This window comes from Mercenaria mercenaria, chromosome 1 (genome assembly GCF_021730395.1).
Source record: "Mercenaria mercenaria strain notata chromosome 1, MADL_Memer_1, whole genome shotgun sequence".
Classification (NCBI taxonomy): Eukaryota; Metazoa; Mollusca; class Bivalvia; order Venerida; family Veneridae; genus Mercenaria; species Mercenaria mercenaria.
Genome location: NC_069361.1, coordinates 22,472,260 through 22,616,438, shown reverse-complemented (window position 1 = coordinate 22,616,438; position 144,179 = coordinate 22,472,260). Strand labels below are relative to the sequence as shown.

Below are 144,179 nucleotides of genomic sequence, written 5' to 3'. Positions count from 1 at the left end.
TGGAATATTTGGGTAATATTATTAGCAAAATACCAAGCACTTTACATGGTACCCTATTTTTCTTAAAGTTTAAAGTAACCATGGCAACAGAGATGTTTAAAATAGCTTATATCTTGTTTTTGTCATAATTGCTTATAAAAAAATATTGAATAAGATTATCTTTCTAGTTAATGTAGCTTTAAAACATATTATTTCTAACGTAAGTTATATTTTCTTGTTATCTGCATTGATTCAAACAAATTTCACAGCTTAGAATACATACGACAGTACCCCTCGCCTGGCATTTTTCATGGAAAAATCGTTCAGCATGCTGATATTATTCTAATGGATAATGTTGAAATGAAAATAAAAAGTCGAAGCTGTGTTTCTTAAATAGACCAGTGTCAACGCTTTTGAATTTTACATTCAGATACATAGGTCACGGGCTTCGTTTCCATGGTAACATCAATTAAATTTAAGAAACCACATTTTTCTACTGAAATTTGAACAATTTTAGATCTTAGTTTTAGTATATAAGTAACAAATTATCAACGGGACCTGAATAATAGGTATTACAAATCAAACTGCTAGATTTTTTTTTTGAAAATGGCCGTTACAAGTAACCTTTCATCCAGCTATATTCCAAATAACATTGGTTACCATCATCCATTTTCTTACAATCCGCATAACGTTTCAATATAACTACATAAAAGAAGCAAAATATTGATGATTATTCAGAGCAAAAGATTCATAACAAATATTTCAGCAAATATTTGTTATTTGAAGATAGTTAAAATAAAGAAAATGCACAGAATTACGTACTTTCAAGATAAAAGCTATTAATTTTGCGCGGTAACTGACACGTAACGTCATGACGCCAATGACGTCATTTTAAGGCAACATTGTTTTGAAGCGTTTCTGCGGCAATTGATTCATTATTTCTGCATTATTAAACCATAAAGTATCAGATCGGAGGCAGGTTCATGATTTGTTTTCAGGAGAATGAATATACAAACACATTTAATTTGTCGTAAACGTCGTCGTAAATCGTCACGTTAGCTTCCGGTTGGACATGCGCACATACAAATATGAAGGTAACCTACCTCCTTAAAGTCTAAGTTTTGGTTTCAGTTAAAAGTACATATTAGGAAATTTCTGGATTAAGAATATAAGGACAATTCTTATCTTATCTACAGTTCATGCTCAGTGATGAAGAACAAAAGCTTGTAAGACAAATAAAGGCAGAAAAACACAGGTCACCACACTCGATTTTATTGTATGGTGCATTTTCTTCACTCACTGTTAACGAATTTCTGAAATTAAGTAAAATTAAAAAGAATATGGTAACTTCATAAAACATATAATACACCACTTAATGTTATAGGGATTGCAGGTCTTACAGGTTATGTAAGCATAAATGTCACAAACTAATATCTTTTTCAATTGAAACAACGTATTTAAATCTTCAAAATGAAAAGAAAAAATGTTGGGGTCACCGTGCATATAAGAGATATATTTAGAAAAAAAATCTTTAAAAACTGGTGAATTTTTATATTTTATTGGTTTAATTTATACTTCCTCGATGAAATAAAGTTTTATGTTGAAAATATGTTCATACTATGGCTTTCTCATTCATTTGGATAACAATTATTCTGTTTTCTAAATTTTATAATAAAATTCTTACGTTAATTAATTCATACGTGTATTTTCTGTCATGTTCAAGGCCGCATTTTAAATAAGATTTGCGTCTATGTGTATGTTTTCTTACTTTGAGGGCTACCTTCGCTAAATAATAATTTTATCGTATCATCATTATTCTAATTATTGTATTACGTTTACTACAGAAGAAAGAAAAACGTTTAAACTCACATTAAAATCATTCAAGCATGAGACTAACCAAGAAAACGGCTCGGAATTTAACAAGTGTATTGATGTAGAAATGAATGTGTAAATTAAAAAATAAAGCGAGCTGCTATCTAAGGCAAATTATTTGTTTTTGAACTATCTAGTACATGTACATGAAATTACTAAGCACATAGAAAGATAAATTTCAATTTTAATTACCATAATCACTCGTTGTTACTTCCTAATTAAGTAAAATGGGTATTTATCACTTTCGCAAAAATCCAAGCATAGAGTATTTGGAAGTTACAGATTTTTTCCTTAAAAGTAAATTTATATAAGAATTATATATATTTGTCGATCACACAGTCTTGTAAGTAAAGGCGGTCTGACTTTTGACTTTCTTAGAAGTGAATACAATATTATGCGGTTTATTTTTTTTTTATCTAAACCTTGCCATTTTGTTGGCTAACGATTTAACAAGTACTTTTGATATTCGCGGAAAATTCAGCTTACCGTGAAACACTCAATAAGGAAAGAAAAAGGTTATAACCTTACATAATAGGACAAAAAAAAAACACGATGTCTAAAGTGTGTTTCAAGAACTTGACAAATAGATCAGAATGAAAATAGGATATTTAGACATGGCTGTGACTGTTTTACTTATATTTTACAGGGATTCTATTCTTAAATTTTATTTTTTTATATTGTTTTCCTTTTTTCAACTTCATTTGGTCTTATCACCACCATATGATCAGTTTGGAAGATGCGGAATCTCTTTCATATACGAAATTAGAATTGAGCCAGTGAAACAGCAATATGGACATATTTGTATAAACAAATGTATCACTATTTGAAACAACAGGTGAAGCAACTAGGGAAACTAAATTTAAGTGAATTGTAGATAGCAATATGACATTGGAAAATACATGCATTTTGAGTGACCATGTATCGTAGAAAAGTCTCCGACAGAAAATAACCGGTTTTTAAACTCTTCTGAGTGTAATATAGCCATGTCCTATGATCAATGATCACCTCATGAACATTGGAAAACATAAGTCATAGAAATATCACAGCAAATGTTTAAATGTCTACCAAATACTTCTCTAAAGTTAAACGACTTTCGACATGTCTCCTAGATTTTTTATATAAACGTCCAGTAATTATCATTAAATTTTCGTGTGTTTTTTTTTTTTTTTCAGAGACATTTAAGTGGCGTTTTCTTTCTTGTCTTACAATATTCACGTTATTCCAGTAGTTTACTATTCGATAATTGCGTGGGCGTTAGTCGATCCTGACGCTCATATTTGGTCGTAAATATAACTTTTTCTGCTGAGAGAGCACATTTTATTTTTCGGCAGAAACTTATATACATGTGAGTTTAATTAACAAAAGCACTTTTGTGTTTAAACAGCATACCTTCTGTAACGTCGTTTTATGTAGAATAAATATCAAGGTCGCAATTCAGTAGGGACAAAATCAATAACTTCTATGTTAAAACAATTTCAAAATTGAAATCATGTTCAAACCCGAAATCGTGAATTGTGCCGAACTTTAGCAGTAAGGAAGTGTTTTCAAAAACATTTGTCGTTACGGTTGAAACTGTGAGTACCTTCGTGAAACAGGCAACATGAAAGAACATACGTACAGATGCAGCTAAGTAATATATGAACATTGCTCAAACATGGTCCATACATGCAATAAAATGTATTAGATAATCCTTGGAAGCATGGACCACAACCAAGCAAAATATAAACACACTCTTGAAAATGAAATTAAACAATTTTCAAAATTCCTGAAATCTATGTTTAATCTAGTAATTCGAAATTTCAGTACTCGGACACTGCTGCAAATGCATCAAAACGAAGATTTGCAACATTTCTTTGAAAATGGTGAGATTTTAAAGGCACTACACTGTCCAGAAATATGGTCCCTTAATTTAGCCCCTTTTCGGGAATTTGAGCATCTATAAGTTAGTTGGAATAGTATACCTACTTTATAGGCCGTTCAATTGCATATAAAATAACTCTTTCTTTCTATGATTTGGAGAGGCTCAAATTTCAAACCGTCAAATATCCATCGAATCCTTCATTGCAGACCATCTTTTACTGAGTGAAGTCAGTGATAGGCATGAACCCGGGACCACTGGTTTGTTAACAGGGAGTGTTATCTATTATTATTAAAACTGGAAACTCATCCAAGAATTCTAGAGAGGTGTATAATATTGCGTACGACTGAACCAAACAAGCATGCCATGACCCTACGTTATGCGTCATTTATAATTGGGTAACTTTGGTAGAACTATTTTACTGCTATTAGTTTTGACATTTGTCTGTACGTGGCAACATATGTTTGTGTGTTAGAAGACGGTTTTACCTTCTAGACTCTACAGCATAAGTGTTATAAGAACAATACACATTACTACATGCTTTCTTTGATACCGGTCCATGGTGTGTGCTACCGACCACTCTTTAGTTCAACACTTAAATTTGCTGGGCTAAAATCAAAACTTGAAGAAAAAGTATGAAAATTTATTTCTGATGCCATTCTTTCAGTGTATAATATATCATTATATGCAATGTAAGTGAAGTGATCTCGTAAAATACAATACTGTGATCAAATTAACATTTCATGTAAAAAAGCAATACATAAGTATGCTTAAGTGAGAATGTTTCCCACAACAAAAGTTTTGATATCAGAATGTATTTTTGTGACTTTTAACTATCGAAAGTGGCGGTAAAATGAAAATAAAATATGTCTTTGCATGATTCGATATCTTAACATGTTTTCTACGTTGATAAACACATGTTGAATTGAATGCATACTTAATTTCAAAAATGTACTTGACTAAATTTAAAATTAACACGAGAAGTCGCAATATTTCACCCTATCTAATTAAACCATACACATTCTTTATCTTTTATTTTATTTCTTGTTATTCTTCAGAAATGTAGAGTTGAAACATTCATTTGGATTTAGAGGTGACATGGAAATATGTGGTCTGATTTATTTTTCCATCACCTGAAAGAATAAAGTACAAAATAAGACACCATAAACACTAAATAAGTGACGTCAGTAGTCTTCTCGTAAGATACAACACTAATCAAATGCGCATATCAGGTAAAAAAGCAATACACGAGCATGATAAAATAAGAACGTTTCCCATAACACTAATTTTGATATCAGTTACAAAGTAGACAATTAAAGGATAAGATTTTAACAGAATAGATAATGACTAGATATGAACATTATCTGTACAAACATAAAATATATATATATATATATATACATTTACTGATGATGGGTTAGTACAATATTTGTTACATTATAAAGGCAAAATGTATTAGCTTTTGTAAATGATCAAAATACATAGAACATAGGTTCAGGATATTGATTGTACTAAAAGTGACACACAGGAGTTAATCACTGAGTTTTTCCTTTTTTCAGTAAGGTTTAGGTAAAAAGAAAATATAAATGAAAACAACAAAGTGTAAAAATCTATTGAACTTGACTAAATATATAAGTTAAAGGTTTGAGTAGAGTTACATTCATAATAAAATGTCATGCAGTAACAGTTGATTGTTACAACAACTTTCAGTTTTTTTGTCGCTGTGGACATTTATACTGTGATTACTATACTTAGATACAGTGTGAACTATTTTAAAGCTAATGCGTAACATTGTTAATACACATAAGTTAGTTAATTTTAAATTTACCTAATATATTTGTATACGAAATTTGGGTCTAATATATCTGTAGATATCACAGATATATTGAACAAAACAGCCACTCCATCATTTGTTATTTTTCCAGTGTCTTATAAATCACTGAAAGTACCTTTACGCTTACAGAAATACCTTGTTGATGACCTTTTAACATTTCAACAAAACTGATCTAAGCTATCATATAAATGTACTCGTTTTTCTACTTCAAACGATTTTTGAAAAACGTTATGAGAAAAGACAATGGCATCAAAAACAAAATATAGTTGTGTAGTTTTAACAATCGGATGTGACTGTAAAAGATTAATAGATTAATATCTTTGCAAGATTCAATATCTTTACATGTTTGATATGTTGATAAACACATGTTAAACTGAATGCATGTTTAATTTCAAAAATGTACTTGACTAATTCCTTATTCACATTTGACCCGGGCGCTGTGCGATAAACTAGTCTACGATTTTCCTTGTTTTTTTTTTTTTGGAGCGTCGTAGATAGCTACGGGCTACGGTGTATGTGTTCACATTATATACGAGCGTCGTGCCATTTTTTGTACAGGCTCTCGGTGGGGGGGGGGGGGGGGCAGGAGAAATCCGTACGGACGGTGCACGGAGATTATATTGAAATCGTGCAATTTCAATGCGGTTGCCTTGCAAGTTTCCCACGGATATCGTACGTGCTGCAGATGGCCAATATGTATATCCATTCGAAAAATTTCAAGGCCACCGCACGGCAATACTGTGGCCGCTGTAGGGTTGCCCCGCGATGATTGCTCAATATCAGTGCGATTGTACGGGTACTGCACGGGCAACGAGCGGCAACCTTGCGGCAGCTGTGCGAGGGTCGTGCGAAGGTCCCACGAGTCTACAATCTCCTTACGATTTCTTTCGGGCATTATGTCCACGGAAAATCGTACATTGTCTGCACGATCAGCGCGTGGTCTCCTAACGATGGCCGTGCGGAGATTGTGCAATGCCATGTCTACGGGCTACGGGATTACAATGTTTTCAAATTTGTATAACTTTTCGCTAAACAAAATCGTAGAGGCTGCGGAGCCCGTGAGTCCGTACGAAAATCGCACTGCCGCCACCTGCCTTCGCACGGAGAGGATACGGGCATTCTACGGGCTCCGCAGACGCATCGCAGGCCAAATGTGAACTAGGCATAAATAGCAAATTAGCAAAAGAAGTCGTAATATTTCACCTTATCTAATTAAACCATACACAGTCTTTATCTTGTTTCTATTAATTGGTATACTTCGGAAGTGTAGAGTTGAAACAATCAGTTATAATCAGAGGTGCCATGCCAAAAAATTCTTCCGGTTTTATTTCTCCATCAACTGAAAGAATAAAGTACAAAATAAAATAACATAAATAGTAAATATGAATACCATATAAGTGAAGGCAACAAGACACAAAATCTTTAGATAAGCAACAGCGCCATGTTTTAATGAAATAGACAGATGCTTTGAAGCCTAATGTAGGGCATTAGTAAGACAACTTCAACCATGTTTGAATCAACTCCTTGTGGGTTTTGTTTTAAATAATTTACGCTGAAAACCATTACATTTCAACCTGTAAAGTGTAGATTTATTTGAACATTCTATTGAATGTAACCTTTTTATATTTTATTCTTAACATTATTTTTATCTAAAGTTAACCTTTACTTTCAAGATTATTTCATGATATAGTATATCAAATGGGTTCTCGAACATGTTTATCAAAATAACATATTGTCAAAATTCGATGAAGGTTCTGTTATTTTCAATTAAGGAAGTAGGCTACCTTCATATTTGTATGTGCGCATGTCCAACCAGAAGCTAACGTGACGATTTACGACGACGTTTACGACAAACTAAATGTGTTTGTATATTCATTCTTCTGAAAACAAATCATGAACTTGTCTTCGATATGATGCTTTATGGTTTAATAATGCAGAAATAATGAATTAATTGCCGCAGAAACGCTTCAAAACAACGTTGCCTTAAAATGACGTCATTGACGTCATGACGTTACGTGTCAGTTACCGCGCAAAATTAATAGCTTTTATCTTGAAAGTGTGTAGTTCTGTGCATTTTCTTTATTTCAACAATTTTCAAATAACCATTATTTGCTGAAATATTTTTATGAGTCTTTTGCTCCTGAATAATAATCAATATTTTGTTTCTTTTATGTAGTTATATTGAGATGTTATACGGAATGTAAGAAAATGGATGATGGCAACCAATGTTATCTGGAATATAGTTGGGAGAAAGGTTACTTGTTACGGCCATTTTCAAATAAAAAGTCTAGCAGTTTGATTTGTAATACCTGTTCTTCAGGTTCTATTGATAATTTGTTACTTACATACTAAAACTAAGATCTAAAATTGTTCAAATTTCAGTAGAAAATTGTGGTTTCTTGAATTGAATTGATGTTACCATGAAAACGAAGCCCGTGACCTATGTATCTAAATGTAAAATTCAAAAGCGTTGACATTGGTCTATTTAAGAGACACCGCTTCGGCTTTTTATTTTCATTTCAACAATACCCATGAGAATAATAGCAGCATGCTGAATGATTTTTCCATGAAAATGGCAGACGAGGGGTACTACTGTACGTATTCTAAGCTGTGAAATTTGTTTGAATAAATGCAGATAACACGAAAATGTAACCTACGTTAGAAATAATATATTTTTAAGCTACATCAACTAGAAAGATAATCCTATTCAATATTTTTTTTAAGAAATTACGATAAACAGCAAGATATAAGCTATTTTAAACATCTCTGTTGCCATGGCTACTTTAAAATTTAAGAAAAATAGGGTACCATGTAAAGTGCTTGGTATTTTGCTAATGATATTACCCAAATATTTCATGTTGGTCATTAACAGAATGGCACTGAAGCCGTCGAAAATCTCTATTTTTATACATAGTTGTTTAAAAATGAGAGAAAATGCGTTACCATGGAAACACGAGCCCCGCGACATATACATTTTAAGCTTATATTAGAAAGACAACGTGCATACCAGTACAATTATCAATTATGAAGACTTCTACGGATATCAATGAAACTAAAATACACTGAAAAGTGTTAAATATCCGTATTTTCTTTCTTCTTTCAATATGAAATACCTTTGGGGGTCATGTTCTTCAAACCAGGATAAAAATTGAAATTGAAGGGACAGAGACAAACGAAATTGAGATTGTCGCAGTTAAAACTTCATATTACACGAAATATAAAAACATGCTGCGGTTCAACTAATTTGAATTTACCCTTGTAACAAGGTATCCTACCTCCTTAAAACACTAATAGCTAACTATCATTGGCAACTTTTGATCAGTTGTCTGTGTCCCAATGCTTCCCAATTCAAAATGCTGTCATATTTACTACAAACGAACATTTAAGATCTACAATCATTCTGTTTCGTCCTTCCAAAATTAATCCGATGTTTCGTAAAACAGGCACCGCAATTATTGATAACACGTTGTGTCAAAGAACGTAGATGGTATAAAAGCAGTGGAGAGTAGAATTGGAGGTGGACACCTACACTGAAACTAGTTTACAGTGTAAGAGAAAACGTGCAGTCAAACGTGACTTGAAGCCTGGCCTCAGAATACCATTTCAATGTTCTACTGACTGAGCTTACTTGGCTGCCTACGCATTTTTTATCATTATATTTAATCAAGTCCTTTACCGTGACACATTTCCCCAACATCTAGAATTTCAAGAGATACCATATATCAAGCAGTTAAATGCGTTGGCGACTAATCAGTGCAATGCCATCACGGTCAATTTATGGCCGCAAAATTTCACAGGGTGAGATAGATATGCGCCAGAACAGAATCAAACCCGGAGCCTTAAGCTTGGGGTTCTGTTTCAATGCCCAACCGACTGAATAACCAGGCCGCGTTTTAGTAATCTAGCCCTTAATCCATGACGTACGGAACCCGATAATGTTATAAGTTTACGTTTACAGACATTGGCGAAGATGTAACACCTTTATTTTCTATTTTAAATGTTTTTTTTTTTCTACTGTTTGATTACTGACAAAATTTACGCTATATTTTACAATTTTACTGAATTAAAACCCAGTTGGTAGCTAACTATCCATAATAGGTTTTGTCAGGTGTCTGTGTCATATGAGGTAGCACTGCGCATGACTTCTGCTTTCCAACGCATAATGCTGCCATGTATACTACAAAAAAAAAAAAACCTTAAATTCTACAATCATTCTGTTTGGTCGTTCAAAAGTTGAGAATGACAAGCCCAGCAATTATTTGATTACACATAGTGTCAGAGAAGCGATATGGTATAAAAACGGGAGAGACTTGATTCGGAGGTGGGCATCCACACTAAAACTGCGATATCGTTTTTATTCATCAATCACATGTATCAGAGTGAGAAAAGAACATGCGCCAGATTAGGAACTGAACACGGAGCCTCAGAGTTCTGTTCTTCCAATGCCCTACCGACTGAACTACTAGGGAGCGTTTTAGTAATCTAGCCCTAAACTGTGACATAAGGAAATCGATAATTTACCTTCACAGACAGCACCTTTATTTTCTATTTAAAGTGATAACTGACATTTTTTCCATATTTATTCATTTCACTTTTATTCATATTTTGCTATGGATACATTTAGTTAAACAGTATTTACATAATTCGTTTTATATGGATATTGAGACATCTTTAAAGGGATACTGATGTATTTAAAGTTTTAATTTTATTCGGGTACTGTCTTCTTCCTTCGTTTACAAGGCAGCTTGTTCATTATCCGTGGAAACAACACACGTGTTACAGGTTATCAGCTTTCATGTTATAATCGTTAGGAGCGGAAAACCAGTTATCAAACAAATTAGTATTGGCATTGACGTATGAATAACTAAGTTAAAGTCCGTGCACTTAGCTACTTTAAAGAATAAGGATAACCGTGTAACCCGGGTATATTCAAATTGATTGAACTGAAGCAATTCAAAATAATGCATGTAATTAAAAAAAAATCTCACGTTTGTTTGACTATGTTCCTTGTACAGGCTTGAAGTACATGGCTCTCTAAAGGTAATTCATACTGAAGTACATATTCAGTAATTTTCAGTTTATTTTGGCTTTAATCATATTTGCAGAAGCCTGCCTTGTTGATAATTTTAATCGTATATGCAATTGCTTTCTAATATAGGGGTAATATGTATTATATCATATCTAAAAGTAATAAGAAACCATGGCAATAGTTTTTTAAAGTATCAGACGTTCTGCTTTTTTTCTTAATTTCTTTCAAAAAGTATTGAATAAATTCATTTTTCCCATTTTGTGAAGTTTCAAAACATTAAAATAAGTTATATATTTGTTTTGTTTTTTTTAAATAGCACAGCTTAAAATACTTACAGCTGTACTACTCGTCTGACGTTTTGCAATTATCATTGTTATAGACCATTTTAAATACAGTTAAAATCTTTAATGCACCAGTGTCAATTCTTTTAACATTACAGTTAGATGTATAGGTCATGTGGTTCGTTTCCATGTTAACGTTAATTAAATTCACGACATCACTATTTTGTACTGCAACATGTACAGTTTTTGTATATTTTACCAATTATTATTTTATTATTATACCAGATTTGATAACGCCTTTTCATGATCAATTTCAGTTCAAGGCGTTTTGCATATTCAAATGAGCCAACAGGGCGCATTTTCATCTCTACTAGTTTGGTCAACAGACACAGAGCGATCTGACCAGAGGGACAGCGTGAGACAAAGCCCCCACGACAGAGAGATCAGAAATCAGATCAGGCTTGTCCGGCTGACTTAGCCTAGCTCATTGCGAATAAACGTACAGCCTGGTTCTTTAACGTGCCCAGTGTATAGCACTGATACACGCAAGGAATGCCTGGGTTCCTGACCAGTACACCTCTAGTTGGGTGGGAAACACTGAAAAGCGTTTCTGAAAATTCCCGAGTAGCTGCCGGGGATCGATATCCCCGACCTCAGGATTGGAAGGCCAGTGTGCAAACCACTGAGCTATCCGTCCATCAATTACCAATGACAATTTAGGTATAATAAGTCAAACTGCCCAATTTCCCCTTAAAACTAGTCATGTTAGTTAACATTTACTGCCTATTTCCCTATAAAGCAGTCATCAACACCCATTTGCTTAAAATTCTGCACGCCATTTCAATTAAATAAAAACACTGATAAAACCGAAGACTCGTGAAAAATATTTCGGTAAGTAGTGGTTTGATAAAGTAAGTTGAAAGTTAACAAGAGCATCTGTTGACAGCGCGCTCGGCTATTCGAAGAACTGATGTTAGTATGGGGTCAAGCTATTACAATAGAATTTTAGACAAAAGAGGAAAAATAGATAAGACAAACAAAATACCTGTATTTGTGGAACTAGATAAGTATTGCACTTTATGGCAATGTATGACCATAATGGTAAGCAAGTGTTCAAAGTTTCAAAGCCACATATCAAACAGTTAAGACAAAATATGAATGATATGCAAAACTTAACTAATTTCTATGTCAAAAAGGACCATAATTAAACCAGAGTCCTTGTCTTTGTTGTGTGGTATTGCTTACATATGTAGACTTTGATGGTAAACAAGTGGTCAAGTTTTCAAAGCCAAATGACAAACAGGTTAGACAAAATATGGACTGGTATGAACAATTTAACTGATTTTTAAGCCCAAAAATGGCCAAAGTTCAGCCAAACTAGTTGGCACAGCTATATACTCTTGCATACTGATGGAACTGATGACGATAAACAAGTGCTCAAAGTTTCAAAGCCACATATCAAACAATTTTGACAAAATGTGGACTTGTACAAACACTGAACCAATGTCCAAGTCCAAAGAGGGCCATAACTCAGCCAAAATAGTTGGCAGAGTTATGTACTCCTGCCTATAGATGGATATTATAATGATAAGCAAGTGTCAAATAGTTTTGACAAAATTTGGACTTGTATGAAAACTACATACTAATTTTTATAAACATTTGCTGTGCTTCTCACATTTTATAAAAAAAATCACTTTTTTTCTATTTTCTTGGCACAGGAATACTGGTTTTGTAATTGGTTTGTAAACACTCGAGGATGCGTCTATACAGTAATATAGAGATGGTTAGGACTTTAAGATACACAAATAAATATAAGTTTCACAAACCTGCCGATATATCCAGGTCCGCGAATAGAACGTCGGTTTCCACGTTGCTACAGAGTGTCGCATGCATTTCTTCCTTAGTGATTGCTCCATCCCCGTTTTTGTCATAGGTATTAAAATTACACGGGTCCCCTTGGAGTGTGATACTATACGTCCTCTTCTGAAAGAAAAAACATCCATCTCGAATCAGCAAAAGTAGGCTCGTCCGCATGGTTTTTTTATGAAGATTATTTTCAATTATAGCCTTTTATTGTTTTTCTAATGGAAATGTTTGTATTGTATATATTTTATTTATTCTTCGGCGCTAAAGTCAAGCCGATATTACTTCTATTATATATTAGCTACAACTGCCTGAAACAACTTTATATATTATACGGCGGCTTTCCAGCTTCACCTGCCCATGAGACCGCATGTGCTGCTATACGGTATGTTCACCTGATGGCTAGATATCTACCTCACATTAGTCAGTTTTACGTCAGCAACGGAAATCCCGTACATAGCATAAATAGTAAAGATAAGATTTTGTCGTATATCAAAATATAATAGTCTTTTTACGAAATGTCTACAGTACTATTTAATTAGTCAATATACCCAATAATATTTGTCCTTTTGTTCCTTTTCATTGTTGTCTAAAGACCGTGCAGCCTTGTGGTAATGACATGTAGCATGACCGGAACAATTAATCGTAACATTTCGGTTACAGCCATCCACAAACCATAAACAAGGAAATAAAATTACAATTAGCACAAGTTTGGCCTCCTGAAATAGAAAGCAAGTTTGAAAATAACAATATATCTTTGGCTGAAAACTGTACAAAGTAGCTTCAACTGTTTATAAAGTCAGATATTTGAGTAACATTCTAAACTGCAATGAAAACTAACGATTGTATACATTTTGAATATTATAAAGTCAAAGAAAAAACGTTAATATATCACTATTAACAGGGAGCGGGTTCTTAACCATTAGCCTGTTGGTGGCAAGTGATCTGGCATTGCGACCAGTGCAGACCAAGCTCAGCATGGTCTGCACTGTTCGCTATTCAGTCAGTAAGTTAGTAAACTCCCCTTCGAATAATAAATGGTATTGCCCAAATTGAACGATGAGCCAGTCCATTTTAGAAATTTAGCAGGGTAAGGGTTAAAACTAAAAAATCCTTGCACTATCTAATAACTAAATTTTACCTGTATCTGTTTAATCGCAATTAAGTAAATCCACTTACCATATTCACTTTTAAGCTGATAATTAATGTGTATAAGTAATTATCCCGAAGTAAATAGGTCGGAAGTTGAAGTTGCGAGACTGATTTCTTTAAATAGGATCTCCTCATAAACACATTGAGCATGGTTCTGCCAATCACGTGATTTGTACAAGTCAATTATACAAGTTAAAGTGCCTACTTGAACTAAAATTGTAAGAGCTACAACTTATCGCCATCTTCGCCGATGAGAAATATGTCAACTTGATATTAGAACAAGGTCGTTGCAAAATGTGTTGAATAACCTACAATGTTTTTACATTATATAGAATAGGGATAGATTTGTCCATCATTTTATATCAACGTTTGTCTTGTGTAATAAGGCAAGATGAATTAATTCATGCTTTTGGCTTCACATTTGAGATGGTCTGCGAATGTGTTTTCCACTAAATGTTAGGATGGATTAATCCATCTATTTCTGCCTATATAAACATTGTTTGTAGAAACATAGAAACATGTGCGAAGGAAGGGTGAACTTATCCATGTCTTTCATTTACATTTTAGGATGGTCTTCACTAAATGAAATAGGGAATGATTAATTCATCTTTTTTTATTTTTATCTATATTTAATTATATGTACCAGTTTTGAAAACATGTACACATAACGGATGGATTAATCCATGTCTTACATTTAAGACGGTCTTACTTTTTCACTGCATAAGATAGGGATGCATTAATCCGTCATTTTCAACTATCAATATTAGCAATGTTTTATAGATATTTCGAAAACATGCAAAATAAATGCATGGATTAATTCATGTTTTTGATGTTTTATATATATCATATTACACCAGATCTATATTACCATAATTATGACATTTTAAATTGAATATGTATCAACAGTCCAAATGAAAGGATGTATTAATTCATGTTTTATATTATACATGAAGTGTAATAATTGAATTCATTTGAACTGAATGATGGATTAAGCCATGCATTATCAGTAATGAATGCTGTATTTGCAGATGGATTAATCCATCTAAACATTATGTTGTACATAGGAACTTAGAAATAAAATGAAAATGATAACATGTTTTATCGTTTCTTTACCAAAGCATGGATTAACTTTCATGTCACAATTTCCGCGTTTATTTGCAAATTTGACCGTTTCCAAAATAGTCCTCCGTTATTTAATCAAAATAAGGACACTCTTAATAATGTATACTACCCCCAAACAGGGATTTTTTTGTCAAATCCCTTTCTATAATATCATCAATTTCTGCTTACTACAAGCCTTAATCAGGATTCCTAAGAGATGTATTGCGTAACCCGAATTCACAAATGATTACTCTCAATAGGAACTGGCAATACTTTTGTTGGTTGATTTAAAACATTTCTTTATATCACATTGCGTGCGTGCAGATTACGTAGTATATGTCGTCCTGGCGTGGGCGCAAACGCGAATTTTTGAAAGTTTTGTGTGTCATTTTGGCAGGCGCGCTAATACTACCAATCGAAAGTGACACCGCGACAAAACAAAAGGCAGAACATGTCTGTTATTTCGTAATGGCGCATGTGCATACTGTTGATTAAGATATGTTTACTGTACTTGTTTATTAATGTTGCTTTTAGGTTTGCACTCCCAAAATTAATTATTGGAAACATACGGAATATTCATGAGTGTCATGCAAATAAAATTCATTAGCTGTTCTATATTTGTACGTGAAGTTTGCTATGTTTTGAATAAGCCTTTGCTGTATACTAGATCTAATGTAGCCCGCCCGCTTAGCTCAGTAGGGAGAGCGTTTGTCTACAGACCGCGAGTTCGATCCTCGGGCGGGGCGTATGTTCTCCGTGACGGTTTGATAAAAGACATTGTGTCTGAAATCATTCGTCCTCCACCTCTGATAATTCATGTGGGGAAGTTGGCAGTTACTTGCGGAGAACAGGTTTGTACTGGTACAGAATCCAGGAACACTGGTTAGGTTAACTGCCCGCCGTTACATAACTGAAATACTGTTGAAAAAACGGTGTTAAACCCAAAACAAACAAACAAGATCTAATGTATTTTTTCATTTCTTCTCAGAATCATAACAGCAATTAATAAACTATGTGAGAGTTTGTCTAGCTTCTTTGGGTTGGCGATCACACTATGTTTTATGACATACTCCCGCTTCGATCTAAGCTGTACTCACGTAAGTATTTATAGTGCGAAAACTGGTCTATTATTTATAACGACAATAAAAATTATTAAAAAGGAGTCTTTTCTTTCTTAATCAATTTGTAAATGTAATAAGTTAATGTTTACAGTCATACACAAAGCATTCTTAGGCCAATCAATAGTTTTCGTATGTGTTTTGTTCAGTGCATTATTCATAAAATAAAATATAACATAAGCATAGTAAATTAGGTTAAGAGTTGATAACAACATTAATTTGTACCATTGCTCTTTTGTTTAGAATTAATCTACATTGAAAAGATTAATGTAGATATTGTATAATGAATAGGTAGCATCCGTTACAAATCAAATCTTCATGATCATACACTTATATCGTATGCTCACACATTAATTTTTTTTTAAATAATAATGCATTACTTACAGGGATAAAGAGTAAATGTCGTCTGTGTACAAATGTATTTTATCATTAATTCAGACCAAAATAAAATGTGATTATCCTCCGATGTCATTTTATCTTATAAACAGTTGTCGTAGAAAAAGTGAACTCATGTGAAGTAAAAGAATTTATTTCATGGGAATACTTTTTATTCTCACTCAGTCAGTCCTACTAAACAATTTAGTACCTGGTATAAGCTTTGATTACAGCACGACACATTAAATGATAAACGGTTGCATTTGTTTACAATTACAAATGAACTTCGTTATTTCATGTCAAACTACCTTTTGTCTCAAAAGTACTGGAAAAAGTAGTATATAAACGCACTGAGTGCCCGCTGACTTCGAAGAACCTACATGAACTGCATACAGAAAGCATCACTCGACAGAAACTGCACTTCTCAAAATGACATTCTTCAATCCCTGGATCAAAACAAATTTTAACAGTCTTAGTAAATGGCGAACAGTTTACTCCAGTTCACATGAAATACAGTGTACCACAAGGATCTGTCCTAGGACCGATAAAATCATGTACACAAAACCAGTTGGGTCAATCTGCAGAAACCATGGACTGAATCATCACTTTTATGCTGATGACTCACAATTATATTTGTCGTTTAAGCCAAAAAATATTTCCTGCCAACATGAAGCCCTATCCCGAATTGAGATCTGTCTCAACGACATAGTCTCTTGGATGCATCAGAACATGCTGAAGCTCAATACTGACAAAACTGAGGTCATTTTGTTTCACACAAATCACATAAAAATACCCGAAGATATCTGCGTGAAAGTAGGACCCTCTCAGATTTAATCAATTTGTGTGAATAATCTCGTGGCTAGAATGGATTCAAACATGGTCATGACACAGTATGTTAACTCTGAAGTCTGCAAAATTTCATACTTGTCATTTACAAAAATATAATTATGACAAAGGTGCGAGTGATTCCCAATGTTTAAAGCCCATATAACTGTCGAAATAGTTTGACAGATACCCATTTACTCTAACACAAGATTCCACAATATATACTTGGCAACAGTCTAACAACTTTTAAAGTTACGTCTGATTCTATTGAATTAAGCGATATTCCATTTTTATATAATATATCAACTCACTTTCTCACTTTGTCTGTATGATGTACATGAAGGGAAAACAATAGATAATAAAAACTCACTTTCTAAAATCAATCAAGGATGCATACACCTTTTCTTTTCATGTTTTGGTATGTTACTGATAACAGAACTTAAAACAGTTATGCAGTCAAAGGCACCTTTGTCTTTTCTGAAACTAAATTTGAAATCGTTCAACATTTCCAATACTTTCGGCCCATCTGCGCAATTGTATGTCTAACAGTATTTAATTCTTTTTTAAATAAAAAATAAACAAGTGCGAGTGGTGCCCCTGTAATTATTCACACCATTTGGATCACTTTTGATACGCACCGGTATACTGATACACTTACACCAAGATTCGAAATATACGCCTGTATTAAAACTATGATTACAATGCCGGAAGATCTACATGCACTCATAAAAAATATCAGTACTGTAACAGATTTGTTTAAAATATAATTGTTAAAATTATGGCGGACAAATTGTTCTATTCCCTTTCTAGCACGTCTGTCACGTGATGTTGTCTATATACATATATGAGTAAAAGGTTCAAATAAGTTTAAGTTCCCTATGAGGAAGACATATTTTGCACTGCCCGTTTTTGTTATTCTATTGGACGAAGCAGAAAATGATATAAGTACTATTGAGTTCGCCGTTAAAATTCGTAGAAATATGATTCAACTGTGTGGTTTCTATGAAAGATGACGATTGTTATATGACGATCACAGTGCTAAGGTCCAATGTATGCTACACGAATAGGACGGATAGATAGAAAAATATTGAAACTGTTACATACATGTAATAAAGTACAGTTATTTTAATATAGCCATCTAATCAGTTTAGAGAACATTTAAACTAGTATATAATTTTGCAGCGCGTTTGTCTTTATTGAGACTTGATCGTTAGATAGTAATATGCTATTTGAAATGGTATTTGATATCATAAAATTGAACGTAAAGATAAAGTATATAACCGATTTTCTGACCTTTCTGTAAAAGAATCCATGAGCTCAAGAAAAGATGGTGTTCGATCTAAATAAGATGTCGTGTGCTTGGAATAATGTCAGGCAACCGGGAAAAATGTAACGTAAATGTAGTCGAAATACTATGTGGTGCACATGAGATCATATATCCTAACATTCATCAATGTTTTTGTTTGGTTGGTTGGTTATTTACACTGTGAACGTTTTACGCGTTTTGGTTAATCTGGGTCGGTAAGAGCTTTTTTGTAATACTCGTCATTGAGACATACTTTGCTTTCTTAATTGGTCTATAAGAAGCTGGAAGACTGTTCGTATCTCAGTTTTTCTGTCGACAAGACAGTACGAATCTGACTTCCTTGAAATATATTTTTAGAACCACGACACCATCGTGTGACAGACAAGTAGTACTTGGTTTGTTTTAATGAAACCTTTAGCCTTTAAACTACTTAATGTATGTCTGTGAGAAAGTTACTAATACATTTTTCCATGTCGGGAAGTGCACTTAAGTAGTTACACTAAGTGACCTCTAAAATTGTCATCATATGATGTTATTTAATAGTATTGAGTACAATACTGAATTCTATTGGACAAGTACAAAGCAGTTTATTTCGACGAGGCGAATGCCGAGTCCAAATATGGGTTATTACTGCTGTGTATATGTCCAACTGATTTCAGTATTGTGTCACTGTTAAATCACCTCTTTATTTCACGCCAAAACTGAAATTACGGCAAAAACAAAAATTCACACATTTTAACTGACAAACAACAACACACACTAATACATATCAAAGTTCATACTCTTCTCTGATGATAGGTATGTTCATTTCATTTTCCAACAAAAAATGGCAACATTTCCAAAAATATAGAAAACAACTTTTCATGATTTTTTTGTTACCGAAACCATATTCATCGCATAGGAAATGTTCTAAGAAATTTATTTCTCCCGCGAATTCTTTTTTAATTTTACCGCTGCCATGAGAATGTGAATCTATGGCCTGCCTCTATTGACAGTGTCAGATATTTTATCTTTTTGTAACATTTATACCTGAACAATTGATACGTATTTATAACTTATTGAATCGCCATTTCAGAAAAAGTAACTGAGCCGTGCCATGAGAAAACCAACATAGTGGGTTTGCGACCAGCATGGATCCAGACCAGCCTGCGCATCCGCGCAGTCTGGTCAGGATCCATGCTGTTCACTAACGGTTTCTATAATTGCATTAGGCTTTGAAAGCGAACAGCATGGATATTGACCAGACTGCGCGGATGCGCAGGCTGGTCTGGATCCATGCTGGTCGCAAACCCACTATGTTGGTTTTCTCATGACGTGGCTCAATTGATAAATTCTTTATATTTTTACCAGAGCGCGGGTTTATATGTAAAATGTTCGTCTCTCAAACGCTGGGCCAATAGTTTCCTTTAATTCAGCATTGGTCCTGTCAACGACAGGTAAGAAATGTGCAGCATACGTGAAGAACAGTACCAACGGCGTTACCGCAACTTTGCGTAGAAGTACTAAATCTCAATTAATACATTATTTGAATAATGCTTGTACAAATAATACATTATTTGAATAACGCTTGTAAAAGATTTTATCAACTAGTTATAACCTACCACAGAATAGAAGAAACGTTTGGACTAAATGAGTTTGTATCAGAATTCTGAAAATGTTTTGAATCAAAACAACGCATTATGTAGTAGTCGCATGGAAAATAGAGTTTGATAAAAATGTCGGGCAAATATTTTAAAACACCATTTGAACTTTTGTATATGCTATCTGGTAGTGTCAATCAGTGTATTCTTAACTAACGAAACCGTGAACTTTAAGATTGGTACTTGAGTTTATTTCTTCGTAACCCTTATTAAGACTACTCATTCAACGAATTTGCAACGCTCAGTATCGGAATACTTATTCCACCATCGTCCAATAAAATGTTGCAATGATTAGTTCATGATAGTACATAACAATTTTAGATTGACTTCTTAGAAAAAAGAAGGACATTTACCCACAGTTTCGTATAAAAATCACATGATCAAGAATACGGATTGCCTGTAACTTTTGTAAAGAGGGTCTATTTAAGGACTAAGTCTTGTTGCTTTCAGTATCTTATGGAGAATAATTAAACACATTTAATTAAGCGGGAGCTGTAACTGATAACAGTGGTAATGGTAAGTTGACATAAAATTACTCTAAAGTCTGATTATCCACGCGTATGTTTACCAAGTAACTAATGAAAAAAAAAAACTTATTTGTCATAGGTAATGACTGGCTCCTCTTATTGTGACTTAATCAAAAAGATGTAACTTTTAAAAAATGTGTAAAAAATTGAATAGATCTACTTATTACAAATATTTTGCACGTTTGTGACAGCTTTATAGTTACATTTTTTCTGACCGATTTTTTTTATTTCAGAATTTCAAACTTGTGCTAGCATTGGTTTTGTTTGCTTGCGTATGGGTTACGGATGCTTGTAACCGAAATAATGTAAATGCCTGTTCAGATGATGCTAATTGTCATATAAAAAGTACAGATCATCATGATAGGAGAAAAAGGAGTGATCAAAAGGTAGATTCTAACACGATCTGATTTATTTTCCTATTAAACAAAGAAGGCTGGAAACGGTGAATTATGATATAACAATTCACTGTTCTGATATCACAATTATTACGTCGTAGTGTAAAACTCTCATTTAGTGATTTGCTCTTGAATAAATCATTGTTTGTCGTTCAGATGTGTATTATTATATCACGAGGGCTGCGTGATATAATTCCTTTGCATCTGAACTCCAAACAACGGTATATTCAGCGACAAATCTCTAATGGCATATATTATTTCTTAAATAACTAATCGAACGTGTTTTAACTGTTTTATCATACGACGAAATATTTCCAACGTGTGGGGGTTCTGTTTCGAGTAGTTTATGTAGCTATACTCTTTAACTTATCTCTCACATGTTTGTTCGAATTCTTGCCTTTGACATAGAATTCTTAAACGTGACGAGGCTATTATGTTTTAATGGAACATACACTGTACTTAATCGGTTCTCCGCAGTGGCCGTAATACATTAATAAATTAAGTTTGCGTAAAACAAATTTACACAAATGCAGATATATCCAGAAGATTTCGTGTTCAATAATCTATATTTCAACAACGACGATCGGCACGTAGTATCAAAGTTCCTTTGCTGATAAAAGTATGTTCATTATTTCAGAACAGGACTCAATACAGCATCACGCTTCAACAAGACCCATGTAAATTCAGTACTTACGACGCCGACGACGACGGAGCAATCACTAGGGCCGAACTCCAGGCTGTACTCGGTATCAATGAGGAGGCTAACGCTTTCTTCGCAGACTTAGATATAATGAAAGGTTTGTACAAAATGATTTCTTTTTAATTAGAAATCAACGAAATTGTACAGATGAACAGATACTGAAGCGTTATAGATTCTAGCCGAAGCACTTTAAGAAACATTAATGAAATCCTCATAGCTGATCCAAGATTCCTTAGGAACATTTATCAACTATATGTCTGTTTAAAAAAGACAAGTAAAACCGTAAAGGCCAGCCTACTTATTTCAATGTAGCAAAATTGTGCACAGCCAAACCTTTTAACTGTAATAGGGATTAGGTTGTCCTTTGACCAAAAATGAAGATTAAAGCACTGTCATCCGGGATGCGACTGGCTAATGGGTTTCTAGGTTGCCGTGAAATACAGCTATTTTATTTTATGTACATAATATGTACATTTGATTGACAGTCGTTTTTTTCAATGTGCAAGAGATTTATATAATAAAGTATCGGTCCTATATCTAGATATTTAATGTCTTATTTAGATCTACCTCACTAATTAAGTATTTTATATAATTCGTCATCTTATGTAACGCATTTCACCATACATTATGCTTCACATATTCTTTCAGATGATGAAGCCTCGGTGATAACACCGGACGAATTCTTCACGATGGCACCTCTAATCATTGCTGAATGTTCCGCCTCTGAAATATAACGACACTTCGAGTACACTTTCGAAGAAGCTGTTTCCACATAAAAAACGATATTAACTCACATTCAACATTGTGTTTGCATAGAATAAGACAAAATTTTAACGCTTCTGATGGCACTTTTTGAATTTAAGTATAGATTGTAATGTTTTAATACGGACAATGTCAGCAAGATATCTATTTAAAGATTACTGCCATATTGCACAATTTGGTCTTCTGCAATTGTTTGCTTTTTCTCAGTGTTCTGTAATTTGTTATAAATTATGTGATCTTATCATGTTGAATCTTAGGCTGTAAATGATTGTAATTTTAATTCCAATACATTTTAAGGTGGCATTGTGTGTATCATAAGTGAAATAGCTTATACATAAATTACACATAAAAACGATATTTCTTTTTACTATTTGTCGTTCTTAGATAGATACAGCAGATATAGAGACAGCTATTGTCCAGTAATCGTCTTTGTTAAATCTAAAACACCATGAACGCTACACATTGGTCCCGACTAACATAGGTTTTCAGTTACTCCTTTGTCGTGTTTCTCTATCTTTAATTTTTGTTTGTAAATATTATTTTTACAGTTTAATTCAACACTTCAGAATGAGTTTACTATTTCGTATGATTGTAAATCAAATCATATTATTTATTAAACCACTAATGCATATACTGACAAGAGGATACGCATCAGGTGATCCGCTAATCCAAACAATTGTATGCCCTTACTTGCTATTACACAATGTAAATTACATTCTTACGTGAATAAATTCTAAATGATATCGTGAAAATTGTTTTGATTTTATGTTTTACTTCCTCCTATACGTGTCTGTATAGTCGGGACGGTCCTACACTGTTACAACAGTATATGGAAAGAAGCAAATGAGTCAAGTACGTACGTAATGATATCGTGGAATGACAACATTTTAACCGCTAATACAAGTTCATTTTCATGGCAAAGTATGTTTGAAATGTCATGTACTATAAAATTATGTTGCTTGTTTAAAAGGTTGTTTGTTTTCAATATATTACATACGAAAATACTGATGAATATTTTCCCGAAGCCTTAGCCAATGTATCAGCAATTCATATATCGACCATTAAATACAAACAAAAATACAACACTCGATGGAATCCGCCGTCTAAAGAAAACAAGTCCGCAACCTATATGCCTGCTACAAAACTTTGTCATATTATATCAATGACCAGTACAAGTACACACAGATCAAGTAATCGTTCATAGAAACAACAACTTAAGTGTTTAAAAAAGATTACGAATGCATTGTTGCATAACACAGGCATGAGTTTAGAAAGTGTGTAAATTGAACTAAAAACTCATGTACCCTTCTGACTTTGACTTGAAAAAAATGTTTTGTTTATGTCCTGATAGACACTAGGAAAGCAGATACTGTGATAAGCACACGACAGTGCAAAGATATCACCCAATGCTTAATACATCACATATAATGAAAACTCAAGCATGAACACAGTTTGACCGTTTTTATTATTAACTGAAGAAAAGATGACACATGTTGTAATCGTGTACTTGGGTCTTATCTTACATATACGGTATATTTGTAAGTATCATATTCTGTACCATAATCTTTTTCCTTTCCAAATCCGCCGAAAACAAGCAATGCTATTAAGGGGACGCATACTTTGAAATTAGAAAAAAGTGGGTGGGGTATTATAAAATTTACCTGCAAAAAAGTACAAGGTTTTGGTAAATGAAATGAATACTGTTTCAACTGTTATAAGTACACAAAGGATTGCTCACTAAAATAAAAATGAGAAAAACTGAAACAAGAAAGTTATTGTTGAATTACATAAGACTTCTTGTGTACATTCAAAGTCAACAATTAAGACTTTTTGGTGCGAAAATAATAGTGCTTCACTTTGTCCAAACATTTATCAATGTCCTACAGATTCTAATTTAAAGAAAGAATGTGAAATAAGTTCACTGTCTTGCTTTTCATTTCGCATATGTGAGCTAAAACACATTATTTAGTTTGTTTACAAAGTAGTGCATAAGAAAAGATACGGTGGTCAAGGAATGCCACATTACAAAACTAAAAGAGTATATTCCCCTTAATACATTAAACATTTATCGTTACAGAAGTCTAGTGGCTTACAATAAAGGCCTAGAAATGTTGCCATTATTAATTTTTAACTTGGTATTCATGAACTACAATGCACTTAAATATCAAAACACATTCAACAAAATTTTGAATTGTGTTGTCTTAAAAATCCCAAAAATAAGGTATGAAATTTGGTTGAGAGGTCCAATCAATGTGTATATGTGCAAAAGCAACATTCTAATCTTGTTCACAAAAGTTACTAATAAACAGCAGGAATGTCAATGATCAAAACTGGACGAATATACAGTTATCCTCACTTTAATGTCATTTATAATTTGTCCTTGAATTCTCCACCATACTTTTCATAATTCTGTTTGCACGAGTTGCACGAGAATGCTGTCATTCACGTAAAAAAACGGGGTCAAATAAGTTGTAAATGCAATATAATCTAAACGTAATTAATGGATTATGCAGTTCAAGATAAACTTTATCTCATAACGTAACGAACATGTATAATGTTGTAACAACAATTTTACTTACACTGATTTAAGTAGCAGTCGGTTTATAAGTGACTTTATTGATTCATTTTGTGTTTTGTTATTGTTGTCAAAAAGTATAACGGAAGTGCCTCACAACTGAAGCGGAAACCAGTTTGATGCGCAAAGTAGTCCACTGTAAGTAATATTATTTGACAAATGTCCACAGAAATTAATAATTTTCTAATATTAAAGACGAATATCTGAATAGGATTCATTATTTGATAAGAAATTATAATCATCGACATGTTTTTTTAAAAATCGTACACGTGCTGACACCTAAGTTGTCTCCCGTTGTTTATTAGAGTTACCTTTCGTCCGGCGCAGTAATACATTTGCAGTGAATCGCCGAGAAGTCGTTGGAAAATTAAAAACCATGTAAACAAACTCAAATTAACCACCTTTTCAAGATGAATTTCAAGTGATCGACATTATGCATTTAACCCGCCTGACCTGTGTAGCATCTTAGATATCTGTTCTAAGGTATTCATTGTGTAGAATGTCATGTTATGCCCTTGCAATGCTAATCCCACTCTGATTTTTTTGTTTACATTTTTTATCAATGACAAATATGGCGTCCATCCCGAGATGAACAGACGTGGCGTTAAATTTTTACATGTTTAAGCAAACCTGGTGTGTTAGAAAGAAAATCTCATCCCTTCAACATTATTTGGAACACTGTTATTGTAAAAAACCTGTTTTTTCCTTATACAAAAGCTTAATATTTTGTGTTGAATGTACTTTCACAAAGACCTCTGTTTTCCTATTACATTCATAGTACCACATCCTTATCCACAAAATACTGAATATTACAGGTGTCCATCAGTATTATATCAGTTTAGGAATATGTTTTTTATTTTCCCACCATCGATTTCTTGAATATGCACCCCTTCCGCATTGCTATATGAACTGTGAATGTAGCAATATGCGTCCCCTTAAATGTTTGACCTCAGTTTTTGCTGTGTACACTCAATTGTTGCTGTGTACACTCAAATGTTTCTGTGTACACTCAATTGTTGCTGTGTATACTCAATTGTTGCTGTGTACACTCAATTGTTGCTGTGTACACTCAAGTGTTTCTGTGTATACTCAATTGTTGCTGTGTACACTCAATTGTTGCTGTGTACACTCAATTGTTGCTGTGTACACTCAGTTGTTGCTGTGTACACACAATTGTTGCTGTGTACACTCAATTGTTGCTGTGTACACTCAATTGTTGCTGTGTAATTGTTGCTGTGTACACTCAATTGTTGCTGTGTTTTGTATCAGGTGTAGCCATATACACTTAGTAAATGCATGTAGCTATGAAAAGGGAACACAAATCTGAAATTAGAGTGTACAGTCTTCAAAGTTTCTTTAGAAAAATCTGGAAGGCAGATACTCAGTGAACTGCATACTTCTTATGGGAACACTGCTGTTGTAATATTTCTGATTAATTAAGGTACACTGTGTCCAACATAGAGTATGTTAGTGGCATGTCAACGGGGAAAAGGCATGGGGTTCTCAAAAAGCACTTGGTTTAAGAAAGGTTTGTGCCCGATGAGCAACAGGCCAATAGGGTCAAATATGCTTATTCAAAAAAACTCTGAAAAGTTCTCAAAATTAGATGATGGCACAATGTCACAACTCCCGACAAGATATGAGACCTGGACATACTTTCATGAGTCACAGCGATGCGTTGACATCAGACAGGCGTTGACTACAGACAGCGGCTGACTAAAGGTGACTGTAGACCATTAATTGCAAAAAGAAATAAAAGTGTCAAACAGGTTTTGTATTCAATCTTCTTTAATTCAAGCGGTACTATTGTTCCAATTCCTACACATTCAGAAAAATATGTTATAGAGACAAAGTACTGAAAGCCTTTAAAAGAAACTACAAATAAATGCATCTAAGGTCTGGTCTTTGCGGTCTCCAGATGATCCATGACAACGATGCGGCTTACAAATGTGCAATCGTTCAAAATATTTTCAGAGACGAAACAGTGGTTAAAATCAATCATCCCGCTTATTCACCAGATCTTGGTCCTTGGGACATTTTCCTGTTTCCATCCAAGTCTGATAAAAGCTGCTGGTTGAGCGCCAGTATCTATCAAATTAGAATAAAGCACTTGAGAGTTTTCAGTTACTTAAGACCATTCCAAGGGAAGACTATTCTGCAGCGTTCACCTCTTCAATTTCTCGACTGCGGAAGTGCGTGGAAGTCAAGGACGAATACTTTGAAGGGATAAACTAAATTTGAAGTCTGTACACGGACTCTGCGTCATATTCTAACAAGATTGTCATTACTTTTATAATAACCCTCGTATACACTACTCCGATGCCTATAGGTTTTCAGGGTTTTACTCGATAATTATCTATGACAGGAATAAAGATCCCCAACAGGATAAATGTTAAATGTTTGCATGCATATATTAAAATTCTATATTGCTTTCTACAGATCAATTCAATTTTTAAAACATTTTGCGTCACCTGAACTCTGTGGCAGCAATACATATATTTCATTTGATACATATTTATCTTTGATTGACATTACAAAAGATGATACATTATAAATTTCGTCTCCCAAATCAAATGCAGTTCCTTCAAAAGTTTGAATATCTAACGACAAACTGATTAATTATATGTTGGTAAGGCAACATGAGTCTAAATTACTTATGTATGGTTAACTCGTAATGTCTTTTAATTAAGGTATTAGATCACTAATAGAGAACCTCCTTTTTGAAGAGTATTCAATTCCTACTATAAACCTACTTTTACTGCAATTCTTAGGGGTGCGTAGGTTCAAGCCCTACTGGGACCAATTTTTTTCTCCTTATTTTCCTTTTTTACTAGTAAGTTTTTATTTCTTTCAAGACTTATTATTGATTTTTTGTACAAAAATGGAAAAAAAGATGAATCTTAAAAGCGATTTCTTGGTGTTCAAAGTGAATTTACTGCTTAAACAGAAGGGGTAGAGTTACACATCTTTAAAAATATTGAGTTACATGCGGTGAAAGTTCTCTATTTTGCTTTCACTCTTCCCATAGGTTATTTTTAAATGAAGTAAGCAAAATTCAAAACAGAAACACATCGTTCAACCTTATTTTTTCAATGTTGAAGTATGAATTCTGTCTCGTTAAATCCGTTTACTTGAGGCACCATAGAAAAAATGATATTGACATTTTTATTTTGTGTTTTATAATTGTTTACCAATAGTTTGATGTTTCTTCTGTTGAAATTAATGGTAAAATGAGTTCTCTGCAAACGTTTTGGATAGTGGCTATCACTTTGAAATTTGTCTCTACTTGAGCTTGAGGAGATACCATAAGTTATTCAAAATTTATAAAAAACGGCACGGTAAAAGATGTTTAAAATTTGCAAAATAGTGCAAAACACAGTTACCTTTCAGAATAGACCAAGCAAAGGCCATTTTGTAAACATTACTATTAGTGACCTAATACCTTAAGGTTATACAAGGATCCATTGTCTGAATAAGATTTCCCATGGTAAGTTCAAATATTCCATGAATTGGCAACCTCAAGTATATAATTTAATTGTTTCACCGTTGGCCAATGAAATGACAAATTGAAAACCTTTCCTCAAGGGTTAATTACACTTTATCAACATTGACTTCCAAGAATTTCAAAAATAGTAAAAAACGTGTACGAATAACAACATCACGTGATCGACAATGACCAATAGTCGAAAGATCCAAAACATATAAACAAACCAAAGTTAACTTTCTTATTTCTCAACGTCTGGATCTGAAGTCTCTTACTTATGCTTTATTTCATCAGGTAGTTACAACGATAAAAGCAATTATGGTAAGTAATGTTAAAATCACTTTATATTCATAGTAGATACACATTACTAGAAAAGGCAGGAGAAATTATTTGTGTAACACTTTTTTTCGTGGTGAATCCATAGTATACAGAAATAAAACGTTTTAGTTATCGTGGCCGGAAAGGCCAAGTAAAGATATCAGCTATTTTTCATGTGTTACCAGAGCAAATAATAAGTTTTTCTGTTTCAGGAGCTTAAACTTTTGCTAGCTTTGGTATTATTTGCTTGCATTTGGCTCACGGATGGCTGTAACCGAGCTAAATGTATAGACCTTTGTACAGGTAATGCCAAATGTCGTATAAAAGATCCACGGTGCAAACAGAACCCGGACAGAAGACAGAAAGGGAGTGTTAACAAGGTAGTTCAACTAAGTAAATAAGAAATGATTTTCAGTCGTATAAATATTCCTCTTTTTATCGAGATATTATGTATTAAGATTACTACATCAACTATCTTGCCTATCACTAGGGTGGGGTCAAAACCTCACTTGAGAAATTCTCCGACATCAGAAACATTTATTGTGAACTGCCTCTTATGTCTTTACTTCTTATGGCTTTACCTCTTCACATTTAAAGCTGGGAAATCTGCTTCAGCAACATGAAAAGGATTAATTTTAACACAAATGGTGTTTACCATGTTTTATGAAATGTTTGTTTGATATTTCAGAACGGGACTGAATACAGTATAACACTACAAGATGATCCGTGTAGTTTTAACACATACGACAGCGACCAGGACGGTGCAATCGCTAAACGAGAGCTGCATGCTTTACTCGGTGACAACGAGGAAACTGACGCTCTATTCAGAGACCTGAATATAAAGACAGGTTTGTAAATATATTTTACTCATAAGCATATCATAGATCTTAGACGATAAACGCTAAAGATGCATTCTGAAGTGTTTGAATTATAAAGTTAAGATTTGAGAAACATTCATAAAATCGAAATACAAATATCATTACCATCTATATGCAGAGCAGCATGTTTGGTTAAAAAGAACAAATGCAATGATTTAAAAAAACACTTCCCTGATTTAGATGTAGCAAAGTCCGGAAATGTCATAGTTATAAATGTATGCGCGATGGCAACACCAAAAATTACTACTATGGTTACCTTATCAACACTTTGGTAATTCGCGACAAGTGAGAGCAAATATGAAACTGAATTTCTGCAAACTGCAATAACATTAGAAAATGCTCCAATGTCCTCACACCGTTTATTTTATTTGATATGCTAAGTGGTCTAGATATATATATCTTAAAAGACAACAGACATACTCATAATTTTGATTATGTTACTTTAAGTGTGAATGAATTATTTCAATATGAATATAAATGGCAAATGAATGAGGGTGAACCTTTTAAGAAATATATGCAAGAGCCGACAAATCGGGATTTGGATATGGGTATACGATTATAATGGCTTTTGTTTTGTTTTGCAAAGATGACTGTGTTTTTTCCACACCACGCTGAAAAATGTTTAATTTAAAATTTTTAGTTTTCAGATTTCATTGTCGTTCATATGCAGAGAGAAAAAGTGAAAATATCGATATAAAAGTCACGTCATATGCATCATTATTTAAAAAAATTACACTTGCCTAGGAAACTTAAAATCTACATAATAATATTCCAAATTAGAATAATATAAAATATAGCTGTTGTGAATCGAATCTTACGAATTAAATGTCTTAGTAACATAACACATTGAGAAGTCACACGGGAGTTACGCTGACAATACGCCTAATCTTATAGTTTACTTTATTCTTTCAGATAATAGAGTCTCAGTAATAACACCGAGCGAATTCTCTACCATGGCACCTCAGATCATAACTGAATGTGCCGACTCTGACGAGTGAATAGGACCTCGAGGACATTTCGGACGATGCTGTGTTCTCATACATATACAGAAAACATTACTTTCATATGTGGTATTGTGCGTGTAGTAAATAAAATTACCTACTATGGATATTATTTTAGAAAATCATGTTTTGTATTTAACCTTCTGCATAAGGAAAATATAAGCAACATACTAACGAAATGGTTTAAAGCAATATGGCTTCATGTTACGCTTTTTCGCTGTATTCATTACATGGTCATAAAAATTGCTTTCAATAATTGAAATACACTTGTGGACTTTTCCAACTAGACACATAACATTTTCATGAATTAAACGAAAGCCTTTGCAGGGAGATGTCTTTTCTAATTTTATAAAAACGAGTTAAATAATTGACTCATTTTTTGTAAAAGAAAATATTAAAACTTAGCGATTTAACAATGGTAAAATCAACAATCCGTAACAAAGATGGCAAAATACGAGTAATGATGGCAACATTATTGAATCACATCAGATTACATGAAGAAAAACCGCAAAACGGCTTACTATTCTCGAAACAAATGAGCCAAAGTAAAAATAAAACATTTCGGGATCATTATAAGACCTAGTATTTACAAAAAATAATCACAGTGATTTTATTAGTTACATAACAGACCTTTCTGCGTGGCATTCCGGTTGGGGTCATCTTTAGGGGATATTTTAAATTTAAAGTATTCTAAACAGTGTAAGTTTAACGTGTTTTGATGTAATAATATCGCTGTTAGACCATGAGAAAAATAACTTATATCGCACATGCAATCTGTGACTCAGTATCTGTATTCAATATAACGCGTGTGTAAAACATTAATTCAAAGCAAACCAGTCGTAACAAACCATAAACACACCATATTAAAACTAGATAGGGTCTAGTTGGAAATATCCACAAAAATATATGTATAACAATTTCTATTTCTTAAACCTGTTAGCTTGACCATTGAAAACAAAGCATTTTAGTACCGTTTCAGTAAAACTAATTTTGAAAAATGAAATTGATGAAAATGAAGTATAACCTCTTTCTTCTGAACACATTGATAATAAAAAAGTAACATTTCATGAATACTGTTTTTTGTCCTTACATACCGTGCCCCCTGTGTTAAAATAATCCCTATCACATACGCCCATGTTTCATTCCCAAAGGTTATTCACGTTATACACTGGCTGAATTATACGACTCCATAAGGGATTGGACAAGGTGCTATACTTTGCGTTTACTATTGGTATTTGTCAAGAAACGTTCAAGTCGATCTCTCAATTAAAATATTGGTTGGAATATCCCTTTCTTAGTGAAAACACATTTGTACAACATGAATAATAGTTGTAAGCGGTAACTTGTTTAGTTTAATACATCTTTGTACTTGACATAATCCTTTGTAAAACGATGTCTCGGCTTATCTGCTTAGATACACAATTTGCAGTGGTTGTTAAGCAATAAAGGCAAAACAGTTAATAATTTACAGATTTGAATAAGCAAAACAATGACTTCTTAAAAATGTCCCGAGGAACGAAAAGTGGTATTTCTAGACTGGTGGCATCGTTAATTGATCATTATAGTGTTACAAAATTGCTATTGCTTATGGTTTACTTCTTTTACTTTTCTTGGTGGATTAACTTCAGGTCTTTTTTCATTAGTTTCATTCAGACAGCACTTCCTGACAGGAATATTACTGTCTTAATGAAAACATTCTACAATATTTTCTAGTATTGCTCTTAAGCCGATACTAATGGGCGTGAGGAATGTTTTAGATACCATTACCCGTCATGAAAGACTCAGTTAAACCGAGTCTGATACAAATTTGCTTGGTTTCGTTCTATGCATAAAAAGATCTCATCACAAATGTTTTTACTGACGTTACATTCTATCCTGGATGAGAATGTACATAATTATGTACACGTCAAATCAGTAATTGCAAGGTGTTTTTTTTTTTTTTTTTTTTGTTGTTGTTGTTGTTGTTATTTTGCAACTAGTTTTAGCGGTAGATAATAAATAACTTCATTAGTTTATTTATAGTATTTCATATTTTTTCAAAACAATTCTATTACCAAACTCTGTTCAGTAACACTGGTAATGCCCAAAGAAGTAATCGCCACTATGGTATTGTGATCTGAATGGTATTTAGCTTGAGTATGTCATCTTGACTCATAGAAATTGTTGATTTTTTGTGTTAGATGTCTCAAATTTCGCTTTTATTTTAAGTAATATCGATCTTTACTTAACTGGTGTGAATATACTTTATGATAATCTCTATTATAAGTATGCACCAACTTTGATATGTTCAAAACACCTAGATATTCAAAAGAACACTTGAACTGAGCGTAGTAGAATCATGAATGTAATGGTTTGGATAACAAGCGTACACCTGGTTTGGATAATTTATTAATTTAGTCTCTTTGAATGTTTGAGGTTTGGGTTTACCTTTCCAACTGCTAATGTTTCTTTCTAACTTGTGTTGTCATACTTTGCATTGAAAACATAATCAGCTAGTGAAAAATGGCTTGTTATATAAACATGTTTTCAGACAAACGATGCATGCCCATCAATCACTTGCTGTTAAATTTTTACAAAATGGTTACTTTCAAAGAAATACACATCCGTTAATCAATATGAATTGTTAATTATTTAGTGTATTTTGCTACTGTCAGTTTGAAAGATAGTCTTTTCAAGATTGTTGAAATGGATACAAGACAACCTGAATAAGCGTGTTTAAACTGAAAACATTTTTTGTGCAAAAGTTCCATGAGGCCATATTTAGTTTTATACACATTGACGCACACCTCACACGTAATATTTGCATCTACACTTGCCCAAAGAAACGTCCCAATCGAATGATATCTATAAAGGGGATAGCGTTAGGTCTGTCAGAAATATTTTAAGCGATAGGTTGAATTTTATTAGGTTCTGTACAATACGGAGATATATTTGGACGAGTACTTTGTGTTTCGTTTCAATACAAAATATTATTTGATCAAGACGCTGAGGTTGACAAATGGATACGTGCAATATTCTCAAAACTCCTTTAGGAATCGCAAAAACCCTTATTTGGACAGGGCGTTTGCTTTTAAATTAGTGGTGGAGACGCCAATCAAACGTTTCTAATAGTTCCCATAATGAGACGACGTGTCATTCGCAAATCCCGGACACCTTGCTTAAAGGTCAAGGTCACAATTGGAGGTCAAAGGTCAATAGGGATTTTTACCTGCCCTATCCAGAACTATGTCATCTATCAAGGATTACAATATTACTTGGCATAAATGTTCCCCATGATGAGACGACGTGTCATGCGCAACACCCAGAGCCCTAGCTTAAAAGGTCAATAGGATTTTTTCTTGTTTGGTCTATAACTTTGTCATGCCAAACAGGATTTAGATATCAGTTGGCACAAATATTCCCCTGGATGAGACAACGTGCCAAGCGCAAATCCCGAGTCCTTAGCTGAAAGGTCAAGGTCACTTTTGAAAGTCAAAGGCCAAACGGGTTGGTTCTCCTGTCCAGTATGTAACTCAACAATCCTTAAAGGGATTTTAATATTACTTCGCACAAATATTCACCACCATGAGACAGAGTGTCATGCCAAGAATCAGGTCCCTAGGTCTAAGGTCAAGGTCACACTTAGAGGCCAAATGTCAGATACAAGATTGACTTGGTCCGGAGCATTTCTTCTTCATGTGTGGAGGGATTTTGATATAACTTGACACAAATGTTCACCACTATGAAACAGATTGTCATGCGCAAGACCTAGGTCATTCGCACAAATATTCACCACCATAAGACAGAGTGTCATGCCAAGAATCAGGTCCCTAGGTCTAAGGTCAAGGTCACACTTAGAGGTCAAATGTCAAATTCAAGAATGACTTTGTCCGGAGCATTTCTTGTTAATGCATAGAGGGATTTTGATGTAACTTGGCACAAGTGTTCACCACCATGAGGCACCCTTGTTTTTAGAATTACTTTCCTTTTTTACTGTAAATAGCTTATATTGTAACTTGTTTATTACTGGCCATAGGGAAAATCGAGACCACTTTCCTGTGGTACAACATGCATGTAACATCCAATTGTAGGTTTATTTTGGCCTATCTCTGCCTGGTAAAGAGAAATTTGCTATGACAGTCATATATTTTAACATTCTGGCGCTCTTGTTTATATTTATAGATGTTATGAAACAATCAACAACTTTAGGTTTTTTTATACGCAAATTTTAATCCAAATGGTTTTTTTTATGACAAAATTAAGTGCCTTCCAGTATAGGACTTTGTATCGGATAGCAATACTTCATTCAATTGTTTTATTTGAAATACAACAATAAATCATTTTATCGTCTGTAATTGTTTACATTATTATTAACTCTTCTTCTTCGGAAAATACTTGAGGTGTTATCACTTGTCAGAGCTGAAACAATCAGTTATGATCATCGGAGCAATGACAATAAATTCGTCCGGTTTTATAACGCCATCATCTGAAAGAATAAAGAAAAAATATATGATAAGACAAAAGGTTCGTGAGAATACCGCTGTCTATTGATATTCACGTTTGAATCTACTTGTACTTTGATCTTACGGTGCATATATATTGATGATTTAATTATTTTTTTTTTGTTAAATGTTTTAGTACTTCTGTTAGTTTTTTATATTTTTTCCCGCAAAATTATGTATGATTTATAATACAGCAGATTCTATGTTTGAATTGATGTTTTTAAATCAAATTAGACTGGAAATATTGTTTGAAGCATTGTTAAAAGATTGTGCTGTAGCGTTGGAAAAAAGTACAATCATTTTCCAGAAAATAATACTTGTAGCCTTATCCAACTTACTTATGCTTTTAAATCTTTTAATTTTTCAAGATTGTGAAATAAAGTGATCTTTTACGTCTTCCTCTATGCTCTTATTGTGCCTGTCATATCATAAGATATCATAAGATTGTTACAAGTTTGTTCCAAATTGGAAACCATCATTGACGTCCGCCCGTCGCGTTCATCACTACAATGCTTTGATTTTACAGACAGTTTATTACATCGGGTTTCTGATTCTATAGAAGTTATTGGTTACGATTTATCATTCAAGACTCTCTTATACTAAGACATATTCTTATCTATAATCATTGGATTTCGTCTGTCCTTTAGGGAATTTAGCAAATGAAATAAATAGAACAGCATGTTATTATTAGCAGGAAATTTAGATTTTCTTTACTTTTGCTATCATCACATGTAGAAAAATATTTCATAGCACACGTACACAGGTTCGTCTCAAAACTTAGATATACAGCGATTTGTATCACTTTATTTTGCATACACCTATGCTACTATGTCACCTTCTTCTATGATCACAAAGACAGGCATATATTACCTTAGCAAAACAAACTTATTTTGCTGAGTGATTCCTTCAAATGATCTTGATAAATAAATAATTTTAAATTGTGTATATCTTAATATCTGAATTCTAACCGAGAAACATAAAAAACGTTAAACTAAAAGAGATGCTTTGCTTGTGCCTAGTGTAGTCTTATTTTAAACCAAATGCATGATTGGTCAATGTATAAGAACATATTGAGCAGGTAAAACTGATCTTGACCTTGAAACAATAATCTGCGTTTACTATAAATATTTAAATGTTGATCTGAAATTGACTTTGCGCAGAAAACGTGAGTGTTTGATAAAATTGAATCGCCTAACTGTTTGAAGTATTTTCGTTGAATACTTTTTCAGTCAAACATGAAAGCTATGCAAGTTTGGATGTAAACTATTTCTACATGTACTTCCGTGTGAACCCTTTTCCTTTGCTTAGACTTTAAAAGGTTTTACTTTCATAACACTTACATTTTGAAGTAGGACAGAATCTTCCCGACGATAACAGCGTGTATCTACTTTTTATTATTATTAATAATGTGATATGTTTAACAGGTCTATGCAATTAGCTTGGACCAGACAACATCGTTCACGTACAAAAAGTATATTATTCTTATTTTTTTTATATTTGTAATATAGAAATTAAGGATCGATAAACCTTGTAAAAAAGTTTTGCAATTTTAGTTTAATCTATCACTGAAATTCATCTTAAATCCTTTCCGCGCCTGTAACGTAATAAAATGTATAAGCTTCTGATGGCCCATTCATGCTTCCGTAGAATCAACATTTAACATACGAAATTCTGAAACTGTTTCTGAAATATGTAGGTCTGCAGCTCTCAAATGTGGAATTATCTTACATCCGAGGCATCTATTGACACTTTTAGACAACATCAAAAATGACCTTTAGAACGATTTGAACAATGAAAATGCGGCTTTCGGTTTCAAGTTTCATTATCTTTGCTTCCGGAAAAAGCTGAAGGTTGTCTTACGTCATTTTCTGTGTTGTCAAAAAACATACGTATGTCTGCCGAGATTGTATAAAAATGTGCATGTAGTCTTAAGGATATGTAAAAAGCATGTTTCTTTTGCTATAGCAGTATATGTGCTTCAATGTGATCCAGATTTATTCGAGATACTGGTATGCGAAAAAAAAACGAGAAAATTACCTATTAAGTAAAATTTGAAACGAACCGGTATTTTATTAGTTTGATAAACTTTTAACTTTATTTTGTTAGTTCAAACACACTAGGGAGTGTCTACTGTTCAGTCAGTAAACATAGCGGTATCTAAGTATATTTGAAAAATCCTCGAATGTGTTGGTCAGAAAACAATGCTCCTAGTTACCGTGATTTTCCTGTTTTCAACTTTAAGTACGGACAATGTCGTTCGTTCTATTTCGGTCATGCACTGAAATACGTTTTCACCAAACGTACTGCTCTACATATTTACCTGACTCTATTATATGATACATTGTATTTCATGAATATTGTTTATAAATCATTATTTTCAATAATGCTATTTTTGATAACTTGTTAAAACTCAAGGTTGTATTGATGTGGTTAAGATTTGCTGGTGCACAAAATGTAATATTCCTACAAACCTGTTATTGCATTTAGGTCTGAGAATAGAGCGTCTGTCACCTCGTTGATACATAGAATAGCCTCAAGTTCCCCCTTGGTAATTGTTCCGTCCCTGTTGTCATCATAGGTATCGAAGTTACACGGGTCACCTTGAAGCGTGATACTATAAGTCCTGTTCTAAAATATTAAACATACAGCTTTCATAAGCAAAATAAGAATCCATATCGTTTCATTCAAGTTTAAGGCATCCGTGCCAGAGTGGTTAATGTTGCTCACTTCGAATCATCTGCCCATCACCTGTGTGGGTTCGAAACCACGCTTGGGTTGTAATATTTGTCATGTAAGGCAGCCATGCAGCAGTATTACAGAAGGTCGGTTGCTAAACCCTGGCGCCTGCTCATGCCTGGAATATTGTAAGGAGAGGCGTATTAAGTCTCCCTCAACCATCAAAACTGGAAAAGTCACCAAATAACCTACACCTGAGTCCGTGTGACTCCAAACTCTTCAAAACTCAATCAAGCTCATTGCTAGTCGTGGATTGTTCCTTGGTCAAATGTTAGGAATTGGCTTGTGTACATAATCAATTTTCTAATACTTTAAAGTTATGTCTATACCGCGACTTTCCAACTTGGACTACCAAAACAGAACCCAGGTATATGCGGTAAACAATACTTTTTCCACTTGGCAGCTAAGATAAAAGAATTTTTCATTGCAAACACTGAATATTGAGCGGCAAGCGAATCAAAGCGAGCAGCCACGGATACCGCGTACATAGTAACATTTTATAGTATATTAAAAATGAAATTCGTTAAAATCATATTTTTAAAGCTTAGCAAATAATTTAATCAGTTAGTTGTTATACCCTGTCAGCATTCTCTATTTGGTCTCTTTCCTGGTTGTCCAAAGATCGTTTTCTTCTGTGGATATGACATTCAGCATAAGCTGAACAGATATTTGTACAGCTACAGCCATCTACTAGACAAAAGCTAGCAAATAAAACAAAATTGAGTGCAAGTCTGACCTCCTGTAATGGCAAACCAGATAAAATTAATATATATCATTAACTGAGAACGAGACAATCTGTGTAAAATCTTCAATACGTCGTGAGAAAATACTAAACTGGAAAGAAAACAAGACATTGAGTATTTTAAATGTGTTACAAAATTATAGAAATGTGCTTTATACCTCTATTCAAAAGAAAGCCAGTTCAGGTTTTAAGTTTCAATGAAATGCCATTAATAATTTTCAATTATACTCAAGACAAAAATGTGACAGACGGATAGACGGACGGACGGACAAAGCGGCAATTATATGCTCGCTCTTCGGGGAGCATAGAAATATCCTATTTGGAAGCTTGAAAGCGACCAAGCTTAATTATAATAAATTGAGTCTGTCCAATAAAAGTAATGAAATGTGTAACACCTAGCACGTCCACTAGAACTGAGTTGCTTTAGCAGACTCCATTATGCATAAATATCAAAGGAACTCCATGATCCCAGAGGACAAGAAAATATCAGATGTACTTGAATTTACTAATAACCGAAAATTGTATTAGTTTTACTTACCATAGTGTTTTATTATGTTACTTCCTGATGTTTAAAGTGCATATAAGTAAGTTTCCCAATATGATTGTAGCCACCGGCTTTAATTTTATATAGGATATCCTTATAAAAGCAGGGGCCATTGGTTTATGCCGATCACGTGACTTACTCTAAGTCAATCTAATTTGTTTAAGTTTCTTCTTTATCTACATAATGAAGGATTTTCAACTCCCCATTTTAAAGGGTTACGGAGAAAGGTTGCTTTAAAATTCGAGGAATAACACAACTTGCTTTAAATACTCAATGTCAATTACTAATAAACTTTGATAATGTGGCAGGTGAGTCCAATAAGTCCAGGGGTGTTCAAAGATAATCCTTCATAGATCTGTTGTGCAGCAAATATTGGATTTACCTGTATTGGAAAATAAACAGTGTCGGCTGTATTGAGGTCAACTGCCACATTATCAAAGTTTATTAGTACTTGCAGTAGACACTCCTGTACAGGCTAAAGGTATTAAATTCGGTCAAGTGAAACAGTTGTTTTCATTCTTACTACAGCATAATATAATGTAAGCTTGCAAGTAAACTGCGTATGAGAAAACTAAACAACTTTCAAAGGAAGTATTTTTTTTTAAAATCTAAGTAATTAAAACGTTGGAAGGGTCAAAGAACACAACTTTAGCTCTTGTTCTGCGGTGGTTTGTTTAAGGAAATATGCTGTTTCTAAAAAATTAATTAAGTGCATAAAATGTTCACATTTCAATATCATGTAGATCTAATTATTATTGTAATTCTTTCATTATTTTTCTGCTAAAAGTACATCTACTCGTAACGCAACAATATTTGTATTGTTTAAAATCATGCAAAAAAAAGAAGACAAACATGATTGAATAAGTAGCCTTCTTTTGCTAATAAAAGAAAGCAGTTTTCGTTGTTCGTTATAATGTTACTCACAAGGTTTTATATGAAAATAGTTTGTCGGGCATATTATATACCCATAATCGGTATATGACATTTCCTATGAGACACAAATGAATAACTTTCACGACAAGGTTTCTCCACCCCTACATTAACATGAATTTCCTTATAACTTTTGTTCGATATCATTGGTATCAATGGTGCTTTTACTCTGACTTTAAAATGAATATTCTCATTATTCTGTGAACGTTTGAAACGGTACGGTGCTACAGGTAAGTTGTTCACATGTATACCAAAACATTTAAGTTAAAGATTGAGACATGAATTGATATTAATAAAAGTAAGTTTAAGTGATGTGTACACCAGATAATTTAGCTAAGGGGAAACACACTAGTGTATCAATACTTTTTTAATAATAATAAAAATGAGTTGTACCAGATCAATTTATTTTATATGGAAACACTATTTTTCTTTTTTATTAAAAAGTAAATTGTAAGGGTAGATTTCCTGGGAACACAGAGCACAATAAACAAGATCAGAGCCATAGAAAACAAACATGAAATAAAGTGTTTTTTTTTATAAATTGACCCATTCTTTTTACTTAATTACTAAACGTTGTATTTCTCTGAAGTAGTTAAGTTCATTTTCAGCCCAAGTAAAAGTCATGTGTAATGGAAGTTAAGATTTCAATCAAACTGAGCCTGGAACAGTTTCATTTATGTCTTAGTGGACGACCTGTGGCTTTCAATTTATTTTATTGATTTATCCACTGTTGTTAAGTCAGGATGTTACTTTTTGAAATATATATGTGAATTTACGTGAACATGAACAAGATAAATCATGTTTAGTAGTAATTTAGTGAGAGCAGTTTTTGTTATATTGATATTATAATTACATGTACCGCCGTTGATACTTCCTGATGAAGAAAACATATGAGTCATTTTCTTAGAGTTTGGCGTTAATAGGCTTGTCGCTACTCTTGTCTATCTTGTGCGTGTCATTTATGTAACGAGGACCAGTTTCGATAATTGTCTTTAAAAGAAGTAATCCCGGTGCAGTTAAGTGCCCTCCTTGAACGACCTACTGTGAGATTCTCATTTTGTAATCCTATTGGTTGGCCGGAAAACTACTACTTGTGTCTGCCCTTAAAAATTATCCAACCGTTAGCTTGCAACGAACGTTGGCCATTGTGAAGAAAAATGCACGTATCTAATCTTAATATTAAAAACTCACAGTGACATAGTTTAAAGTATGTTACAAGAATGGGATGGACAAATAATAAATTTAAGAAAAAAATGCCCGGACAGTTTTATGAAATACAGTATAATTGATCACAGCCATGTAATTAATTTGGAGCTGAATCTATAAATGATTGTATATGTATTTAAAGGCAGCACATATGTCTTACAAAAATGATACAGCCACTGATTGTTACCTATATGTTATTAAACATCATAAAAGTGTTCTATTTTCAAATAAGTTAAAAATAACCGATTTATTGGTGTTTCTTTTGAAAACACGTTACTGTCTGGGATCTTTTTTTTCAAATCCTTCTCAGTTATGAAAAAATACGACTTAAGTATTATTCACTTACTCTCCTGGTAGCTTCAAACATTTCAATTCAAGAAGACGTTTCATAAATAAAGTTTTTGTCCTATTGGAACGGTTAAAACAATGAAATCCGTAGACAACAATCTGCTATTTGAAAAATGTCGTGTAAATATAATAAAAGCCATGTGCGTGAAATTAGCCAGAGCAGCCAGAGTAGCCAGAGTAGCCAGAGTTTAGCCAGAGTAGCCAGAGTTCAGCCAGAGTTTAGCCAGAGTAGCCAGAGAAGTCAGAACTCTGGTTACTCTGGTTAGCCAGAGTAGCCAGAGTTCAGCCAGAGAAGTCATAACTCTGGTTACTCTGGCTGGCCAGAGTATCCAGAGTTCAGCCAGAGAAGTCATAGCTCTTGTTACTCTGGCTGGCCAGAGTAGCCAGAGTTCAGCAAGAGTAGTCAAAACTCTGGTTAGTTACTCTGGCTGGCCAAAGTAGCCAGAGTTCAGCAAGAGTAGCCAGAGTTCATCCAGTATCCAGAACTCTGGTTACTCTGGCTGGCCAGAGTAGCCAGAATTCAACCACGGTAGGCGGAGCTTCTAGATTTTTAACATGTTCTGGCTACTCTGGTCAGCCAAAGTAGCCACAGTAGCCCGCGTCACCAGGATATCATTTGCTCTGGTTACTCTGGCTGTTTCTAACAGAGTTCAGCCAGAGTAGCTAGAGTTTCTAGGATTTTAACATGTTCTGGCTACTCTGGTCAGCCAGAGTAACCAGAGTAACCAGGTACCATGTTCGCAAAATATTTTCAGTCTTAGCTAAGTTTAATTATGAAACTTAATATGTCATTTCTATCTTAATAGCATATTTATTTTCAGGTACATGTGTTTTTTACTTTCAATTTGGTGCCATTTTTTTTTCAACAGAAGGAATATGAGACAATACACTGGGGATAAAATATGCCATGAATAAGATCCAGAATGGGTCAATGCAAAACAAAAGACCATGACAGCCAGGTCGCACTGCACTAAATCACAGTCCAATGTGGTATGGCTAGTCTGGCTACCGACTAGAGGTCAAGGTCACACTTAGAGGTCAAATGTCAAATTCAAGAATGACTTTGTCCGGAGCATTTCTTGTTAATGCATAGAGGGATTTTGATGTAACTTGGCACAAGTGTTCACCACCATGAGGCACCCTTGTTTTTAGAATTACTTCCCTTTTTTTACTATAAATAGCTTATATTGTAACTTGTTTATTACTGGCCATAGGGAAAATCGAGACCTGTGGTACAACATGCATATGACATCCAATTTTAGGTGTATTTTGACCTATCTCTGCCTGGTAAAGAGTTTTGTGTGAATTTATATTATATAGATATTTTATCAACTTCCCTTTGTTGTTACTACATTGTATTACCTATATTATAACTTTTTTTTATAATTGGCAAAAACGAAATCCATATGACAATACAGGTGCTAGTATTAAGCAATTTGCTATGGCAGTCATATATTTTGACATTCTGGCGCTCTTGTTTATATTTATAGATTTTATGAAACAATCAACAACTTTAGGTTTTTGTATACGCAAATTTTAATCCAAATTTTTTGTTATGACATATTGTATATATACAATATTGTTTATGCATCATTGACAGATATTAGTTCATTATTCTGCGGTAGAGAAAATTAAGTGCCTTCCAGTATAGGACTTTGTATAGTATGGCAATACTTCATTCGTTTTATTTGAAATACAACAATAAATTATTTTATCATCTGTAATTGTTTACATTATTATTAACTGTTCTTCTTCGGAAAATACTTGAGGTGTTATCACTTGTCAGAGCTGAAACAATCAGTTATGATCATCGGAGCAATGACAATAAATTCGTCCGGTTTTATAACGCCATCATCTGAAAGGATAAAGAAAAAAAATTATGATAAGACAAAAATCTTTTTTTTTTAGAAAATAATTCTGTAAATAATTCTGACTTCAACAGTCCTGGCTCTGATTATCTAATGTTTAGAGAAGAAAAGGGACATAATTATACAAAATTTGAATAGTCTCAAGAGTTCTCTCCTATGAACAAAACATAAGGTCTGAACACAGACTATGGTATGGCATACAGCCGTATAAGTACTGAAGATGCAGAATGGATCGGTGTCGCTTCGTCGTATCTACCCTTTGTGGGAGGCAAGTTTCCTTGTAAAATTACAACTTATATAAAAAGAAAACATACCTAAGCATTATTTACAATGTATATAAACAAACAGCCTTTGCATATACCCGTTTATTTTTTATTTTTTTTTTATTTTTTTTTTTTTTGAAAGTGTCATTTTCTGATTCGTGTTACTCTTAACTTTGTTCGAAAATCATGCCGTCTTATTGTTTCTTTGTTGTTGTTGTTGTTATTTTATTTGATATTTTTAGGCTTGTTTTAAAGATTTTCAATCTACCAGAAATATATAGACCTGTTCGCTTTAATCTTTGTGAATTTCAGCCTTCATATACCACACACACAACACGCAACAGGTCTAACTTTTTATTTACATTATAATTATACAACAGTTAGTGCAACCTAATCATGTATAATATGATTTTTTTTTAAAGGGTCATACATTTTAAAAATGGCTCTAGTTTACATGTTTGTCTGTATTTTCTCTGGTTGTTCTGGCCAGCCAGAGTAACCAAGCCCTAATTTCACTAAAAAACTTAAGTAATTACATAGTTAAGTCTGTTATTTAAAAACCGGGCTATTGCTTAAGTTATTGTTATTTAATGTTATTTTTTTCTATAACAATGTATCTAGAGATAAATTATACTATGATTAGTAGTATTTGCCTGCAAAACTTATTTCGGTCATGCAAATATGATATTTCTATTTAAGCACGATATAATGAAGTTAAGTATTTGCTTAATTATATTTCTTATTTCTATACTTCGTTTTCTGTAAAATTGAGAATTATTGTGTTTTGATTTATGAAACAGACATATACGGTTCTGTAATGGATGAAAAAGTCAACATTGAAGACGCAAAAAGGACAAAAATAAGCAGTTGAAATAAAGGACTTAGCTAAGCAATTACTTAAGTTTTTTCGTGAAATTGGGGCCAGAACCCGTGCGCATTTCAGTTATTCCTCGGTTACTCGGCCAGCCAGAGTAGCCAGACTATGTAAAAATTATGAAACAGGCTGTCCTGGTTAGCCACAGTAACCAGAGTTCTGATTATTCTGGCTACTCTGGCAACAGGTTTTACTGTATTTTCTTTGGCTATTTATGATTAGCAGGGTAGCTAGTACCAATGGCCATCTCGGAAATTCTGGCTGTTCTGGCTAGCCAGAGTAGCCAGAGCAAATGAAATCATGGTCACTCTGACTACTCTGGCTGACCAGAGTAGCTAGAACATATTAAAATCCTAGAACGTCTGACTACTCTGGCTGCTGTCTGAAAAATAAGACAATTTTTTCCGTTTTATGAATCACTTGATACATATAAAACACTAAAAAATCAAACCTGAGAGAACCAAAAGGGTCATTTCGCAATAGGTATTACAGTATTTTCTCTGGCTATTCGGGCTAGCCTGGGTAACTTGAAGCAATGGGCATCTCGGAAATTCTGGCTGTTCTGGCTAGCCAAAGTAGCCAGAGCAACTGACATCCTGGTTACTCGGCTACTCTGGCCAGCCAGAATGACAAGGTTTCTGACTACTCTGGCTGAACTCTGGCTACTCTGGCTAAACTCTGGCTGAACTCTGGCCAGCCATAGTGACCAGAGTTCTGGCTACTCTAAATAGCCACTTGAAAATAGTTATCAACTTGAAATTCAGTTTTAAACATGCTATTTAGATAGAAATGACATATGAGTCGCGCCATGAGAAAACCAACATAGTGGGTTTGAGACCAGAATGGATCCAGACCAGCCTGCGCGTCAGAATCCATGCTGTTCGCTAACAGATTCTCCAAGTCCAATACGCTTTAAAAGCGAACAACATGGATCCTGACCAGACTGCGCAGATGCGCAGCCTGTTCTGGATCCATGCTGGTCGCAAAGTCACTATGTTTGTTTTCTCATGGCACGGCTCAATTATTAAATTTCATAATCAAATTCAGATAAGACTGAAAAACTTTTGTGAACATGGGACCTGGTTACTCTGGCTACTCTGGCTGACCAGAGTTGCAAAAACATGTTAAAATCCTACAAACTCTGGCTACTCTGGCCAGCCAAAGTAACCAGAGCAAATGAAATCCTGGTGACTCGGGCCGCTCCGGATACTCTGGCTGACCAGAGTAGTCAGAACATGTTAAAATCCTAAAAACTCTTGCTACTATGGCTGAACTTTGGTTGAACTCCGGCTACTCTGGTTGAACTGTGGCTACTCTGGCCAGCCAGCCAGAGTAACAATAGTTCTGGCTACTCTGGCTACTCTAAATAGCCACTTGAAAATATTAATTAACTTGAAATTCAGTTTAAGCATGCTATTTAGATAGAAATAACTTATTAAGTTTCATAATCAAATTCAGCTAAGACGGAATATATTTTGTGAACCAGGTTACTCTGGCTGCTCTTTAAATCCTAGAAACTTTGGCTAATCTGGCCAGCCAGACTAACCAAAGCAAATAAAATCCAGGCGACTCGGGCTATTCTGGATACTATAGCTGACATGAGTAGCCAGAACATTTTAACATCCTAGAAACTCTGGCTTTTTCTGCTGGACTCTGCGCCATACTCTGGCTAGCTGAACTCTGGCTACTCTGGCAAGCCAGCGTAACCAGAGTTATGACTTCTCTGGCTGAACTCTGGCTACTCTGGCCAGCCAGAGTAACCAGAGTTATGATTTCTCTGGCTGAACTCTGGCTACTCTGGCTAGCCAGAGTAACCAGAGTTATGACTTCTCTGGCTACTCTGGCTAAACTCTGGCTACTCTGGCTAAACTCTGGCTGAACTCTGGCTACTCTAGCTGCTCTGGCTAATTTCACGCACATAAGCAAATGTGACAAGAGAAATATAGCCCATTTATAGCTGTCAGGGGTGAAATTTTGTACATTTCATAGCTCCAGCCAGATGCAACGGTTTAAAGTTATGTAAAAAAACAGCTATTTTGGAGAGAAATTGGTGCAGAGACAATGCCATAAAACTTCAAAGCCGAATATTGGTATTTTTCATGCAGATGTGTTACTGGTACTATATAAATGAAATTGAGATTACTAAAGAAAAGAAGTTTTTCTTATAGGCCTGAATAACCTAAAGGAACCAGCTTGGGAGCCATCTGGCCTGTCACGTAATGGTGGACAAGTATAAAGCCGTGGAAAAATGCAAAACTGTATAAATAATCTAAAATTAACCAATTTTTCAAGATCAATTTCAAGTAATCAAAATAATGTAGACCAGTACGCATTTCGTGGAATACCATGTTATGCCCCTGATAGTCTAATCCCCGTCTGAATTTTGTTGTTTACATTTTTATTAATAAAAATAATGGCAACAATCCTAGGTTGAGAAAACCATGTACTTCAGAACGAAACACACGACAGTACAACATTTTTTTCTTTAACTGGTATTGTACAAAACTTATTTTTCCTTCAAACAGTTAATATTTTGTGATTGCAAGTTATTACATTCAACCTTTTAAACGGTTTTCTTATTACATTTTCTAAGAAGATACACGTCTATCTTAGTTACAAATAAGTGCAAAAGAATTTATTTGTCTAACAACTGGCTCACTTTTTCCAGTAGTAAATCAAAACATAATATACAGAGAATATACTTGTTAGTTTTATAGCCCAGCAGAATATATATAGCCCCGCAGAATATTACTCAAACTACATGTAGTTATTCTAGTGGCAATGTCAGCTACTTTCTCTTTCTGTTACAGTGCTCAATATTCACTGCCTAATGGTCCTTAAGATTATGCTAGCTTTTGTTTTATTCGGTTGCCGTTGCTCATGGATAGCTGTAACTGTTATTGTATAGACGCTTGTTCAGATAATACCCCAGTCACACATACGGCGAGGGTAGCTACGTCTAGCTACGGACAGAAACGTAGTAATCCGTGTCGATCCGTACCTGAGCCGTACCTCAGAGTAGTCATTCGCATTAATCCGTACCAAAACGTGGTCACAACGTATTCAAAACTTATTCCAAAATTGCAAGTTTCTCCAACTTTTGAACATGCACAAAAGTTTGAGCGAACCGTAGCCATTTGAGCATGATTTTAGTCCAACTTGGCTGAATCTTATTCATCCGTAGTTAAACGTACTTAAACGTAGTTAATCGTGCTGTTACGTACCTCGCCGTAGCTGAACGTAGTTATCCGAGGCTGCTCGTACTTAAGCATAGTTCAACGTAGTTTACCGCAGACCCGTCCATGCGCTGGGCAAGTTGCAAGGCGCAGTAAAACGTAATTCAACGTAGTACCTCGTACCTATCCGTACTTGTTCGCGTCCTGTATTGTTTTGTTTGTTTCCTGTTTCTCACCATTTTTCCCGTACTAAGACGTACTGCTCCGTAGTTATACACCCACAGACTAATCCTATCCGCACCGTACCTCAACGCACGGACATATCCGTATGTGTGACTATAGCTTAATGCTAAATATCGTATTAAACCCTAACGGTGTAAACTCAACCAGGACAGGAGACAAAAAGAGAGAGATCAAAAGATAGAATACTGATGAAAGAAGAAACAATAAAAATCTAACGAAGTAATGGACAAGACCCATATTCGTTCAAACACAATTGTAATAGAATACATAGCATATTCATTCAACAGTAAAATGTTCTAAATCTATCGATCATCCATACAAAGTGTTTTGTAACCATTGTAACTATGCAAATTGATGAGAAGGCTTTGTAAAATATTTTGAAGACTTTACGAAGAAGCTTCATATATATGGTCCCAGTTTCATAACTACAGGTTTTATTATTGAACAAAATCGAAGCTTCATATATATGGTCCCAGTTTCATAACTACAGGTTTTATTATTGAACAAAATCGAAGCTTCATATATATGGTCCCAGTTTCATAACTACAGGTTTTATTATTGAACAAAATCGAAGCTTCATATCTATATGGTTCCAGTTTCATAACTACAGGTTTTATTACTGAACAAAATCGAAGCTTCATATATATGGTCCCAGTTTCATAACTACAGGTTTTATTATTGAACAAAATCGAAGCTTCATATATATGGTCCCAGTTTCATAACTACAGGTTTTATTATTGAACAAAATCTGTGTATGTATAGGGCATCTGTTGCCGAGTAATTTAGGGTACTGGTACCAAACTATTTGCCCCTCATTGTGGTTAGTTCAAAACCTCGCTAACAACGTAGAAAACTTGACGGATATGTACTTGACTACATTCACAACTAAAGATGGAAATTCAACTTCAGCATTACGGATTGGGAAAACGCTCAGTGAAAACAATATGGTCCATTTTTGATGTTATTCCAACACGGGACTGATTACAGTATCACACTACAAGCTGACCCGTGTAGTTTCAACAAATACGACGCCAACCAGGGCAGAGCAACCGCTAAAGGGGAACTCTGCGCTTTATTCAGTATCTGTCATTCACATCTACACTCCCCGATCTATTCCCGCCACTTCAAAATATGCGAATGAGTTACTTTGGCGTGATTAAACAATAGATGTCTTTGAATTCTTAACTCGAATGAAGTTCTGTTATATTAGTTTTTGAGTAATAAATATACATTTCTCAACAAACAGAACTATCTGAATACATGTATATACCAATCATTTGGCATCTTGTTATTGTATTAGTGTCTGCTTCTGCGTATCAAATATATGTAAAAATGAATCGTGCAACATCTGATGTACTTACCACTGAACAAAACAAAATAAGATTGTTCTATTAACTTACACGTTGTCCATAACTGCAACTTACAGAACAGACATCGTACGGTTGCTAATCGTGCAATTCAAGCACCACTGGTCCCCCGTTTGGAATCTCCATTGAAGAATTTCCGCACAAACAATAGACAAGTTAACGGATAGCAGTGTTTTCCCTTGTATTATTATGTTTATGGAATAGAATATCAAAAAATTGGGCTTCGTAGTCCGACCTGTATATAAACAAAGATTAGTCCTTGAAAATGTCGTCTTGAACGAGTTAAAATGAAGCCTTTACATGCGTTTTGATCAAAACATCGTCTCACTAAACAACAATGCTGTCATAAACGTTCTTGCCTTGCTTAACTATCCGTTCTAACAGAATATAGCAAATAAAACATCATATACATAATGCCATGTTCACGACACCGGAGACAGAATTGTGCACAGTTTGTGTGTTTAGCTACAAAGTAATCGACTATGCATATTGTAGATAATTTCATCATAAATATAAGAATTGCATTTGATTTTAACGCCGTTACCGATAAGGCTTCAACAGGACAGTGATACTTTCAGAATTTGATACATACCAGACGTCGACACCCCAAAGATGACGACCTTTCTTTCATTTTTGACAGGTATGGTCATAATAAGGGAAAATCTCTGATGGTGATCCTTTGTGCGGATTGACGATAACATAACGATCTGTAAACACCGGACTGAATCATATAGCCTATATGCAAACCAGGGAAGCAGACGATTGTTGCTTCCCTGCGAAATCTGTCACTGGCATCATGATACAGCTATCGAAACACTATGACCTGTGACAAACTATCTTACTTAGCAATTGGCATTGACTCAGTGATCAAAATCTCGAACTCCGACTGTCGTCTGTTTGCTATAAATGCAGGACCAGACTGTCTGATTTCGACATTTTGTAATGAACTATTTTCTAATTAAAGATTTGAAATGACTACACTTCAGCCCAACTGACCGTATATAACTTAATTGGAGTTCTTGAATATATACGCAACAGCTTTTTGTACTTCTCTCAAATATTGACATATTCCAATGCCACTGATCATTTTATTTAAATAAAACAGAACAACAGAACAACACTAACAAATAGACGTTTATTTATTGCAGTGATAGTTACTGTTTGATATATCACAAAATGAATATAGCTATGTGACAAATAGTGCAATTCTACAGAATTAAACAGTTTTGCAACCAAACTTACACTCATCGAGTGCTAGAAGATACCCTGATTTGGGATACTATTCTGCAAGCGAACATTATAAGGTTATCAGATTTGTATTGACAAAATATGTACATTTTGTTCGGTAGGCTGAGAAAAATTGAAAAGTTTCGAAGAAATCTAAACCTTCTAAGAATTTTTAACTTGTTTCCAATTCTAAAACAGTGTGTTTGCATGTGACGTTCTCCAACATGCGTTTTAATGCGCGTGCAAAAAAATTTAACTTGGTAAAAGCCATCTAATATAACAAGAAATAGAAAAAAAGGAAGTTTAGTTGTTTTGCTTGTATTTTTGAAATATCTTGCACTAGATTTTAAATATTGCATCTAATGTTATAGTTCGATCTCACATTTAAGCAAACACATATTCCTCTAAATTACATGACATAAGGCACTGCCTCAATCGAGAATCGATCCGACTTCAATTAATCCCATAAGATTTGAAAAGAACTGTCTAATGACAGCATCGATTCCGTATCTTTTTAGATAGATTTTGGAATAAAAACAACACTGCCCATATTCGTACTGATGTCCAAGACATTGCGGTTTGGACAAGTTATTTTGACGCTTATTAGGCACAAGGAAAAGGCGTATTCTTCCAAAAAAAATCCATTTTTTTATTCGATAGTATATATCCCATTCGGTATATCGCATGTTACCGTAGATGGATCGATCCCGATTTTCGTCGCTCGCTTCGCGACGGAAATCAGTCGGATCGATTCCTTATAATAAAATATCGAAGACTTAATGACGTTCCGATTGCGGCCTCTTGATATATTGCGTATTCGTATATAATTTGTAACAAACTGACTTCGAACCACTTTCCCCTTATAGATGTAGGTTTGTTTGTGTGTAGACGTCTTAATGTCAGGAAGCCATCGAGTTAAGTTGTTCTATCCAGTCACACGCCCATGACCATATAATCTAGATTGTGTCAGCGTGAGTCTTTACCCAACTAAATAAGTAAACAAATTTCGATCAAACAGTTGTCTTCAAAGATCGGCTTGATAACCCACTGAGTACTGATTAATCATTCCAAAATAAGGCATTCAATACAGAAAAAAACTACGAAGTTCCAACCGCAATTTGTATGAGGTTCAAATATGATGGCCTACTTTATAATGATTTCGATCATACAATGAAAAACAAATTACATCATATATCCATTACAGTTGTTGCTGCAGTTATACATTTCTTTGATGAAAATGAGATGTGTGTCTCAAAGTATTTAACACGAAAACATGAATTTTAATAGGAAAACATGAAGTCAGAAACGTCTTTAAGTGTAGCTGAGGCTGATTGGAACGTAAACAGAATCACTGAATAATGTTTCCGAACGGTTTGCCATTGGTTCTCAACGTCTTCTCCAAGCTTGATTTTCGTTAATGCGTCCGAGAGACCAGGAAACCTGCTTCCTGCATAATTATCTACGGTACTCTCTGCGAATAATATATGCCTGAAATGATAAGTCATCACTATACTAAATAAAGTTTCCTTTTAAAAAGGAAAGGCATGGCTGGTTTTGGCATAGTCTACATAACTGGACAAGTGGGGGTAGGGGTCATTACATAAGATTCTATGCAAAACATGATTGCGATTTTCTACTGCTGTTCCCATTCTTGGCGTTTTGGGTTTTGAACTGCTGGTTTCCAACCTCCATATAAGATTTTAAGACTCTAGCCCAAGGTGTTCTAGTTATTGGGCGGAAACCAATTTCCTTTACTAGGCCCCTGTGACTTCGACCCAGTGACCACAAAAACAATAGGGGTTCTTTACTCAATGAGACCAATTATCCTATGAAGTTTGAAGACTATGTGTCAAATGGTTCTATTGTTACCAGGCTGAAAGGTTATGGTCTATGAACCGTCCGACTGTCCTACTGACATGTGCAAACACATCTTTGATGGGGGGCATAATAAGAATACACAAAACTCTAAGCCTTATGGTTTTGAAGGTTTTTAAAAATTTTACTTTTGTGAAAGAAAATGTGGTTACCAATGTGTGGAGAGTTCGACACAAGATTTTCATTACGTATGTACGGACGGAGGGCACTAATGCAATATTTATAAGTGTGGAGGCAGAAAAACATGACTTAACTGTTAGGTAGTTTCAACTGTTTTATTTGAATTTTCTATTCTATTGTAAACAATCATGTGTTGAAGATGGTAATCATATTTGTTTATTTATCTATTGTAAAAGATGGCAATAGTCAGTAGGTTTAATCAGAAATAAGTGTAACTGAAACTTTGTACGAGGGTGATACAAAAAGTTCTAATAATGACTTTTCTGCTTGAACATGAATAGATATATCGCTTTATAAATGATACATATTTGAGATGTAAAACGTTATAAAAGGAGTCATGCCATAGAAACAACTATTTAAGTAATGCAGTCATGGCAACAGACATTCTAATCAGGGCTTTCAAAGTTCCATGGACGTGATTCTGTGATTTTGTTTGCAATGGTTAATACCCTAAATGCATGTTTGTCTACAAAAGGATGCACGTACGAAAAACAACACAGATTTGCCGTGGCATTCACCAGTAATTACAATACGAACACAGAAATATAAACACTGATATACAAAATACGGTGGTATTGTGAAAAAAAATTGGTTTAATATACCTTGCAGAGCTACTTCCTTAACTTGTTTTAATAACACCAGTAGTATAAGAATTACAGAAATTAGCGCAGTTTAACCTAATTTAACATTCAGTCCCCGGTCCAAACCAACCAATGCCGGACAATTAAAAACCTACAGGCTTCAAACCGACTAAAAAGTTTTAAACACATATAATATAATGAGTTTACAGAATAAAATATATTGTTTGAAAGAAAGAAAATTTACTGATAATATAAATCCTCACTATGTTACAGCAAAAAACGGGAAAAGAATGATAATGGCTACCTGTTCGTCTTGTGGAAAAATGAAATCAAAGTTTGTTAAAAGTACTATCACAGCAGGCAATTTAGATATTCATAAAGCAATGTTACCTTTATTACCTAAGAAAGGTGTAACACTCCCAGGATATAATTATTGTGGACCAGGAAATCCTTTAGATAACGGACCTCCTGTCAACGAACTGGACGCAGTATGTATGGACCATGACTTTTGCTATGACAGCGGTGTAAAAAAGGGTACATCCGACAAAAAAATGCTTTCCGACTTAAATAAAACTAAATCAAAAACATTTGGAGAAAAGATTGCAAAACATTTAGTTGTAAAACCTGTAATTAAAACGAAATACAAACTTGGGCTGGGACATAACTCAAAAAACGGGAAAAGGGGGTAGAGTATACCCCCGGAATCACATGGAGCGATGAATTAGCAGAAGAATTACACAAACCAATTAAAAGAAAATTTAGGAAACGAAGAGTGATTGTTCATGATATTGATGATACTTGGTCAGCTGATTTAGTTGACATGCAAGCTTTTTCAAAATATAATAAAGGAGTAAAGTACTTGTTAACCGTTATTGATATATTTAGTAAATATGCTTGGGTTATTCCATTAAAGAATAAAACTGGAGAATCTGTTACAGAAGCATTTGAAAAAATGATTTCTGAAGATAGAATTCAGGGACGAAAGTCTCCGAAGACTGCAAGGATTCCACAAAATTTATGGGTAGATGAAGGAAAAGAATTTTATAATAAAAAGTTTGAATCATTTTTAAATAAATATAAGATTAATATGTACCATACATTTAATGAAGGAAAGGCTGTAGTTATTGAAAGATTTAATAGAAGTTTAAAAAGAATAATGTGGAAATATTTTACAGCAAATTATACTTATACTTATTTAGATAATTTGCAGGAAATGGTTGATAAATATAACAAAACAAAACACTCTAGTATAAAAATGACACCAACCGAAGCTAGTAAAAACTTAAATAAAGGTACTGTTTACTTTAACTTATATGGTAATTTAAAGATACCAAAGAGTAAAGCAAAATTTAAAATTGGTGATCGAGTTCGCTTAAGTAAACTTAAAAGACATTTTGAAAAAGGATATACACCAAACTGGACAGAGGAAATATTTATAATTTATGGAATTAATAATACAAATCCCAGAACATACACTATTAAAGATTTAAAAGATGAAATAATTCAAGGTTCATTTTATGAACAAGAACTTTTACCTACTACACAAGAGGTTTTTAGAATAGAAAAAGTTATTAGACGAGACTATAAGAAAAAACAAGCTTTAGTAAAATGGAAAGGCTACAATGAAAAATTTAATAGTTGGATTCCCGAATCTTCGATTCGTTAACGAACCTATGGTTTGGTACCATTTAGTGAATTGGAAGAAATTTAAGTTGAAAAATATTAATATTAATTATATAAATGAGTAATAAAAATCTAATTTCTAATAATGGAATAGAAACAATAGATCAATTAATTATTCACTTAACTAAACTAGCTGCTGCTTACAGAAAAAGTTATAAATTTTGTGGGAGAGTAAGTACTGGGTTATATATTACAGCAGGTATTTTTGGTTGCTCAGCTGCATTAGCACTTGTTCCAGCTATTCCTATATTTGTAGCAGTTGCTGGCGCTGTTCCAACAATAATTACCATATTTACTAATAGACTAAAACTTGACGACAAGAAATTTATTTTAAAAACACATCATCACAAAATAAAACAACTTATAACAAAAGCACGGATCGCAGCTTTAGCTGTTCATGACCCTAATGATCCTGGAAAAGTAAATAAAGAAGAAGAGAAAAAAGTTATTCAGGATATTTTTACAATACTATTAGAAATGCAGAAAGAAAAAAATTATTCAACATCTCTTGAAATGCATATAAAGGAATTTAAACTTAACGGATATAAAAGTAAAAAAGAAGAAGAGTTGTATTAAAGGTTAATAAAGATTATTAAAGATTTTTTCTATAAGTATTTTATATAAATGAGAAAAATTATATCAGTTGAAGGTAATATTGCATCAGGAAAAAGTACGTTTTTAGATATTATTAAAGAATATAATCCTAATTTTAATATAATTCCAGAACCAATTCACGAATGGCAAAATGTTATAAACCCAAGCGGAAATTCATATAACCTTTATGAACTTGCTGCTCAAGAACCTTCCAAATATTTATTTCCTTTTCAGCTAACAACTTTAAACAGTCATATAAAAATGTTATCTTCTGCTAAACAGTTTGATGGTGTTTCTGTCCTTGAACGTTGTTATTTAACTAACAGTAACGTTTTTACAAAACAACATCACGACAACGGTGTTATAAATGACCCCGAGTGGGCAGTATACAATCTTTTCTTAACTGATCATATTATAAAACCATACGGAAAAAAACCAATTGATGGATTTGTTTATGTTAAAACCGACCCAGAAATATGTCTTAAAAGACTCCAAAAAAGAAACAGAACGGAAAAAAACAAAGTTGGTTTAGATTATTTAAAACTACACAAATTACACGAAGAATGGTTAAACAGAATGTCTCAAGAAGGTATTAAAATTTTAACAGTTGATAACAATTTAGAAAAAATGACTTTAAAATCTTATTCAAAAGATATAGATAATATAAACAAATTTCTCAAATCAATATAATTTCTTTAGGTGCGTTTTAAAGATTTTTTTTCTATAAGTATATTATATATAGATGGTTAATAGAAAGGTAGATAGAATGATTATGCCAAAATTATCTAGCACTTTAGGAGAAATAATGAATCCAGACAAAAATTCATATAAAAAAGTTCGTAAAAGAAGAAATGTTATTAAATCAAAACTTAATCAAATAGTTAGCGATAAATATAAAAATCATGTCATTGATAAATTACAAAATGTTATAGATCCTTATCTTTTAAAAAATAATTTATTTGAATGGAACTGCGGTTGTCTATTAACTGAAGAAGAAAATGCTGAAAGATTATGTGACTGTCCCAGACCAAATAATATTCGAAACAATCCTAAAAAAGTTATTGCAACCAATTGGGATACTAATGAAGAAAAAACATATAAAAGCACTTATGCAGCATCCAAAGACCTTAATATTAATTCAGGGTTAATAACAATGTGCTGCAAAGGAAAAAACCAAGTTAAAAGTGGAATATCAAAAACCAGCGGAAAAAGATATAAATTTAAATATTTTAGTTCTTCTTAAACTTTATTTGTTTTATTATTTTTTTAATCCTTTTTTCCTTAGTGATTTTTTTTCTAAATATAATATATAGATGGAAATTGAGAGATCTGCAAAACAATATTATAAGAAATTTGAAATTAAAATTACATATAGACAAGATCCAAAGAATCAATTATATTTAACTATAAACGACTCTTATGAAATACTTAAATCTGAACTTAAAACTTTAAAAGGTATAAAAATAAACGTTGTTTTAAAATTAACTTTTGTAAAAATGAGTGCAACAGATACAATATATTAATCAGCTTATTTTCAATCAAAGGCTTTAGAAATTATTAACACAAATGAAATAAAAAAAACTTTACGTCAAGCTTTTGATGAAATAATAAATAGAATTGGCAACTGGATTTCAGAAGGAAGTGGCTGGAGAATAGAGTCAGTTGAAGCTCATTATATAAATAGATATAAGTATAGTCCACTGGCTGCTTCAAGTTATTTAGAGTTACTAAAACCATTACAACATCCAATGAAAGGATTAATAAATATAAAGAATGATGATAACGAATGTTTTAGATGGTGTCATTTAGCCTACAAATTTCCTACAACAAAAGATCCCCAAAGAGTTTCAAAATATAAAAAACATATAAACGATCTTGATTATACTGGAATAAAGTTTCCTGTTACATTAAATCAAATACCTAAAATTGAAGTTTTAAATGAAATATCATTTAATATATTTGGTTATGAAGAACCTACGGGAATTTATCCATTGTACATATCAAAATATCAATATTCCGAAAGGTGTGACATGTTGCTAATTACTAATGATAAAATAACTGATGATGACTGTAAGAGTGTTAAAGCCACTGTAGTCCAACATTATGTTTGGATAAAAGACTTTAATAGATTAATGTGTAACGTAACCAAAGATCGACATAAAAAACATTTTTGTAAAAGCTGCCTGCAGCATTTTACCCAAGAAAGAATATTAAATGAACACATACCAAATTGTTTAGCTATCAATGGTGTTCAGGGTGTTAAAATGCCAAAAGAGGGAAGTAAAGTACAATTTAAAAATTATCATAAAGGTTTAGCAGTACCTTTTGTAATTTATGCTGATTTTGAATCAATAACTAAAAAAGTTTTAACTGCTTTACCATCAACTGAATCTTCATTTACTGAACCATATCAAAAGCATATAGATTGTGGTTACGGCTATAAAGTTGTTTGTTGTTATGATAACAGTTATACTAAACCAACCCAGATTTATAGAGGTCCTAACGCAGTTTATAAGTTTATTGAAAAAATGCTTGAGGAAGAGGAATATTGTAAAGAAATATTTAAAGAACATTTTAACAAAGATTTGAGAATGTCTAAAAAAGATGAAAGTGAATTTAAAAAACAAAAGTTTTGTCATATCTATGAAAAAGAATATATAGAAGATTCAATCAAAGTAAGAGACCACTGTCATATAACAGGAAAATTCAGAGGAAGTGCTCACTCAGAATGTAATATTAATTTTAGACTAACACACAAAATTCCTGTTATTTTTCATAATTTAAGAGGTTATGACGGTCATTTTATTATGCAACAAATAGGAAAATTCAAAAAAGAAATTAATGTTATTCCTAACAATATGGAAAGATATATGGCATTTATGATTTCCGACTTGGTCTTTATTGATTCATTCCAATTTATGTCTCAATCATTGGATAACCTAGTAAAAAATATTCCAGAATTTAAATACACTTCAACTGAATTTGATAAAAATATTGAATTATTAAAAACAAAAGGTGTTTATCCATATGATTACATGGATTCATTTAAAAAATTCAAAGAAACAAAATTACCTTCTTAAGAAGATTTTTATTCAATTTTAAATGAAACACACATATCTGACAACGAATATGAACATGCTAAAAATGTTTGGAATAAATTTAAAATTAAAACAATGGGAGAATATCATGATCTATATTTAAAAACTGACGTGTTACTTTTAGCTGATGTATTCGAAAATTTTAGAAAACTATGTTTGGAGTACTACAAATTAGATCCTTGTCATTATTTTAGTAGTCCTGGTTTAGCTTGGGATGCAATGTTAAAAATGACTGGAATTAAGTTAGATTTAATAACTGATATTGATATGTATCTTTTTATTGAAAAGGGACTGAGAGGAGGAATAAGTTATATTTCAAACAGATACAGTGAAGCAAACAATATATATATGAAAGATTATGATCCTAAACTTGACAGCAAATACATTATGTACCTCGACGCCAATAACCTTTACGGTTGGGCCATGTGTCAACCTTTACCCTCTTGAAACTTTAAATTTATATCCGAAAAACAATTCAAGAAATTAATTGCAAAAGGTAAAACTAACTTTATAGTTGAATGTGATCTTGAATATCCAAAAGAATTACATACTATACATAATGATTATCCTTTAGCTCCTGAAAAAATTAAAATACCAGATCAATGGCTTTCCAATTATAGTAAAAATATTAAAACAGAATTTGAAATAGGAAAAAGTAATGTAAAAAAATTAGTTCCAACTTTAATGAAAAAACAAAATTATGTAGTTCATTTTAAAAATCTTGAACTATATACACAATTAGGGCCAAAAAGTAACAAAAATACACAAAATATTAACTTTTAATGAAAGTCCTTGGTTAAAAAAGTATATTGATTTTAATACTCAAAAAAGATCTAAAGCAAAAAATTCATTTGAAAAAGACTTTTTTAAGTTAATGAACAACTCTGTATTCGGTAAGACGATGGAGAATTTACGCAAGAGGGTTAATATTAAATTAACACATGATGAAAATATTTTATTAAAATACATAGCCAAACCTTCATTTGTTAGTTCAACGATGTTTAACAAGAATTTGTTTGGTATTCATAGAATAAAAGAAAGTTTGTTATTAACCAGACCTTGTTATGTTGGAATGTGCATTCTAGATTTATCAAAATATTTAATGTATGAGTTTCATTATAATTACATTAAGGAAAAGTACGAGGGTAATTGTAAATTACTATTCACTGACACTGATTCATTATGTTATGAAATAAAAACCAAAGATGCATATGAGGATTTTTATAAGGACAAAGATTTATTTGATAATAGTGATTACGATAGTAATTCAAAATTTTATTTTGATAATAATAAAAAAGTAATTGGAAAATTTAAAGATGAAGCTGCCGGCATTCCCATTGTTGTATTTGTTGGATTAAGAAGTAAAATGTATTCTTATTTATTAGAAAATGAAGTTAATGTAAAAAAATGTAAAGGAATTAAAAAACTTGTTGTTAAGAAAACAATAGTTCATAAAAATTACAAAGATACTTTGTTTAATTCAACCCAAACTAATCACACCTTTAAAGTTATTCGTTCTGATAAGCATAATCTTTCCAGCTATGTTATAAATAAAACATCTTTATCATGTTATGACGATAAAAGATATATTCTTGATAATGGTATTGATACATTAGCTTATTCTTAAATTAATTCTTAAATTAATTCTTAAATAACTCTTAAATTATAGAACCATAAATTGTTAATTGAATATTCATAACGTTTAAAGAATTAATAGAAATAACATCATTTATTTTAAATTCATTAGCATAATTAATAGAAATAGATTCATTTTTTCTGTTATTTTTTACATTATAACTTTGAAGAATTACATTTTCTTTATTTTTTAGTTGTAATTTAGCTTCTCCTTTATCTAATTTAACTGCATCAACAAGAATAATTAAAATGCAATTAAAATTAATTCTTACATTATTACCATTTTGAACTAAACCAGGACTAGCATTTACAGTTTTCCATTGAAATAATCCACTATCAGTATCTTGGGTATAACATGTTAAAAACAATGGAGGTTTTCTTATTATTTGTTTTTCTATTTTACTTACTTTTTCATTTATATTATTAAATATTCCCATTATATTAATTATTCCAGTTAAATAAAAACACAGTAATTAATAAAAACTAAAAATTAACTCAAAAGTTTGTTTCCATCATAAGATACATATTCATCCGATATGTAGAATCTGATGTAACTATCCGTCAAAAGCGTAAAATTTATTTCTGTAGATGTTGAATCGTCATAAGGATGAATGTCAAACATTGCCCCTTGTTTTAGATAAACTTTAATTCTTTTCTTATACCTAGATATTGTTTTGTCCGATCCAATGTCAAAGTCCTCGGCTGCTATATTTACACTATTACCGGCAAATATACTAAGAAATAGATCATCACCATCATTCCACCACCTAAATATAAACTGCGATATTGGGCTTTTATGACTTTTACTCGGTTCAGCTTTAAACCCGGCCCCCGCTAATAAAATCTTAATATCTATTATATAAATTCCGTTTTTTTCGACCACAAACACACCCCTCAAAAGCACATCTGGTACAGCCACTTTATGTTGTTGGTTTATGTGTATAAAGTCTTTAAAATCAGCAATAATTCCAGGTCTTAATTGAAATGCATTTAAATAGTTCAGACCGACCATATCTTCATATGTTGAATTTATCCAGACACCATGACGGTTAAAATACTTTTTCATTTTTACGTATTCATAAAAACCGTATTTAAACCTTGGATCTGTTTCATAAAAGCTGTTATATTCAAAAAGAAACACTTCATGTTTTACTTTTTCTATTTCTTTTTCCAATTCTTCTTTTATTTTTTTATCTTTCTTTTTAAGTTTAAGAATTATTTCAGCTAAATCATCAAGTCGTTTTGTTGTAGCAACTTTAGAAGCAGATAAATTGTCAACAACACCCTTTGTTCTAGCTAATTGTGTTTCTTGTTTTAGAAAATCATTTTTTACTTTTGTAATTTCTTGGGTATTAGTAGAAATTTCTTCGACATTATTGGTTATTGCTTTAGTATTAGCAGTAATTACTTGGGTATTAGCAGTGATTGATTCTCCTTGTTTAGCTGATATTTCAACTAGAGTCCAAATCATTTATTATTTTTTTAATTTTATCATTAAATTCATTAATATCATTTTGTAATAAACCTGTAAGTTTACTTAAGTCTACGTATTTTATATTGTGACGTGCATCAACATTATTAATCATGTCTACAAGTTGTTTCTTCAAATTTTCTAGCTGATTATTAATTATGTTAATTGCTTCAGTATTAGCAGTAATTAACTCTCCTTGTTTAACTGATTTTTCAACTACAAAGTCCAGTTCATTTTTATGTTCTTCAACTTTAGCATTAAGCTGCGTCATATCTTCTTGTAATTTTTTTGTAATATTACTTAAGTCTGCATACTTTAAATTGTGACGGTTGTCAACAGTACTAATCCAAACTCGAAGTTGTTTTTTAAAGTCATCTATTTTAGAATTGAGCTCTTCTTTAAGGTTATCTAATGCTGTGTCATGATCATAACCTCTTTGTGAAGCTGCCTTTTCCAGTTCAGATTTATATTCTGCAAGTTTATTTGAAATTAATTCTAATAAATCTTTATGCTTATTTTCAGTTTCAGTATTTAGTTTATTTATTTCTGTTTTGATTTCTAACTGATACATATTTTGTAACTTTTTCTCAGCCTCAATAATCTTGTCTTTTAGTTCTTCATGTTTAATCATAGTATCTTTTAATTCTTGAATTTGAGTGAATAAAATGTTTAAATTAACTCGAAATACTTCTTTTATGTTTTCGTCTGTCAAATCAGATTTCTCTTAAAGTTCTTTAATAGAATCAGTCATAGCTTTCATTTCTTCTTCAATTTTACCTTGTAATTGAATTATTAATAATGAATTCTTTTTAAAATCTTTTGTTAATTCTTCAATATTCTTTACTTCTGCTTCTAATGTTTGTTTTATACTTTTGACATCTTCAAGATCATAGTCGTCTATTACACTTTGAACTTTTTTAAATACAAATCGTCTTGAAACTGCATCGTTGGGTTTATCTGGATCTCCTAGGTTGATTATTTCATTACCTCCCATATCTAATGCTCTGTTCATTGTGTTATCAAGTTCCTTATTTTTGTGAAGATACGATTCCGTTTCCTTTTTAAGTTTTTTGAATTGTTTTTTATTAGCATAATCACTTAAATCAATATCAAATTTAACTTTACTTATACTTTCAGGTTCACTTATTTGTTTTATATTATTAAAAACTCCCATTATATATTACCAGTAAAGTTTTTTCTAAAAAACTTCCTTGGTTTGTCAATATATAAGAAATCATATTTTTGATTTGTTGCATTAGCAAAAGAGTTAGGGTTAATATTTTGTTCATTACAAATCATATCATTTTCTCGTTTACCTGGACTTTCAAATAAAATATAATGTGAACAGTTAATACGGATATCTTTTGGTGTTTTATAGTAAGACTGACTTAAATAAATAACACAACAGTTTTTGTGACGTCCTTGAATAAAGTATTTTGTTATTTCATTCTGAACCTTTTTATCTTCACATACAAAATCATCAAATATTACTACTTTTTGTTTTTCTGATTCAAGATTTTCACAAGGTTCAATTTGGTTGGAATCGGCCGAATATTCAAGTATTTCATTTGGATCTACTTTAAATTTTTTTGCAATTTGGCTTAAGTTGTTAATTAAATCTTGATATTTAGATTGTTCTAGGTTTTTAGCATATAGGTATAATTTATCATAATATATAAGAGGTTTTCGAAGTATATGCATTAATGTATTTGTTTTTCCAGATCCAGAAGATCCACATATTAACATTCTAAAACATGAATCTGGCATAAAGGGATATTGCTTAAATTGTTTAAAGTTATTAGATTTATCACATTTTGTATCATAATTTGGAATTTCCATTTATATATAATAATACATTATCTTACAATATCTTACATTATTTTACATTATCTTACATTATCTTACGTTATTATATAAATGCAATCAAAACTTAATGAAATAAGAATAAGAAAAAACTTAGTCGGGCAAAAGATGAGAGCTCTTAGAGAAGAAATAATGAGAGAAAAAATTAAGAAAGCTACAAATCGGGATATGTACACTGAAATTTATAAGCCAATTACTGAAGGAATAGAAAGTCAAAAAGAACAATTATCAAGTCAGTTAAAAGCATTACCTTGAATAAAACAACAATTAGAGTCACTTGGTGATGAAATGAAAGACATACAAACATATCAGGGTTTACCACAGCTATTCCAAGAACTGCAACCGATTACAGGGTCTCCTGGAAAATTTGAAAAATCTAAAAGACAACAAGAATATATACCAGTAGATTGGGGGAATGGACCTGTTAGATGGATACCAGGAGATAAATTAAAAGAATTAGAAGATTATGGAAGAGAAAAGATGGGAATAACTGAAACAACTGATGATACAACTGATGATACAACTGATGATACAACTGAAGAATCAGAAGAAGAAATGGGTGCAATGTCGTTCGATCCAGAGGTATTAAATAAAAAAATTGATTTAGTACTTTTAGATAAAAAAAAATATATAACACACCACAAGAAGTGTTTGAATTTTTTCACACTGAATCTAAAAATCCTGATAAAAAAAATGACCAGGAAAGAAGTAGAGGGTATCATAGAAAATGTATCAAAGGATATAAAAAAAATTGGGTAATGATTCTGGTTCAATAACTAGAAAGAAAAATCCCACAAATCTCGATCTGAAGCAAAGGGAAATAATTATAGCCAAGTCGGATAATTTAAAAAAATATAGAAAAGTACTCAATGATATTCTTACTCAAGGAGAATATATGGGAAAAGGAATAAGATATCATAACCCATATAAAGTTTCACCAAATGGACAATATGGTAATTTAATTATTAACTTAAATAAACTTTACGGACAAAACAAATTGGTTACTAAGGATCAAAGAACTGGAAAAGAAGTAATTAATACTGAAGTAGATAATGATTTGATTGATTTGATTAATAAAAGATATAACAATAATAAAAAACATTCATTTCATTCTATAAAAATATTCAAAGAATTAACAGAAAAGTCAGGATTACCTATCAATAAAAGATCTATGAAATTTAAAAAAGTAATTAGAGGACAAGGTTATGACGTTTGTCCATGTAATCCGGAAGAATTGGTTAATGACTTGGAGTTAATTTGTGGTTCAATTAATGCTGGAAATAATAATGAAGAACTAAAAAACGAAGGTATTAGCATAATTGATAAACTATTAAAAATGAATTCACTCTTACCAAAAGAACATGAAATGTTATATAAAAATTATTTTTCTTGAATTTAGATTTTAATTATATATAAATGGAACAATAAATAGTATTAAGTTCTGAAACAGTTAAAGATAATAACAAAAATACTCCGAGTGATTTTACAATCAGATTTAGTCGTTCTTTAATTTTAGATAAAAATAAAACTTATGTTGTTGGTTTGGATAGTATTAACACTATGACCTATTCTTGGCATAATATTAGTGATGAATATGATAATAAAAGAATTCGTTATAATAATGGTAAAGAATGGAAAGATATTATATTTACAAATGGTTCTTACAGTTACACAGATATTAATAATTATATCAGAGAAACATTAATAAGTAATGGTGATTATGAATTTGATAAATCAGACATTGCTCCAATAAGTTTGGAATTTGATTTAAGTAGTTTTAAGATTTTGATTTCAATTAAAGATGATTTTATGTTGGATTTGGAAATATCAAATTTTCATACATTGCTTGGATTTGAGAAAAAAAAATGAGAAATACTGAATGGGGAACTACAACACCAAATATAACTAACTCTGTGGATACAATTTACATTCATTGTGATCTTATTGATAATTCACTTGTTGATGGTAATTTCAGTGATATTATCTATGCTTTAAGTACTGCAGATTTAAAAAGAGCTTATCCATTTACAAAAGAACCACAAAGAGTTGGATATTCTGAAATTAATAAATATATTATAAATTCAATTAGAATATATATTACAGATGTATTTGCTAGAATAATTAATTTTAATGAGGCTGAAACAAGTTTTACACTAATTTTAAAAGAAATTAATTAATTATGAAATTATAAATTTTAGTTTTATATAATGTACAAGAAAGTTTATGATAAAAATAAAGGAATATTTATTGATGTTGATGCTCACACAGGAAAAGAAATTATACGCGGAACAGGTATCTTTGACACTTTAACGAAATTGCTTTCAAGTTCAGCCGCATCTTCAATTAGCACAGCTGGAAAAAAAGCTTTGGAAACAACAGGAAAAGCTGCGCTAGAAAGTGGAACAAAAAAGGTTGGAACAGAAGTTGGAAATTTAGCTGCTAATAAAATTGTTGAAAAATTTAAAAAGAAACCTGCTCCGGCAGTTGGTAATTTAATTGCCAAGGAATTACAAGAAAAGAATAACAGTAAAAATAATAATAAAAATAATAATGATAATAAGGAGAATATTCATATGAGAATAAATAGAATATTGTCAGGATCTGGAACTTCAACTCAGCGTAATCGTATTAACAGATTAATTTATAAAAAATAAAATAATATATAATATATACATGTTTAGAACAAAACAAAATTGTGAAAGATATGAATTAACTCCTATTCAATTAGATACAGCTTTAATATCTGTCTTGGGAAATAATGTTAAGCAACAAAAAACGGATATCATTTTACAATTAATGATAGAAGCTCATATTTTGATTGGTTTAATGCTTATTTTGAATTAAGTTTTAAAGTAAATAAGCTTGCTAACGGTAATAATTATGTTACTGATGGAGATGATAATCAAATTGCTCTAATTAATAATGCAGCTTCATTAATTGATCAGTTAGTGGTTAAACAAAATGGAAAAATTGTATATGATTGTAATAATTTATATAAGGTAGTAAATGTAAAGAGTTTGGTTGAATTGTCTGAAGATTATGCAAAAACAACTGGAACAAATGAATATATTTATTTAGATACTACTGCTGTTGCTGAGAGCAGGAATGGTCAAGCTGGATATAATAGTGGTTTTACTTCTAGGAAGGCAGAAATCGAAGATGGTAATGAGGTAAATGCTAAGATTCCGTTAAATAATTATTCATTTTTTCAAGGTTTAGAAACTAATATTTTACCTCCAAGTCAAATTCAAATAACACTGCAGCTGACAGATGATGATGAATTAATTTTTGGAGCTAATGCTGTTGATGCTGGTAGAGTAATTGTAACAAAATTAATTCTATGGGTTCCACGTTTGATTTTTAATGAATTTGGACCTAATTTTATTTCTGAAAGATTTACAAAAGCAAGATGGTCATACCTTCGGGAAATGGTGACGCAATCAACTGATACACAACAGATTAATACAACTTTTAGAATAACGGCTGGTATAACAAAACCACAACATGTATTTGTTTATTTACAACGACCTGATAAAAGTAATGCACAAAGACAGAATCCGCATTTATTAGATACATTTAAAGTTAATGCAGCAGATGAAAATTGCACTTTGAACTCCTGTCGTCTTGAAGTTGGTAATGGTGTTTTTTTTTATCCAGAAACAGAATACACAAGTATATCAAGAATATATGACGATGTAATTAATTATTATTATAAACAAAATAACAAAACTACTGGAAGTCTGCTAAATAGATCAAACTTTAATGATTTATTTGGATTTGTTCATTTTAACTTGGAATATAAAAAGGAAGTAACAACAGAAGATCCTAAACAAATTACATTAACAATTAAATTGAATACACTTCCCACTGCAAGATATCGTATTTACGCAATTGTATTGTATGAGGAAACAGTTGAAATAAATACTATTGGAAATGAACTTGTTATTGTTTAAATAAAATAAATATAAATTATATATAATGACATCAAATTATATTGAATATAAAGTTAGCCTAACAGATGGACAAAAGAAAAATTTAGCACAAGCTTATAATAATAAAATTCCACATACTTTTAGATTAAAACATGAACAATTACATGGAAACTTCCCTTTACTATTAACAAAAACACAAATTAATCAAATAAAAAAGCTGTTGCAAATAAGAAGGGATTAGAAATTAAAATTTCAAAAAACAAATGTCCAGTCAAGGTCAAAATGGTGGATTTTTAGGAGCTTTGGCTGGTTTGTTAGGAAAAACAATTCTTCCAATGGCAGCGAAAATAGTTCCAAAAATATTAGCCCCTCTAGGCATCGGAGCCCTTTCCGGACTGGCCAGTACTGGTGTTAGTAAAATACTTGGAAATGGTATGATTTCAGTAGCTAATGATAAGAGAAATATAATATCGCCATATCTTACACCTAATCAAAGAAAGCAACTAGTAGGATCTGGAGTGATTAAATTAACACAAAAACAGAAACAAAATGGCGGTTTTTTAGGCATGTTGGCTGCTAGTCTAGGAATACCTTTGATTACATCTTTGTTAAGTGGTAAGGGACATGGCCAGGGTATACAGATTGATTCTCAATGAAGACCGTACAGACGAATTCCTATAGTAAAAAAAAATAAAATTTATAAACAAACCTATTTCTAACTTTGAAATTGAACAATGGGTAAAACAATTAAAAATTAAAAACTTTAGGGGTGTATTTAGTAGAAATAATTTACTAAAATTAAAAGTAAAGGACGAGTGTGGAATAATCAATTTAGATGACTTTGCTGGACCTGGAACACATTGGGTTTGTTACTTAAATAATATGTACTTCGATCCATTTGGACTTCCTCCACCAAAGGAAGTATTTAGATATATACCAAATGTAAAATACAACAATGTTCAATATCAAGACAAAACAAGTACACTATGTGGTTATTATTGTTTATTTTTCATTAAAATGTTACAAGATGGTATAAACATTTATGATTTATTGTATAAAATACTAAAAGTTAACAGTCAAAGAGTAAATGAACAAACAATTATAAATTATTTTAATAAAATGAGTTAAAATGTATTAAAATGTATCAAGAACGTAATATTCTTTACTACTAACAAAAATGTATCATACATGTTATATTCTATACTACTCTCAAAAGCGTATACGGAAGTGACGTGCGTTTACGCTGTAAACGTTACTATAAATAGAAGTATAGATATATAAAAATAAACTTGAACGGAAGTGACGTGCGTTTACAGTGTAAACGTTACTATAAATAAAAGTATAGATATATAGAATTCCACTAATGTTAAAAATAAAATTGAACATGGTATACGGAAGTGACGTGCGTTTACAGTGTAAACGTTACTATAAATAAATGTGAACATTGTACATGGAAATTCCACTAATGTTAAAAATACTTGAACGGAAATGACGTGCGTTTACAGTGTAAACGTTACTATAAATAAATGTGAACATTATACATGGAATCCTTACATAGATTTCTACTGTTAAAAGCTGATTTTGTTACCAATTCAACTCTGTACATATTTCTTCGATTAATTTCCTATTTTTGATTAAAGTTCCAGTGTTTAAAGCACACTTCAATAAATTCTTATGTTTCTCAATTAATTCATAAACTAAAGCCAGGTTTCGACAATAGGAATATGTGTAATGTACACCTCTGAGATGAAAATAAAGTCCCAGATCACAATCCTTTGGGCAAACTGATTTTAAATTTTTAATAAATCCAATCTGATGTGTACAATAAACAATATTCCGTTTGTTTCTGTATATCTGCTTGTCTAAATTTCTAATGATTTCAATACATTTGTCCTCGCTTGAAATATCCACATTAAAATTTTCTAAAACCTCCTCTTGTCCGAATGATTTCGTAATTTCTTCTTTTAGCTTTTCTTTTAACGTACTCCTTGTTTGTCGTTTTGTTGGCTTACATGTATCAACCAATTTCTTGTAATATTTTGAACTGAATGTTGTAGTCCATTCTTGGCATACAAAATCTTCTTTGTAATTATCTTTTAAATGGGTTGTTAATTCCGTCAAATCTTTTAACAGGTCTGCTGTTGTATTTTTATCCCTAAAAAGAAACACAATCTAAAGAATTACATAAGTATAAGCAGGTAAAAATAAATTTATCTCTAAGAAACACAAAATAATATTTCAAAAGTTAGTGAATGAGATCCGTCAAAGATCTGCTAAAGCTTGAACATAGTGGCGTAAATGTGTTTTGAAAAGTAACTTACATTGTAATCGTTTTCCTTGTTTCTGTTCTATCGTTGTATGTATTATAAGTCAGCAATATAAAGTAGCAAAGAATGTTCTGGTGTTAATCAGTTAGGTTTGTGTTGCAAAATACGACAATTTTTCAGAAAATATCACGTAAATCCCATAACACATTTTCAAATAATACGTCAGTTATTTATAACCAGATTTTCCGAAAATACGATAAAACGAAAGTAAAGGAAATATGTCAGTTATTTATAACCAGGTTTTCCGAAAATACAAGAAAACGAAAGTAAAGTAAATATGTCAGTTATTTATAACCGGGTTTTCCGAAAATACGGGAAAACGAAAGTAAAGTTAAAACCTGTGGATTTTAAATTGTCCGGCATTGGTTGGTTTGGACCGGGGACTGAATGTTAAATTAGGTTAAACTGCGCTAATTTCTGTAATTCTTATACTACTAACACCCTTACAACAATAATCGAACCAACCATAATAGTCCTGTCAAAATTGGCGGCAAAATGTCTTTTGAGACACCTTTTGGCAGGTTACATCCTTTCAGGGGGGTGTTCTCTAACAAATTTCACAACTGCCCGTTAAATCTTTTTAACAATTACTACAATGGATAAATGTAAACTCAATCATAAATAATGTAAACGTCAAAATTGAGAAGTTGTCAGTTTATCGTACAGACTTACGTTTTATAGTTATATTCATATTGCAGTACACCCCCTTTTAATATTAGACAAACAAAAGAGCAACTGCAATCGGAAAACTTCCAATATTTCCGTCACAGGTCACTTGTTGCTGCAACCAATCACTGAATTCGTAACATATTGATCTCGGTTAGCGGCAGCTTCTCGGCTTTTCGTATCATACTAACACATATTTGGGTACCAAAACGAACAAAAACAATACATAGGCTTGAGGCCGTAGCTCCAAGCCAATAAAAAGTGCTTTCCGACAGACATCGACGCTGTCTCCTACGGCGGAAGCGGAAAATAAACCAGTAATTAATGATGCTGAAGTGCCGTTCTGTATTTCCACACAATCCCAACTATCAATCCATTCCATTGTCGCAAATTGATGATAAAAACAAAACTTTAAGGACTTTAGTCAAATTTTATCCAGAAAACAATTATAATTTTTGCATTCTTTCACTTTCTCTAATTTACATCATCAATGTGTCATGTTTCAAAAACCCTCTACTGCACTTTCAGACATTGTCTGGACAAACTGTGTGACGGACGGACAGGCTGTAGCACGGCGGATACAAGGGAGGACAGCTTGCGGTAGAATTAGATTATAGTTCTCTTAATTTACCGACCCAAATATGGTAACCAGATTTCTCATTGAGGCAACAATTTATATTTAAAAATTATATTTTCTGAATGCATTGAAGGTTAATCAGATTTTGGTCAAGCCGTGGATTTGTGCAAAACTTAACAAACTGATCATTTAAACTTGTTTGTGTTCGCCGAGTTCTTAATACACGTCAGATTTTCACTGAAAGTATCCTTAAAATTTGATATTTCTGTCCTGGTTGTCCAACCAAAGTCGTTATTTTAATAGAAGCACATGTATAAATTAAATAAACATATTTTGTCTAAAGAATAAAAAATATGTAAGCACTATTGTATTAAAGTTGTAAAGGATTTGCATTGACAAGTACATATTTCAACTAAAAGGTTTGTATATATTGACTAACATATTAATACCTTTTAAGTTTTCTATCTGGTAAACCGGCGGGATCCAGAAACGCTCTGTCCAACTGCATTAGCTGATCATTGATACGTCGTACCACAAATGGACTGCAATGTACAAATTTGTGTAGCAAACAGCTTAAACATGTGACGTACTGGCCTCAGTGGACGTGTTTTCTTAATATCACTTGCCTTTCGCCTCTGTTGGTTTGAGCCCTACTTTTTGAGATGTCATATACGACATTGTAACACTTACTCCGATTTTATGGATGTTGCTGTGGGTTTAAAACAAGGCGAAATTTGTTCGCCTTTGTTCTGGTCCATGTTTATAGAAGATTTGGAGTTATCGTTATGTACAGAATCAAGCATCGGACTCAATTTAGATGAACTAACATTAATCCTCTTGCTTTATGCGGATGATATGGTAATCTTAGCTGAATCTGTTGAAAATTTACAACGCAACTTGAACGATCTAAACGACTATTGTGATAAATGGGGCCTTCAGGTTAACATTTCAAAAATCAAAGTGATGGTCTTTCGAAAACGCGGACAATTACGTGCAAACGAAAAGTGGTCATATAAAAATGTAGACTTAGAGGTTGTCGAGAATTTTAATTATTTAGGTGTTGTTTTAGATTCAAATGGTCGTTTTGAAAGCAATCAACAGCTGATTACAGGTAAAGCCCTCAAAGCCATGAACACTCTTCTGTGTAAAATCAAGGAATTCGAGTTTACACCAAAGACATTATGTCAGCTATTTGATGCTTTTGTCACTTCAATTTTATGTTATTCATCAGAAATTTGGGGATACACTAAAGCAAAAGAGTTAGAACGAATACACTTGAAATATTGCAAACGGATTCTCAATGTTAAAGTGTCTACCAGCACTGTAGGTATTTATGGTGAGCTAGTGCGATACCCACTTTATGTTAATCGGTACATACGAATAATAAAATATTGGTTGAAAATTTTAAATACAGACAATTGTATCTTAAAAACATGTTATCTTACTTCATTAAAAGACTGCGAAAATAACAAGAAGAATTGGGCGTCCAATGTAAAATCTTTACTGTATAAATATGGCTTTGGCTATGTTTGGGAAAATCCTAGTTTAGGTGAACAAAAAGGTTTTCTAGCATATTTCAAACAACGTGTTATTGACTGTTTTGTTCAGGATTGGAGAAATAATTTGGAAAAAAACAGTGTATTGTTTGTATATAAGTACCTTAAACAGAATTTTGGCTATGAATATTATTTGGATCAACTGTGCAAAAAAGATCGGAAAGAGTTTACAAAGTTAAGACTCAGTGCACATAGCCTAAGAACTGAGATAGGAAGGTATGGTCAAAACAGACTAGATCGTAATCAAAGAATATGCCAGTTATGTAATAAAGGTGATATAGAGGATGAATTCCATTTTATTCTGGTATGCGATAAATACAAAGTTATCCGAAAACGTTATTTGTCTACAAATGTTTATATTAGACCGAATGTTTACAAATTATTGTCATTGTTTAATTCACAAGATTACACTGTGCTAAAAAACTGACATGTTTCATCCGATGTGCATTGAAAATTAGGCTCAATACACTTACCCAGTAGGAATGGGAATTTGCAACTGTTGCTTTTATGAAATTTACATGCAGTGTTATTTGTTACTAATACGCTAGTATGTATATATGCATTTCATGAGTTTTTAATAATCGCTTTGTTGCTTTCTTTGCTTAGTGTTCGGGATCGGACTTGTTCCACGGATGTAGCTGGGGCCGCAATGTATGGATTTAACTAAACAATGAATCAGCTACATTCTGGATGCATAGTTTGATCTGTAATACTGAGTTCGTAGTTGTCATGTTCTATCTATATATTATATTACCCTCATTATAAGAGGCGTAACCACATACTATCTATGTAGCTTATACATGTTTTATGCTTGAAAAAAAAACTGTATATTGTTTATTCTGACCTTGACATTAGTTTATATGTTCATGTTATGGATGAGGAGCTGTAAAGTTCAAATCCTAAAAATAAAATATATGTTCTGTTCTGTTCTGTTTGTCGCCATATGAGGAAGCCATCCAGGTGGCTTGCAGAAAGTTAAACACTGTGTATTCTAATATTTCTTTACAATTATTCTAAAATCAGGGATTTATGTAACGGTTATTGTATTGGTTTTGATCAAAAATGCTTATCCAGTTGACAGGTCTTATTATCATAAGAAATAAAAAAAAAACATTTTACTGCACAAATGTCCTTACTCTTTTAAGTTTGCTTTTTGCATTTGGCTTTCGAATTGTTCCACAGCTATTGTAAAATTGGCGATTGCATCATCAAGCAGAGCTGAAAGAATAATAACAGAAACAAAACAATATTATCTTCACAGTACCAGTACTTACTATGATGTCGCCAAAGATGCAAATGCAGTAAAAATGAATAAAAGTATTCTAGGTATACTTAAAATCATGCTATTGCTTAAGTTATTATAAATATTGATTTTTTATATAACAATGTATTTACAGCTAAATTACACTATGGTTAATAGTATTTGTCTGCAGTGCTTATTTCAGTCACGCAAATATGATATTCCTATTTAGGCACGATATAACGAACTTAAATATTTGCTTAAGTATATTCTTTAATTCTATAGTTTGTTTTCTGTAAAATTCAGCATTGTTGTGTTTTGATCTATGAAATAGTCATAAACGGTTATATAAATAGATAAACAAGTCAACATGGAAAACGCATAAAGGGCAAAATAAAAACATTTGAAAAAACGGACTTAGCTAAGCAATTACTTAAGTTTTTTCGCGAAATTTGGGGGCCAGTTCTTCCATTTTTGGCATTAGATGTAATTAGTTGTTCAGTGTTTGTGTTCTCAACCATTTTCGTTGACTGTCTCTGATTTCCAAAAAAAAACTCGTGTTAGTGATATTTAAAGCTCCTCTTTGATGGTTTTTAACCACGGTTATACCGTTGCTTAAGAAGTTTTGTTTAGTATCAATCAGAACTATAGAACGAATAAATGTGCTTCTTGCGGTGTTTAACAAAATTGAGACTACATTCTTGCCTGTATCAATTCCATTGGTGTCCATTAATTGTCTAAAACTTTCCATGAATGTTCTTCCAATGTCTGTTATCACACTAGAATAGTCCGAGACATTGAATGGAATTATAAGGCTGTCCGCAAGATCCCTGGCCATTTCCGTCCATATCTGACCGATTGCCTTATGGTACTGTAATAAAAATCATACCACATCACGACGCATTATTTTACAGGTAACTCTGGTGAACAACTGTTTATAAAATAGATATATGAGAAATATTATTATTATTATTCTTATTATTATATACGTTTATGCTACTTTTTAGAATAGTAGCACAAAACTAGAAATCAAGCTGTCGCGAGTCCGAAGTCAAGGCTGACTGAATTTTCTCCGTGTCAATAGCCGTCCTCTTCATATCCATGCTACGATGTCTTTATCATATCATAATTACTTGCGATTTTGTACAGAAGCCAGAAAAAACATAATGTTGTTGGAAAACAATGTTTAACACAAACCAAAACAAAACTACGTTTAATCTACATCAGGAACAATACTGTAAGTGTAACCGCCTCGGTAGCCTAGTATAGCGCCCGCTTAGAGAGCAAAGGTCGTCGGTTCGCTCCCTGGTCGAGATATACATGGTTCCAGAAGCTTGATAGCTTGAAGCTCAGCTTTATAGTTCTAGGACTGGCCAACACGGTGCCAATATAATATGACTAGGTGGGTTATGATGCCAAGTCCTCTACGGCGTGATATTCCACTGAAGTTGGACATTGTGCTCACTGCTACAAGTAGATACCATTGTTTATACGACTGAAAAATTGTTGAAAAGTCGCTGAGCACACACACAAACACATGGTGAGAAAATTAATTTTAGAAAGGTAAGCCAGTGTTTTGGTGTAAGTGATAATGACTACTTACATGAAAACCTCGGTCCATTATCTCATCCACGAGATAGAAAGTTTCATAAACCGAATGATACATTGGATACGCTGACAATTTAAGACGATTCTAGAAGTACAAACGCAGCAATTTAATTTATGGTCTTTATATGTTTTAATTTAAATTCAATAGATGCCTTCGTTCAAAACAAATACATAACAATACGACGTAAGTTACGAAAAATATATTGATCAGTTAAATTTATATTGAGTTAAGTTGTTAAGTTGGTTAGAATAAAATAAAATGTAACCTTACACAGAACTTTCACATATGAATTGTTCAAACGTAACAACTGAATATGCTAATACAAAAGTACATTTAAATTTTATTTCAACTTACATCCCAAGTGTACCTTAGGTCCACAACAGGAACGCCTAACCTGTCCCGGAATGGTGCGTAGTCGCTGCCTGAACCGGGTAACGTAATTCTGTAAAAAGAGAGTTACATAAACTAATTCATCCAAGCAATGTTCAGTATCATTTAGGCATTCAATACTAGGCATGTTAAATTTCTAAACAAATAAAGTGTTGTTTATCGTTCGCGGATAAATAGAAAATAATAATATTGTTTCCCAAATCTATCCGGTGTCGCTGAAAGGAGTACATACATCGACTAAACTTGCAAAGGTTGATAACATATAATACAACTTACAGTTTCAAAAATATAATACGACTAACATTTTCAAAAAAAACACCAAAAACAACAACAACAACAACAACAAAATTGATACAATCATCCAACTGTTTTGCGTTGCGAGCTGTAATTCAATCCTATTATCTCTATTTTACTGTCTAACTTATAACTAACAGTGGTCTTTGGAATTCCTCCCAAGGTGTAGCCTTCATCCATGTGTCATACACAGTTTTCCGGCCTTCAGAGATTTCCGTGGCATTAGGGTTTGGAACTTTCTTAGTGGCTTCATACAATGATTTGAAGATCAACGGCGTGCCCAAAGCCCGAAATGTAAAATTCCCTGAAAGAAAATCACTTATTGAAATAGTTATGTGGTGCCTGTAGTAAAAAGCTTAGTCCCATACGTGTTGAAACTATTCGAAAAGAGGAATCATGAAATGAGCCGCACCATGAGAAAACCATCATAGTGCGTTTGCGATCAGCATGGGTTCAGACTAGCCTGCGCATCCGCGCAGTCTGGTCAGGATCCATGCTGTTCGCTTTCAAAGCCTATTGCAATTAGAGAAACCGTTAGCAAACAGCATGGATCCATGCTGGTCGCAAATGCACTATGTCTGTTTCCTCATGACGCGGCTCAAATAACGAAACGTACTATTTTATCTGATAGCTGGCGACATCCACACATTCAATCTATAAAATGATAGAAGTTTTAGACTTTGGCCGAAATCGGTCCCGATACAAAAATGAAATATCCATTATGGGACAAAACAGATTTACAGTACAGCATATTACGGTCCGTAACAACAAAATTTAGAATATATCCTAGACTTTCTTCTAGCATGGCTGTGTTGCTTTCCACTTTCTTCGCAAAAACAGTGAAGTAAACATTTCCTGATTTAAAAGAAGATCAAGTTTTTCTTTTCATATTTCAATGAACGCTGAAAGAAATGTGTTCATACCTTGAACTGCAATATCTACGTTAAGATACGCAATTGCTCGAGCCCCGAGGCTTTTCGTATAATGCTGCAAAAGAATTAAATAATAACTGTTTTATTATGTGGCATCATTAATTGCAGCTGTCATTCTAAATTGATAAAAATTGAAAATGCGCATTAATTGCATTAATTATTCGAAGCCTCCGTCGATGCCCTAATGAAATTCGGCCGTGCAAAAATAACCACATTGATTTAACTGAAACATTGAGATGGATCAGCAATCCTCTGTTGACATACAGTACTATACTCCTGGTAAAATATCGGTTCAGAATTACACTAAAGCTGTATTTGTCGCATTTATCTGAAGTTTTATTAAATACAAATAATGCCAATGACGATACCAACCTCCACCCATTCTGTAGAGCCAACGAGTCCATACTCCTCGGCTCCCCAACTACAAAAAATGACAGATCGCCTCGGCCTCCATCTTCCTACACGAGGAAGAAATGTACCAAAGTCAGTACCCATTTACTACTTTTCTGATTACTTATTATAACCAATGGTTAATTGTATGTGCATATCGAAGACAAAAGAATACAGTAGTTTCATATTAGAATTAATGCATCGGTGGTAACTTCTGGTAACGATGGCTTGGTGTTTTTCAATTGCTTGTTTTGTTTTTTTTGTTGTTTTTTTTTTTTTGGCCATTTGGCTTTTGACAGTGGAGAAAGAAACCATGTGCCACTATAATTATTTTTAACCAACGCAAGAAACAAAGTTAAACTGGTAATTACAGTAAAAGAAAGACTTCAGAACAGACAGCTTAAAAACGAACCTGACTTAACAAGTTGGCCCATCACTCTTGAAATTTCCATCATTATTGCAGTCCCGCTAGAAGGGTCGAGAGCACCAAGAACCCATGCATCTCTATGATTACCAATCAATACATAACGATCTGGAAAGGGACGGTACTTTGTAAGTTAATGCATTCAATGCCGTACCGTGATAAAGATATTGATATGCTAATGACATCAAACCATGTTTCAGGTACATTGTATTTTTGAAAATTAATCAGTAATGAAAAAGTCGCATTCGAAATTTCAAAAAGTTTGAAAGAAAGTGTAATATGGTAAATGTGTAACAGCTGTATACCAAGAAAACTTTTGTATAGAATATGCGTATTCCTCTTGCATTACACGTGTTATCAATTTATATTATACTGAACTGTTTTTATAAGACACAACTTACCTGGTTCAATGGATCCTCGAATGATCCCAACAGCGTTGTAAACAGTTACATTCTTGTTGCTTGTTGAAACTTTAATATGTGCCCGCCTTGAATATATTTGCATAAAATGTTAAAACTTTCTTTTCGAAGAAAGTACACGAAGAAGGTATTAAATTTGTCAGTTGTTGCATTGTTGCATCATTATTCCAAAATTTGGTCAATTCAGAGACATACCTTGAAAAGTCTTAAGGTCATTTACATCACCTTTTTTCAGTGACAGAACAAAGAAAGTTAACAGAACCACATTCATTTGGTGTTCTATTCGTAACTGAATTTAATTAAAGTGGCAATTTAAATAAACAGGTATACATTCCTTTTATGTTATACCATAAAATGTAATATTTAGATTAAAACTTAATGGTATTATAGCGCTATTACAGACAGAGACCAGGTATGTTTAAGTTTGTAAATTTAATAAGTAGCCAAAACAAATCTGAATTATATTTGTTAAGCAAATTTATACATGAAGCTCTAAATGTACGTAGCCGTTTGCTCAATATCGTTGAATAACCAATTATCAATAATAAGCTGTGATTGTGAAATTATTTAGATTATTGAAATTCATATTCATAATAGATTCGTAAGTTCATCCACATAACTAATATGTTCTGTTCTGTTCTGTTCTATAAATCGGACATCATGCAAAATATGGCAAGTCAGCCATTAATTAAGTATATGATAAGGGAAAATTGTTTATTCTAAGTTTCAAGAAATTTGATGCATCTACTTGTTAAGTACGTAACTAACAGTACCATCCTGTAGTTCTAAAACCATCTCCAAATCTGTATGTGACATTCATCCCCCCTTGCCAATTCTGCGGAACCGCTCCACCACCTAGATTCCTGCAATTAAACGCAAAAGACTGGGTCTAATCTCAAACAGCATTCGTAAGAACAAATTAAAAACTGATAGGAGTTACTAGCATCCTTGCAATATGCTAATCTAATATACGCCAATGTAGTTATTTTCTGTCAGCTACGTAAATTCCATCCCAGCTATTGTGTGCGTTCATACCAAGGAGGGGACGTAGATAGACATAATATTATTATGATGACATATATAAGGTGGTATATTGTCAATTATACAGCATTTTGTAATATTATAGTCTGTATAATGTTTTTGTTGGATTTAACGTCGCACCGACACAAGTGTAGGTCATATGGCTATTTTACAGCATTGATGGTGAAGAAAGACTACAAGTGCCCCTTCGTGAATTATTTCATCGCGAGCTGAGTAGAACCACCGACTTTCTGTTAGCCAGTTGGATGAATTCCTCACATGAAGAATTCAACGTCCCGAGTGAGGCTTGAACCCACTTGGGTGAGGGGCAAGTGATTCTAAGTCGCCAACATTAACCACTCGGCCATGGAGGCCCCTGTATGAATTAATATCTGAAACACAGTTTATCTAAGAGGTCTACATAGTACTTACCGTATGAGGTTTGCAGACCTTACCTAATACAATAAGATAATTACTTACTATTTCCCACCCGATGTAATACCTAAAGAGATGCAATTACTTCTTAACATGTATTTGCTCCTCCAGATATATTACCTCAAAATATTTATTCAACTCATAACATGTTTTTGCCCCTCCATATGTATTTACCTCATAAGATGTATTTATCTCATAACATGTGTTTGCCCCTCCATATGTATTTACCTCATAAGATGTATTTACCTCATAACATGTATTTGCCCCTCCAGATGTATTTACTTCATAACGTGTATTTACCTCATAACATGTATTTGCCCCTCCATATGTATTTACCTCATAACATGTATTTGCCCCTCCATATATATTTACCTCATAAGATGTATTTATCTCATAACATGTATTTGCCCCTCCATATGTATTTACCTCATAAGATGTATTTACCTCATAACATGTATTTGCCCCTCCAGATGTATTTACTTCATAACGTGTATTTACTTCATAACGTGTATTTACCTCATAACATGTATTTGCCCCTCCATATGTATTTACCTCATAACATGTATTTGCCCCTCCATATGTATTTACTTCATAAGATGTATTTATCTCATAACATGTTTTTGCCCCTCCATATGTATTTACCTCATAAGATGTATTTATCTCATAACATGTATTTGCCCCTCCATATGTATTTACCTCATAAGATGTATTTACCTCATAACATGTATTTGCCCCTCCAGATGTATTTACTTCATAAGATGTATTTCCCTCATAACATATATTTGCCCCAACTGAGATATTTACCTCAAAAGATGTATTTACCTCATAAGATGTATAGCTATACCATAACCGATAGGATGACACGGTATTCCAGGCAAATATTCGTCGGGTGACAGCTTCTGGTATGCTGTGTCTACGAGTCAAAAGCAAAAATATATGTGGTATACGTCAAAAACTAAAGAAAATATAGATTATTTTAGGCAAGAAATTACTTCACAGTTTTAATATCCCATGAAAATATTTCTTGACGATCACGCTTGCATTGTACTTTATTTTAGGTATAAAACACATAAAATCAAACGTGTACTACATAAATATATTTAATTAAGACTGTTTTCTTCTATTCTTTCTCAGACTTTGCTACCACTTACTCTGATACTTAATGGTGATTTACGTGAAAGTAAATAGATAATCTTCCACTTGAAACCAATGAAACTGTTTTCGTACGAACCAATAGCCGGGTACCCCGCTGTTAATGGATCTCCGTCCCCAATGTAGACAGTACCGCGTTGAGCACCAGAAGGCGGAAGCCACCAGTCTTTGGGATACACTTGATTTATGTCTCCATCTGTCACATCTTCCGGGTCAGAAAATAGGACGACACCTATTGCTCCTCTTTTTTCTGCTAAATGGACCTACAAATATGTTGATTAAGGTTTAGGAGTATATCGTCGAAACACAGAAATATTTGATGAACGAACAACATCTTTACCAAATATCTACCTGACCTTAACATGTTCTGCCGTACTGTCACGTATGATTGATACTTAAAAGATCCTTAAAAAGTTGTCCCTCTTCAAAATTTTCAAAAATAAGTGTCATTTTGTAAAGAAATAACAATAAACAATGACTGAAAACTATGTCCAACCTAGTTTTGTGAAATTTCAGCTCTGTGACATTCTTGCATATGCATTAAAACGAAGATATGTTACTTATAGTTCTTTGAAAATGGCGATTTTTAAATGTATTGAAGTATCAAATATACAAAAGTTGGGTAAAACCATTGAATAGCAAGAAACAAAAAGAAAATTGGTTCGCTCTACATGAAACATTTCCATTTATGGCTACGCCACGCGTAAAATATTGCATATGCTGTTCACTCTGTGAAAAAATAGTTCGAGCTTACATTGAAAAAGCATATGAGCCATGCCATGGGAAAACCAACATAGTGGGTATGCGACCAGCATGGATCCAGACCAGCCTGCGCATCCGCGCAGTCTGGTCAGGATCCATGCTGTTTGCTAACAGTTTCTCCAATTCCAATAGGCTTTAAAAGCGAACAGCATGGAACCTGACCAGACTGCGCGGATGCGCAGGCTGGTCTGGATCCATGCTGGTCGCAAAGCCACTATGTTGATTTTCCAATGGCACGGCTCATATGTATTACTAGTATCTAAGACTGAGACGATTACTCGGTTAATCGGATCCGATTCGATTACTAGGTGAAACCGGTTTCAATTTTGCAAAAACCGCTAATCGCTCTCAAACAATAAACATCACGAGTCGTACTTTATCTTTATACATTTCTTTAACCAGCACATAGATCCACAGTATATTTCCACTAAAACACATCAACTGTTACTTGAACATAATCAATAGTCTTAGATTTGCATGTTGTGATATATTTGAAATAAAATATGACTTATCAATTGTCATACTGCTTGCAAACGACAAAGTCGGTAAGTTTCTAATGAAATCAGCTGTTGGAAGTACCTTGATATGGTCGTCAGGAAAGGAAACAGCATTTTCAATATGGCGGCCGATTAACCGGTTCGATTCGATTTCAAACAAACGATTAACCAGTTTCAAAATTTTCAAATCGTCCCAGCCCTAGTATTATCATTGTTCAGTGTAAGATCGAACTAGCTTTTACGAGTGAAAATCTGATGCAATATTTTCACGCTTGCATAGCCATGAGTTAAGTAATAGAAAGAGCATTGAAACTCGAGGGTAAACGATTTGTACGAGGGGGCGTAGCCCCCGAGTATAAATCGTTTACCCGAGAGTTTTAATGTTCTTTCTGTTTTGTATCATAGCCATCCATATATGGTAGTTGTAGGCGTTCCACATTGCCATATACAGCAGTTCAGTGAGTACTGAAAATAAACCAATGCTAGAGCAGAAAATCAATAAAATACACTTTGCTGTCTACTGTTCCAGACACCTTGGCATACTTTCCTATCCAACAGTGCGGTAACTAGCATGCGGGTATTAAATACCTGCACACTTTTAGTTACCGCACCCTGTACTCAGTGTATACAAGTTACCTGCACCAAATTTGTTAAGAAAAAACACCGAGCTATGATACAAAATGTAAGATATGGTGTTCATGAATGAAACATATTTTGATCGTACATGTTAAACAACCAGTTTCTTTTTGTTTTATTTTAATAATTGATTGAAAGACATGTATTAAATTAATAACTGTTATCTGTAACAAATAAATATTCAAAACATATGTCAAAAAGTCACCTTGTCTCCTCTGAAAATCTTTCCGTATCTTGCAAACACTATTTTTCCGGAGACATTTATACTTTTGTTTTGCTCTAAGTATATGTAGTCTTCCACTCGACCATAATTAACGTATACGAGGTCACCCTGAAAACAAACTATGTATTATATAGCTGAAAATTGACAAAATCATGAAAGCAAACCAATTCACAGATTTTCGGTAACCAAAATTTGAATTTAACTTTATGATATGCCGACAGAACAGAAAGCTAGTAGTGCTGTGCATGACATATTGTACATGTATTTAAGTTTTTTGTATGTTTGTTTGTTTGTTTGTTTGTTTTGTTTCTTAATGTCAGATACAATCGATAATTCATGCTGTAATGTTTAACTCACATAGATATCACCAGGCGCAGAGTATGCATTAAATGGTGGGACCACATTTGTTTTATTTTCTTCTTGGGTTAGAATGGGTTCTGTCAAGTTGGATTTGTATGCAGTGCCATTATTTTCATCAAGTAGTTCAACATAGTTTAGATCATTCATATTTGGGTATGACAGCAATACACGGTAGGGAGTTAATGTCACGTGGTCTAGGCCTACATCTTCCCAGTGTTCTTTAAGTTTCAAAGCCAGCTGATGGTTTTCATCAGTGCCCGCTAAATGTGGATTTTCTGTCAGCATTCTGAAAATTCATATGTTTCGAAAAAGGAATACCTGATAAACGTAATGTCATTTGTGCGTAAAATGATACGTAATATTAGTCTAAATAAAGCTCATACAGTTGGTGCAACGTTCTTTTAAGAAATGGTCTCAGAACGACGCTGGAGGAACGATAATTAATACATTCAAATCCTAATTGAAAAATTGTTGCAATATTGTGACTGTGAGGTCTTATTATAATAAAATTGTCGTTAGGGAAGCAAAACTAAAATATTATATAATATGATACTTTTACCTGAGATTTTCGCGAATTCTGTCACTGCTTATGCTATTCATAAGTTCATCTCTTATCAAAGGATCACCATTACTGACAAGTGCCTCTGATACACCCGGCAGGAATAACCCAGGCCGTTCCGCTGGCTTCTCGTCAGGGCACGTGGCAAACCGACCAATCAGAATACCAATGACAAACATTGCTATGCAACCAATACCCAAACTAATCACCAGACATCGAGATTGTGGTTTTTTGTTGTTGAATAGACTGTCAGTTGAATGCATTCTCGTGCTGGACAATATATATTAAAATTCAACATTTTAGGCGTAACTGACGCCCGTCAATATTAAGGTAAGAAACTTATGGCTTCAACAGGCAGCATAATGCACTCCACAGTCCTCATACAAATACTGTAAAGGCCTGCTATGCGCGGCGATTATCATCAAAATTAATAGATATATAATCCATTTATTGACAAGCCTGTCAGTGAGTGCTGTAGATATTAGTGTCATCTGATCTGAAGATCCATCCCGTCCAATAAACTGACATTCAATGCACAGAATTTAGATACCATTTGATACGATTGATAAATCAATAAAATGTGGGTTCTGTGAAATTGGGCAGTGATACAAACTTTATGATCACATGATTTTTGCAAGATTTCCTGATGAATGTCCAAAAATAGTGTGCAGAAGTGAGTGAACTGCAGCAAAGCCTTTGAAATAATGACCGAAATCAACACACACTCTCTCTGTGCCTTTTTACCAATATTTAACACTTATTTTCACTAACTTATTCATTTTTCATTGTCATTATATACATTCAATGCCAGACTTTGGGTAAATGAACATGTTGTAAAATTTAAACTAAACTATGGGCGAGCAGTTTTATTCCCCTTTTTGGAAAAAACACATATGACAGAAAGTTTGAAAATGTAAAGAATAGGATTTATTTCTTCGCGAGTTGGATCTGGGAATAATTAGGTCCGATAAACAACGTAAATCGTATTCAACTTGGAATGAAATGTAAAGTTCTACATGTAAATATAATGTGTTGAATGTCAATGTAGAGGATGGGATGGAAATTAAATACCAGCGGGGTTGTAATGCACTGTACTTACTGACTTGATAGTGATTGGAAATTGTATATTTACTAAAATTGGCGTATTTAAGCTGCCCAACTGACATATTTGAAGTGGTATATCATTTTACATGTATTCCTGAAATATGTGCCAAATAAATTTGAAACGAATAGCGTTCGTGCAGGTGCTGTCGGATTAGTGTGAAATTTCAAGATAATAGTTTCATTACATCTCTGCGCAACTACAACATGCGAGCACAATGTGAAAAAATTCCGCACAGAGTGTTCCTTATTTATTCAGTACCACAGATTACCAAATGAAATTTGAAAATCGAAAAAAGAAGTGTTATGCTGATTCATATTTACCTTTCCATTTGCAGATCCGTTTTCTTAACTCAACTCTCACATAAGACATCAACTTTTACGTTGAAATAAATAGAGTGCATTCAACAATATCACTTAAAGGTCCGATATCAAGTTTACAAACACTTGTGTTTACTAGTACATTTTGCAATCCTAGTTAAGTTATTCAGTTACACTGGCATGTGCGTGTCCCCACATACATCTGAGGACTTCACTTTAACACAATGTGGTGTCAATATGTTATCTTAAATCAAATAGTTACGTTAAAAATAAACATATTAAAGTCCCGCCACAAAATAACTGTATTCTTATGTGTTTACATGACTGTCATTATACATAATTTCCATAAAATTAGTTCATATCTATTGGTCCAATGCCCTTGGCTAGGCCCTAGCGAACCGGCTTAAATGCTTCTTTCCATATTGCCGCCGCTCTGCCGAGTGCACTTATGACGAATTATTCTATACCTATTTTATCTATCCAATCGCGAACGTTCATTTGCAACACGTGACCGTACAATATATTACGGTATTTGGATGCACGTGCGTACAAAAATCCTGTATTTTCTGTATTTGGACGCACGTGCGTACAAAAAATCCTGTGTTTTCTGTATTTGGACGGTTCAACAGTCCCATGTTAAACATACGATATTTAAGGTATTAGGCCCATAATGGAGTACCTCCTTTTTGAAGAGTATTCAAATACTACCATAAACCTACTTTGACTGCAATTTTCAGGGGGCGTAGGTTCAAGCCCCACTGGGACCAAAATTTTTTCTCCTTATTTTCCTTTTTTTCCTAGTAAGTTTTTACTTCTTTCAAGACTTGTTATTGATTTATTGTACAAAAATGGAAAAAATTCATTTGATAAGCGATATTTCTTGCTGTTCAAAGTGAATTTACCTCTGAAACAGAAGGGTAGAGTTAGACATCTTTAAAAATACTAAGTTACATGCGGTAAAAGTTCTATATTTTGCCTTCATTCTTTAGATTACATATTGTGGAAGAAATGTAGGTAGGTTTTACTTCTGCCCCAAGGTTATTTTTGAATGAAGTAAGCAAAATTCAAAACAGACCCAGAAGATTCGACCTTAATTTTTCAACGTTGGAGTTAGAATTCTGTCTCATTTAATCCGTTTACTCGAGGCACCCTAAAAATGATATTGACAGTTTTTGTTTTAAGTTTTACCATTGTTTACCAATAGTTTGATGTTTCTTTCATAAAAAATAATGGTATAATAAATTCTCTGCAAACGTTTTGGATAAAGGCAACCACTTCGAAATTTGTCTCTATTTGAGCTTGAGGAAATACCATAAATTACACAAAATTTATAAAAAACGGCACGGTAAAAGTTTTTAAAAATTTGCAGTTAAGTGCGAAGCACGGTCAACTGTAAGAATATACCCAGCAAATGCAATTTTTTAAACATTACTATTAGGGGCCTAATACCTTAAGCCGAAACGCGTGAAAATGTTCCGAATGTAAATCGGATGAAGTAGGCGCTCTATGTACAGAGTTTAATAATGCGTCTTGAAATCTGGATTTAATTTGAGTTTTTGTTTACAACACACAAAACGATTCAAGGGATAACAATGCTATCTGATTTAGATATTAAAACGTTCGTTAATAATCAAAAACTTAAAAATACAGTAAAAAGGATCATCAGATGTTGGAATATTTGAAAAGTCGCTAGAAGAAGCCATTCCGGACGAAACCTAGAAATTGGTATCAGCCCTGACTGTCTGAATAGCTACCTCTTAACGGTAACCGTTAAGAAACAAAATGGAGAAGATTATGAATGGCAGAGGACGGGCGGTCAGCATCCAAAACATGTCTGCTCTATAATTCAGTTTTCGTCGGATCTTCACCAAACTTGCTGACAATGTTTGTGGGCAATTACATCTCGGCCACTTTCGATAACCAGCCAAATTGTACCAGGCACTCTTTGATTATAGTCCTTGAATTACTAAAAAAACGGGGAATTTAGCCTTGTCCGCTCTTTTAAATCGAACAGTTTTCATTCGATCTTCACAAAACTTGCTGGCAATGTTTGTGGGCATAATATATCAGCCAAGTATTATTACCACCCAAATCGCCAAATGGCTGTTGTAGGCAGAAAAAAAACAACATTCAATGAATTACGTATATTACGTATGAAGTGAAATAAATATAGAATAAAAAAAGGTTATTTAAGGTCTAACATTGTTCTGTATAATATATATTTGCACTCATACCAAGCTGGGAAAAACTAGAAAAGGCAGGAATACAATATTCAGTGAAACATTTTTAATTTAAACTATCATTATAGTAAGATAAAATAGATATAGAATAAAAAGGTTATTTAACATTGTACTGTACAATACGAGATATATTTGGACTCGTACCCAGCAGAGAAAACCATATTGAACTCGCTAGCGGCTCGTCCAATATGGTTTTCTCAGCTCGTATTGTACAGAACAATGTTAAATAACCTAATATTACTGTAAGCTATTAGTTATGATCTACATATTAACGTAATTCCATGTAAAATATTTATTTTGTTTAGTATACTTTAGTATACTTATACTATACGTTACCAAATATATGTTTAAGGACTGGATAATCTGTGCTTTCAACTGTGGCACGAAATTAATATCTGCTTAAACAGATCAATATGTATTCATATACATTTGCACTTCAATTCATTTAGGTCAAGTTCACATCGGAGCTCCAGAGAAGTGTAGGCTGTTGTGTAAATGATACTTGCTCCCACCAGTAAAGTGACCGACCAATCAAAAATTGGGCCCTGGAAATATCTAAAACTGTTTTTCCCCGGCACATTGAGCGCTGTGATGAAAAGCAAGGAACCAGTAAACCCTACCTTGCCGTGGTGTTTGCAGAGTTCAGCTCTTCAACAGGGAAGGTACGACTGGTGTACTAATTTATACCGTTCAAGTGGGTTATCGAGTATAGAGTCGGTCTCTACTCTACCCTAGAGCTTCCATGTGAACTTTCCCTTAGTATTTTGTATGTATATCATGATTATAAGATTCTTTCACTGGTTGTAGGTGCAGATGGGAATTTCCGGTCTCGAGGGTAACTGTTTAGGCGGTTACGAGGCTCCAGCCGAGTAACCGCGTAAACAGTTACCAGAGAGCCGGATATTCCCATCTGCACCTACAGCCAGTGATAGAATCTTTTTCTTGCATACCATATTAAAGAAAGAAGAGTAAAAAATGAATTCAAACAAATGATTTTCTCATAGCACTTTTTTTATAGTAGCGTATTAACAAAGCGAGGGAACTTTACGTCCGTAAACAGGAAGTACGTCATGACGTTACAGAGACGAAAACAACGTAAGAGTTCCGGTTTTGTTTTATCATCTGCAATGAAACGTTATGTTATTTCCTTAAAATAACGTTTTTTGAATCGAGAAATATGTTATAAGGAACAAAGAGGAACTACCAAGGTATTGAATTTTTATCCCGTTTTACGAAAAACATTATAATTACTACACACATCTTCTGTACATATGTAGTTCGTTATACGTCATTTACAGCACGAGAGTCATCTTACACCCCGGGGTGTAAGATGGAGTTTTCCAGCACCGGTGAAATCACCAGAAATCCCCGTCTGGTATGCAAGAATATATTTTCTGCGGTTGTAAATGATTAGGGTGTAACGTAAACAATTTAAAACTTCACTGTAACAAGCTTCAGTAGTCAACCACATACTAAAAACTTCTGTTGAATGTGGGATCAATCCGTTTGATAGTTTCTGTCATCAGTGTCCTCAATCACTGTTTGCTTCGTTATAGTATAAATTATGCTGATCATCTCGCTAAGCAAGAACTTCACATCTTTTACAAGCATTTAAACTGAAGATCGGTACGGTGACAAGAAGCTTTTGTCCGTACCATTATACATGCTTATAACTTTTGCAACATGACCTGCATATCTTCCCGGAAGCATGCCGTGTTTTAGTTTGTTGATGCCACTGTATCCGCAAGTCCATAGTTTTCACAAACAAGGCTTTCCATGCTATTACAGAATTCACCAGACTGAGCAGTGATGTATAGACCTAGTAAGGCGTTTCCCGGTTCCCTATTCCAACAAAAGCAATAATCATGTTCAGTAAAAGCTCGGTCTCTTTTGCTTTGAAAAAAGTTCTGAGCTTTTAGAATGCGCCTCTTGTAGCCTGTACCACTGTCAGACAAAACAGTATCAAGCATTTCCTAAACTAAACTCACTTTTACAATTAGCACCTCTTTAACAGGGGATCTTACTATATTTGTAGTCTTGTACTGATGCCAAAACAGTGCAGAATTATTGATGTGCCCCTTTCTACTTGTGTACAGTAAGGTGTTCCTTAGGATGAACTTCGACCCCATTTTCACCAGTTTTACACGTTAAAAGGTATTCCTGCCAGGATTAAAAAATGTTGTTGATGGTTTTTTTTTTTTTTGGTTTTTTTTTCTTTCTTTTTGGTTTTTTTAAAGTCCATGAAAATCCATGGAAAGTTGGTCTTTCCATAGATTTCCCCCACATGCGTTTTTCCATGAACGTGCGTCGACTTCCGTGATTATTTCTTTTTGAAATTGAAATTCGAATCTGACTTCTGACAATTTTCCGAAAAGTTCAAGGGACATTTTCATTGAACTTCCATGTACACAAAGTTTTGGTAATTATGCAGGAAGTTCTGCTTAGGATATTATACAATAAGCAATACCTGCAATTGAAAGGATACTTTTAGGTATTTATTTAATTAGCAATTACTTTAATAACTTATATGATATTAGCTTACAAGTGACCATTTTGAAGTTACAATCGCAAAAAAAACAAATGATATGCATGTATACGCATGGAAAATATTTACTCGCAAGTAAAATATGGGTGATTAGATTCTTTTTTAACTGTATAATAAGTCATCAAAATAGAAAATAAAATATTTATAATCCTTATGGATAAATATAATAAAACACTAACAATTGAGAGAATCCAGAATATCTATTTTGAATTATATTAACTCTCAAATAAGGTTAACAGAGGTCCATAATCTACACAATTTTTTTACCCCAGAGTTTCAATTTAAGATTTGAAATTGCTTCCTGTAAGATCAGTTAATCTGAGTGACTGGGCATGTCCGGACTAATGTCATTACATTTGTTCCAGTTTTTAGATGTATTTAATATGGAACTGTTCATTTTTGTACTTTTTAAAAGTAAACAACAATAAAATTTGTTGAGGACACACTAAGGAGTGAATTGGCATTTTTCTAACTTTTTTGTTTGTTTTTATTTTATTTAAATTCATCATGTTTAAGTTTCCTCTATCAGATGCCAAAATTTGAATTTTATATAATGAAAATCCTTTATTTGATGAAATTGCATTTTAAGTTTGTGTTCTCTGTAATACCTTTCTTAAAAGAACAGCAAGGCTATAAATTTAGTCACAGTATTTCTGGACTATCAGCTTAGCATTTTGTTTCCTGAATCTGATTAATCATAATGTGGTCATCCAAGGCTCCAGAGTAAGTATAATTGGGATATTATTGCTTTTATGTTTCCAAAATTATATGTGTGATTTTGGCTATTAATACACGAAATTAAAGAATAAAGTAGTCTGACTCGTTGGCAAAAACATAAGGAAGTTCAGTCTTTGATGAAGAAGGAACCTAAGGATAAAATTCATAAATACATTTTCGTCTTTTTTTATCAGAACAGCAATTTACAACTTGGTGAAGTGTTTAAGTGATTCAGTTCTTGTATTCATATAGAAAATTGGTTTAAAATTGGCTGTCTTTGAAAGATGGTCTATAAAAGTTTTGTAATTAATTAACCCATTGTTGACATACATCACTTTTAATTCAGTTAGGAAGGAATTGAAGACCCAAAAATAACTGATTTCTGGGTAACCTTATTTTCCTAGTAATTTAGAGAACATTTGTGATATACTTCGGTAGTTTATGGGACTCCCGCACTGCACACAAAATTTTGGCTCATTTCAAATACTGATGAGAAATTTGAATATGTTTGAAGATAAAAGTAGAGTTTTACATATTTTGCTTTCTTAACAGAATCTTGATACATAGAATTTTTTTTAATTGTACTATGGTATAGCTTAATCTTTTCTTTTCATTTTGGTATGCTACATAGCATGTTTTTTCTTGAAAATGTGGAACAAAACCATGTTAAAGTAAGACACTCCCTCTCTGCTTAGTATATCCTTAAGTGCGATGCTATGATGCGTGAACATTCCAAAAATGTGCGAATATCATTCTGAATTCTAGGATTGCCGATGATAGATGTGTGCGGATAAATTGAGCATGTTCTATAATGTATAACTTATCATAAATACCTGCTTTCAATTGAAGTTTTGCATTTATTCAAAAATTGTTCAACAGTAACTCTGGGATATGTACAGACAGATATAAAATAACCTGATATCCAAGAAATGTTGTTTCTGCTATGTCTAGAGCTATGTATTTTCTTTTTTTCTATATATTTCATACATATTTACACCTACCTATTTGAACAAAGCATTTTGCGACATTCCTATAGATTATTGACTTCTTTTAAATATGATAAAGTGTGAAAAATTGTGACTCAACAAATTATAACTTATCCTGACGATTATACATCATCAGTTTATTTCTCTTTTAATACTTTAGATATAGATTGACAAAAATCTTTGTAAAGTCTAATCTGATATAACAACTACCTCTTTACAATTTTGATATAAAACATTTAACAAAATATTCAGTTAAAATTCAATTATAATCCAATAACTTAACTACTTCATTTTTTCTTTGGTAACGCAAAGTTTGTATTGTAAACTACATACCCATAAGATGTATTGTTGATGTTCAGGTATACATTGTACATTCTTTTCTATATATATTACAATAAACAAATCATGATGAACAATATTGCCAGTCAGTAATTTACATGAACAGGTAACGTATAAAATAGATTGTAAAGAAAAAAGAATTTGACTGCCAGACAGCAGACTTCCTTCAGTGACCATGTGACTTCCAACTATATACTTTATGAAAATTATTGAGTAGAACTTGAAGTTCCAAACGAAATACACATTTAAATAGTATAATAACTTAACAACAATATTTTGGTAACGTACATCTGTTAGTATAAATTCGAAACATACAAGTGGTACTTTTTGTGAATATATATACACCTGTATACTTTCTCTATATACATGACATATTAATGAAATCTATAAAAAAAGATCCTCTGGAAGCAAAGAATGCAACCAAGCAGAAAAATAGCAGACTCGGTTGGTTTGATTGAGTCTGTTCATGAAACGCAACTCAACTCATAGTTTATTATAGTCTCATCTTTGTATACAATGGTAGAATCATAAAATGACTATACCAAAATTAATACAAAGCCATTCTAAAATTAGAATTACAAGAGACTGTGCTAATTATTAAAATCACATTTATAATTACATTTAAATGAAACTTAAATCTATGAGAGGCAATGAAATATGCAACACCTCTCACGTCCCATAGCACCGGCTTAAGCGGAACTCTATTACACACCAGTTGCATGAACTCCATTATCCCAAAGGACTAGAACGTATAAAAACACTGAATCCAAGTACGGGGAGACTTTTTACAGCCGCCACACGGCACTTACAGATTGCTGTTTTGCTAATTCATAAAATCTTTAACAAGATAACCATATATGACGAACAATATTGCCAGTATTTTCTGTAGACATATTTTAAAACGGTAACGTATAGATTAGCAAAATTCCTTAAAAGATACCTCTAGCTATATACTTCAAAAAATAATAATGTAGAAAAATTCCTAGCGGGAGGGTGAGAGATAAGTATCAGTTCAAGATATAATACAAGTAACAACCGTTATATTGTGCTCAAATGTGAAGTCTGTCGTAATAAATAATGCATTGACCAAAATGCATAAATGTAATTGCTTTTCAGCAGGGACTATTTTTTAGTTAACTGTTACCGAACTTTAGTGTGACGATGTCTGTCTCGTGGTACTATTTTCAAAGGATTCAATTTGAAAAAAAAAGCTTTCCATCGGAAAATATCTTCCACAGTTGCCGTTATTTCGTTTACCAGGACCATTCCCGTTCAGATGTTGTTCCCTGATTTTCGGAATAGAACTAAGGCCGGACTGGTTTGAGCGGTTTGGGCGGTTGCTTTCTTCGAATGGGACTTTTTCTGTTGGACTTATATTAAGTCTTTGCTTTGTTCTTTCCTTGAGCACACGGTCAGTTGACTGAATGCATTCTTGTCCTGGGCAAACATATATTTAACAAGAGCTGTCCGTAAGACAGCGCGCTTGACTTTTCTCAGTGCTTGACTCTGAATTAGAGCTTTGCCAGTAAAAAAAGTCCAAGTTAAAAAGGGACATAACTCTGTCAAAATTATAATCAGAGTTATGGGAATTGTGTCTCCTGGTGTAGACTTTAATAGTAAATAACTATTTAGAGTCTCAAGTCAAAAGCTTTAATAGTAACAGAAATATTTGACTTTTAACAAAAAATTCTAAGTTAAAAAGGGGCATAATTCTGTCAAAATTTAAATCAGAGTTATGGAGATTGTGTCTCCTGGTGTAGACTGTGATGGTAAATAAGCATTTTAAGTTTCAAGTCAAAAGCTTTGATAGTAACAGAGATATTTGACTTTATCGAAATCTTTAACCAAAAATACTAAGTTAAAAAGGGGCATAATTCTGTCAAAATTATAATCAGAGTTATGGGAATTGTGTCTCCTGGTGTAGACTGTGACTGTAAACAACTATTTTGAGTTTCAAATAAAAAGCTTTAATAGTAACAGAGATATTTGACTTTATCAATTATTTTTTTTTAAATTCTAAGTTAAAAAGGGGCATAATTCTGTCAAAATTCAAACCAGAGTTATAGGGATTGTTTCTCCTGGTGTAGACTTTGATGATAAATAAGTATTTTAAGTTTCAAGTCAATAGCTTTGATAGTAACAGAGATATTTGACTTTATCAAAAACTTTAACCAAAATTTCTAAGTTAAAAAGGGGCATAATTCTGTCAAAATTCAAAATAGAGTTATGGGGATTGTTTCTCCTGGTGTAGACTTTGATAGTAAATAACTATTTTAAGTTTCAAGTCAATAGCTTTGATAGTAACAGAGATATTTGACTTTATCAAAAACTTTAATTAACGCCGACGCCGGGGCGAGTGCAATAGCTCTACTTTTTCTTCGAAAAGTCAAGCTAAAAACTATAATTGTAGTCGTTATGTATACCCGCCGTTATTAAGCTTAATGTCAGTAATGGAATATATCTATATTATTGAGAGTTGTATGCGGTAGCAGTAGGAGTTATGTCCATTTTAGGTTTTAATTTTATGCGGATATCTATATTTTACCATCAATATTTTAACTTTTGTTTATGTACAACGCCACTGAATATGTCATTGTATAGAAATTGGCTTTTTATCAAATAAACTACTTTCAGTTTCAATTTCGTAATTGTCTTTTCTGAGAGACCCCATCTACTGTATATCTTTTTTGTAAGTATTTGACTAATCCGATGTGAACATAATCTATCAGAAAAGACCATGACGGCTTTTCAAAACTGAAATTGCTTCTCTTCTTGGAATGGATAAAAGTAAGCTACAAAGTGAAATGTATTTATGACTTTATTTGGCATCTGCTCAAGTTGTGCAGTAGCAATATTTCACATACGTGGACGATGATGACTGTTCAATACTTTTGTTAAATATGTTTATTGCATGGTTCACAGAGAAGTTACAAACTAAAACATTATAGTAATTTTATATCTATAGCGGGATGACGTTATATAGCACTGTGTTACAATATTTACATAACTATACATGTATACAAAAGTAACATCTTACATATCTCGTGTATCTGTTTCTGATACTGTCCATATTAGGGAAGTCTGTCAAGCCTAGAACTGTTTTCAGTTATAATGCAGCCGAGAGGAAACTATTTCATTTTGAGCCTTGTTTTCAGTTTGTTTAGCTTATATTTTTCATCATTTACTGCAGTCCAGTCAATCACATAAACATTTGAGTCATACTCCAGCTGTTGCGGAAGTACAATTTCAGCATCTAGTCTTATTATTATTAAATCTTTCCTTTGACGATCCAGTGATCTCATCAGCGGAAGGATGCATGCTTGAAACTCTAATTCATTGCAGTTGTGATCTTCAACATAATCCTTTGAGAGAATTATTATAAATTTAGCACTACTTTCAGTTGCGTTTACGATGATGCGATAATTTGAAACACCGGCAGCATAGGATAAATCTCTGTCAGGAAAGCAAACTTTTAAACTACAGTTCTTTTCCAAATATGGCAATATTTTATCTTTTGCGAATTCATAGTCTACTACAGAGTAAGACATAAATATGTCAAATCCGAAATTAAGGTTGGATTGCAAAACAGAAATCGGTTGAAAAAGATGAACATAATGTTCTAAAGTGTTTGTCTCATATGAAATATAATAAACGTATAATACAAATAGCAAAATTGGTAGTACTGTAATAAACATCAGGGTTATTAGAAACATTAAATTTTCAACAAGCCTGACTGGCTGTTCGTATGCTTGACTCATAAAATACAAGAGCTGTCCATGAAGAACATGTTCAGGTAGGGAATTTAAACCCGACCCTTCTGGATAGACATACAAAGTCAAAGGATGATCAAAAATATCCCATTCAATTTCGTTGCTGGTTGTGTTAAAAAAATCTCTCATAATAGAAACTTTGTGTATGCCATATAACTGACTACATGCACAGGAATACACAAACAAATATTTACGCCGATTTTTATACCCTTGTATTTCTAAAGGATTCTGTCTGGTCCTTGTATGGAAATACTTGTTAATATAATCCCAGATGGAGCAAGATGGCACGTCCACGCAAATTTCGTCGATTTCAACATTATTTACAGTGTAGGTAAATGAAATGTCTGTATTTAAGATGGTTTCGAAATCAAATACTGAAAGAACTGCGTATCTTCCAACAGGAATTTCACATAAGAATGTTTGCTTTTCAGGTTTGCGCAAATGGAATTCGGTTAAAGAAATTTCATTTAGAAAATCACCGGGGCTTGTTTCATAGTAATAACACATTGATAAACTCCGTAATTTGAATCTCGTAAGTATGAAATTGTTAGATCAGATGTTTGTTCATCAGCAGCACTAGCCCATGTTGATACCCGGTATGTTTTTGACGTGGAATCTATTGTTTCACCATTAAAAGTCCATTTTATTTGTGGGTTGATTCTCTTTTCTTTATAACCTAAAGGAAAACTACAACTTAATTCGACATCTTCTCCAGTGTACTGAGAAATCACGGTAAAATGTTTTCCATTTTCTATCAGATGGTGCGGATGACTTGCTCGATTTATGCATGATGATGCGTATTCTACCAGCGGCCTATATGTTGGTGTATTTTGTTCGAAAGCGTTTTCAAAGAACAGATGAAATGCAAAGAAAAACACAACACCACAAAGAAGCAGTTTCACAAGTCGTTTGATTATTTCAGACAATCCAGTTTTACGTTTAATGTTGTTCAATTTTATGACTATATATTTACAGAGGAAAACAGCCTCTGACATCACAGCAATTGAGAACACCACATTGACATATGGTAATATAACTTGATAATTTACATTCAAAACATCGGCGGATTTTATACACTTCCATATACACAGGTTATCAAGACCAATGTATAAAACATGCAAAGGAATTGTGCAAAAGAAATAGAGTCCGAACAACCAAACATACAAACTCATCACAAACATTGCTTTATCATTTTGTGCAAATTTATTGCTACTTGACAAACTGCTTTCTGATAAATGATTTGCCAAGTCGTATTCAACCTGTAATTTTATTGTATCGATACACTTAATGATATTTTCTAATTCATCATTGGATATATACGTTTCTTTTAAAGCTCTTGCGAACATATCTACACCTTCATTGGTGAAAAGCACACAACAAAGATAGTTGGCTCTTAGAATTTTTATCACTTTGTAGATTGTTGTTTTCCACATAAAGCGAGGTAAATCTTTCCGAAGCTGTTTAAGTACAAGCTTTCTTACGGTTGATTGTTTTGTGAATTTCCTGACGAGATCAATGTACTCTTGTAAAACTTCAATGTGTTTAAACGATATGTATGTGATATTGTTTAAATAAATGCACAAAAACGCCAGCATTAGGCTCAGTTGATACGTTATAAAGAAATAAACTAGTGTGAAGCTGGAAAAAAAGGTGTTATGTATCATGTTTGCACAGATCGAGGTATCATTTTTAATCCTTGACTGAAATGTTTTAGGTATTATCCAAACAAACGCCACGCAGTACCAATAGAATATGTGTGAAACTGGTTTCCAAAGTAGGTATGTTATATATATAAGGGAAAATAAAAGTAACAATAGCACTTCTCTTGAAAGCAAATGACTTCCTGTAAATGTATATATTCGTGTTGGCTGTTTCACCTTTCGATCATATAAATAAGTATAAGAGTAATACACGAACCATACATTCAGCGAAATTAACACAAGTAACCCACTTTTGTTTTCCTCAAAATCTTTCACAATAAAGTCATACAGAAAAACGCCTGAGAAGGCAATGAAAAATAAGAAAACAAATATTTGCCAAAACAAAAATTGTAAAGATTTCAACTTGAAAATTATTAAAATAGTTTGCGCTAGGACGAATGTAACATTTAATACTATTTTGAAAAGCTTAAAAGTTGCATCAAATTCTATTTCAGTTCCATTTGCAAATATTACACAACAGAGAAACAAAAATATTTCCATTCGTACAAACAAGTAAAACGATGCACAACTGAAATATGCCATGATATCCAAATTGAATGAATTTAAACTCTTCAGAATAATTGATATGATTAAACATTAAATACACCGAAAGACTGTTTACTTCACACTGAGGGAAGTCTACATTTTTACATTCATGGTATTTTATTTCATAGAGGCGATAACTAGTTATATTATTAATCTAAATCATTATTAAATGATTACATTGAACATATGCAATTTAATTTAGCCTAGTCTATTGATTTTCAACGGAGTGGTTTAGAAGATCAGGTTTAATGTTTGATATGTGTTATTTATTTAAAGAAGGTGGCCTGTTGAATAGAAAAGAATGTATCGTAGAACTTCCTTAAAACTTATTGCTTTTCCTATCTATGTATCTTTCATTACTGTCTAACCTTTACAGGGATATAGCGTCAAGCTACAAAGATTATTGGTAAAAAAATTAAAAGAAAATCGGGCCAAATAAAAGGAAAATGAAGGTGTGTTAGAGATTAAAGGATAAAAACAGGGGTGAAAAGAAATGTTATGATGAAGTACGTTCAATGTTGCTAACAGCAGTATTGACCTGCTCAAGGATTTGAAGAAAGGGAAAGTCAGGTTTAAGATTATTCCATAGCACTATAGTCCTTGGGAACTAAGAGTATTTGCATAGATTAACCTGTAAGTCAGTGGATGATAATTGCGTGTTTGCCTTGTTAGAGGGATGAGACAATCTTCGATGGGAATTGTAGCCAGTTGATTTTCGATTTTTTGTCGAGCCCGCTTGCAGTTACACGCGATGTTGCATCTACAACGGTAACTTAAACTTCCTAACCGTTGTGTCATTTTCTGTAAATGCGAAAAAGCTATGTCTTATAGACAATATCGTGACACATTGAGTATAACCCTCAGGTGCCGGTAGCTGACCTCCGCATTCATCATTGGATGCCGATGGCCGTGTCACATCCTCTATGATTCCCTTCGGATATAGCTCCTCTTGGAGCTGTATTTGGAGCACATATTCGTAAATAGCTCCTGCAGAGCTATATTCTCCTTATATAGTTCCCTTATTAATATTGGAGCTTTACACGGAATACCTGAAGCTCTGTTTCGCATATAGCTCCTCGGTCTCTGTATGCAACATAGACCACGTAGTTGCTAATTCATTTGTTGTCTGAAAAGCAACTTTAAATACAGAATAGTCTGGATCCGCACTCTACGTTCAGTAAGTGTGTGTGAAGTTGGCTCTGAGAATGACTATCGACATTCACATCTATATAGTGAAAAGCAAATGCTGAGATGCAGTGCCAAGCTCGGCCATCGGTGTCCACTTTTATGTAGCTGAGCAAAAAATACAGAGCTGGAATAAATGAATCACGAGCTAGAATGCGGAGCTTGGCTATTGGCATTTGATTTGATTTGGAAACCTAGGTGTCATGCTCAGTGTGTCACGACATTGTCTCAAAGGCATTTCTTTCGCATTTACAGGGAAGGTATAAAGGCTTCCACACATACCAAACTAGAACTCTGTCGGTAGGATACAGAGGTCCCCACTTTGACGCTTTTTAACAAACAGAAGCATTGATATTTGCATGAAATTTGTGTTAAATCTGGTGACTACAGTTTTTACCGACGAGTTTATGTCACAATATTTCATATATGATGTCAAAAATCTAATGTAAGGGTCCTAACTTAATTACTATTTTGCTAATCAATACTTCTGTACAGTACTGGGACTTTGGGACAATTACTTTATTTCGTCAAGGGCTATTGGTCCGATACAAAAATCGTCACACACGCCTAATTAACACTTGTTTCAAATTTGGTGACTCTAGCACACAGTTCAGAAAATAAATACCTGAAATAGTATCATAACTTAAGTATTTGGATTAAATCAAGGTCCACATCTGCCAGACCAGATACAAAGGTTAAAACCAAGGTGCAGTATAAACAAAACCACGTTAGCTGATTCTTTATATGGGTATATTCCGATCTTTTGAAACACATATAGCTTTTATTATACAATGAAATATCTGGTGTTACAGACCAACAAGATTTTATGACATTTTAACCATCTATAAATTGTGTTAAAGTCTGATTTTAAAAGGAAAAATATCTATCATATAGAGGCAATTGATTTGATGTTGTCAGAACGAGCAGCTTTATATTCATCCCTGCTTTTTTTTCGACTCAACCCGCCCCCCCCCCCCACCCCCTCAAAACCCGATCCTTTTACCTAACCCTTTTGAAGCAATCCGTCAACAATATTTTTCCGTTATAGCATCTTTTTGCTGTAGACCTACTTTGCGGTACAAGGGTCTATAGCTGTGTTTGGGATATATGTGCATCCGGGAAATCTACACTTACCTTTTATCTTTGGTCAGGATTGTCACTGTCAAGGCTTAGGATACTTTCTAAGATGTGTAGCACATATGGGAAAATTAGACCCATCGTGAAAATCAACACATGAACCGATAATAAGTTTGGCCATGTAAATCGGCTGTCGGGACTGTTCGGTAGTTTTCGGTCTATTCCGTTATTTTAGGTCGTTGTCTAACAGAAACCCCTTCTTCGGCAATATACAGTTACATTAATACTTTTAATCACATGGATTAAAGGAATATTGTCAAGTCTAATTTACAGTGATTGCAAAGATAAATTAGAACATAAATTGGAACTAATCGGAACCTAAATGTTATTTTGTGGATTAATCAGAGGACATTTATAGCGCTATAGTTCTCAAGAAACACACAAAAATGACACGGAATAACCACTTTGCAATAATAATTTCTACTATCTTACAATCAGATAGAAGCTCGCTTTTATAATACTTTGTTTGATGATCATGATTATGAAATAAAGGTTTCTGAATAGTTGTGTGTGTAATCAAATAACTATACATTTATTGTTATGCCGTGAGCCATGTCCAACTATAGCTTAGAATCTGATGCCAGCTTGAAGATCGAAATTCAACTTGCCTAATTTTGATCCCAAGCTATCCCTGAAGATAGAAAAACGTCTTATATCAAAATAGCGTTTAATTTCGGGCCAGTTCAATGTATTTCGACATTGTATTGAATTAACAGCTTGTTCAAAGATTGATACTGGTTTTATTTAAAGTCAAATATCGAGCAAGCAATTAGTGTCGAGCCAGCTCCAGAATTGCACTTCAAATTTTGAAAAGCAGAATTTCAATGTAATACTGAAACTGCGATCTGCTCAAGATCATAATCCTAAGATTAAAAATCTTGCCAGATCGGATATATCAAAATTCAAATTTAAAAAAAATCTAAATAGAACATTCCTGGTATCATATTTCAAGCCTGTTGGAATTTTTTAATTAATCGAATTTAAAGCTAGGATTGAATGTGAAACTAACATTTGAAACAGCTGAAATTCGATCTTGCATCAATTTATTTGCGAGTTCGCTCGAATCTAGCACTACATGTCGAACAAGCCCGAAAATCAAAGTCAAAATTTCAATCTGAATATCGAGCATTCGGTGCTTTCTTTTGATTTTAATTTCCATTTCCGAAGGGTTTTCTTTTCGAAATTTAATGTCAGCAAAATTCAACATCATCCTTTCGAAAATTTGAATTTCAATCTTCTACTTCTAACTTGCCCAAAATATGCCGCCTCAAATTCCAACGTTTTGAAACTATTAAGTTTTTTCTTCTTCTTGCGCGCTCGAAATTTAATTCATGCGCAAAATCAGTTCCTTATAATTTCCATTTTCTACAGACTCGAAGTTCAATGCTGACTCGAATAAAACACTGAACATTTCAGTTTCGAGCTTCGAGCAAGATCCAAATTCGAAGCGAATTCGAAATTCTTCTTTTTGAAGTTTTGAATTTCGATCCTAAAGCTGTTTAAAATTGACTATTGGCTGTAAACAAAATCATATTTTGGAGCGTGCAGTAATTTCTAAATCCTTACATGTGTGCAGTTAAGCGGATGATAAGTCTTTACCGTTAAAGAACTACGTAAGCCTTGACGGAAATATACGAGACTGTTCGAGTCTTTCCGATAACGAAAGAAAACTATACTCATCTTCCAATGGCATAAAAAAGACCATTTTCTTCTTCACCTGGAAAACTGAAGTTAATATGAAACAATAGCTAAATGAATATAGATTACTAAGCCTTTTGCAATCGTCTTCAAGCGCAAATAAGAATCTATTTATTCATTGTCAAACGGAAGAAAAATCAGCAAATTATCAATATTTTACTATGTATCTAATTGTAGATAAAAGTACATGCAAAAAAGACCATTTTTAAAACCATTTTAAAAATAAAATATTTATAAGAAAGACAATGCATTAAATATTATCACATCGTTTACAATGCTAAAATACCTATGATACTTTTTCCGTAAATTTAAATAAATTAAAGGACTCCTTCTTTACGTTATATAAAATATTTTCACTCGTGCGAAACATCGATGGGTCTAATTCTCCCAAATAAAGTTTAAATAGTTTTTCTCTCATTTTTGGTTGCGGGTTTATCCCGCTACCAAAGTTAAATGTATTTCTGACAATCAAGTAGCATCTTTATTTGATTCCAAATCACATCCAAAGGATGTTCATGTGCTACACAAAGTAGTCCCATTCATGAACAATGCCGATGAATTATTAATGATCAAGCAGTTCTTAGTCATCCTCTGTCCATTCACACTGGCCATTTAGATTATATAAGATCTGTCAATGATAAGGTATTCCAGCCCATGGTTACATCACTGACTTCCAGCTGTCAATTAAGGTAAGTTCATGTAAGGTCAGGCAGAGTATATCTTAGATATGAGGCACATTATTATTTGTTTCTTATACATGTATATTTACAGATTGGCATTTAAAATGAAAAATAAATCTAGCAAAACCCGCAACCACCAGACATCTCAAGGCTTTGATTTTACATGGACTTTCGCCGCTACAGATATATCTGAAGTTTAAGGCGAATGTTTTAATAAAATCTATATGAAGATCCTTTGGAAGCATAGAATGCAACCAAGCAAAATAATAGCGGATACAGCTTGACTGAGTCTGTTCATGAGAGGTAATGGAAAATGCAACACCCCTCACGCCCCTAGCACCAGCTTTTAAAAAGCGTAACCCTAGAACATAGATATTGAATGTACTCCATGGTCCCAAGGAACCAGAAAATATAACAACACCGAAATCCAAGTACAGGGAGAGTTTTTTACGGCCGCCACACGGCACTTAATTAAAGATTGTTGTTGTGATAGTTAATCCTTTGGAATGCATGCAAACAATATGATAGCAGACTCGGTTTGATTGCTCGAGTCTGTTCATAAGAGGTAGTGGAAAATTCAACACCCCTCACGCCCCCTAGCACCGGTTTAAGCGGAACTCTATTACATAGGTATTGAATGTACTCCATGAGCCCAAATGAATGCTCCAATCTTCGTTTGCAACAAAATAGAAGACTTGAGTCATAATATACCTGAAAAGTTGTCCTTACTCCAAGACAATTTTCTACAGTTTTGTCTAGATCGAGTTGCCGATCCGTACTTATAGACACTTCCTAATGACAAAAAATATAGTATCTTCCCAGCAGTTACTATAAAAATACCACATTTTATACTGATTACCGGACCTTTACACAACCTTTGTTCCAGTTGTCCAGATATTAAGTAACCGAACCCTAGTCCTAATAATAGGACGTTTCAGGACAGCGTGATGCCTTTTGAGAGGGAAGACAACTAAATAATATCAGCTTATAAAATAAGTCATCCCGATAAGCCAAATGAGTAAGGTTAACCGAACCCATGTCACTACCTTCGCGAAAATCACCTTATTTTTTCACTTTAGGCCCAGCTGATCCGTACCCTAGATATGTTTTGTCAGTTAACGTAGAGGAATACGTATTGTCTCATTCAGTAAATTTGTAATTTCACCTTTATACCTAAATCAGCGTGTAATACGGTATCTTGCAAAAGTATGATCTACTTCTACTTCTATGCTATGTACTGCCAAGGGCTTTCCCATCGCAGGCATATCACTTGAAACATTAAGACAATGTATATTAGAGACTTCGTGGCATTGGTTTAATTTTACTGATACTGTAATTGTTTTATATGCGATAACAGCAGGCGTTAGTTTTCATAAAATAATCAAATAAATCTGAGCAGAAAATCTATTGGCAGTCTGATACCTATAGACGATAACGATATTTTCATTCATTTCGTCTATATTTTATACACATTCTTCAAACGTTTCACTTCCTGAAAATCTGGCATTAACATTTCTGTCAAAATATGATCTAAAGGAGACAACCATTGCGGTAGTTAAATTATAAATGAATTGTTCTATTTCAGATGTAAATGTTTCAGCCAGTCAAGGTTATGCCAACTAGAAATTAGTCTTTGATTGATTGTTTAATTATTATGTTGAGGGTGTGACCTCGGATGATCAAGTTGACAAGTACGAAGTAGGCCTAGCTAGTAGAAAATATTCAGTGCAACAGATCCAGATATACTACAGTAATTTGGTTCTATTCCACTTCCATAAGATGTAGTCAAAATAATTCAACGTTCAGATTATTTTATATTTTTGATGGGGCAAACTTACATCAGTGGCTAGAGAACCGGAATCGGTTCCCTAGACAGCGAACTTATTCGTCCGGAATCGGTACTCTAAGCAAAATACCGTGCATAGGCTAGGGAACCGGAATTTTATTTCTATGCATAATGCTGCCGAAATCCACATGTTTTCTTGGTAAGTGTCATACATATTATTATCTTAATTAATTTTACCATACCCTTGCATTTATCTGCGTTTACTGTCTCCAAATACCGTGTCTGCCATATTGGAATGATATAAACTAGTACAAACTACTTTGCTGTTGTTTTTTTTAATGTTATTTGCTTTAAACATGTACTATGTTTAAATGGTTTAAATATGAAATAATATAGCGTCAATACATGTTTATAGATGTACAAACAAATTTAATTCCCATTAAAACTTCCTGCGGATTCTTTAATCACTTAAAATACTGGTTTGTAACACCTCGGCATTTCACGTTCAAAGATACGTGATCAGTACAAATTAACAGAAATTACTTAATTTGTTTATATTGTTTCTTTTATTTTATTATACCTTTTAAGTTTAAATTTCAAGTTTATTTCGGCTTGCTCCAATGCCGACGATTTCCGCATTCCTTCTTACTAGTTTATTTTATCATTCCAATATGGCGGACAGTCTGCGGCGAGTACACTTTCTGAGACACAGTAAACACAAATAAATGAAAGGACATGGCTTGCTGAAATGGTAAAATTAATCAAGATAATAACATGCATGATACTTACCAAAAGAAACAAAGTGAATTTCGGCGGCTTTATGCATAGAAATAATGCACGGTACTTTGGCTAGAGAACCGGTTCCGGACGAATAAGTTCGTTGTCTAGGGAACCGATTCCGGTTCTCTAGCCACTGCCAAACTTCAAATGAACAACCAAAATAAATTAGGATAAATCATGATAGTACACTGTCATGTAAAGTTATGGGTTTTATCACTTGTGCATATTGGTGTGTAGACACGGTAAACATTAATCGTGTACAGTACATAAGTAGGTTAGTCCAACTAATTTGACACTATCCTAGGAAATATTTAATAATATATCTCATCGGTGATTTGTCGCTGAATAAATCACTGTTTGGAGTTCAGATGCGAAGGAATTATATCACGAGGGCGCAGCCCAAGTGATATAATGCTACGCATCTGAACGACAAACAGTGATTTATTCAAGAGCAAATCACTAAATGAGATATATTATTTCGATTCTAACACTGTATCAAGGACTTTAAAGTACACCCTTGTCGGCATGCATTAAATATTTGCCCGTTTTCAATCGGGTTCTTTTCCAGCGCACCGCTTGACGCTATGACGTAATAGTTGTGATGTCAGAACAGTGAATTGTTGTTTAATAATTCACTGTTTCCAGCCTTCTTTGTTTAATAGGAAAATGAATCGGATCGTGTTAGAATTATAATTTTTTCATATGAGCAATATATCTGTCCCCTGCTCTTCCTAGCTTCTAAGGGGACACCCTTCCCAGTTACAAATTAGGTGTTCATATGATGGACTCGAGCTATGTCGGCCGGGCCTTGGGGCCCTGGTACCGCCACGGAAGCCAAATTGGTCGTGTCCTGATGGACCTGAAAAGTGACTGGGTATACTTCTTCACAGTTCTAACTTTTGACTATCTGCACCAAATCTTGACCGGGACTCAAACTTCTAGCTTTCACTATTTACAGTTTTCTCACACTTTCTCTTTCCTTGCGCACCGTCAAAGAAATGTCAAGTCTGACAGTTTGGCGTAATGATGTAGATGTAGCTTACATAAATGACCTCCCACAAAATATCAGTTCCAGAGTCCGTCTGTTTGCAGATGACACGGCGATATATCTAACATTGTCATCTGCAGACCAATCTGTCACTCTCGAAAATGACCTAAAACTTCTAGAAAAGAGTGAGTTGGAGTGGGATATGGAGTTCAACCCCTCCAAGTGTCAAGTGATCGATCCACGCCACTAGAAGGAAACATCCTATCCCTACCCAGTATTACCTACATGGAGCCCAGCTTGAATCGGTCAGCTCAGCTAAATACCTAGGCGTGCATATCTCAAATGACCTATCATGGGACAATCACATAAATAGGTCAACCAAAAATGCTAACCATACCCTAGGGTTCTTATGAAGAAACATTAAGGTCAAATCGCAACCCATTAAGACCATTGCTTACCAGATTCTAGTCCGACCCCAGCTTGAATATGCCTCCGAGGTATGGTCGCCCCACACCCAAACCCAGATAGACCAAATTGAAAGCGTCCAAAGGAGAGACGCCTGTTGGATCAAGACTGACTACGGCCGTACTTCTAGTGTAACAAATATGCTACACTCCCTAAACCTTCGTCGACTGGATTTAAGACGTATAGATTCTAGGTTATCACTCTTCTATAATATTCATCATGATCTGGTTGCTATCCCAATCGTAGATTACCTTACCCCAATGACCCGATGTCTACATGCCAATATGCACAAGCGATAAAACCAGTAACTTTACATGACTGTGTACTGTTATTTATCTTCCATTATTTTGGTCCTTTGAAGGTTTGACATTTAAATTGCCGGTCACAAATATAAAGCAATCAGAACGTCAAATTATTTTGACCAATACATCTATAGGTTTAAACCACCAGAACATGCTGATAAAAGATAAACAAATGTATCATACCCTTTGATTTAAACCCATTTTAATGATTTATGCTTGGAATTCAGCAGAAAACATAAACATTAATAAATTGATAAAAACAAGCTACCATATGAGAAGGCACATGCACACATTTATGTTGTTAATTAACAGTAATTTGATCAGCATGGAACAGTTTAATTGTTTTATTTTCATTTACCCAACACATTCCAGCAGAAAGACTGAAAGAGTGAAATCTTCCCTGTTATATCTCATAATGAACACAGAATGTGCAGAAAACAAATACCGCAATTTTTCTGTCTCAGTTATTCGCTCAGTATTATGTACAAAGGATTTGTCACAGCACCATTTTGTCTAAATCCATTTGTGACACTGATTCCTTGTGATTTATTTGATGTTCCTCGGTTATAATCTACGTTTCAAAAAATAATGTAATTTATTGAATGAATGCTTGTATCTGTGAACCATTTTAATTCAAGGTTTAGGTGAATAATGATTAAATTCTTATTGGATACTTTTATTTGCAAGAAAAAATATTCACAATACAAAATGTACATAAATTTGTATTTAGAGAAAGGAGGTCCATACTCTAAGACCATCCCGAACAGGCTTTAAATGCAATGACTGACTGTATAAAATCCATTTGGGTATCAGTCATGGTGAAATCATTGAAGATTCAGGTCTGATAAAACCACTTAATAAGAAATATACATGCTTACAGGTTAATCACTGTATGGCTTGTAACTTAAGTTATGGAATCATGGTGTCCTTCCATCTTTCTTATGGAATAGCATTGTCTATCCATGTATCACCAAATTTTGTTTTTGGGGCTGTTGGTCACAAATTATAATAACTGCTGCTGACTTGGCACCATTAGAGGAGGGTCTGGAACTATTGTTTTTGGGGACAATAGGTCAAGGCAAATGTGATGACTGAAAGTGGTTTCCAGACTTAGTCATAAATGTTAAAAACTTTACAATGACTAAGTGCAACAAGAGGAAGATCCCTATAGATTTTTTGGTAAGTAGCTCAAAAGTCAAGATTACAGGGACCTGACTTAATTTCTGTTCTCAGGCTTTTAAGTAACCAAGTAAAGCTTTCAAACTTTACATGATGACTAAGTGCCACTTGAGGAGAATCTAAATTGTTGATATCAATAGTTATCTTAGCTGAAAGGTCAAGATCAGAGGGATAAAGACCTGGACATTTTTTAATTTTTTGCACTAGTTAAGCTGAGCTGCACTGCATGATCTAACAACGGACAAACCGATAATAAATTATTTTTGTACCTTCCCCCCATATCAACAAAGTGTTGTAAGAGGGTATACTTTTTTCAGCAGGTTGTCCGTCCGTCTGTCTGCCCATAGACACAATCATTCCTATCAAACAAGTCCTCAGTAACAACAGTAGTTGTGCATGGTACATGTTAGGTTCTTTCAGAAAAAAAATTGCAGAGTTACAGGACTTTGTTTTTTTGTTGATATACTGTATACTGGTTGGGAACCATTTTCCGGACACATTTTCATATTTCGGCTCCATTATTCCTTAAAAAAATATTTGACATAAATGAAGCCCACACTGCACAAACTTCAGTTCCTTCCACATCCGATGTTGTAATCAGCATCGCGTTGTGACGTAAAATATTGGTTCCATGGGGCCTCAAATGGGGTCACTAAAATAAGTTTTTTTTCCCGTCAGGTAAACCAGTTTTCGGACAAATATTTTGACGGTGTTTTGTTGTTAATTTGATATCAAAATAAGTAATTAAACTATTTCTACACATTTCTTTATCATTCATCTCTTCAAAATTGCACATGAAACATAACCCTACGTTCAATAGCAGCTACGAAAGCAAACCTAGGTTGACTATAAAAAACTCGAATTTTGTCTTATACGAATTCTTGATAATTCCAATAGATATAGAATAAAATTAGTGCAAGAATCGACAGCCCTGCATCTTACGTTTCTTTTAGCGTGAAATTAAAAGTAAAACATGTTATCAGCAGACAATCATTATGTAGTTTGATTATTTCTTCCCCACTAGATACCTCGGCATGTGTGAACTACTGCGCATGCGCAATGCTATCTTCATGCCCCGTTAAGACAGAAAGTTTTTTTGTAAACGCAGGTGAGTTATCATCAAAAACCCAAACATTATACAGCCTTATGAAATAGTGGTTTGTTGTAGACATGAAGAACAAACATCTAAATGATCTGGATGAAACAGTTACATGAATAACAACGAAATAAAGCGGATATTACATGTGTCCGGAAACTGGTCCTGGCCGGAAAACGGTTCCCAACCAGTACATACAGTCTGCATATGCAGTCTTGTGTGCACCTAATCTCCCGAACCCTTGCACACAATTTAATAAAACTTCACACAAGTGATCAGTACCAACCTTAGTTGTGCATGGTGCATGTTACGTTCTTTTAGATAAATATTCTGCAGAGATATGCTACTTCGTTTTTGTTACTATGCTATATATTCATAGAGTCTGCATAATTTTATGCAATCTTGTGTATACCTAATTTCCCAAATCATTGCACATATACTTCACACAAGTGATCAGTACCAACCTTACTTGTGCATGGTGCATGTTACGTTCTTTCTAAAAAAGTTCTGCAGAGTTATGGGACTTTGTTTTTGTTGATTCCTCTTGCAGTGAGCTCGGCTTAGTTGTCACTTTTGGCTCTTTGGTGTATGTGCGTGCATCCGTCCGTGCGTCTCTGATTTTGTCCAGACCATAACTTTGACATGTATGGACCAATCTTGTTTATATTTGGCGTGAATATTAACCTCATTGAGAAGGAGTGTCGTGCGCAAACCCCATGTTCCTACCATAATCGGCCGAATATAGGTCGCACTCGTGTATAGGACGCAGCGAAAAAATATTAGCAGAATTCTGGAAAATGCTTATACCCACTTATCACTTATCCGAATTTATGTTTGTCTGAAATTCGCTATAGTTTCTACGAACTAGCCGGTTTTTGTAAATCATTGTTGATATTTTTGCATGTTGTGCAAGTATTTAAATTGAAAAGCATAAACTCTGCTTAAGAACTAAACTGCCGCATCCTCTCATCACTCAATGAATATTGACGCCAGTGAAAGTGAAAGTACACTTTGGCACATGGCGGTAAAATGACATAATTTTAAGACTGGTTTGCAAATTGTTTTGACATTATGGATCAGCGACTATGATCATATTGGATCAGTCTAAAATCTTGCATGCACATGTTTGCAATTGCCTCCGGGTATGATTAAATGGTTAATTGTTTGCAGATTGTGACAGTAGGTGTAAGATACGTAATGCCTCAGGCGTGAATTTCTCTATGAACAAGAGGATTCTAGACAACTATTAAAATTATGTTTGAAGGCTAGATTATCGATTTCCGGGCTACCTGATTTGGAGTCTCAAGTGTTTTAGTGCAAAATGTGTGAAAACACGCTGGGAAAGTATTACACAGGTCTTGTTAAAAACTTAATGATCATGCAGTTACAGAAATTTGTTGTAAAATATATTTTAATGAAGCATTTATTTATCTTAAGATTTTAAGAGAGCTGTAAATTTTACATTTTATACAAAAGTAATTTAAGACGCCGGGTCCCGATACCGGCTATTAGCTATGCCCGAGTCATTGGTATTTACTCCCCTTGAATTCTCTTCAATATAAATTTAGGTATGCGGTGTCAACAAAGATCGATTTTCTTAATTTTTGAGTCGGGGGAAATGTTTGGTCTTTTTCTAGCCCCATACATAGGACGCATCGATTCTTTAAGACCAGAATTACGGTTAAAAAATGTACGTCTTATATTCATAGGATGACAGTATCTCAAAGGTCAAGGTCACAGTTGGAGGTCAAAGGTCAAATTGAAGAATGAGTTTGTCCTGAGCATTTCTTCTTACTGAATTGTGGGATTTTGATGTTACTTGGCCTGAATGTTCACCATTATAAGATGGAGTGTTATGCGCAAGAACCAGGTCCCTAGGTCTAAGGTCAAGGTCACACTTAAGGTCAAAGGTCAGATACAAGAATGATTTTTGTGTGGACTTAGATACTTTTTTTTAAGGTTTACTTTCCTTTGTTTGTTACTATAAATAACTTATATTGTAACCTTTTGCAATTTTTTTTAATTGGTATAAATGTTTGCCACAGTGAGCCAGAGTGTCTTGTGCAACACCCAGTTCTTTTGACAGCTGGGGGGCTTGACATGTTGCCTGTGGGCATCTAGTTTCCTACCATACAGTCCACATAATTAAGCAATCTTGTGTGCGTCAAATTATTGCAATGTGCTGTGTCAGTGTGTGTGGGGTACATTCATCACCTTCAGTGATAGCTCTAGTTTTTAAGATGAATGCATCAAATAAAAATTTGAAGTTATATTTTGTAATTTTAGGTAAGAGATGTCTAACATAATTCCAATGGTGTCATCATCCCCTCCACCAATGGATGAGGGTGGAGGGTTTGAATGGGATGATGATGATGATGATTTTGGAACATTCACATCAGCAAGTGACAACAGTTTTGCTCAGTCAGCAGGTAGGCACAAAACAATGTACCCTTTATAGTGCTCCCTGAAAAAATTCAGGAGGGGGGCTCATACAGCTGCTGCCCTGTCCTTCAGTCTGTCCGGCCATCCCAAAATCTTTGTCCAGATAAACGCTCCCCCTTCCACTAAGATCAAAACAAATTAACATTGTGATTCTGGTAACTCGACCAACTATTTCTTTTGCCCCGGCCCTAAATTATTTTATGGCATTTGCTCAAACAATGGCATAATTTAAGCTCCACTTACTTCAGATTGTCATGAGAAATTTTCGCGAGAAACGTAAGCGATTATGCTTTGATACTTCAGTTTTGTAAACAAATTTTTGATAAGCTCTGCAGTAGGAATTTACATTTAATACATTAACTAATACATTCTTTTTGAACTTTTCAAAAAGTAATTTACCTTTAATAATTCCATTAAAATCCACATAATTTTCACTTGCATTTAAAAAAAAATTACAAAATATTACCAGAACATATCAGTGAGTCACTTTTTGTGGTGCAAATACATGTAACTTACTGAAATTCACACAGATTTTTAGCTCGACTATTCATAGAATAGTAGAGCTATTGGACTCGCCCATGCGTCGGCATCCGCGTCCCAATTTGGTTAAGTTTTTGTATGTAAGCTGGTATCTTAGCAACCACTTGTGGGAATGGATTGAAACTTCACACACTTATTCACTGTGATAAACTGACTTACATGTACATTGCACAGGTTCCATAACTCTATTTTGCGTTTTTACAAAATTATGCCCCTTTTTTGACTTAGAAATTTTTGGTTAAGGTTTTGTATGTAAGCTGGTATCTCAGTAACCACTTGTGGGAATGGATTGAAACTTCACACACTTATTTACTGTGATAAACTGACTTACACTGCACAGGTTCCATAACTCTATTTTGCTTTTTTACAAAATTATGCCCCTTTTTCGACTTAGAAATTTTTGGTTAAGGTTTTGTATGTAAGCTGGTATCTCAGTACTCACTAATGGGAATGGATTGAAACTTCACACACTTGTTCACTGTCATGATTTGACATTGCAGTGCAAAGGGTCAATAACTCAACTTCGCATTTTACAAAATTATGTCCCTTTTTCGACTTAGGAGTTTTTGGTTAAATTCTTATATGAAAGCTGGTATCTCAGTACCCACTAATGGGAATAGATTGAAACTTCACACACTTGTCCAATGTCATGAGCTGATAAGCACTATGCAGGTTCCATAACCCTATTTTGCATTTTTACTAAATTATGCCCCTTTTTCGACTTTCGTATTCATTCAATCGACAAGGCTGTTGAATAGTTGAGCGTTGCTGTCCTCCGACAGCTCTTGTTGACATTGCTGTTGCAGAAGTTTAAAGAAGAAAGAGGTAAAATTGTAAAAAGCAGGGAAAACACTTCAGCTTCAGCTTGCTAATACCTACTGTACTTACACTTCCTATATATAAATAATTGTTATATTCTTTATATTTAGAAACACCTAGTAATGAGGACACTAGGTCCCATGACCATTTCAACTCGGGACCACACAAAAACGACATGGGAGGATTTGCAGACTTTGGGTCATTCTCAAGTAAGGAAATGCCAGATTCAGTGAATAAAACTGTACCAAATGATCATAGACCAGAATCAATTAGCATTTCTCAAAAAACATCTGAACATAAAGAAACTAATTTTGTTAATGCAGAAAGTAATAATAATCACACTGTAAATGGTCCATTGGTAGATTCAGGTGTGTACAGTTCAAACGTGTCACCTATACAATATACTGAACATTCAGGATCACAAAACAACTTAGAAAGCACTGTTAATGGTAGTATTGCAGCTAAAACTGAGTCACTACATGAATCATCATGTAACTTGGATAATTCAGAAAACACTGCAGATGAAACAGAAAGATCATGTGCAGAAACTAACACTGATACAGGGAGTTCAGTTCCATGTAAGGAAGGTTCATCAGCAACTCAGGAAAATGTCAATGTAATTGTCAATTCAGACTCAAATGGAGAACATGAATTACAAGGCGATTCTGTTAAGTGCATTCCACCGAAAGTCATTCCTGACGATGACCATATGCATATATCAGGTAGTGCAGTGACTGAGGAAGAAATGAGAGAAGGTGAGAAGGATATTAGTGCTAATGTTGTGATATCAAATTGTGATGATTCATGTAGTCAGGATTCAGACACAAAGTCATTTAATGATGTAAATTCCCATTCAGTCTCAAATGTTGTTCATCAGGAATCTGGTCATGGTCTTGGTCGAAATATAAGTCAGACAGATCTCACTGCAGATTCTTGTAATGCTGGAGTAAGAAATGAAGGCGAGTTTGAAGCTGAAAATAGTTCTCACTTTGGAGATACAAATTTTGCAAACCAGGTTGAAAACAATGTTGAAGATACAAAAAGTTCAGTAAATAGAACTGAATGCAAGTGTGAAAATGACAGTGGTGTAATTGCTGATGGTTCTAATTTAGTGGACCAAGAAAGTAATATTCAAGAAGATTTAAAATGCAGTGCTGTGAATTCTGAAGAACAAAAAGATTCTGTTAAAGAAGAGTCAGTTAGTAGCATTGAAATAAGCACTCCCGTTAAAAGTGTAGAATCAGAAACTAAAAGTGACAAGTCAGAAAATTTAAACATAAGTAATCAGTTCAGCCAAGAGGAGATCAAATTTGTTCATGGCCAGGACGAAAATGACAAAAACACAGAAAACGCAGCACATTCATTTGACCATGATTCTGAAAATGCTAGTGTTGAAGATGGGATTAACAACAATGAAAGTGCAGTAGAAGTCACTTCCAATGTTGCCAGTGATATTGTTGCAGTTTTAGAGTCCGAAAACCATGATGAAAATAGGACTTACCAAAAGGAAAATGATAACATGTGTATTTTGGAAGATAATTCAAAACCTGAAGATAATGTTAAACAATTAGATAATGTTGAAGAGGACATGGAACCCTCTGAGGCCCATTTAAAAGGAGATAATATGCCTGTCAGTGATAATTGTAATGAGAGTTTGGATGACAATGATGGTTTTAGTGATTTCAGTGAATCAGTCAACAAAAGAGTAAAAGATGGATCTAATTCTGAAAGTACTGAAAACAGTAATGATGGCTTTGGTGATTTCAGTACAACACCAGTTCATACAGAAGAAGAATTTAACTCAAGTTCTGATAAGAAACAAGACGTAAATAGCTCATTTAATGATGGAGATGATGAAGATGATTTTGGAGACTTTAATGCAAGTTTTGATGTCAAGCCAGATTCCAGTATCTCTGCAGTGGCTGATGACAAGGATGACTTTGGAGATTTTAATGCAAGTTTTACTGAAAAGGAAGATGACAAAGAACTTCCATCAGGTGATGGCTTTGGTGATTTCAGTGCAACTTTTGATAGTGTACCCACTGCTAGTGAACAGACCAGTGATTGGGCAGCATTTTCCGAGCCCCAGACAGTGATCAAGGATGACATTGATGATGCTGATGATTGGGCAGGCTTTGAAGATGAGGAATCTAGTGCCCCGCCTCAGTTTGAAACAGTCACTTCTACCAGCAAGATGGAGGAGATTGAGAAAGCTTCTCCAGACCTAGGGAATATGGTAAATTTTCAAACTATCTCACCAGTTTAAATGGATGTATTAGGATAAAAGCGTCTTGAATAACAATTTAACAATGCATTCATTTAGATGTTATGAAAATTGTCAAAACTAAAATTTAAATGCATATTTGCTTAAAATGTTCATATAAGCCATTTAAAAAATTCAAAAAGGTCAATGGGGCATATTGTTTCCAATCCACAAAACTTTCATGGAAATACATTAATAGAAGTTTTTTGTAAAGCTTGCCTCTACCTACACTCCTCTTGCTATATTGTAGTATTTTGTGTGTTAAACATGAACCGTTATGTCAAATGAATACTGTTCAAACTAAACTTATAGTTTAAGATGATCTGAAAATTGATTTAGATATCAAATTAGATTGATGATTTTACATGTTTTTTGCTGTGTTTCAGACAAAACATGAGAAACTATTGTATGCAGTGACCAGATGTTTCCCAGCTTTTGTCTCTGACTTGGAAGTGTGTGATCTCAACCTGGCCGAATTGAATGATTTGCAGATGGATAGGTAATGATGCTTTTATAGTAAAACATTTTTGAAGAAAAAAAGTCACCAGTTTTAAATTGTTTAAGTCAACAAAGATGCAGGGCAACAGCTAACTGATTTCATTGTACAGAGTTTTTGTGATTCTTTATGTTGTAACACAATAAATATAAAAGATTAATACAGGAACAACACATACAACATTGGGGGTATGTTTAGGCTAATATTTATTAATGTACCTGTTTCAATCCAACAGGACATTCATAAGGATCTTTATATTGTGTAAGTATTAAGACAAGTAGGATTGTTAAGCAAAATTATATTTGTTTTTTGGGGGTTTTATGCCCCCGAAGGGAGGCATATTAGTTTTCAACTGTCTGTCTGTTCGTTAGTTCGTTCGTCCGTCACAACGTTAACTTTTTGCATGAAGGCACTTTACTCGCGAACCACTGCACCCAGGACCTTCAAACTTCACATGCTGATAGTACTTATTGAGTACACGACCCCTACTGACTTTAGGGTCACCAGGTCAAAAGTCAAGGTCACCAGGTCAAAGATCAAGGAGCTGCAGGGGCATTTGTCAACATTAGTGACAGCTCTTGTTTTTGCTCAGTGACAGTTGAAATTCTTATAATAATCATTATCTTTGCTGCAGAAGTTATTTTAAGGCTATAAAGGTCTTGTAATAGAACTTTGATATCGGAAAATTCCTTTTCCGTTTATCTTCAGATTTTAGAAAGCCAGTTTAAATGGAAGTTATACATTATTCTTAGTAGGGAATTAGGGCATATAGTTGTCCGTTCATCCCAGTTTCATAACGATGTCAAAAGTAGATATTTTTCACAATTGTAAGGTTTAAAATGGCTGAAATAACAATTAAAAATACCCGACCAAAATTATTTCTAATTTAACTTTGAAAGAAACTGCATTACCACTCTTAATTTCTTGTATAGTATCAGAATAACAGATGAAAAATGGATATTAAACAGATGCCAATTACTATTCAAAAATTGCGGTAAAGGATTTTGATTTTGATGATTATGTAACTGGACAATGTAAGGCAGATGATGTGGTCCAGTGATAAGACCATGGACAACAATACCAAGGATTGCATGTTTAATACCCCACTCCTCCAACTAGCATTCTTCCAGATTTGACTTTTATTCGAGGTTCTGTTAGGATTCTTGGCACCTTGTGTTAAAGTTTCAGGACCCTGGGATGGAGCATCTTCTGTTTATCTTGCTTTGTCCTTCAAAATCTGAAACAGTTAAACAGTTCAATAGAAACATAAAAAGGGTCTACTTTCATCTGTTTTATCTTTCTTAATAAGAAACAATAACTTTTTCAGGTAAAATGTTCCATTTATTGTTAATCCGAATACTTTGATTTAGAAATAAAGGTATGTGAAATTTACCACCTACACTTCAGTTGTGTAAAACTTATCACTGAATTGAATCCGTCTGTTTTATAATTGACTTTATATCGTAGATTGTTGTTTTTATACGGCCGTTTGAAAAACAGGACGTATTATGGGAACGCCCCTGGCTGGCAGACGGTTGAGCAGTGTCCACAGACTTTGTCGTGAGCATATCTTCTTCATGCATGGAGGGATTTTGATATAACTTGGCACAAATGTTCACCATCATGAGACGGAGTGTCATGCCCCAAAACCAGGTCCCTGGGTGTAAGGTCAAGCTCACACTTAGAGATTAAATTCAAGAAAGACTTTGTCCTGAGCATTTCTTCTTCATGCATAGAGGGATTTTGATTTAACTTGGCACAATTGTTCACCATCATGAGACAGAGTGTCATGCGCAAGAACCAGGTCTAAGGTCAAGGTCACACTTAGAGGTCAAAGTCGATACTTTGTCGGGAGCATTTCTTCTTCATGCATGAAGGGATTTTGATATAACTTGGCAGAAATGTTCACCACCATGAGACTGAATGTCTTACACAAGAACTGGGTCCCTAGTTCTATTGTCAAGGTCACACTTAGAGGCCAACGGTCAGATACAAGAATGACTTTGTCCAGAGTATTTCTTCTTCATGCATGGAGGGATTTTGATGTAACTTGGCACAAAATTTAATGTTCACAACCATGAGACAGAATGTCATGAGCAAGAACCAGGTCCCTAGTTTTAGAATTATTTCCTTTGTTGTTACTATAAATAGCTTATATTGTTACTTTTTTATTACTGGCCATAGGGAAAAATCGAGACCACTTTTCTGTGGTACAACATGCATGTTACATCCAATTTTTAAGTGTATTTTGACCTATCCTTACCTGGTAAGGATTTTTATGTGGACTTAAAATTAGATAGCTTGTGGACTTACTTCCCTTTGTTGCTACTATAAATAGCTTATTCTTGAAACTTTTTATTGGATATGTCATTGTTTGGGCTTACTGTCTACCAAACTTATATAGAATATGTTTTACTGTAACATTTACATGACGGGCATATATTGTGACATTCTGGCACTCTTGTTTTGTCTTCAGTTATTCTCGAGTGTGGGGTGAGGTAAAGGGACAACAGACAACAGAGGCTCTATCATATCAGTGGACCAAGTCTTTGTGGAATACTCAACTGTTTACCACACTGCATATTGACACCAAAAATATTGTAAGTAATACTAAATATAGAGGAGCGAAGGAAGCAGGTAGCAATTATGTTTCATAATGTTTGGCAGAGATTTCATAGTAATACCTACATTCTGAACATGTCATGGTTCAAGGCTTATGCTATTGTCTGCCACTTCAGTCAGTGTGTGAAATTATGATCAGAAAGGAAAAATGAAAATGGCGAAAATGAAAAATTCTACATATTTGCTCAAAATCATTGAAATTTTTGCTGGTTTTGATAATTTCTCAGTTTCGGATGGTAAAAAAAAGATACTCATATGCAGTCTGCATTTATGCATTACTGTGAAATCATTAATATTTGTTGGGGACTAATTGTCGTGGTTGAGTCAATCCACAAAATTTAATCCCAACAAACAAATAAAATTCCCATTAATTTTATGTTTAAAAGTTGAAATCCATGAGTTCATATCCCAACGAAATTGCCATTTTGACCAGAACCACGAAATTTCATGCCCATGAAATTAAATGATTTTACAGCATGTAAAGAAAACTGGTGTAATCAACATCTTGATGCTTGGGTTGCAATTTGCAATCAATAAGCAGACAAAATACTTAGGCTAGAAATAAGTAAGTGGTTCCAGTTAATAAACCAGGATTCGTGTCATAAGTAACAATTGTAACTTAATTGTTGAGTGATATTAAAGACCTGTGGCTTTATTATGTATTGTAACAGCTGATAGGACACAAGAAGGCCCCGGTGCCAGTGTTTGCAGCCGGTCTCACCTTGCTAGAACCTACTAAAGGACAAGCACTTCTCAAACCTGATGTCCTGGTCGACACATCGAAATCTGACCCATCTCTCACGTCACATTCTCAGGTTTGTATAATTTTACCTGCATGTAGGCCTACATCAGTATAAATGTTTCATTTTTATGCATTTAAATGTATAGTAACTTATCAATAGGTGCTGTTTTTCTTTGCCTTTTTGGAAGAATAACTTGACTGAATTTTTTCAAAAAGTAGAGCTGTTATTGTCACCCTTTTGTCCTTGTCTGGGTCAACATCCACATCGCAGAAGTTTTCATATTAGCAGGTTTTTCTGAAACTACATTGCATAATGCTTTCAAATTTCACATACTTAAATTTCATCATGAGATGATCTTATGGGGCAAGTTACATCTCTCTGGCTTTTATTTTTATCTCACCTGAGCCAAAGACTCATGGTGAGCTTTTGTAACCGGTCAATGTCCCGTCGTGCGGTGTCAGTCGTCCGTCATGTGTCCGTCAACATTTTCTAAAAAAATCTTCTTGAAAACCACTGGGCAGAATTACACCAAACTTCACAGGAATGATCCTTTGGTGGTCCCTTTTCAAAATTATTTAAAGAATTTCATTCCATGCAGAACTCTGGTTGCCATGGCAACCAAAAGGAAAAACTTTAAAAATCTTCTTGTCCAAAACTGCAAGGCATAGAGACAGCTCATGATATCTCTGAAATATTTTATTGTCATTTTCTGTAAGTTACGCTTTTTGTCTGTATATAACACTTGCAAACTTATGCTTGTCTGAGACTAACATATATTTTCATTTTCTTGCAAAATTAATACAGTAAGCTCAAGGTGTAATAGAGATTTTAAATGGTGTTATGTTTGTACTTCTAATACATTAAACATTATACATTATTAAGCTATGGTTAATGAAATAAGAGTACATTTTGCAACAGCTAAATATATAAATGTATACTATTCTATTTTGACTTAATGTTTATAGTGCGGCACAGGACGGAAATTTCTTCAGTAACAGATTTTAATAATATTAGAAACATTTTCTGACTCAAACTCTGAATATGTAATAGATTTGAAGCAATCAATTTTTCTTGTATTAAGATATTTTTTCAGTAAGGGGAAAAATGTGTTTATAGAAAATAGAAATTAAGAGAACTACTTGTAAGAAGTAGGAATGTCCGTGTTTAGTTGGTTTACTGGTTAACCATTTGAATGTCTGATTATTAGTTAATAAAAAATAGAATTTCATGACATCCTTAGATAAAAATGAAAGACAGTTTATTCTTGTGTGGTAGTTTTAGACATGAAAATTGTAGAGTACATCACAAATTTGTCAAACATGAAAATCTATTTCTGCATTTCACACTGACAGACGTTCTTGTTTGTTTTACTTAACCTTATTCTTATTAAAGTGCATTACGTGTAATAACACAATATTAACTATTATGAAATTCAATGTTGGTATGAAGTTCTATAGTAATAAAGCAGAGCAGTCATATGCCCGTGATGAAATAATGCACAGAGGAGCAGCTTGGGTCTTCCTCCATCATCATAGCTGGGAAGTTGCCATGTAACCTATAATTTTGTCAGTGCAACGTTAAAACAAAATCATAAATGCAGTCATATTGATACTACATGTTTTTAAGAACTGATTTCATTTCCCCTCCCCCTTGGTCTTCACTCATTGGTCATTTAGTTTATCTGACCATTCTTCAGATTAAAATTTTCTGCTGAATAATTGGAGAATGCTCATGCCTATGGTATTTATAACTCATCAGGTGATTGTCTGTGGTTTGCAAATAACTCCTATCATTTTTGGGATATGCATCTCAGTTCAGTATTTGCAGAATGCTTGGTCCTAGATCTGTCAAATATGAAGGGTTGATATCCTTGTGATTATGAGATGACCAAAATGTTGAAGTCAGTAGGTCAAATGTCAAGGTCAGATTGACCTTTGGGCTTAAATTGGTTTTCTATTAGTAACTGCAGAATGTTTTGACTTTAATAAAATGACATCCCGTTTTAGCAGTAACTTCTACTGGTTTTTGGTCATTCGATCTAAGGCCATGGGGTCATTAGTTCTACGGTCATGGGGTCATTAGGTCTAAGGCCATGGGGTCATTAGGTCAAAGGCCGGAGTCATTGCTTTTAATTCTTTTTATGTACGCTTGGATATCCAAATAACTTAACACAAGTATTCACCATAACAATACTATGTGCCCTATGCACCTTAACAGCGTTGAGAATACACTACCGTTACCTCAAAACTGTCAGGAAAATGTATTGTAATATTCGACCGATGCATGGGAGGGTAGGCCTCACTTGAACATCAAATATTTATGGTCATTGTTCCTGTAATTTCTATAACTTTTATATACATGCAGGAATATTCAAATAGCTTGGCACATGTATTTACCATAAGAAAGTGATATGTTGCATTTACCTGATACTTCTTTTCTTACCTTTAAGGTCAAGGTCACACTTTGTGGTTACATTATTAAAAGTCATTTTTCTTTTTAAATATCTGTTTGGGGTTGATTATAATTTCATAGGAATTTATGCGTGCACTCAGTCAAAAAGGTTGAATGGTGTTTGAGTATTGGAGCTAAAAAGTTGCTTATTTGAAAAAAGAGATTAACCACAGACATTTTCAAAATCATTTAGTCTCCACCTGTGTTATATAGGACAGGTGAATTGTCAATGACTTTCAGAAAGCAAGTAAGATCTGGTTGAAAATTCTGTAGTACATGCAGGTATATTCTTTACAGAACTATATTTTACAACACATAATGATGTGCAATATAAGCAAATATACAGACACACGTTCTTGGGGTTGGGAGCTCCATTTCAGTTTTTCAGTAGTGTCTTATCTGAATGCTTTCTTGTGTTTCAGCTGTAACATTTTGTAAATTGTGCTTATATTAAACATTGAACTTTTTTTTTTTGCTTTTTGATTAACACTTTAACATGTAAATAGGCATTGCTTCAGATATTTAGAACAAACCAGCTTTATAACTTTTTAGGTCTTGTCACTGTAGCACTGCACATGAAATATTGTTTGTTATCTAACTTGTTTTGTAACATTTTCATACATTTTTATTTCATTAATTCTTTAGATTTGATGGCACCAAAATTTCTGAGATAAATTATGTGTTTATTTGCATAGTCAATATGGTAGGAGTTACAAGAGTTGATAAATATACACATAATTATATCATTGCATCAAATACAATTCTATGAACCTGTTTATGAACTTATGGAGGTGGTTAAAGATAGATGGACTGTGATGGATTTTTTTGGGGTTGCCTGTCTATTATTCCAGTTATATTCCAGGCCTTTGCGTAGTAAAAATTTACTGGGATATATTTACCTTGTAGTTAGTTAGAGACTGAATTTGATAGTTGTTGAAAATCAGGTCTAGAGTAATAGGGTCGCACTGGCTTTTAATTTTAGTGTTCATTTGAAAGGTGAGCTACAGGATGGAAATTTGTCTACCGGTAACTTCTTTTTTTAATGATACAGACTGGAATGAAATTGTAATACCATACAAATTTGAATACTTCTTAATTGGATTTTTTATGACCTATGTGTCAAAGACTGGAAGGCATGTACTGTTTCAACTGTTCATTCGTCAATTTGTATATCCTCCAGTCACTCTTGTGTACTAATACAGTTTCCATCCAATTGAAAGAAACTTGGTACACATCATCAGCAGAAAAAGGACATGCGCATATTGCCTGTACTTTCATCTCTGATTATTTTTCTGAAGTTATAGCCCAGTTGCAGACTTTACTTACTATTCTGTCAAGCATTTTTAGGGGAAATGTGTTATACAATACTGACATTTTTAGCTCACCTGAACGCAAACTTGAAGTCACGGTTTGTGGTCCGTCCATCATTGTCTATCCACACTTTTGTACAGATGACATCTCCTCTAAAACTACTGGTCAGAATATCACCAAACTTGGTCAGAAGGATCCTGGCATGGTCCTCTGTACCGTTTTTTTAAACGTTTCAACTTGGCATCTTAAGGGGCTGCCAGAGTGAAAAAAATAGAAACTCCTTTATATGACTTCTTCTCATGAACCACTTGATGGATCTTTACATATCTTGGTCAATAGCATCATTATAAGATCCTCTCCAAAATTTGTTTAATTAAGGCACTTTGCCCCATTTAGCTAGAGCTGAAAATAGAAAAAAAACACTTCTAAACAATTTCAAATAGACCACTTGATGGATGTTTATCAAACTTGGTCTGTAGCGTCATTATAAGGTCATCTCCAGATGTTGCTCAAATTGGGGCACTTTGACCCTTTTAGGGTCACTAGTGCTAGAAATAGAAAAACCTTTAAACAGATTCCTCTTATGATCCCATTGATAGACCTCTATCAGATTTTATCTGTAGCATCATTAAAAGGCCCTACCGTAATTTTGTTCAGATGGGGGTGGTTGGCCATACCAACATACTTGAATTATATGATTTCTTTCATTGGTTGGAACTCAAGCTTAAAAACACCAAAAAAAGATTTTAAAGTTTTTGAAAAAATAAGAGCAGCAGTTCCAATGAACAACTTTTAAATTTGATGGGCTCTAATGCACAACACAAGTGACACACTCCCTACTTATACAGACTTAGTTTTATAAATGAGCCGCACCATGAGAAAACCAACATAGTGGCTTTATGACCAGCATGGATCCAGACCAGCCTGGGCATCCACGCAGTCTGGTCAGGATCCATGCTGTTCGCAAACCCACTGTGTTGGTTTTCCCATGGCACGGCTCAAACGTCTTTTGAGAAGACACAGCAGTGATTTCACAGAATGCAGCATTACAAGTTCATAAACTTTTTCGAAACACTTGAAATATTATCAGTTAGACAAATTATCACTTCTGTAGCAGCGCTCAGTTTGACTTTTGTAATTCTTTCGTTAGTTACTTAGTTTTTGTTATAATATATTTACTGCAGATACCAGCCACCACTGTTCCGATGCCAAACAAAAATGCAAGTAAATAACTCCTATTGAAATCTAATGCCTTACTAACAAACTCACTATATGTGTAACACAAACTTTCTGCAATAAACTTTATCTTCTTTGTCTTGTGTCAGTACTTCTCTCTTTTTTTGTATAATATTACTGTAATGTCAGAAATATAACCATGGAATTTTATTTTAATTATTTTTGCTTTTCCCATTTTTAAACCACTCGGAAGTTTTATCTATATTTGAACAATTATTCAAATCGTAAGACAGCCAATCTTATAGTGATCATGTTTCAGTCCAATATTGTTTGCTTTTACCATGACTATCAGGTTGTAAAGTGGACAGGGTCAGATGAATGTGGAAAAAAGCTTGATTAACAAAATATCACCTTTGACGTTACTTCACACAAATATTTTAGCCTCTGGATTTGATTTTTACTGCATCAATACTAATATGACTGAAACCTTGAGAGAAGCTTTCACAAATACGAGTAGACAATCCAAGGAAATAAGATATTTTGCTATTAAAGAGCGTACACAAATTCTGAATCTCTTGAATGTTTGCAGTATAAAATTAATGAAATTTTGGTCAGGCAAAAATAACTGATTTTACAGAATCTGAGAGCCATGTATAATTGTTTATGTGTTGTGTGAAGGCTTTGTCTGTACTGAATCTGTTACCTGGATGCTCCTTACATGTTTTACAAGTTATCAGAAAGTTTGTTCATGAGTTATTTTGCAATGTAAACAAAGCATGAATGAATTGCAATGATGAAGTTATAATGAATTCTTACTGTTTTACAGTATAACTGTGCTCTACATTGATCAAACTTCATTTGCATATAATTATTATTCAGAAAAGCTTTAACATTTTTTGTATGTATGAAAGTTCAGTGTTACACATGTGATTGTAAGCTCACATCTTAATTGCTTCTTGTGGTACTGGTATTGGGCTTCTAACCTCCCAGTGAAGTATGTATGCTACTAACTCCTGTATCCAAGAATGAATCAGCTACTCTCTGTATGTCTAACTGTATTTATTTATCTCTGCCCAGTCTGTGACCCGCTCTCCTGTATGTCCATATGTATATATGTGTGTAATGTTCTGTACTACATGTATGTGTATAAAACAGTCTATAAACAGATTAAAAGAATATATAATTATGTATGGTTGACATTTAGAAGGACTGCATGATTTAGATTAATTATTAGAGTAGGTTTATTGAAGCATATGAGCCGCGCCATGGGAAAACCAACATAATGGCTTTGCGACCAGCATGGATCCAGACCAGCCTGCGCATCCGCGCAGTCTGGCCAGGATCCATGCTGTTCGCTAACAGTTTCACTAATTGCAATAGACTTTGAAAGCGAACAGCATGGATCGTGACCAGACTGTGCGGATGCGCAGGATGGTCTGGATCCATGCTGGTCGCAAACCCACTATGTTGGTTTTCCCATGGCATGGCTCATATGTCTTGCAAGTTTGGACTGCTTATAGATGTTGCTATAATAATATGGTTTATTCTAGTGCTAAAACCTAGAAGGATTTCCCATTTTATGGAATACCCTAACAGAAAATTCCATTAGAAAACGACATGTACTGATGATCTGGTACTGTGAAGTGGTTATATATTCTTTATAATAGAGAGAAAAAAATTCTTGGTTGTTTCTGTTTGCAAAATGAAAACCAAACAAACAGTGTTAATTATGTCTCCCCCAGGAGACATATTGTTTTTGCCCTGTCCGTCCGTCCGTACGTCACACTTCATTTCCGAGCAATAACTGGAGAACCATTTGACCTGGAACCTTCAAACTTCATAGGGTTGTAGGGCTGCTGGAGTAGACGACCCCTATTGTTTTTGGGGTCACTCCCTCAAAGGTCAAGGTCACAGGGGCCTGAACATTGAAAACCATTTCCGATCAATAACTAGAGAACCACTTGACCCAGAATGTTGAAACTTCATAGGATGATTGGTCATGAAGAGTAGATGACCCCTATTGATTTTGGGGTCACTCCATCAAAGGTCAAAGTCACAGGGGCCTGAACATGGAAAACCATTTCCGATCAATAACTAGAGAACCACTTGACCCAGAATGTTGAAACTTCATAGGATGATTGTACATGCAAAGTAGATGACCCCTATCAATTTTGGGGTCACTACATTAAAGGTCAAGGTCACAGGGGCCTGAACATTGAAAACCATTTCCGGTCAGTAACTTGAGAACCACTTGACCCAGAATGTTGAAACTTAATAGGATGATTGGACATGCAGAGTAGATGACCCCTAACGATTTTGGGGTCACTCTGTGAAAGGTCAAGGTCACAGGGGCCTGAACATTGAAAACCATTTCTGGTCAGTAACTTGAGAACCACTTGACCCAGGATGATGAAACTTCATAGGATGATTGGTCATGCAGAGTAGATGACCCCTAACAATTTTAGGGTCACTCTGTTAAAGGTCAAGGCCACAGGGGCCTTAACATGTAAAACCATTTCCAATCAATAACTTGAGAACCTCTCGACCCAGAATGTTGAAACTTCATAGGATGATTGTTCATGCAGAGTAAATGACCCCTATTGTTTTTGGGGTCACTCTGTTAAAGGTCAAGGTCACAGAGGCCTGAACATTGATAACCAGTTCCGATCAATAACTTGAGAACCACTTGACCCAGAATGTTGAAACTTCATAGGATGATTGAACATGCAGAGTAGATGACCCCTATTGATTTTGGGGTCAGTCTATTAAAGGTCAAGGTCACAATGGCCTGTTCATGTAAAATCATTTTTTGGAAATAACTTGAGAACGACTTGACCTACAATGTTGAAACTTAATAGGATGATTGGACATGCAGAGTAGATGACCCCTATTTATTTTGAGGTCACTTGATCAAAGGTCAAGGTCACAGGAGCCTGAACAGTGACTTGAGAACCACTAGGCCAAGAGTGTTGAAATTTAGCGGGATGACTGGACCTGCCAAGTAGATGATCCCTATTGCAGCCAACCATCAGTGTCTCTTTGACTTTTGCTCCTGACCCCTATTGACTTCTTGCCTATAGGACTTTGCATTGGGGGAGACATGCGCTTTTTTACAAAAGCATTTTCTAGTTATTAATTCTTTATCTTTAAAATGTGTAATCCACAAAGCCTTATACCAAATATATAGCCATTCTGGTCCGAAAGATGATTTTAATACCAGTGTAATATGTGGATTTTACAGGATTTTTGTTTTAGATTAAGAAAATAGAAGATTAACCAGTTAGTTTAAGTCAGTGCTGTGCAGTACAGAATTGCAAGAAAATTATTGTTTTCATAACAGTTGACCTAGCTAATTAGATGATTTAATCTGCATGTAGCCTATACTTAAGAAGTTATCTGTTATAATATGGAACTTTGGTTTATTAAGATGAACATTGTTTATTTTTACAGGAATCAATACCAGCCGCCCAGTTTGATTGGAGCAGCAGCGGACTAACAAACCCTTTAGAAGGTATCATACATTAAACCTGAATTTTTTGTGTAAGATCAAGATCTGAAAATGATCAAACATCTGTGTTGAGATCCAAAATAAACGAGAATGTAGTGCTTGCACTCAGTATTTGTTGACATAGCAACATTCAATATATATGCTGAAGAATGATTTCTATGAAATCATTAACATTCAATAAGGGGACTGTTGCCCGCAAAATTAAAATTTTAATGAGCTCCATGTTCTATATTTTGTAATAATTAAGGTAAAAATAGATCCTGCAGATGCAGTTTCTAAGTCACATTCGAAACTACAAAACTCTGATAAAAGTCATTAAGCTAGGTATCAAGTCGGAATCGTATGAAATAATTTGTGTAATTTTAGAAAATAGTTTGTACATGCTTTTATTTGGTCACATGTCTGCTCCTACCGCTTTCATACATGTCTTTTTAGCTCACCTGTCACAAAGTGACAAGGTGAGCTTTTGTGATCGCGCAGCGTCCGTCGTCCGTGCGTAAACATTTGCTTGTGACCACTCTAGAGGACACATTTTTCATGGGATCTTTATGAAAATTGGTCAGAATGTTCACCTTGATGATATCTAGGTCAAGTTCGAAACTGGGTCACGTGCGGTCAAAAACTAGGTCAGTAGGTCTAAAAATAGAAAAACCTTGTGACCTCTCTAGAGGCCATATTTTTCATAAGATCTTCATGAAAGTTGGTCTGAATGTTCACTTTGGTGATATCTAGGTCAAGTTCGAAACTGGGTCACGTGCCTTCAAAAACTAGGTCAGTAGGTCAAATAAAAAAAATCCTTGTGACCTCTCTGGAGGTCATATTTTTCATGGGATCTGCATGAAAATTGGTCAGAATGTTCATCTTGATGATATCTAGGTCAAGTTCGAAACTGGGTCACGTCCGGTCCAAAACTAGGTCAGTAGGTCAAATAATAGAAAAACCTCTGTAGAGGCCGTATTTTTCATTGGATCTGCATGAAAATTGATCAGAATGTTCATCTAGGTGATATCTAGGTCAAGTTTGAAACCGGGTCAACTGCGGTCAAAAACTAGGTCAGTAGGTCAAATAATAGAAAATCCTTGTGACCTCTCTAGAGGTCATATTTTTCATGGGATCTTTATGAAAATTGGTCAGAATGTTCATCTTGATGATATTTAGGTCAAGTTCAAAACTGGGTCACGTCAGATCCAAAACTAGGTCAGTAGGTCAAATAATAGAAAAACCTTGTGACCACTCTAGAGGCCATAGTTTTCATGGGATCTGCATGAAAGTTGGTCTGATTGTTCATCTTGATGATATCTAGGTCAAGTTCGAAACTGGGTCAACTGCATTCCAAAACTAGGTCAGTAGATCTAAAAATAGAAAATTTTTGTGACCTCCCTGGAGGTCATATTTTCAAGGGATCTATATGAAAATTGGTCAGAATGTTCATCTTGATGATATGTAGGTCAAGTTTGAAACTGGGTCACGTGCGGTCAAAAACTAGGTCAGTAAGTCAAATAATAGAAAAACCTTGTGACCTCTGTAGAGGCCATATTTTTCATGGGATCTGCATGAAAATTGGTCAGAATGTTCATCTTGATAATATCTAGGTCAGTTTATAAACTGGGTCGCATGCGGTCAAAAACTAGGTCAGTAGGTCAGATAATAGAAAAATGTTGTGACCACTCTAGAGGCCATAGTTTTCATGGGATCTGCATGAAAGTTGGTCTGAATGTTCATCTTGATGATATCTAGGTCAAGTTTGAGACCGGGTCAACTGCGGTCAAAAACTAGGTCTCAACATAGAAAGACCTTTTGACCTCTCTAGAGGCCATATTTTTCAATGGATCTTCATGAAAGTTGGTCAGAATTTTTATCTTGATGATATCTAGGTCAAGTTCAGAAGTAGGTCACATGAGCTCAAAAACTAGGTCACTATGTCAAATAATAGAAAAAAAACGACGTCATACTCAGTTCATGTGGGGGCAGGTGAGCGATTCAGGACCATCATGGTCCTCTTGTTACCAGAAACCAACAACCTGGTTGTCAAACCATCGTAGTTCACTAGTTATACAAGTGTAGATCTTTTATTTGATTTCTTTTTCAGCAAACAATAAAACTTTGAATTTGGATTTTCTAATTCAGGACCAAGCCACAAAAAGTAATGGTAAGTGTGTATGTTAAACAGAATAGATGGAATTATGATTTGGTAGTTGTGCTGTAAACAGAAAATATAACATGATCTTTTCATAGTGAATATCTAAAACGAGTTGAATAAAATAATAAAATGCGAGGCTCTGCTGAGCATTTATAAAAATCAATTTTATTCGACAAGTTTAATAAAAGCATAACATCACTTTTGCTAAAAGTTGCATTTCCGATATGAATCAGTCTCCAGTGTGTTTCTTTTGTTAAAATTAACTATATTTCAAAAAATTGCATGAACCTTCTGTGTGGAATGATAATATTGGGACATAACTGATGGCCTTTAAAAAAAAGATGATAAATTTGTCAGTCCAGACTTTCACAGAGCTTTTTTATGCCTCAACACATATATGTGGGGGACTGTTAGCATTGCTGCTCTCCGTACATTCATCCGAACATCCTGAAATCTTGTGTGTCCAACTCCTCCTACACTTAAGTCTGATTTGCTTCAAACTTTCACAGATGAACAAGCTAGATGTGTAGATGACTGTAAAGGAAGGATTTTTTCTGTGGTTATTTTTACTCTAGTTATGGCCCCGGTAGTTTTTGCTATATAGTGGATGGCACAGTATGTGGGGGGCATCAGTTACCAATGGACACAATTTTAGTCCTCGATATCATTTTGTTGATGACAGGAATATATAAGAGAAACTTGCATGTCTATAAGCTGCTAGTGCATATTTTATATTAAGTTCTAGACCATGTCATGTACATGCTGCTGCTTCTCCGAGTTAAATAGTCCTGATAAAATAGTGCATATTCAAATAGAATGAGTGTTCAGGGCATTAGGTATAGATATTTTAGAACAGAAATTAGCAAGATGGATCTAACAGTATATCAGAACATTACTTATAACACTGAATGTAATACTTGCATTTGCCCTTGTCCGTCCGGCCGAATTTATGTTTTGTATATCTCAAAACAATATTTGACTCGGGGAGTCTTCAGACCTCTCAGGATTGTCATTCAGCATGTTGAGTTGTGCACCTGGTGTTGGGATTTTACACAGCCAGACCAGAGTTATGGCCCTTGACTTATTAAAAAATATGCATACAGTGACAAAAGTGGGAGCAACAATGACCTACATCCAGTTGCCTTTAACTTACATGAGTATAGCACTGTATTTCGAGCTTTTTTAGTCAGGCATGGGTATAGAGAACTTGAATACCAGTGATATATAGGAGGCCGCTGCGTAATGCTAATCGCCAATTCTTTGTACTAATTGCTGAATGCTTAAATGTGCATCTTTCACTAACATATTGTATATTAAGATAACCCATCTTTTATAATAAAAAATACCATGCTCTAAATGCATTTAACTTGGCTAAACATAAAAAGATATGCTTTCATAATTGTACGTCCTATTGTAACAGTCATTTGTTAAAATAACTGCCAGTGTTTAGGTGGTAGTACAAAGTCATACTGTGGCTGGAGATATATTTATTCAGTACAATGTTTTAATGTTTATTTCAAGATTACATAGGTGTCTTAAATAATTGTACATTTTTTGCTCAACTATACAAAGTTTTTTAACCATCTTTCTTGCCCACAATTTGCCCGTTTTTACCATTCTGTTATCACTAAAAGGATTTGACTTGAACTGTTGTCCAGCATCATCTTTACCATGGGTATTGATCACTCTAGTGGTGGCTTGAACTGTTGTCCAGCATCATCTTTACCATGGGTATTGATCACTCTAGTGGTGGCTTGAACTGTTGTCCAGCATCATCTTTACCATGGGTATTGATCACTCTAGTGGTGGCTTGAACTGTTGTCCAGCATCATGTTTACCATGGGTATTGATCACTCTAATGGTGGCTTTCCTTAGATATGTCCTATTTCACTATCACCCATCAAAATGGTTGAGCATGCTGTCTCTTCTGACAGCTCCTGTTTCACTCTGAAATATGGGCATAATATAACTTACAGTCAGAAATTGCCTCAGTGCTTGTCATATGGTAATTGTCAATGAAAAGTGCTAATTGTGAAATGTGAGCAACAAATGCCAAATTCTTACTGTTATGTGCTTATCCAAATAAAGAGAATCAATGCATGAGCGCATCCTTTAACTTTTATTGCATACATTTGCCTCTCTTTTTTAAAAAAAACTAAGAATACCCATATTTGCATGAGTTTGCTTCAGGTCGACTTGTAGAGCATCATATACTTCCAAAATATTAAAATTTACATTCATTTTCTTTTTAAGAGAAACATATCCTTAACTCATAAATTTAAAGTATTTGTCATTTTAGATTTATCATTTGACAATTAGTATTATATATTTGTCATGTAGCATTATAGTGATATAGCAAATAACATTTGGTATTCAGCATTTAGCATTCAGTGTCAGGCAATTAGTATATTGCAGTTATCATGGCGTGCTGGCGTTACATGGATACGAGACTGTTTTCAGATTTCAGATTGAAAGTTCATATACAGTATCTTATTAAAAATAGTTGCTATTCTCGGATTGCAGCATGACAGTAGGCTATTTTTGTGACTCTGTTGTTTCTTATTACATGTACTTTCAACTTTAATCAGAAATATATACTGAAGCACAAACTCACAAGAAGCTTGTTTATATATCTAGAATTGAACAGTCATTCTTTATAGTGATAATTATTATGTGTGGAAATGTTACCTTACATTTAAGTTATTGTGTTCCTTGCTCTTAAGGTTTAGACATATTTCATGCATATGTTAATATTTGTTATAGTATAGTCAAAACTGTATTGGTAGTCACTTGTGATTCCATGAAATTAGAATATAGAACTTAAGTTATGTTTCCGCCATTGTCATATAATCTGTGAACCCTGGCTAACAGCTTTGAAGCTCAGTCTATTTTACTGTAAAGCACAGTCTGTTTTTACTGTTAAGCTCAGTCCATTTTACTTTAAAGCTCAGTCTGTTTTTAGCTCACCTGAGCTATTGTGACCGCTCAATGTCCGTCGTGTGTCCGTCAACATTTTCTAAAAAAATCTTCTTGAAAACCACTGGGCAGAATTACACCAAACTTCACAGGAATGATCCTTGGGTGGCCCCCTTTCAAAATTATTCAAAGAATTGAATTCCATGCAGAACTCTGGTTGCCATGGCAACCGAAAGGAAAAACTTTAAAAATCTTCTTGTCCAAAACCACAGGGCCTAGGGCTTTGATATCTGGTGTGTAGCATCATCTAGTGGTCCTCTACCAAAATTTTTCAAATTATCCCCCTAGGGTCAAATATGGCCCCGCCCCGGGGGTCACATGGTTTATATAGACTTATATAGGGAAAACTTTGAAAATCTTCTTGTACAAAACCACATGGCCTAGGGCTTTGATATTTGGTATGTAGCATCATCTAGTGGTCCTCTACCAAAATTTTTCAAATTATCCCCCTAGGGTCAAATATGGCCCCGCCCTGGGGGTCACATGGTTTATATAGACTTATATAGGGAAAACTTTGAAAATCTTCTTGTACAAAACCTCATGGCCTAGGGCTTTGATATTTAGTATGTAGCATCATCTAGTGGTCCTCTACCAAGATTGTTCAAATTATCCCTCTAGGGTCAAATATGGCCCCGCCCTGGGGGTCCCAAGTTTTACATAGACATATATGAAAAAAAGTTTAAAAATCTTCTTGTCTGAAACCACAACACTTAGACCTTTGATATTTGGTTTGTAGCATTGTCTTATGGTCCTCAACCAAAATTGTTCAGAGGCCCTGCCCTAGGGGTCCAAAGATTTATATAGACTTATATAGGAAAAAAACTTCAAAAATCTTCTTGTCTGAAACCATACGACCTATGCTTTTGATATTTGGTATGATGCATTGTCTAGTAGTCCTCTACCAAAATTGTTCAAATTATGCCCCTGGGGTTAAAAGAGGCCCTGCCTTGGGGTCACTTAGTTACTATGTGAGTTATATAGGAAAAAATACTTAAAAAATCATTTGATCCTATTTCCAATACTGTTTAATTATAATTACCTGATGACCCCAAGTAATATGATGTCACTTGACTGTGACCTTGACCTACTTTCTTGTTTTTTTTAAGAGACAGCCTTGAAATTTTGATGACATACACAGTTTTGCACACCAATCATAAAACTGAATTTCATTGACCATTAATGTGACCTACTGAGTTTCTTAATATTTTGTCATCAGTTTGATCTTTGAAACATGTAGCTCATATTACTCAGGTGAGCGATCCAGGGTCATCATGACCCTCTTGTTCTGTTTAGTTTAGTCTGTTTTACTTTAAAGCTCAGTCTGTTTTACTGTAAAGCTCAGTCCGTTTTACAGTAAAGCTCAGACTGTTTTACTGTTAAACTCATTCTCATTTACTGTAAAGCTCAGTCTGTTTTAATGTTAAGCTTAAGCTGTTTTACTAAAGCTTTTAGTAATTTACTTTAAAGCTCAATCTGTTTTACTGTAAAGCCCAGACTGTTTTACTATAAAGCTCTTGCTGTTTTACTGTAATGCTCAGTCTGTTTTACTGTTAAGCTCAGACTGTTTTACTGTAAAGCTCAGTCTGTTTTAATGTTAAGCTTAAGCTGTTTTACTATTAAGCTCAGTCTGTTTTACTGTTAAGCTCAGACTGTTTTACTGTAAAGCTCAGTCTGTTTTACTGTTAAGCTTAAGCTGTTTTACTGTTAAGCTCAGACTGTTTTACTGTAAAGCTCAGTCTGTTTTACTGTTAATCTCAGCCTGTCTTACTTAAAGCTCATTTTGTTAAACTGTATAGCTCAGGCTGTTCTACTGTTAAGCTTGTATGTTTACTGTTTACCTCCGTCTTCTTTACTATTGAATTCATTCTGTTTTACAATTTCAGCATTAGAGTCAGAATTTTTATCAACCAATGAGTCTCCAGTTCACAAACCAGCCATTCAACCACTAGAAAACATATTAGCCAATCTGAAGACTAGCTCCACATTCAAACCGACCAATCAGAATGAAGATATTAGCAAGGAAGCAACCAAAGTTCTCCTATCACTGCCAGACTTGGTGTTCATGAAGTCTAAAGTGCTAATGTTTCCAGTAAAAATGGGTGGATCTGAAAACTGACAGAGATGCGTTGTGGAATTATTATTTATTATGAATTTGTTAAAGTAGAAAAAACTCATTTTTTAAAGCAGCAGACTGATGTGTATTAAATCTACATGTAAAATTTAAATTGTAAAATTTTTATATCTGTTTTGTGCATTTTGTAAAGAGTATGTTGTTCTGTTCATGTAGAACAATTTTATTTTGATTAATTTGAAATTAACAGTATTACATAAACAACTAAAATGTTTGAAAACTGATCATTTATTAGTACCATAGTAATTTTAAATTTTAAGACATTTCTTTTCAATTAAGAAATAATATATCTCATCCAGTGATTTGTCGTTGAATAAATCATTGTTTGGAGTTCAGATGCGAAGGAATTATATCACGAGGGCGGAGCCCGAGTGATATAATAATATGCATCTTAACGACAAACAATGATTTATTCAAGAGCAAATCACTAAATGAGATATATTATTTCGATTCTGACACATTACCAAGGATTTTTAAGTATATCCTTGACGCCATTCATTAAATATTTGCCCGTTTTCAATCGGTTTCTTTTCCAGCGCGCTGCTATGCCGTTTAATGCCATGACATAATAATTGTGACGTCAGAACAGTGATTTGTTGTATAATAATTCTCTGTTTTCTGCCTTCTTTGTTTAATAGGAAAATTAATTGGATCGTGTTAGAATGAATTTTTGTAGATGCTTTTTAGTGAGTTATTGAAATACAATCTTTAGAATGAAATATTTCAAATAATTTCCCAGTGAAAAATATAAAATATTAAAAAATTGGTTAAAAGCATTGAAAAACATGAAATGGAATGAAAGTTTTATATATGTAAGATCATATGTCTTTTCTCTCAGGAGCAACAGATCTTACATTTTCACTTGTTACATAGCTACTGGTTAGTGCTAAAGGCAGTACTGATGTTATTGGGTACCTATGTTAAACCTAATCCTAACCTTTAGTCAGTGTAATATGTGCGTACATCCAATAGAGGTGATTTAATGTTGGCGTACTGCCTTTAGCTTGCTCATAATAATATTACATCTGATGTTCACACTATGAAGATATTTTAATCTTATACTGAAACAAATGTTTGCTATACCCGTCACACAAGCAAAAATACTTTACTCTTTGCTTGTGAAGGAGGAATGTTACCTACTGAATGATCTGTTTAATTGATTTTTGTCTCCTGTTATACATTATCAATAAAGAGATCAAAGGGCTATGTTTCTGACCAAAAGGTGAAATACATACTTATATTAAAACAAATAAAATCATTTTAGAAACAAGTTTCAAACTCGTACAGAAAAATAATTTATTGTTCACCAGGCTGTTATGTAAATGTTAGATTGTTTCATTATATTATATCTAGGTTTTTGTTGGAACGTTCTTGCTCTGTACTATGATATTTTGTATTTGGACCAAGTGTTGTTCTAAAGTTTCCACTTCTACATTGCACTTGTTAAATTTACACTTTGTGTCTGCCTGTTCACATAGTTGCTTGGTCTGATAATAATGTTTCATTTGATGAAGTTATCCTATTGTATCCAGTTTTGTGATGTTTCCTATGACAGTTGTGCATCTCTTATGATAATACAGCCAAACCTGTGGCAGAAAACACTGGCACTATTTCAAAATAATTTCACTGACATTTTCCTTGCATAATCTACAATCTTTTTAAGCAAGCAGGGTAACTCGGGTGAGCGATCAAGGGCCTTTTTATCAAATAAATGTCAGTTTAATCGCAAAATGTATAATTCCTATATTTCGAAGGTTTTTGCATGAAGATGTTGCTTTTCTCCTTGCTAAGATATCCTGAAAGTTTTGTAACAATCCATTCTCAAATAAAGTCAAATTTTAACTGTAAAAAGATGGTGTCAAAAATGCAAATACCACTATTAAAATCATTTTTAGACAATAGATTTAAAACTAATCAAAATATTTTGAAAATTAAAAATGTTTTTGTTACCACTCTCAGTTCTTTAGAATGATATATAATGTCAATGGTGTAGTTCAATAGACGAAGAGAATATGCCAGTTTAACATGTTGGGCAATCACTATCACTTGATAGGTTCACCAAAATGTGCCAGACTTTTTTAATGGGCTATTCGGCATGTCCTACAGATATACCGAATTGATGCACCTGCAACTTTCCTGAATGAAACAATTTCAAATTGGTACACTAGACCAACTCTGGATAGACACTTGTGCCCATTCTTTGTTATGGAAAAGACAGATCAGACAGTAATTTGTGATTTTTGAAAGAGCAAGCCTTGTGTGATAGATAAAAAAACAGACACAACAGAAAAAGTTGGATTATTCTGGCATTATAATTCATCAGAGATGTCGGCATTGTAACTACTTAAGCCTTAGTAACTATTGGAATATTTGCTTGCCATTATTTCTTGTCCGAAGTTCATAAAATGTTTTCATATTGTGTATATTCCATATAAGTGTGTATAGAAAGTAAAATGCACTTTCATTTTACTTTGCTGTCAAGAAATTGCTGATAATTGAGAAATTTCTTGTTCTTGTTTATATGTTGGACCATACCCATTCTTGTAATTTGTATAAATAATGTTATATTGTATATATAGATATTTATGACCTTCAATAGTGTATATTTTGTAAATAATGTTAAATCTCTAGTCAGATCTCTTATAGAATATCAGTGTTGTGACTTTATATGGCATTGTTCACCTATTTTATTTAAAATTTAAACAATTTGCTTAATATTTCTGTGTAAATGGTCAGTGAACAGTTTGTTGATTTGTTAGACACCCAATAAACCACAGATTTCAAAATTTTAGATTGCAAATATAGTTTACACCTGTAGGTTGGACAGTAAAAAGTAGGAGAACTACAGAGATAAATTGTCCATACATATGAATGGATGATAGAGATACAGTAGGAATAAATATCACATAGCTGTCCTGGTTATATGACACACAGATTTAATATAAAATTGTTCCATTGAAAGTCATTTTGATTTGCTATAATGTAAAGGAACTTTTCTGCAGATTGGCACTCCTGTAAACATAGACGCCTGTAAAGTTATGACTGAGTATGCCAACTTGTGTCAAACTTGGCACATATCTCTTTAAATCATACTGAAAATGTTTTGAAGGTCATTGGAATTGCTGTCATTTCTGTCCTGAAATGTCATAGTGTATAGACCATTGTAACAATTTTTCATGTACCACATAATGATTATTTTTTTGCAAGCCTATAAAAATTCATAAGTATGTTGGAATAAATCATCTTTATTTGCTTTAAGGACCTTGACCAGATGTGTTTGTCTTGGCCATTGTCATAATTTAGAAATTCATTATTTGGTCATTTGATAAAGAGCTTGCAATTTCATACTTATACAGGTATGGGGTATTTATAGAATAATACATAAGTATGGAAATCTAACTACATGTATACTTCAAGTCATTTGAATATCCCTAACTTTAATTTGTGTCTAATGTATCAAAAAGTTCTGCTATTTGGATAGAATTTAGCTGTACAAATTTTCAAATATGTACAGCGAAATTCTGCCCAAATAGCAAAACATATGTATTAATTCTGTTTAAAACTGTATGTATTTATTTATGTGAAGTGAGACATTGATAACAGTTAAAAAAAATTTTAGCAAGAAGTTATTTCTATGTATAGATATTTTCTGCTTTTACAATAGTCTCTATTGTTTCAGTTTAGATTGGTGTTATTTGCTTTTATCTTGCATCATTTTTCATCACTCTCTGAATATTTGTTCAATATTATTGCATTGTTTAACTACTAATGCTTCAGATAAAAAGGAAAATGATGATTTGTACAAATTTATATTTTAATTGGAAATTTCAACATTCCATTATTCAAGATCTGTGTTAATTCTGTGTTAATTTTGTTAATATTTGATTGTTAACATGCCGTTATTTATTGTTTTCATCTTTTGCTGTATTTTCAGTTTTATAAGAAATGTAATACTTGAGTTCTCACTTTAAAAATAGTAGTCCAGATCATTGTGATGAAAATTTTGCAGAGGTAAAGAGTCAATAATAGGTACTAGAGTATGTGTTTTAGTTTTAACACATCAAGTTAAGATTTAGAATATGTGCAATATGTTAAGACAGAGGAATTGTATGTTAGCTGAGTCAACAAATTGATTTTAAAATTAGAACATGGGATACATAAAGGTCTTACACAACCTATATAATTTTGCTAAATGTTTTTCTTGACCTAATAGTTCAAAATCAGGTTCTAGCAATTTCTTATCTTCTGATTTCTAGTTCCTAGTTAAGGACTGGACTTACACATTTTTGTATAACATTGATTTAATGAGTCAATTTGTTATTGTAGTCATCTGTCTCACAGAGGAGCATTTTTATAAGTAAATTCTTTTATGACAAAACCTTGTTGTGACCAAAACTTTTATGTAGAAGATAAAATTTTATAAACATACAGATATTTTTATCATCGGTGGTATACACGGGGCACAATAAAGAACCAGACTGTATATATGCAAAGAGCTAGGCTAAGTTAGCCGGACAGGCCTAAAAGGATTTCTCTCTATCCATTCTGGGGGCTTTATCTTACTCTTTCCCTCTGGTCAGGTCGCTCTGTTTCTGTACTAATAGAGGATGAATTTCGCTCCCTGTGTGGCTGCGTTTGTGCTATGTAAAGCGCCTTTGAACATGTTTATCATGAAAAAGATGTTATATAAATCTGGTATAATAATAATATAATAATAATAATAATCTGTTAAACAAATATTTGCGGGCCTCTGTTGCTGAGTGATTAAGAAGGCTGACTTTGAATCACTTGCTGATGTCAGTTCGAGCCTTACTCGTGGCGCTGAATTCTTAATGCGAGGAAGCCTTCCAGCCGGCTTACGAAAGTTAGATTGTTTTACTCAGGTGCCCGCCCGTGATGAAATAATGCATGGAGGTGTACATTAGGTCTTCCTCCACCATCAAAGCTGGAAAGTCGTCATATGACCTGTAATTGTGACGGAATAATGTTATACAAATACTTGACTATAAAGCACATAATATTGGGGTAAAGTTTAGCAGTACGAGTCCTTGACAGTACAATGTATGTTTTATATGGACACAAAATTGAACTGTTACATGGCATTTCATTTCTTAACCATATCTTAAATTACCTTTGTTCTTGGCACATGTATTTATCTAAGATCATGAAATAAACATTTGTCACTGTGTCTTGAGTTTATTGGTTATACTTGGATCAAGTCTGTCATACATGTCTACTATGAGAAAACTGTACAGAAGTGTTTACATAAATGACAAGGAATTGCACTGAACAAAATTTGTGACTTGAAAAGTACATATGTAGGCTCCTGTCTCACTTGTTGATTCCAGCTTAAGATCAAAAATAAGGCAAAACTCGTTAGAAAATTTACCGATTACATTCACCCGGCCATATTTATCTGACGCATCTGCGACGAATCCTCCACCATCGCGGCTTTGGAACCACCGCATCTGCGAAAGCTATGGCCAGTGATATCAGTTGAATCAACGCGACGGCTGTATGTCCAGCCACAATTACCTGTGTACTTTCACTGTAAAGAGGCACCACAAAATAACTGTATTCTTTTGTGTTTTCATGCTGGTAATTATACATGTACATGCTTTGCATGAAGAAAATGAGAAATAAGTATATAGTAACAAATTGACAGTGACATCCAGAATATCCTTGCTAAGAATACCACGTTTAAGGCACGATCAACGCTTTCAGGCCATTGGCATGGTTGACGTCGAACTTTCATGTCGTGAAATTGCACGTCGTATGTGCTGTTCTCATCTGACAGTCATAAAATGGGTTAGGAGACCTGATCAGACAGGGTCTATGAGAAACAGACCGCGCACAGGCCATGAAAAAGTGACGTCGATATTGTATTAAAAAGGTAAAGAGGTATATATCAAGTAACTTTTCAATGAAGCCCAGTATATATTAGGCCAAAACAATGTGCGTAATGTATTAACATTTTATTGAATAACTGAAGCAATATGTACAGATATCAGTGCATTTAGTGAAATTTCAATCCCATTTTGTTTCTACAGTGTAAGATAGTTATTCATCTATGTTTTCGAAACTATGCTGAAAAGAGTTTGACTGAATAAGTTTGCAGATGAAGTTGTAAAAAACACATTTATTCAGGAATGAACTAAATTGTAAAAAGTAGGTCACTAGGTCGTGGTGGGTCTTTAAAGACTCACCATGACCTAATGACCTACTTTTTTCGACCACAAAAACTTCATTAAAACCATTCTTATAAAACAGATAATATATACAGCTATACTTCAAGTTTCAGGTGGACAATATAGGCCCTTCCTGAATAAATGTGTTTTCACAACTTCATCTGAAATCCCTTTAAAGCATAATTTTAAGAATATATAATATATAGAGAGAGGAATAACTATCTAAACAAAATGTGATTGAAATTTTAACTAAATACAGCGATTTATGCTACATTAATTTAATAACATGTGAAGACATTAAACACATTTTCTTGGCCTTGTATATGAGCCGTGCCATGAGAAAACCAACAGTGGGTTTGCGACCAGCATGGATCCAGACCAGCCTGCGCATCCGCGCAGTCTGGGCAGGATCCATGCTGTTCGCTTTCAAACCTATTGCAAATAGAGAACCCGTTAGTGAACAGCATGGATCCTAACCAGACTGGCCGGATGCGCGGGCTGGTCTGGATCCATGCTGGTCGCAAACCCACTGTTGGTTTCCTCATGGCGCGGCTCAATTATGTCACTCAATTTGCAACTTGATACTTGTAATTTCTCATTTTCTTCATGCAAAGCATGTATACAGTAATTACCAAATAATATAGTTATTTTGAGGTGCCTTTTTAAAGGCCTGCTCCCATACTACCTTTTAAGCTTAAATTGTCACTGAAAAAGCATGAAAATCCTGACTATGAACAGTGACACTACTGTAGTGCTAGTCAAAATACAAACTATTTTATATAAATTCTATATGAAATACCTGTGGTTTTGCGTGCTAAGTGTGGCGCGTGGCTATTAACTGTTACCTGTTGTAATCATGGGTTGCATATACACAAAAGAATTTGAATAGCCGGGGAGCAGGGCTTTAAAACATACCAGCGGTAAGAACGTTTTATTTGTGAAAACATGAATTAATACAGAAAGGAAAACATTCAAAATAAAGTAAAGCTGAGAGTTATTTCAGTGCCGCACACTAAAGGGAGGTAATTGTTCGTATAAATCTACGTTTATTGTCTTTATTTTGGGTAGAATTATTTTTATTTAATGAACTTTACGTTAAAATAAAATATTTTGATTTTGTTTTATCTTTAATTTAAGTAAATAAAAATAGACAGAAAACCTTAAGTATTATAATTTTTTAGATAATATATAAACAGAAAGGTACGTTGTATCCTTGTCAAACTACGGCTACGCGTCGTAGGCGTTTCATTCATCAAAAATTGACATTTGTTTGGACACCCCTTAACTTTAAGGGGTCATCGTGTTTACTACTGTATTAGCAGGGACAAGGGATGGGACGATTACTCGCATCCGATTCGATTACAAGGTGAAACCGATTTCAGTTTTGCAAAACCGATAATCGCTCTCAAACAATTAACGACTACTACCCCAATAAAATTTATATTAATGCATGTATACACTTCTTTAACCAGCATGTAGACTGCAGTATATTTCCGCAAAAAAAAATCAACAACAATAGTCTCTGATTTGCCTGTCGTGATATCGCTCTATTTTAAATAAAATACATCAAAATATGACTTACTAATTAACACATTGCTTGAAAACGATAAAGTCCGTAAGTTCCTAGTGATACGTTCGTCAGGAAAGAAAACAGCATTTTCAATATGGTGGCCGATTAACCGATTCGGTTCGATTTCATACAAACGATAAACAAGTTTCAAAATTTTGAAATCGTCCCAGCCCGAGCAGGGACAACAGTCAGGGAGCCAGTGAGCTCGCAGAAAAAAAACAAGAGGAACATGATGGTCCTGAATCGCTCACCTGTCCCCACATGACCCAGTTTTGAACTGAGTATGACGTCGTTTTTTCTATTATTTGACATTGTGACCTAGTTTTTAGCTCACGTGACCCAGTTTTGAACTTGACCTAGATATCATCAAGATAATCTTTCTGACCAATTTTCATGAAGATCCATTGAAAAATATGGCCTCTAGAGAGGTCACAAGGTTTTTCTATTATTTGACCTAACGACCTAGTTTTTGAAGGCACGTGACCCACTTTTGAACTTGACCTAGATATCATCAAGATGAACATTCTCACCAATTTTCATGAAGATCTAATGAAAAATATGGCCTCTAGAGAGGTAACAAGGTTTTTCTATTTTTAGACCTACTGACCTAGTTTTTGATGCATGTGACCCAGTTTCGAACTTGACCTAGATATTATCAAGATGAACATTCAGATCAACTTTCATACAGATCCCATGAAAAATATGGCCTCTAGAGAGGTCACAAGGTTTTTCTATTTTTAGACCTACTGACCTAGTTTTGAACCGCACATGACCCAGTTTCGAACTTATACTAGATATCATCAAGATAAACATTCTGACCAATTTTCATGAAGATTCATTGAGAAATATGACCTCTAGAAATGTTCACAAGGTTTTTCTATTTTTAGACCTACTGAATTAGTTTTTGACCGCAAGTGACCCAGTTTTAAACTTGACCTAGATATCATCAAGGTTAACATTCTGACCAATTTTCATGAAGATCAT

At 33.8% G+C, this 144,179-nt stretch overlaps 6 protein-coding genes across 12 annotated transcripts; 3 read left to right on the top strand and 3 right to left on the bottom strand.

Moving 5' to 3' along the window:
• Window positions 1-4,338: 4,338 nt before the first annotated feature.
• LOC123543960 (uncharacterized) lies at window positions 4,339-14,054 on the bottom strand. The gene is made up of 5 exons (XM_045330022.2): window positions 13,896-14,054; window positions 13,268-13,435; window positions 12,680-12,836; window positions 6,747-6,882; window positions 4,339-4,842 (listed from the first exon to the last, which is right to left on the bottom strand). Exons 1-4 carry the CDS (start codon window positions 14,016-14,018, stop codon window positions 6,788-6,790), a joined length of 543 nt encoding a protein of 180 aa, XP_045185957.2. The 5' UTR covers window positions 14,019-14,054; the 3' UTR covers window positions 4,339-4,842; window positions 6,747-6,787.
• Window positions 14,055-20,548: 6,494 nt separating this feature from the next.
• On the top strand, window positions 20,549-23,369 carry LOC123543976 (uncharacterized). The gene is made up of 4 exons (XM_045330040.2): window positions 20,549-20,749; window positions 20,994-21,146; window positions 21,793-21,952; window positions 22,504-23,369. The coding sequence occupies exons 1-4, from the start codon at window positions 20,747-20,749 to the stop codon at window positions 22,587-22,589; spliced, it is 402 nt and encodes a 133-aa protein (XP_045185975.1). The 5' UTR covers window positions 20,549-20,746; the 3' UTR covers window positions 22,590-23,369.
• Window positions 23,370-28,840: 5,471 nt separating this feature from the next.
• Window positions 28,841-31,944, top strand: LOC123543986 (uncharacterized). The gene is made up of 4 exons (XM_045330051.2): window positions 28,841-28,997; window positions 29,207-29,374; window positions 29,683-29,842; window positions 30,785-31,944. The coding sequence occupies exons 1-4, from the start codon at window positions 28,995-28,997 to the stop codon at window positions 30,868-30,870; spliced, it is 417 nt and encodes a 138-aa protein (XP_045185986.1). The 5' UTR covers window positions 28,841-28,994; the 3' UTR covers window positions 30,871-31,944.
• Window positions 31,945-35,056: 3,112 nt separating this feature from the next.
• On the bottom strand, window positions 35,057-48,152 carry LOC123543997 (uncharacterized). Of its 2 annotated transcripts, none has more exons than XM_053542042.1 (4): window positions 48,090-48,152; window positions 38,668-38,829; window positions 37,826-37,982; window positions 35,057-35,338 (listed from the first exon to the last, which is right to left on the bottom strand). In XM_053542042.1, the coding sequence occupies exons 1-4, from the start codon at window positions 48,135-48,137 to the stop codon at window positions 35,259-35,261; spliced, it is 447 nt and encodes a 148-aa protein (XP_053398017.1). In that variant the 5' UTR covers window positions 48,138-48,152; the 3' UTR covers window positions 35,057-35,258. The 2 variants fall into 2 exon arrangements, with proteins under 2 accessions (XP_053398017.1, XP_045185995.1); XM_045330060.2 differs by lacking the exon at window positions 48,090-48,152 and adding an exon at window positions 39,371-39,514.
• Window positions 48,153-50,772: 2,620 nt separating this feature from the next.
• Window positions 50,773-86,142, bottom strand: LOC123544009 (N-acetylated-alpha-linked acidic dipeptidase 2-like). Its single transcript, XM_053542034.1, has 18 exons — window positions 85,684-86,142; window positions 84,259-84,528; window positions 83,697-83,985; window positions 83,322-83,447; window positions 81,301-81,484; window positions 80,892-80,982; window positions 79,388-79,477; window positions 78,597-78,682; window positions 78,184-78,303; window positions 77,754-77,839; window positions 77,373-77,436; window positions 76,588-76,753; window positions 76,120-76,207; window positions 75,760-75,849; window positions 74,862-75,027; window positions 74,053-74,134; window positions 71,810-71,902; window positions 50,773-52,366 (listed from the first exon to the last, which is right to left on the bottom strand). The coding sequence occupies exons 1-18, from the start codon at window positions 85,689-85,691 to the stop codon at window positions 52,159-52,161; spliced, it is 2,307 nt and encodes a 768-aa protein (XP_053398009.1). The 5' UTR covers window positions 85,692-86,142; the 3' UTR covers window positions 50,773-52,158.
• An 18,549-nt stretch (window positions 86,143-104,691) lies between these two features.
• On the top strand, window positions 104,692-140,625 carry LOC123544019 (uncharacterized protein DDB_G0290685-like). 6 transcript variants are annotated; one of them, XR_006685057.2, is made up of 10 exons: window positions 104,692-104,774; window positions 112,106-112,248; window positions 113,731-115,856; window positions 116,270-116,382; window positions 118,856-118,979; window positions 119,673-119,816; window positions 124,691-124,730; window positions 128,133-128,193; window positions 130,318-130,339; window positions 135,190-135,306. XR_006685057.2 is itself a non-coding variant. In XM_045330076.2 (10 exons), the coding sequence occupies exons 2-10, from the start codon at window positions 112,113-112,115 to the stop codon at window positions 135,420-135,422; spliced, it is 3,033 nt and encodes a 1,010-aa protein (XP_045186011.2). In that variant the 5' UTR covers window positions 104,692-104,774; window positions 112,106-112,112; the 3' UTR covers window positions 135,423-140,625. The 6 variants fall into 6 exon arrangements, 4 of the variants coding, with proteins under 4 accessions (XP_045186011.2, XP_045186025.2, XP_045186018.2 ...); XR_006685054.2 differs by having other exon boundaries at window positions 130,280-130,339; window positions 135,190-135,269; XM_045330076.2 differs by having other exon boundaries at window positions 124,691-124,726; window positions 130,280-130,339; window positions 135,190-140,625.
• Window positions 140,626-144,179: the final 3,554 nt, after the last annotated feature.

What these genes read in the sequence shown, in the direction of transcription:
- LOC123543960 (XM_045330022.2), bottom strand. Translation starts at nt 14,018, where the DNA reads ATGCTCAATGTGTTTATGAGGAGATCCTATTTAAAGAAATCAGTCTCG. An exon ending in AAAAGGACAAATATTATTGG is followed by an intron (nt 12,837 to 13,267) that starts GTATATTGACTA and finishes TTTTTCTTTCAG; the next exon opens with AAGAGGACGTATAGTATCAC. An exon ending in GGACCTGGATATATCGGCAG is followed by an intron (nt 6,883 to 12,679) that starts GTTTGTGAAACT and finishes TTATTCTTTCAG; the next exon opens with TTGATGGAGAAATAAAACCG.
- LOC123543976 (XM_045330040.2), top strand. An exon ending in GAAAAAGGAGTGATCAAAAG is followed by an intron (nt 21,147 to 21,792) that starts GTAGATTCTAAC and finishes TCATTATTTCAG; the next exon opens with AACAGGACTCAATACAGCAT. An exon ending in AGACTTAGATATAATGAAAG is followed by an intron (nt 21,953 to 22,503) that starts GTTTGTACAAAA and finishes ATATTCTTTCAG; the next exon opens with ATGATGAAGCCTCGGTGATA.
- LOC123543986 (XM_045330051.2), top strand. An exon ending in AGAAAGGGAGTGTTAACAAG is followed by an intron (nt 29,375 to 29,682) that starts GTAGTTCAACTA and finishes TTGATATTTCAG; the next exon opens with AACGGGACTGAATACAGTAT. An exon ending in AGACCTGAATATAAAGACAG is followed by an intron (nt 29,843 to 30,784) that starts GTTTGTAAATAT and finishes TTATTCTTTCAG; the next exon opens with ATAATAGAGTCTCAGTAATA.
- LOC123543997 (XM_053542042.1), bottom strand. Translation starts at nt 48,137, where the DNA reads ATGCTTAAGTACGAGCAGCCTCGGATAACTACGTTCAGCTACGGCGAG. An exon ending in CTACGTTCAGCTACGGCGAG is followed by an intron (nt 38,830 to 48,089) that starts GTACGTAACAGC and finishes TTGCCATTACAG; the next exon opens with GAGGTCAGACTTGCACTCAA. An exon ending in AGACCTAAATGCAATAACAG is followed by an intron (nt 35,339 to 37,825) that starts GTTTGTAGGAAT and finishes TTATTCTTTCAG; the next exon opens with ATGATGGCGTTATAAAACCG.
- LOC123544009 (XM_053542034.1), bottom strand. An exon ending in AGAATTCGCGAAAATCTCAG is followed by an intron (nt 83,986 to 84,258) that starts GTAAAAGTATCA and finishes ATGAATTTTCAG; the next exon opens with AATGCTGACAGAAAATCCAC. An exon ending in GGGCCAACTTGTTAAGTCAG is followed by an intron (nt 77,840 to 78,183) that starts GTTCGTTTTTAA and finishes TTCCTCGTGTAG; the next exon opens with GAAGATGGAGGCCGAGGCGA.
- LOC123544019 (XM_045330076.2), top strand. Translation starts at nt 112,113, where the DNA reads ATGTCTAACATAATTCCAATGGTGTCATCATCCCCTCCACCAATGGAT. An exon ending in CTCCAGACCTAGGGAATATG is followed by an intron (nt 115,857 to 116,269) that starts GTAAATTTTCAA and finishes GCTGTGTTTCAG; the next exon opens with ACAAAACATGAGAAACTATT. An exon ending in ACTAACAAACCCTTTAGAAG is followed by an intron (nt 128,194 to 130,279) that starts GTATCATACATT and finishes TTTCTTTTTCAG; the next exon opens with CAAACAATAAAACTTTGAAT.